At 47.5% G+C, this 144,179-nt stretch overlaps 1 long non-coding RNA gene across 1 annotated transcript; it reads left to right on the top strand.

Moving 5' to 3' along the window:
* Window positions 1-56,398: 56,398 nt before the first annotated feature.
* LOC138258732 (uncharacterized) lies at window positions 56,399-58,082 on the top strand. Its single transcript, XR_011198533.1, has 2 exons — window positions 56,399-56,660; window positions 57,390-58,082. It is a non-coding gene; the product is annotated as an uncharacterized lncRNA (long non-coding RNA).
* Window positions 58,083-144,179: the final 86,097 nt, after the last annotated feature.

Genomic DNA, 144,179 nt, shown 5'->3' on the forward strand with positions numbered 1-144,179 from the left:
CTCAACACCCAAGAGCAGCTCATCCAGACACAAGCACCACAGATCCCACAAACACTCACCCAAGCAACACACAGATGCAGACATTCCAGCAGTCACAACCACCTCTGTGTCCCCCTCCTCCTCGTCTCCCTCCTCCCTCCCTGTGACATCTACACTCACACCTGCATGCACCCCAACATCAGCCAGTGCTTCCATCACCACCTCACCCTCCAGTACAGTCCACACTCGTGCAGTCACCACCCCCACTGCCATTTACACGTCCCCTGTGTCCTCTCCCACTGTGTCTGTCACCCCCTCTTCCAAGACACACAAACGCAGGCAGACACCCACCCAACAGCCATCCACCTCACGTCAGCCTACAGCACCAGCACCTTCACCCAATGACAGCACACCTGACTCTCCTACAACCACATCCTCTTCCTCCACTCCCATCACCACTTCTCCTACCCTTTACCTTGGACCTAAAAAGCTTTTCCTGGCTAATCTTAACCTCTTTCCCTCCGATGAGCTCCCCCCTCCATCTGCAAAGAGTCCCAAGAGCACCGCAGCCACCACCAGCCCAGCTTCGAGTGTCACTGTTGTGCATGGGTTCTGGAGTCCACCCTTTGCCAGCAGTGACACATCGATCAGCAGCAAGGACACGTCCAGCCCCCCCCCCCCCGGCAAGAGGACCCGCAAAAACAAGGGCCGCCGTGCGAGGACTGACAGGGCTGCCCCCAAGGAGCAATGTGCGGCCACTTCACCAGCCACACCATCTAGGGGAGGCAAGGGCCCGAGAGCCCCATCAAAGGAGCGGAAGGGCAGCAGGAGCGTGGAGAAGGTGGACCCCACATGTCACATCCCAGCTGGGAAGGAGGACACTAAAGAGGCCAGGAGTCCGTCCCCGAAGGGTCCAGAAACGTCACGGTCCGAGGGCGACTGAGCAGGGAGTCCAGGCCAGGTCTGGCTCCCTTGACCTGCTGGATGAGCACCGCTGAACAGGGCCCGCGGTGCAGAAGAGCACCGCTGAACAGGGCCCGCGGTGCAGAAGAGCACCGCTGAACAGGGCCCGCGGTGCAGAAGAGCACCGCTGAACAGGGCCCCGCCGTGAAGATAGGCACCGCTGAACAGGGCCCGCCGTGCAGAAGAGCACCGCTGAACAGGGCCCGCCGTGCAGAAGAGCACCGCTGAACAGGGCCCCGCAGTGAAGATAGGCACCGCTGAAGAGGGCCCGCCGTGCAGAAGAGCACCGCTGAACAGGGCCCCGCCGTGAAGATAGGCACCGCTGAACAGGGCCCGCCGTGCAGAAGAGCACTGCTGAACAGGGCCTGCGGTGCAGAAGAGCACCGCTGAACAGGGCCCCGCCGTGAAGATAGGCACCGCTGAAGAGGGCCCACCGTGCAGAAGAGCACCGCTGAAGAGGGCCCCGCCGTGAAGATAGGCACCGCTGAAGAGGGCCCCGCCGTGAAGATAGGCACCGCTGAAGAGGGCCCCGCCGTGCAGAAGAGCACCGCTGAAGAGGGCCCCGCCGTGAAGATAGGCACCGCTGAAGAGGGCCCGCTGTGCAGAAGAGCACCGCTGAACAGGGCCCGCCGTGCAGAAGAGCACCGCTGAACAGGGCCCCGCCGTGAAGATAGGCACCGCTGAAGAGGGCCCGCCGTGCAGAAGAGCACCGCTGAAGAGGGCCCCGCCGTGAAGATAGGCACCGCTGAAGAGGGCCCCGCCGTGAAGATCGGCACCGCTGAAGAGGGCCCCGCCGTGCAGAAGAGCACCGCTGAAGAGGGCCCCACCGTGAAGATAGGCACCGCTGAAGAGGGCCCCGCCATCTCAAGGACCGCTCCGCTGGGCCCTTCTTCTCAAGCACCGCTCCGCTGGGCCCTTCATCTCAAGCACCGCTCCGCTGGGCCCTTCTTCTCAAGCACCGCTCCGCTGGGCCCTTCTTCTCAAGCACCGCTCCGCTGGGCACCGCCATCTCAAGCACCGCTCCGCTGGGCACCGCCGTCTCAAGCACCGCTCCGCTGGGCCCTTCATCTCAAGCACCGCTCCGCTGGGCACCGCCGTCTCAAGCACCGCTCCGCTGGGCCCTTCATCTCAAGCACCGCTCCGCTGGGCACCGCCGTCTCAAGCACCGCTCCGCTGGGCCCTTCATCTCAAGCACCGCTCCGCTGGGCACCGCCGTCTCAAGCACCGCTCCGCTGGGCACCGCCGTCTCAAGCACCGCTCCTCTGGGCCCTTCATCTCAAGCACCGCTCCGCTGGGCACCGCCATCTCAAGCACCGCTCCGCTGGGCCCTTCATCTCAAGCACCGCTCCGCTGGGCACCGCCGTCTCAAGCACCGCTCCGCTGGGCCCTTCCTGTCAAGCACCGCTCCGCTGGGCACCACCGTCTCAAGCACCGCTCCGCTGGGCACCGCCGTCTCAAGCACCGCTCCGCTGGGCCCTTCATCTCAAGAACCGCTCCGCTGGGCACCGCCGTCTCAAGCACCGCTCCGCTGGGCCCTTCATCTCAAGCACCGCTCCGCTGGGCACCGCCGTCTCAAGCACCGCTCCGCTGGGCCCTTCATCTCAAGCACCGCTCCGCTGGGCACCGCCGTCTCAAGCACCGCTCCGCTGGGCCCTTCCTATCAAGCACCGCTCCGCTGGGCACCGCCGTCTCAAGCACCGCTCCGCTGGGCACCGCCGTCTCAAGCACCGCTCCGCTGGGCCCTTCATCTCAAGCACCGCTCCGCTGGGCACCGCCGTCTCAAGCACCGCTCCGCTGGGCCCTTCATCTCAAGCACCGTTCCGCTGGGCACCGCCGTCTCAAGCACCGCTCTGCTGGGCCCTTCCTGTCAAGCACCGCTCCGCTGGGCACCGCCGTCTCAAGCACCGCTCCGCTGGGCCCTTCATCTCAAGCACCCCTCCGCTGGGCACTGCCGTCTCAAGCACCGCTCCGCTGGGCACCGCCGTCTCAAGCACCGCTCCGCTGGGCCCTTCTTCTCAAGCACCGCTCCGCTGGGCACCGCCGTCTCAAGCACTGTTTATGGTTCACTGTGCCCACCATGCCTCCTCCTTGACCAGTGGAGACTGTCATCCACCTGATGGACTGTGGCTTTGCACTCCCCAGGATGGTACAGTGGGCAGCCCACCCACTGTAGAGACATTGAGAGACTGTGGCTTTGCACTCCCCAGGATGGTACAGTGGGCAGCCCACCCACTGTAGAGACATTGAGAGACTGTGGCTTTGCACTCCCCAGGATGGTACAGTGGGCATGGTGGCTCCTCGTGGATCTGGCGTCGTGGACTCATGTGGCTGTGGTGCCCCCCCCCTTCCCTTCCCCCTGAGGTGCCTGTAGTTTTTACATCTGATGCCCCTGCAGTGTTCTCTCCAAAGGACTCAGGTCTCCTGTGTGGGCTTTGCCCTTGTTTCTCAAAACTTTGGCCCACGGACATGATGAATTCGTAGGATGTGCAGGACTTGTTACTTCAGTTATACACTGATGTGTATATCATTTTTTTTCTTGTAAATATCTTTCATGGTTGTACGATAATTTTCAGGAGCTTTTTGGTACATAAATATTTATTCCAAATTTGATTATGTCATAGCATTTTTCAGGGGTGTTTGGGTGGTGTCACTGTGACTTGTTGCTCTGCATTGGTGTGTACATAGTTGGGGAGGGGGGGTCGCATATGTGTGTGGCCGTAACCTTTCGTCCTCCCCCTTCCGTGTGTCGTAGGTGCAGTACTCACCGTTGTCGTCTGCGCCGGACTTCGTACTTGTGGTAGATGAGAAGGTAGACGAGAGCAGGTAGGATGTTTAATTCGGGTTCCATGCTGTCCTCCTTCCTCCTGGAGTGCGTAGTGGTGTGCGTTTTCCTGTTCGTATTCTGTTTCCGCAGTGTTTTTATCGGCGGTGCTCCCGCCCCGGAAAAGGTGGCGGATTGGTGAGTTGTGATAGTGTGGGCGGTACATTGTCTGCCGCCTGGCTGTTGGCGGTGACCGCCGCGCTGTTTGTTTGTCCCGCCGTGGCGGTCGGAGTGTTAAAGTGGCTGTCTGTGTTGGCGGTTCCCGCCAGGGTCAGAATTCCATTTTTTTGACCGCCAGCCTGTTGGCGGGTTGGCCGCCGCTTTAACACCGACCGCCAGGGTTAGAATCACCCCCTAAGTCTCCCACACCGTGGGCGATTCTGCCGCTCAAAATCCAGTAGTCTCATTAGAATAATGAGAGCCTGCGCGACATGGAGCCGCCAACGTTTGGTCAGGCTCTAATTTTTGGGTCCTCCGGAGTGTCTCTGTTACAATATATTTAATGACTCCTCAATACCGTATACGGAGACGTCCGTGGTACTGAGGATTTCCACCCCCAGCTACGTAGGCTAGCCTATCTGAATCTGGAGGTTGTTCAAGCTTGAACTTTAAAAGGGAAACCCTATTTGGTATGCCTTCTCTGAACTTACAGTTGGTCTATAATGGCGAATCCACAGCAGGTACAGATAGCAGTTAACATGAGACAACCTCTAACTACATATCTATTAGCAAACGGCTTAACGCCCCAGGGGGTCCAGTAACATTTGTGGTGGATGCCCATGCAGCTTATAGAACAGAACTTTTTCATTCTTGGGTCACGTTTCAAGGAGTTGATGGGAACACAAATACATTTCATCATTATACACTTGCAAATGCGCCTGGACAATACAGAGCATATCTTTTCAAGAACATAACAATTGGCTTGATGGCACCCTACCCCACACAATTTTACCAGTAAGGTTAGGTCATCTAAGTAATGATGGTCCTACATGGCCTTTATTGGCCATCTATACACCACATCCTGCAGTTGCAAATTTAGCGGTAGCTGAGGTTCGTCGCTTATACATAGAATTAACAGCGATATATAGACGATTGGTACAATTTGTATTATAAACATTAAATACAAACCCAGCACGTGCTGTTCCAGCGCATCCACATGCAGTAACACCAGGTATAAACCCTGTGACTGTACATTCGATCATGGGTAAAGTACCTGCCAAACGGGAGGAAACTCAGTTTTGATTAGCACAAAAAATTAATGCGCTGGAGGCAGTATTTCCCATACGGGACCTCAGGATAAACATAGAATATTAACGATTTGCTTGCCTTTTGAGATGGTCCCAACAGTGGATGACTGTAATACTTGGGGCACGGTATTTGCCGCGGTCTATACAAATGCGCACGGTACACAGACATGTGCCAATTTACCGGAGGTGTTGAAACAAATTCAAGATGAGTATGGGGCAGCCCTGGGCCCTGGATTTGGGGATGCAATTGATTGACAATTTTGCCACAGTTTCCTCAATCATTTTAAGTAACCTTAAAGGGGAAGCAGTCGCACTTGCAGTACTCATGCAGCTCCGTGGCGTTCCGCAACAGGATCAGGATTGCGAGCTGCCTAAAATATTCGCAGAGACTTATTCTACCATAGGTCGAGACAGTTTAGGGGCCAGACCATCTAAACCACAAGTTCAAGGCAAATCAACTGAAGATTTTCCCAAGCAGGCTCCTGAGGGTAATAAGAAACGCTGGGATAAAAAACAACAAACTCCTAAAAAGGAGAGGGGAGAATCTCCACGTCTGGAGACCTCACAGAACAGATATAGGGGGTCATTCTGACCCTGGCGGTCATTGACCGCCAGGGTCAACGACCGCGGGAGCACCGCCAACAGGCTGGCGGTGCTCCCAAGGGCATTCTGACCGCGGTGGTATGGCCGCGGTCAGAAACGGAAAACCGGCGGTCTCCCGCCGGTTTTCCGCTGCCCTGAGGAATCCTCCATGGCGGCGCAGCTTGCTGCGCCGCCATGGGGATTCCGACCCCCTCACCGCCATCCTGTTCCTGGCAGTTGTGACCGCCAGGAACAGGATGGCGGTGAGGGGTGTCGTGGGGCCCCTGGGGGCCCCTGCAGTGCCCATGCCAATGGCATGGGCACTGCAGGGGCCCCCGTAAGAGGGCCCCTAAAAGATTTTCAGTGTCTGCCATGCTACTGCACCCGTCGCACCCTTCCCACTCCGCTGACTCCATTCGGAGCCGGCTTCCTCGTGGGAAGGGGTTTCCCGCTGGGCTGGCGGGCGGCCTTCTGGCGGTCGCCCGCCAGCCCAGCGGGAAATACAGAATAACCGCGGCGGTCTTCTGACCGCGTAGCGGTATTCTGTTGGGGGAACTTTGGCGGGCGGCGGAGTTAGAATCACCCCCATAATCTCCAAAATAGAGATAATATAAAAACGCCTGATAGATATCAATATACTGATACACGCCAATCTCGTTCCTTTCAGAGCTTATCGGAAAAAGGAAATGAGAGAGGTGGGCGATCAGAGCCAAGGACAGAGTATGTGAAACCGAGACAGGAATCACAACGCTCTTCAGAGGTTTCTGTTAAAAAGGAAGAGAAACCTGCCCAACAAAAACCACAATTTAAAAAGAAAAAAGTGGCAGCAGTCACAGTTTGACATGCCACTCAGGAAGAGGGTCCCAATTGTTCCCAAGAATCCACTAGAGCATCTGGAGGTGAAAGCAATTGATGACTTTATTCAAGTAGAAACTGCGGACATGCGTGTCTCCATCCTGATAGGGTGTATAAAGTAACACTACAGTTAGAAGGAGACATTGAGCGCATAATAGACACAATCTTTTGGGATCGCGTAGTAAACATATATGATGTTTTGTTGGCCGAACAAGATTGGCCACCTGATTTTGTCCGTACCTGCCCATATGGGGAAGATGTGATTAAGCCTTCCTTCTCGCCCCTTGTTCCAGAGGAACTCACTGAATCATATGCCAATGATTGGGCTTTGGCACAGGCTCCTGCATTATACAGAAATCACGTAGGATGGGATAGAGAATCCCCCTACCATATAATTCCAATCAAAAATGAATCTCAACGGCAGTATCCAATAACACATGAAGCAAAAGCAACTGTGAGAGAAATACTCACACAATTAGAGTACCAGGGTGTAATTGAACCCTGAGTCTCCCCGATGAATAATCCATTATTCCCAGTAGCTAAACCAGACCATTCATATAGAATAGTCTTAGACTATAGACACTTAAACAGTCAGACACGCACTTATGCTATACAGAACTCACATAGCACCGCACTAATGAACAATATAGTGCGTGAAAAATACAAAACAACACTAGACATTTCCAATGTTTTTTTCTGCCAGAATATAGCGCCTGAGAGTAGAGACTTAACAAATTTCAGCGCACTAGGCTCCCAGAAAAAATTCTGTTGTTTTCCTCAGGGGTATAAGAACAGTCCAGGACTGTTCGCAGCTCATGTGACTGCAATTTTGCATGACATTGACCCTAAAGCATTATCCTATGTAAATGATATCTATCTTACGGATGATGAACTACTACAACATCTAAGACGGGTAGCCCGCATTGTGGTAGGATTTGCTGAATTTGGCTACAAATTCAATTTCAAAAAAACTAAAATTGCGTTCCTTAGCGTCCTGTTTTTGGGATATGAGCTATCAAGTGAAGGAAAGAGCCTAGCGCCACAATTCTGAGAAAAATGTGCACAGTTGCAACCACCAAATACGATAAAAAAACTCCAATCTCTATTGGGTTTCCTAAATTGTGGCAGAACTTACATTCCAGATTATGCTACACGCATAAAACCTTTATATGATCTGATATGTCCTGGTTTTTCAAGTAAATTGTGGACAATTGAACACACACACATTCTTCGAGATTTGCAAACAGACATGCTTGCAGCACAACACTTACATATGAGGGACAACAAAACACATTTGGTCATCAGAGTAATAGCTGGTGCCATCGGTTTCACCTATGTGACATTTAATGAAGGTGAGACAGTCACGATTGCATACAAATCACACTTATATTCAGCGGCAGAACAACGCTTTGCTCCTACTGAGAAAATTCTCACTGCTGTACAGATGGTGGTCATAAAAGAAAGACCTCTTGCCCAAGGAAAACGCATTATTGCCATTTCTCCGATCCCAGCCCTAGAGGCTGTTACAAAAGCCAGCGTTCCGAATGTAAAAGCATTACATTCACGTTGGATACAATGGGCTACGTCTTTGACAGCCACTGATATAGACTACATTTTCGACCCAAAATTACAAACTCAAGAATGTTTACAGTATGAAATAGAGTACCCAGTTCCAGCAAATACATTGCCTATTGAACAATATCAAATATCATAGAGTCATGTACACTGATGGCTCAGCACAACCCGCGATTGGCACAAAACACCAATATTCTGCTGCTTGCGCAGTCGTAAGTGGCTATATGGAGGGCGATACATTTTGACCTCTACATACGTTTACGCAAACCCTAGGGGATTGCACAGCACAGTTAGCAGAGCTAAAGGCTCTGCTGATGGCACTAAAACACACAGATCCTGCACAGCCTACGCTGATTGTTTGTGATTCATATTATTGTGTCCAGTCCTTTAATGTATACCTGTATTATTAGCGCCAGAATGGGTTCAGAGATTCCAAAGGCAACACCATCAAACACAGACTACTGTGGGGGAAAGTAGCAGATCTGAAAGAGATGCTACCAGATGTCCATGTTGTACATACACTTGGACACCAGCGCGTTGGGATACACGTTGCTGGAAATACATTGGCTGATGAAGCAGCAAAGTCAGCTGTGGCTGTGGCTGCTGTAGCTGCAGTGACTCGCTTGAGTTCAAAACCGGACGCAGACATATGGGCTGCCGTGACAGCTACGGCTGATGGTACGCCCTATTCTAAAGGATTTCCTAACAAGTATCACTACCGAATGGGAGGTACGCTGAACGCTGAGGTTAAGATACCAGGCGTAGGGGTACGAGACATTCCCAATAGAGATATCAGATCACAATTGATTAAAGCAGCGCATGAGGGGGTGGCATCTGCCCATGCTGGTATGGCGGCTACAATTTCGATCTTGCAGGCCCGTTATTGGTGGCCAGGTCTCTATAAAGAGACCAAGCAGTATCTCCTTTGTTGTGTCATCTGTCAACAAATTAAAGTTTCCACTGCAAAACGCCCGCCTCAGACACCCCTCCTGATTTCAAACAAACCATTACAATGTGTGTACTTGGACCACTGTGGTCCCCTAACACCGGACAGTGTTTACAAGTATATTTTAATCGCTGTTGATTCATGCTCCAGATGTTTATGGGTGTGGCCACAACGCTCAGCTGATGCTCGGACTGTTATTAAAGATTTGCGAGTCTTTATCTGTACATATGCGGTTGCGGCTTTCCATTCGGACGAGGGCCCTGCTTTCGCCTCAAGGGCATTCAAGGACACCATGGCTTCATTGGGGGTCCAACTCCAGTACTCGTCTCCATTTCATCCCGAGGGAAATAGTGTTGTGGAGCGATTAAACCATGATTTAAAGCAATCCTTAACAGTCAGAGTCTTAGGTACGGGTCGTAGTTGGCTTAACCACCTATATGGAGCCCAGAAAGCACTTAACAATCTGCCTAGAAGGTCCCTGGGGGGTCGTACTTCATATGAGTGCCTGTTTGGAACTCAAATGTATGTTCCGGATCTTGATGGTCCTGGCATGGAGGCAGCAGAAACACCTTTTGACATAAATGAACATGAACGTGCCACTGTCTTACAGGAATTACAACAGTTCTGTGATGATAATTCTTCCATCAGTGCTGCCTCCACAGGAATCAAGGATGTGCCTGTAAGATCTACCGGCTGGATTCCCAAAGTTGGGGACCTTGTACGTGAAAAAGTCGCTGTAAAAAAGGAATTTGGCCCTTCATATCGAGCACCAGTCCCAGTACTAGGGATACACGGTACCAGAACAGTTATTCTACCATGGTTGGCAGGTGCCAAAGAAAATCATTTTGTCTCCATCGACAATGTCAAATTACACCATGTGGCTGATCTTGCATGGCAGACGAAGAGGAACATCCAGTAGCTCCTGAATCCCTCTCACTACTGGCGAAGAAGTTCCTCTACAAGTCGTTTATACCAACACCGACACCTCTCCGAGCTTGGGGAGGGTGGAAGATGATCTAGCATTGGCTCCACTAACATCAAAAAATTTAGAAACGTTTGACCGAGTTGACTCAACTCCAACACAGCCGGATGGTGCAATTTACAGTGTGCCACCAAGGGAAACACCAACTTCACCACTGACCACGGCCCCACCATTTGCACGAACTGCTTCTGGATATTTTGCCGACTTCAATGACGACTTCTCAGACTCATTTGCCTCTTCAACACCTGACTTGTCAAGAGCATGTAAGCTAAAAAACGGGCTTAAAGAAACATATTTTGTTTTTCCGTGGAACTATATATGGCTCTCCTTGACTGTCCTAGCTTTCCTACTATAGATTGGTTTGGTCATTACTTTTTTCTTATTAATACATGGTTATTTTCTTCCTGAAAAATCAATAGTTGAATTGGTGGAGGAGGTCTTAAAACCACATTTTTCATCACAAAAGGTCCGAATAGACTTATCATTTGTGAACATTTCCGCAGTACCAATTCCTGATGGGATTGTTTGGGACAAAGTAATATTTGATATATATGGTCCCACAGAAGTAATTCAAATACCATATGTGTTCAAATTAGCAATGAATGATATTGTATTACCAGGCATTGTTTCTGATGATTGGGATGTGAAAACAGTTGATTCTATGATGACTGAATTGCAGTATTATACTGTCTTTGAAAACGAAGATGTTTATCAATCTAAAGAGAATTATGGGATATGTTTTGCTATAATTATTATGGGCACCATTTCATACACAGAGCGAGCAGCCCCAAAACTGTTTTTAACTATACACAATGGAAACATTGTCTGACTCCACCACAGGGGACACCTAGGCTTGAAAAAGTGTACAATAAAGAGGACCCAAACACTTCACTAAACAGATATAACAAAATAAATATGCTATTGTAATCAAATGGACAGTGCAGGTGTATTCTTCTGCTATTGTCTGTATTGAATCACAGAGCAGAAGCACGCTGGAGATCTCGTGCAGAAGAGATGGCCCGTGGAATGCAAAACATAAATGAAAATATTGGAGAGTCACTGTAAGCAAAGTCAGAGGGCAGCGCATAGGCTGACACAGTAGTGTGGCATCTAAGAGCAAATCTTGTCCCAATCCCAGACAACCAGTCCACATGAGTAGGCATCTTTTTTTTTAAACATGTTTATTGAGTTTCAGAAACATATACACAAGCAACAAGGAACAAAACATTGTATGCAGTCATACCCAGCCCCCACATCCCCCAGAGCCAACCCCCCAACCCAGACTGGTGATACGTAACTCCATGTTCTGTTGAATAGCAAAGTCTTGCACCAGAGCAGTTGGTCGAGGTGAGTCAGTTCCAAACATCCCAGACCCTGTCATCATGTTGCCACCACTGTATGCTACCCTCCTGAGGCCTGCCACAAGGTGCTGCTGCACCCCATCCCTATTCTCCCACAGACCAACCCCTGCACTTTTTCAAACTTCCTTGGGCAGCCTGATCTCGTACACTAGTTTCTTCCACACACAACAAACATCTCCCACTTCCCATCCTGCAATTGTGAGATCACCGCCCTCCCCCACCTCCACGCAATTTGCCTTTTCTCTAATAAAAACCTCAGGTTCCTCAATATCTTCTGATGGGAGGTAAAGTTGAAGGCTCCCCACACCCTCAAAATCAACTTAACCTGGCTCGCAATGGGCACCAATAGCTGTTTCCAGTCAAGTTTTCACCACCTCCTAAAATGTGCAGATCTTGGGGCATTCCCATAGTGTGTGCAGGAATGACCCAGACTGGCCACAGGCTCGCAGGTATGCATCATCTGCTAATCTGCTGATCCTATGCAAGAGTGCCCTAGAGTATTATATCCTGTGGAAAATTTTGAACTGAATCAAATGTAATCTCACCTGCATGGCCACCTTGTTTGGAAACTGTAGTGCCTCCCACCAATAGTCATCTTCCAGTTCCCCAACATCTTCTTCCCATTCTTCTCTTAAATGCGTTAACATCCCCAGTGTGTTATTAATGATCCACCTATATGTAAGGGAGATTGCTTTGACCATCACATGGCCACCCAAAAGTCGTGCACACTGTTTTGGTTGCCACCGGGGCACTCGGGCTAATCCTGCCACCATGAAGTACATGGAGATAGCCTTGTCACCTATGGCATCACAGTCATGTCGATAGGCTGGATCGGCCAATGTGGCATATGTCCACTCATTCACAATACTGACCTGAGCATCCGGCATGGCTATACCACCATCATAAGAGGACCGCTGAAGGGTGCAGAGTGCCACACGTGGTAGCCCATTCAACCACAGCAGGGTCCTCACACAACCATTAATTTTACAAAAGAACAACCCCGGCATCAGGTGGGGACTGTTCTGCAGGATGTACATAAGTCTGGGAAGCGGAATCATCTTGAAAAGCGCAGCTCTGCAGATCAGGGAAATCAGGAGAGTCCTCCAGTGGTCCCCATTGGGTCTATGAGGGATTTCTCCCAATTAATACCTGTAAGGAAATGCCTCCTTGGCATGGTTGCCCCCTAACTTTTTGCCTTTGCTGATGCTATGTTTACAATTGAAAGTGTGCTGAGGCCTGCTAACCAGGCCCCAGCACCAGTGTTCTTTCCCTAACCTGTACTTTTGTATCCACAATTGGCAGACCCTGGCATCCAGATAAGTCCCTTGTAACTGGTACTTCTAGTACCAAGGGCCCTGATGCCAAGGAAGGTCTCTAAGGGCTGCAGCATGTCTTATGCCACCCTGGAGACCTCTCACTCAGCACAGACACACTGCTTGCCAGCTTGTGTGTGCTAGTGAGAACAAAACGAGTAAGTCGACATGGCACTCCCCTCAGGGTGCCATGCCAGCCTCTCACTGCCTATGCAAGTATAGGTCAGTCACCCCTCTAGCAGGCCTTACAGCCCTAAGGCAGGGTGCACTATACCATAGGTGAGGGTACCAGTGCATGAGCATGGTACCCCTACAGTGTCTAAACAAAACCTTAGACATTGTAAGTGCAGGGTAGCCATAAGAGTATATGGTCTGGGAGTTTGTCAAACACGAACTCCACAGCACCATAATGGCTACACTGAAAACTGGGAAGTTTGGTATCAAACTTCTCAGCACAATAAATGCACACTGATGCCAGTGTACATTTTATTGCAAAATACACCCCAGAGGGCACCTTAGAGGTGCCCCCTGAAACTTAACCGACTGTCTGTGTAGGCTGACTAGTTCCAGCAGCCTGCCACACTAGAGACATGTTGCTGGCCCCATGGGGAGAGTGCCTTTGTCACTCTGAGGCCAGTAACAAAGCCTGCACTGGGTGGAGATGCTAACACCTCCCCCAGGCAGGAGCTGTAACACCTGGCGGTGAGCCTCAAAGGCTCACCCCTTTGTCACAGCACCGCAGGACACTCCAGCTAGTGGAGTTGCCCGCCCCCTCCGGCCCCGGCCCCCACTTTTGGCGGCAAGGCCGGAGAAAATAATGAGAATAACAAGGAGGAGTCACTGGCCAGTCAGGACAGCCCCTAAGGTGTCCTGAGCTGAGGTGACTCTAACTTTTAGAAATCCTCCATCTTGCAGATGGAGGATTCCCCCAATAGGGTTAGGATTGTGACCCCCTCCCCTTGGGAGGAGGCACAAAGAGGGTGTACCCACCCTCAGGGCTAGTAGCCATTGGCTACTAACCCCCCAGACCTAAACACGCCCTTAAATTTAGTATTTAAGGGCTACCCTGAACCCTAGAAAATCAGATTCCTGCAACAACAAGAAGAAGGACTGCCTAGCTGAAAACCCCTGCAGAGGAAGACCAGAAGACAACAACTGCCTTGGCTCCAGAAACTCACCGGCCTGTCTCCTGCCTTCCAAAGAACTCTGCTCCAGCGACGCCTTCCAAAGGGACCAGCGACCTCTGAATCCTCTGAGGACTGCCCTGCTTCGACGACGACAAGAAACTCCCGAGGACAGCGGACCTGCTCCAAAAAGACTGCAACTTTTTCCAAAGGAGCAGCTTTAAAGACCCCTGCAATCTCCCCGCAAGAAGCGTGAGACTTGCAACACTGCACCCGGCGACCCCGACTCGGCTGGTGGAGAACCAACACCTCAGGGAGGACCCCCGGACTACTCTACGACTGTGAGTACCAAAACCTGTCCCCCCTGAGCCCCCACAGCGCCGCCTGCAGAGGGAATCCCGAGGCTTCCCCTGACCGCGACTCTCTGAAACCTAAGTCCCGACGCCTGGAAAAGACCCTGCACCCGCAGCCCCCAGGACCTGAAGGACCGGACTTTCACTGCAGAAGTGACCCCCAGGAGTCCCTCTCCCTTGCCCAAGTGGAGGTTTCCCCGAGGAAGCCCCCCCTTGCCTGCCTGCAGCGCTGAAGAGATCCCTTGATCTCTCATTGACTTCCATTGCGAACCCGACGCTTGTTCTAACACTGCACCCGGCCGCCCCCGCGCCGCTGAGGGTGAAATTTCTGTGTGGGCTTGTGTCCCCCCCGGTGCCCTACAAAACCCCCCTGGTCTGCCCTCCGAAGACGCGGGTACTTACCTGCAAGCAGACCGGAACCGGGGCACCCCCTTCTCTCCATTGAAGCCTATGCGTTTTGGGCACCACTTTGAACTCTGCACCTGACCGGCCCTGAGCTGCTGGTGTGGTAACTTTGGGGTTGCTCTGAACCCCCAACGGTGGGCTACCTTGGACCAAGAACTGAACCCTGTAAGTGTCGTACTTACCTGGTAAAACTAACAAAAACTTACCTCCCCAGGAACTGTGAAAATTGCACTGTGTCCACTTTTTAAATAGCTATTTGTGAATAACTTGAAAAGTATACATGCAATTGAAATGATTCAAAGTTCCTAATGTACTTACCTGCAATACCTTTCAAACAAGATATTACATGTTAAATTTGAACCTGTGGTTCTTAAAATAAACTAAGAAAAGATATTTTTCTATAACAAAACCTATTGGCTGGATTTGTCTCTGAGTGTGTGTACCTCATTTATTGTCTATGTGTATGTACAACAAATGCTTAACACTACTCCTTGGATAAGCCTACTGCTCGACCACACTACCACAAAATAGAGCATTAGTATTATCTATTTTTACCACTATTTTACCTCTAAGGGGAACCCTTGGACTCTGTGCATGCTATTCCTTACTTTGAAATAGCACATACAGAGCCAACTTCCTACATAATACCCAATCCTGAATATCTCCCATAGATCGTACAGATCTCTTCCACCAGGGCCAGGGAAATCTCTGGCTCTGCCAAGTATATGAGGACGTTATTGGCATTTAGAGATATCCTCTTCTCCCACATGTCCCCCCACCACCAACCCCATATTTGTGCATCCACCCTGATCCATTCCACTAGCACCTCTATTGCTAGAGCAAACAACATAGGTGACAGGGGGCAGCCCTGTCTAGTTCCCCACCGTATAGGGAACTCCTGGAAGAAAATTTCATTCACTTTAACCCAGGACCTCAGAGTCCTCTATAGCAGAAAATTTGAGTCCAAAGTCCATTTTTGCTATAATTTTAACTAGTAGGGCCACTACACAAAGTCAAATGCTTTGTTCATGTTTAACAACACCACAGCCAGCAGGAGCTCCATTCCCGTGGCCTCTGCAATATTGTCATACAGGCGGTTGAGATTGAGTCTAGTCGATCTATGGGGCATAAAGCCATCCTGGTCCAGATGGACCAAGCCTAGGATCACTCCCCGCAGATGATTCACCAGCACTTTGGTGAGTAACTCAGCATCAGAATTAAGCAACAGTACTGGTCGGTACATGTCCTACTGATTCACTGGTTACCAGTCTTCAGAGTTAGTACTATAGTCACTAGATTGATATTGCGTGGGAGATAACCCCGTTAGTATACCTGTGGAGCGGTGGAGTCAACATACCCACTAATTTCTTTAAAAAGTCTGCCAGCAATGCGTCTGGGCCCGGAGATTTCCCAGACTACAGCTGGGTTAGTGCTTGCTGCACCGCCTCAAGAGTCAAATATCCTTCAAGTTCTAGTGACCTATGATGCCCCAACCTTCTACATGGGCAATACAGCACAAATCTGCACAAGTCTTCAACGAACAGCTCTGCCCGATTCCCATAGCAGTTCAGCAAGTAGGCCGTCATTGTGTCTACAATAATGTCAAAGCCCACTACTAAACCCCAATCAAGGCCCAAAATCTCTCTTTTGAGGTGCCCACCTTGGTCCCTCTTGCTGAGGCAAGCAAACATCTTACCCGCCTTGTCTCCTACTTCGCTTATGCTATGTAGTCTATTTTAACCACATCCGTTGCCAGGGAGCAGTACTCCTCCATATTCATAAGAAGACATGCCTACGTAGCTTCCAAGGGGCACTCTCTTCTTCCATGTTCAGCAGGTCCTTTTCCACTTCAGCGAAATGTTCCCCTACCCTACGCTTGTCTCCCACTTCTCCTGAAATAATCACTGCCCCCCACCACCCTGGATTGTGGCCTTGTATGCTTGCCACACAGTGTCTGCCTCGCTTACAGAATCTGTCGTAGTTGGACTCTTGTTCTAGGCAAGACTTCTGGTTTAAGGATGACAGTACTTATGTTTGTAGGTGACTATGCCAATCCTACAACAAATCGCAACTGTCGTCCCAACCCTCCCAGCTCACAAGCAGCACCTCACCAAAAACCCAAGAAGTAAAAGGTGATTTGTGGCAGCCTTTACGCATGGACTCAACAGTGTGACATCTCAGGGAGTGTCGTGGTTAAACGGAGATTACCCCTTTTTCACATAAACAACATGTCTCAATCAAACACAGGCAATGAAGAAGATGCAGTAAAGTTTCAATAGGTTTTGTTTAGCAAAACTGCATTCTGCAATAAGTTGCATGGGCTGCAATGATTAGGATAATGAACAGTGCAAGAAACAGAATGGTAAAGTCAAGAGTCATTAATACAAAGATCCCCACCATCTGAAGAGGGAAAGTACCTAAAGTGAACACCTATAGTTTGTTTATCTCTGTCGCGTGATATTGACGCCTTAGGGCAGTGACACTGTTAACACAAACTAAAACATGGGCCTAACTAAAAACAAGGCAGCCATCTTAAAAACTATAATTAAATAAATGCACTAAAACAGAGCAAGCTAAGTAGGGTAAAAGTCACTAGGTGACAAGGGATGAGTCTGCAAGCCAAAGGCTGAGCTAACTCCTGTAACCCATTAAAAGAAACTAGGATTCACTTCAACTCTGCATTTTCTATAAAATAGTGGGCTGTGGCCGTCTGCAGATGTGCCACCTATTTTTCATTAGAAAGTTTCCACATTGCCATTCTCCACTTACCATGACCCGACTATGAAGTGAGTCCAGCATTACGCTAAGTGGGGAGTGATCCAAAATCCCTCTCACCTTATACAATCTATGAAGTGTCATAACTGGGGCAAAGAAAAAAATCTATAAGGGAGTGGGTGTCGTGTGTACCCGAGTAGAAGGAAAGGTCCACCAGGGCCTATGGAGCATCCTCTAGACATCACCCATATCTACAGGTTGGATAAAATTATGAAGTTTCCCTGTCTACTTTGGGCATATTCAGGTATGCATCCAGCACCATATTAAAAGTTCCCCTCATTATAGTGTTGGCCTTCAGCAGCTCAGTGAGCGATCTGCCCAAATGAGTCAGTGTGTCCACCTGGAGCCCTGGGGGACACAGACGTTAGAAGGGCAAGCTGCTCTCCCTCCCAGTCACCCAACACTGCTGTACAACACTCCAAGTCATCCACCCAACTCTTGCATATGTGAAAGGCCTCCAAATTCTTAATTAAAACTGCCACCCCTATCGGTAGAGGAATAGCCTGCATGGCTAAGCACTGTGTACTCCCCCCAGACCAGACCAATACTGCCCTATTGGTTCCCTTAATATGTGTTTCCTGTTGTCAGAGTCACCAGATCCTCGGGGTCTGCGCATGTTCCCAACACGTCCACCACAAGACAGCTCCAATACTCTGATTAGAATGTCACAGAGTCTAAGAGAGTCCAAGTGGGGAAAAGGGGATTAGGTAGGGAACAGCTGGGAAGGAGACCTGTAGGAAGCAAAAAGGTTAAAACACACAATATCAAGATTATGTCACATTAATCATTACTAGACTATGGCGGTCATTCTGACCCTGGCGGTCAAAGACCGCCAGGGCGGAGGACCGCGGGAGCACCGCCGACAGGCCGGCGGTGCTCCAATGGGGATTCCGACTGCGACGGTAAAGCCGCGGTCGGACCGGCACCACTGGCGGGCTCCCGCCAGTGTACCGCCGCCCCATTGAATCCTCCAAGGCGGCGCAGCTTGCTGCGCCGCCGAGGGGATTCCGACCCCCCCTACCGCCATCCAGATCCCGGCGGTCCGACCGCCGGGATCCGGATGGCGGTAGGGGGGGGTCGCGGGGCCCCTGGGGGCCCCTGCAGTGCCCATGCCACTGGCATGGGCATTGCAGGGGCCCCCGTAAGAGGGCCCCTAAATGTATTTCACTGTCTGCTGTGCAGACAGTGAAATACGCGACGGGTGCAACTGCACCCGTCGCACAGCTTCCACTCCGCCGGCTCGATTCCGAGCCGGCTTCATCGTGGAAGCCTCTTTCCCGCTGGGCTGGCGGGCGGTCTGAAGGCGACCGCCCGCCAGCCCAGCGGGAAAGTCAGAATTACCGCCGCGGTCTTTCGACCGCGGAACGGTAACCTGACGGCGGGACTTTGGCGGGCGGCCTCCGCCGCCCGCCAAGGTCAGAATGAGGGCCTATGATTCTAAGCATTGTCATACTAGAAACATGGATAACTTAAGCATGGACTAAATAACTAGGCCTCAAGATGCCTGGTTACCTGTGAAGGAATCAAGAAGGATTAATACAACTGTTCAATGAACCTCTCAAATGAAATGTTACACATGGATCAGAAAACATCAGAACCTTCTAGAATTACGTTTTCAAATTCAAGCATAGTGTTTTGCATGAGGACAAGAAAATAATCTGAATGAATTCTATAACACCATAGGAAATGTACTTAAAGGACTTATTATGCAAACACAATATAACATCTAGAATTCTAGCACTTTAGTTTCTTAGAATGCAGGAAAATGAATTACGCACATTGCGGATTTCCACAAGAGTTTGTAAATGCCATGAAATGGTTGTGCACAATGAATAACATGAATTAAACACAAGAAATGAATCGCGCGTCTTGCCGATTCGAATGTCACCACGTAAATGCCAAGAAATGGTAACACACCATGAATATCATGAATTAGGCACAAGAAATGAATTGCGCGTCTTGCCGATTCGAAGGACACACTGTGAATGCTATGAAATGGTAGCGTACAATGAAGAACATAAATTCAGCACAAGAAATGAATCGCGCGTCTTGCCGATTCGACTGCCACCATATGGATACCATGAAATGGTAGCGTACAATGAATAACATGAATTACGCACAAGAAATGAATCGCACGTTTTGCCGATTCGAATGCCACCATGTGAATGTCATGAAATGGTAGCGCACAATGATTAACATGAATTAAGCACAAGAAATGAATCGCACGTCTTGCCGATTCGAAGGCCACCATGTGAATGCCATGAAATGGTAGCGCTCAATGAATAACATGAGTTGTACACGAGCAATGAATCGTGCGTCTTGCCGATTCGAGCGTTCAGCATGTAAATGCCATTAAAACACCAAGCGCACATTCACACGCACAAGAACCAAAATATTTAATCATGCAAATTAGGCCCAAGATCTTGAAAGCCTTCGAGAACGGGATCGGGGGCCCAGCCCGACCTCCGTCTTACCGCCCTGACCAAGAATCACCAACAAAGTGAAAGGGCAAGGCCTGGAATATCAAAGTAGGCCTCCGGAACAGGAGCTCAGGAAGTTGCAGCTGCTCTGCACCGGGACCTCTGAATAGTGAGCACGTGGAGCTGGGCTGGCTCCCTTATATACAGTCTTGGCCCAGCCCACAAACCACACCCAGGCATGCTGCAGGGAAAGCTTCTAGAAGGCCCTGGAAAGGGACCACACCCTGACACACTCTGAAAGCCTGCAGCAATACATTGCAAATGAATAGTATTTATGAGCACCTTGACAATAAGTCTTCAGGATTAAACTCTGCAATGCAAAAGGTTAGACAACAGCATATCAGCACAATGCATAAATTACGTTATCTTGAAAGTGCTGGGTTTTTGCATTCTGGTCGCCCGTAGAGCGTGCACTGCCCTGATGTTGACAGTACTCCTCTCTCCCAGATGCGCTCTAGGGCCTGGTTTGTCTGGATTGAGACGATGAAATTGCCTCACAAGTAATGGAGCATGAACATCAGATCCGGAAACCCATGAGTTACTCTCAGGGCCATAACCTTTCCATGAGATCAAGTACCATAGGTTACGCCCTTTCAGTTTGGAATCCAACACCTTTTTGACTTCGTATTCTAGTTCCCCCTGTACTAGAACTGGAGCTGGATGAGGGCGGACCGTCTGGACTGCCTTTTTTAAAAGGGAAGTGTGGAACACTGGATGAATCCGTAATGATCTTGGCAATTGCAGTTTATTGGTCACAGGATTGATTTGCCGAAGGACAGTGTAGGGGCCTATGAATTTGGGATTAAACATGTGCTTCTTATTGAAGTCTATGGGGGTCATTTTGACCTCGGCGGTCTTTTTCCAAGACCGCCGAGGGACCGCCGTGCGGAAGACCGCCAGTGGTGGCGGTTTGCCGCTCGGCCTATTATGACCGTTGGCAGCTCTCTGTCCTTTTATGGATGGAGAGCCACCAACAGCCATATTGGCGGGTGGTGGGGAAGTGGAGGTTGCTCCACCTCCACCGCCACGCCAACAGAACCCCGCCCAGCGAATCACGTCCTGTGATTCGGCGTGGCGGTGTTCTGTTGGCGGTGTGGTGTCGGCGGAGCAGCCCCCATGGCTCCCGTCCCCTCCCGGAGGATCATCGGACCAGGTAAGTCGATCGTCCGTGAGGGGAGGGGGGTGGAGGGGTGTTGTGTGTTGTGTGGGTGCATGGGGGTGTGCATGTGTGCATGTGTGCATGTAGGGGGGGTGTGTGAGTGCGTGTATGCTTGCGGGGGTGTTGTGTGTTTGGGAATGAGTGCGTGTATGTCTGTAGGTATGTCTGTATGGATGTGTGCATGTATGTTTGAATGTGGATGTGCGTGTCTGACTGTATGTGTGGATGTTTGCATGTATGTCGGTGTGTGTGCGTGTATGTGTGTTGGTGGTGCCTGCTTGCGTGTCGTGTGTGTATGAGTGATGTTATGTTGGGGGTCGGGGTGGGGAGGGTGGTCCTGCCACCTTTGGGGGGTGGCAGGGGTGGTGGGGGGTGTAGGGGAGGGAGTAAAGGTGGGGAGTGGGGGAGACCCCTATCAGTGCCAGGGAAGGGTTTCAAACCGCATGAAATCCATGGCGGTCAGCCGGGTCAAAATACCGCCGGCGGTATAGTGACGGCCGCCGGGCTGGAGACCTTGGTCTCCAGCCCGGCGGGCGGAACGGAGAACCGGCGGATGACCATGGCGGTACCGCCATGGTCATAATACAAAAAAAAAGACCGCCAGCCTATTGGCGGTCTTACCGCCGCTTCTCCGCCTTCCGCCATGGTCATAATGACCCCCTATATGTCTTGTAGAAAGCCACACTTTATCACCTGGTTGATACTGCGGTCCCTCACAATGTTTCTGGTCATAATGCTTTTTGTATTTTTGTTTGGCCTTTTCTAAATGTTGTTGTTCAATTTCTGGGTTTGATGAACATGTTGGATGGTTTCTGACACAGCTGGTGTAAGAGGACTTTCTTGAGGGATTGTGATGGGCAAGGTGTCAGGATGATAGCCAAACAAGCCACAAAAGGGTGTAACGCCAGTGGAAGTGTGGAATGAGTTATTGTAGGCTAACTCCGCTAACCAGAGCATTGATGTCCAAGAATGAAGTGCTTTTTCCGCGTAAGCACGCAGGTATTGCTTCAAAGTCTGATTTAGTCTCTCAGTTTGACCATCTGTTTGAGGATGATGGCTAGTAGATAGTGTGGATGTGGCCTGAAGTGTTTTGCACCATGTCTTCCAGAAATTGGAGGCAAATTGTGATCCTTGATCGGAAAGGATCATTTTAGGCAGCCCATGATAACGGACCACTCTATTCAGAAAAATAGTTGCCAGTTTACTGGAGGTGGGCAATTTCTTACAGGCAATGAAATGTCCATATTGCGTGAGACTATCTACTACCACAAGGATTACTGAATGTTGTTGAACCACTGGTAGTCCTGTAATAAAGTCTAAAGAAATGTGTTCCCAAGGATGACATGGAGTTGGGAGTGGATGCAACAACCCTTTCGGTTTTGAATGACTTGTTTTTATGCGAGCACAGACTTCACAGTTGTTTACCATTGCTTTTATGTCTTTTTCAAGATAGGCCACCAAATGTAGCGTTGGATTAATTCAAGAGTTTTAGAAGTACCTGGATGACCTGCCGTAGGTATAACATGCAACCAATGAAATACTATCTTGCGAAGTTTGGTAGTGGGCACGAACAAACGAGCGTCATGGAAAGGTAGTCCTTGCTTGATTGACCTTTTAGGATCTGCTTGGGCCCATGTCTGCCATTTCTCAGTGGTGAATGAATTACGGATGTCTTCAAATAAATCTTCAGTTTTTATGATGCATAGGACTTTGTCTGGAGCAATGATAGCTCTGGAGGTTTGAACTGCAGGCAACGTGGTAGACTCTTGGCGGGACAAGGCGTCAGCTTTGCGATTGTCTTTACCAGGACGGAAAGTTACCACAAAATCAAATTCAGCAAAAAACAGCAACCAGCGTAATTGCCAAGGAGTCAAAAGTCTGGCGGAACTCATGAACTGGAGATTGCGATGATCAGTATATACCGTGACAGTATATTTGGCACCCAACAAATGATGCCTCCATTCTTTAAAGGCGTCACAAATCGCCAGAAGCTCTTTTTCAGCAATGGCATAGTTTTGTTCGGCTTCGTTCAGTTTCCGAGACATGTAAGCTACAGGATGAAGTTGACCAGTGTCTTTACTTCGTTGTGACAAGACTGCACCTATTGCCACATCTGAAGCATCAGCTTCCACTATGAAGGTGTGGTCCGCATCAGGGTGAGTCAAGACTGGGGCTGTGGAAAAAGCTTCCTTCAAAGTTGAAAAGGCTTGATCAGCTTCTGGGGACCATACACATTTTTCTTTCTTTCTTAATAGTTTAGTTATTGGGGCCACTGTCTGGGAAAAATGATTTATGAACCTCTGGTAAAAATTTGCAAACCCCAGGAAACATTGTACATCACGAACAGTTTTTGGGGTGGGCCAATAAGATACGGCTTGTACTTTCTTCTCTGCCATCACCATACCGTGAGGGGTAAGGATAACCCCTAAAAACTCAACTGTGGTAACATGAAACTCACACTTGGTTAGTTTGCAATATAAATGGTGCTTGCGAAGGACTGCAAGAATTTTCTTGACATGTTGCACATGTTCATTTTCATTGTCAGAGTAGATCAAAATTTCATCGATGTATACTATGGCAAATATGTTGATGTACTCGCTAAGAACGTCATTCAAGAAAAATTGAAATACTGCTGGAGCATTACACAGACCAAAAGGCATGACGGTGTATTCAAAGAGGCCATATCTTGTCTTGAACGCTGTTTTCCATTCGTCACCCTCTCTCATTCTGACCAAATGATAAGCGCCTCGTAGATCGAGCTTCGTGTAGATTTTAGCTTTCTTTACTTGTTCCAGTAAGACCGGAATCAGGGGCACAGGATATTTATTCTTGATGGTGACCTTGTTCAAACCCCTATAGTCGATACAAGCTCGAACATCTCCATTCGCCTTCGGAACAAAAAACAAAGGAGAGGCTGCAGGAGACTTAAAAGGGCGGATGAAACCATTCTCCAAAAATTGATCTAGATACTTTCGTAAATGTTGATTTTCATGTTCTGACAGGGCGTATACACAACAGTTGGGGAGTATCACACCTGGGACTAGATCAATTTGACAGTCATAAGGTCTATGAGGAGGCAAGGTTGCTGCTTCTTTCTCATCAAAAACATCTTCATAGGATGAAGACTGTTTGGGCAATTTAACTTCTTTCTCCGGGCAGTGGCTATGTAGGAGTTGCAGACTTGAAACCTTTGGAGGCATTGTTCTTTACATAGTGCTGATGAGAACACGACCTTTCGTTCTGCCCAATTAATCTCAGGATTGTGATGAGTTAACCAGGGTAAGCCAAGGATAATTCCATACTGGGGAGTATGGATCACGTCAAGGACGAGTTTCTCTTCATGTTTATTTCTTTGGTTCTAACCCTCACAGATCACCGACAAGGGAATACTCTAAAGAGTTACCGGACCTCCAGTCAAGAGTTTTCCATCTACTGCCTGGATTATTTCTGGAGTCTTCTTTTCAATACATGGGATCCCCCATGCACAAACCAATTGGGCGTCAACAAAGTTCCCGGTAGACCCAGAATCTACTAGGGCCTTCTTGAAATAGGTATTTTTCTTTACTTGAACTTTTATGCCCAGCTTGAGATGTCTAGATTGTGAAGGGTCCACGGTAACACCCAAGAGCAACCCTTCTTTACATTGTGGGTGTTTTAGTTTTCCGACTCGACTTGAGCATTGGCTGTAATTTTCTGGACAGGACCTCGTTTGTTCTTTGGTTTGATTGGATATTCTTTGGCGAAATGACCCTTGCGCCCACAATAAAGACATTGTCCGTTCTTTCTACGTAGGCCCTTTTCGTCTTTGGTCAAAGGTCTCCTGATTGTTCCAATTTCCATAGGTTCTGGCGTTCTTTCTTTCTGAGTTCTTGATTCTCTATTTTTGTGAACACGCCAGGAATATTTTTCAGTCCTTTTGCGTGTTCCCTTTCATTCTGCTAAACGATGATCCAATCTCAACACAAGGTTTATCAGGTCTTGACAGTCTGTAGGCTGCGGGTCTATTTGAGCTAGAATATCTTTTAACTCCTCTCTGAGTCCCGTGTAGAACAAGGCCGCTTGCTTTTCTTCAGGCCAGGATGTCTCGGCTACCAGCCGATTAAAGTTGGCTAGATATGACACTAAGGGGGTCATTACAACCCTGGCGGACGGTGTTAAAGCGGCGGTAAGACCGCAAACAGGCCGGCGGAAAAAAAAAGGGAATTATGACCGTGGCGGAAACTGCCAACATAGACAGCCACTTTAACACTCCGACCGCCACGGCGGTACAGACAAAAAGCGCGGCGGTCACCGCCAACAGACAGGCGGAAGACAAAGTACCGCCCACAGTATTACAACAGGCCAATCCGCCACCTTTTCCGGGGCGGATTCACCGTGGATAAAAACACGGCGGAAACAGCCATTTCAATGGGAAAACGCTCACCTTAACACACTCCACGAGGAAGGAGGGCACCATGGAGCCAGAACTCCAAATACTCCCTGCGATAGTGTTCCTGCTCCTCTACGAACATCAGCAACGGCAGCGCTGAAGACAACGGTGAGTACTGCACCTACGACATAGGGGAGGGGGAGGCAAAAGTCAGGGACACACACACGCAACACCCCCACCACCACCCCGACCCTCGCACACTACAACACACACAACAATGCATTTCCAAACATCACAGTAACAACCCCCAACCCCCCGGAAGAATGCAAAGACAAAAGGAAATGAGTACAACCATTGTAATGTATCACAATACAGTAAGCTAATATATACAGAAATATATACAAATGCCAAAAATATACATCACGATCAGTAGTGCAGGTATGCACCATCCAATGTCCGTGGACCACCGGGCCCAAAATCCATGGGCGAGGCCCACACACGATACCTGTCGAGAAACGGAGAGAACACTGCAGGGGCATCAGATAGAAATACAACAGGCACCTCAGGGGGAAGGGAAGGGGGGCACCTCAGCCGGATGACAGCACCACACCAGATCCACGACGGGGCTCCATGCCCATTGATGTATCCTGGGGAGTGCAAAGCCACAGTCTCTCAAGTCTCTACAGTGGGTGGTCTGCCCACTGGACCATCCTGGGGAGTGCAAAGCCACAGTCTCTCAAGTCTCTACAGTGGGTGGTTTGCCCACTGGACCATCCTGGGGAGTGCAAAGCCACAGTCTCTCAAGTCTCTACAGTGGGTGGGTTGCCCACTGGACCATCCTGGGGAGTGCAAAGCCACAGTCTCTCAAGTCTTTTCAGTGGGTGGTTTGCCCACTGGACCATCCTGGGGAGTGCAAAGCCACAGTCTCTCAAGTCTCTACAGTGGGTGGGTTGCCCACTGGAACATCCTGGGGAATGCAAAGCCACAGTCTCTCAAGTCTCCCAAGTGGGTGGTTTGCCTACTGGACCATCCAGGGGAGTGCAAAGCCACAGTATCTCAAGTCTCTACAGTGGGTGGGTTGCCCACTGGACCATCCTGGGGAGTGCAAAGCCACAGTCTCTCAAGTCTCTACAGTGGGTGGTTTGCCCACTGGACCATCCTGGGGAGTGCAAAGCCGCAGACTCTCAAGTCGATAACAGTCTCCACCGGTTCTGGAGGGGGACTGGTGCCCAGAGTGCTTCATCCTGTTAAGGACTGAGGTAGTGGATGCTGTTCTCCACTGGTTCTGGAGGGGGACTGGTGCCCAGAGTGCTTCATCCTGTTAAGGATTGAGGTAGTGGATGCTGTTCTCCACTGGTTCTGGAGGGGGACTGGTGCCCAGAGTGCATCACTCTCCCCGTGACGGTCCCAGTTCCGTCACTGGCCCTGCCGCACATGGGCTAGCGATGCTTGAGTTGGCGGTGCTTGCCCTGTTCAGCGGTGCTTACCCTGTTCAGCGGTGCTGGCCATGGCGGTCTTTGCCCTGTTCAGCGGTGCTTGCCATGGCGGTCTTTGCCCTGTTCAGCGGTGCTTGCCCTGTTCCGCGGTGCTTGCCATGGGGGTTTCTGCCCTGTTCAGCGGTGCTTGCCATGGCGGTCTTTGTCCTGTTCAGCGGTGCCTGCCCTGTTCAGCGGGGCTGTGGCTGCCGGGGCCCTCCTGGGCACTGACTCTGGCGGTGGTCTCCTGACCAGTGACGATTGTGCTGCCCTCCTGGGCACTGACTCTGGCGGTGGTCTCCTGACCCGTGACGATTGTGCTGCCCTCCTGGGCACTGACTCTGGCGGTGGTCTCCTGACCAGTGTCGATCGGGCTGGCGGTGGCGTCCTGGGCAGCGGGGATGATGGCGGCCTTCTCCGCCGTGCTGCTCTTCCCAGACTTTGGCGCTTTCTTCTGCCCCTTCCCCAGCTTGGGAGGAGTCACAGCTGACTCGACACTCCCCCCGGGACCCTTGTGAGCGGCTTTGCCGGCAGGAGTCTTCACCCTCTCCCGTCGGGCACTGTCCAACTTCTGGTGCTTCACAGGGGGGGGGACTGGCTGTGTTTTGGCTCCGTGCCACACTGGCTGCCCTGGTGCCCGGTGCACTCCACATACCTCTAACAGGCACCACTGGTACCAGACTTTTTTGGGCTGAGGTGCTACTACGGGACCTATGAATTGGAGGTGGGGGGGTGGTGGGAAAGAGGTCAACGTTGCTCAGGAAAAGTTTCTGACGAACACTGGGACGGGTAGCTGGAGGGGGTCTGGGAGTGGAGGAAGAGGAGGTGGTTGTAGGAGGTGTAACTTTAGGTGATTTGGGTGCAGGTGCATGTTCTGGAGGCTGTCGTGAGGTGGATGGATGTTGGGTGTGTGTGTGCCCGCGTTTGTGTACTTTGGGAGGGGGCGTCACAGACACACTGGGAGAGGACACAGGGGATGTGTAAATGGTAGTGGGGGTGGTGAGTGCAGGTGAGCAGGGTGTGGTGCTTGGTGTTCTGGTGCGAGTCCTAGTGGCTGTAGTGGTAGTGCATGCAGGTGAGAGTGTAGACGACACTGGGAGGGAGGAGGGAGACGACGAGGAGGGGGACACAGTGGAGCCAGTGGATGTTGCTGTGTCTGTATGTGGGTGATGCTTGTGTGAATGCCTGTGGGATGTGTGGTGCCTATGTTTGCATGAGCTGCCCTTGTGTGTTGAGGTGTGTGCAGGCTGGTCTGATGGTGTGCTTGGGATAGGCTGAGGTACAGGGGATTGGGTCTGGGTGGAGGAAGTTGGAGGGGTGAGGCTAGACACAGGGACAATGGCTGCCATCAGTGCTGAGGCCAGAGATTGCAGGGTTCGATGATGGGCACCCTGACCAGAATGAATGCCCTCCAGGAATGCATTAGTGTGTTGCAACTCCCTTTCTACACCCTGGATGGCATTCACAATGGTAGACTGCCCAACAGTGAGTGACCTGAGGAGGTCAATGGCCTCCTCACTGAGGGCAGCAGAGGTGACAGGGACAGGGGCTGAGGTGCCTGGGGCGAAAGTGATGCCCACCCTCCTGGGTGAGCAGGCACGGGCGAAGGCTGAGGGGCTGCTGGGAGGGCGGTGCTGGTAGGGGGGGTGGCGGCTCTACCTGTTGAAGTGGGGGGCACAGATGGTGCCGCCACCACAAGGGAGCTCCCATCGGAAGACGAGTCTGTGTCGCTGTTTGCTGATCCGGTGACCGCCGTGAAGCTCCTCTCGCCCTCCGTCCCACTGGTGTACTCAGAGTCCGTGGTGTGGCCCTCCATGGCCATGTGGGATGCAGCCCCCTCATGCTCCGGTGCCACTGTACCTCCGTCTGATGATGCTGATGCACAAAAGAACAGGGAGAGCACAAAAAGGGGGGGGACGACAGAAGAAAGACAGGTTGAGTGCATGGCTTACCGCTACCGTTGGCGGACAATACAGACACAGCAGCCCCCTGCACTACGCCGCGCTCTTGGCCTCTACAGATGCAGTTCCTTGGGGTGGAGTGGCACATGGCCTGCATTACGGAGGGGCCTAGCCTACGGAACTCGCCCTGGCCTAGGCAAACTCACAGCCCTCCTCCCCCACCCAGACCCCTCCACTGCACGCAAAGTCAGCAGAATGAGAGTGTACTCACCCCCTTGTGTCTGCTGTGATGCCCTCATGCGCCCATCCAACTCAGGGTAGGCCACCGCCAGGATCCGGAACATCAGGGGGGTCATGGTGCGACGGGCACCCCTCCCACGTTGGGAGGCCATCCCCAGCTGAGCCTCAGCCGTCTTCTTGCTCCAGCGGCGAATGTCCTCCCATCTTTTCTGGCAGTGGGTGCTCCGTCTCTGGTGGACCCCCAGGGTCCGGACGTCCTTGGCGATGGCACGCCAAATATCCTTCTTCTGGTGGGCGCTGACCTACATTACATGTACAGGGGAAGAAGAGAAGTCATTAACAACTGCACCGTCAAAGTGAGTGGCCCACATCCCTGCCCTTGCCATGTGGCACATGCATTCACACTCATTCATGCTCGCTGAACTGTGCCCCCTTCCTTCTTATATCCAGCCCTCTCTACCCAGGCATAGCCCATACAACTTGCACCCTATGTACTCACCTGTTGGTCTGGAGGACCGTAGAGTAGCGTGTACTGGGGGAGGACCCCGTCCACAAGCTTCTCCAACTTCTGTGCAGTGAAGGCAGGGGCCCTTTCCCCAGACGCACGTGCCATTGTCTCTTCCAGACCGAGGTCACAGCAGCACTTGCAGTATAGGTCCTCTCCTGTCGAAGATCAGGTATCGAGTGATTGAACAGATAGAAAATGGCGGTCACGTCCGCGGCGTTGACGTCCGCCGGCGCACTTCGTCATTGGCTCCTGGGGCCCATAGGGTCCAATGTTAACCAATGCAGCATTGCGCCGCGGTCTACGACCGCCTACCGCGACGGTGTACAACGCCAGCGCAGTTAACTCACATCCCATTGTCCCACTTTAGAGGTCAGGCATCCGCCATTTCAGGGGCCCACATGGCTTCATTTTCAACTGCGTCACACATACCGAGGCCTGGACTCAACACACATACAGACAACTTTTTGGAATTTGTTTCGTGTTCTGTGTAGCTGTGGGTACATACCTCTGAATTGCTTGACTCTGTGGTTGCTGTTGTCCTTCCTAGGCACCGTCAGCTGGGACATGTGAGGAGATGGGGGAATCCTCCGGTGTACCGACCGCTGGTGGACCTGTTGACAAAGGAGGAGTGACATTTAATCATCACCTACAGGTTTGACCGTGCCACAATCCAGGAACTGTGTACCCACTTGGAGCCAGACCTTATGTCACCAATATGCCATCCCACAGGAATCCCCCCTCAAGTGCAGGTGCTATCAGTGCTCCATTTCCTAGCAAGTGGGTCATTTCAAACAACAGTGGCCATGGCATCAGGGATGTCCCAGCCTATGTTTTCCAACGTTTTGTCCAGAGTGTTGTCTGCCCTGCTGAAACACATGAGGAGCTACATCGTTTCCCCTCAGGTGGAGGATTTGGCTACAGTTAAAGGGGACTTCTATGCCCTGGGACATATCCCTAACATCATAGGTGCCATTGATGGGACCCATGTAGCTCTGGGGCCCCCCCACAGGAGTGAACAGGTGTACAGGAACCGGAAGAGTTATCATTCGATGAATGTACAGATGGTATGTTTGGCAGACCAGTACATCTCGCAGGTAAATGCTATGTTCCCTGGCTCTGTGCATGACGCCTACATCCTGCGGAATAGCAGCATCCCTTATGTGATGGGTCAACTCCAGAGGCACCGGGTGTGGCTATTAGGGGACTCTGGTTACCCCAACCTGTCATGGCTACTGACCCCAGTGAGGAATCCCAGGACCAGGGCAGAGGAACGCTACAATGAGGCCTATGGGCAGACTAGGAGGGTGATCGAACGCACCTTTGGCCTCCTGAAGGCCAGGTTCAGGTGCCTCCATATGACAGGTGGTTCCCTATTCTACTCACCAAGGAAGGTGTGCCAGATCATCATCGCCTGCTGTATGCTTCACAATCTTGCTTTGTGACGCCAGGTGCCTTTTCTGCAGGAGGATGGTCCAGATGACAGTGTTGTGGCAGCTGTGGAGCCTGTGGACAGTGATGAGGAGGAAGCAGAGGAAGAAGACATTGACAACAGGGACTCAGTCATACAGCAATATTTCCAGTGACACACAGGTGAGAACACTTTCTTTACTAATACTTTTACTTTCCCACTTCTACCTCTATCCTGTCTGTCAATTTCAAGCAGTATTTGGTAACTGAGTTGTACATTTCCATTACGGTTTCACAGGTGTGCTTACCAACGTGTGTCATCTGCTTGCATCCTTCATGGACTTGTGATGTGTGACATAGGTATGTTGACATTACTATTGAGAACGGATTTTGTCATTGTTATAGCTAATACACATTTTCAATATCACAGACTGACTCCAGATTGTTTTATGGTTCAAAGGTGTTTATTGAAGTGCTGATTATTGAAGGGGGTGGTAAAATGATGATGGCTGATGGTGGAGGAATGTCCATGGCAGAGTCCAGTCTATTAGTCTCACAGGTGCACTGCCCATATGGGCATAGGAAGTGGAGCTGGGCCAGTTCCAATATGGACAGGGTTACAAAGTGGGACAGTGGGATGACAATCAGGGTGGTCTCATTTCTTGGCGGGGGTCTTGGCATCGTGCTCTGTCCTGTTCCTGGATCTCAGGGACTGCTTGCAGGGTATTTGTCCGTCTGCAGGGGGTGGGGTGCTGGTGTGGTGGTCCTGTGGCGGGCGTCCTGTCCACTAGCGCCGGCGGAGGTGGTGGGCAGTTCATCGTCCAGGCTAGTGTCAGGGGCCCCTTGGAGTGCCACGGTGTCCCTCATGGTGTTCTGTATGTCCTTCAGCACCCCTACGATGGTGCCCAGGGCGGAGCTGATGGTTCTGAGTTCCTCCCTGAAGCCCAAATACTGTTCCTCCTGCAGGCGCTGGGTCTCCTGAAACTTGGCCAGGACTGTAGCCATCGTCTCCTGGAAGTTATGGTATGCTCCCATGATGGAGGAGAGGGCCTCGTGGAGAGTGGGTTCCCCTGGCCTGTCCGCCCCCTGTCACACAGCAGCCCTCCCAGTTCCCCTGTGTTCCTGTGCCTCTGTCCCCTGGACCGTGTGCCCACTAACACTGCCCCCAGGTCCCTGTTGTTTTTGGGGTGGTGGGTTATCCTGGGTTCCCTGTAGTGGTGGACACACAGCTGATTGACGTGTCCTGGGTACGGAGGCATGGGCCCGCTGGGTGGGTGCTGTACTGGTGTTTCCAGAGGGTGGAAGGTCAGTGTTGGGCTGTGCCTGTGCGAGGGGAACCGACTGTCCCGAGGCCCACGATGGTCTGGGCTGGTCATCTGGATCCTGTTGGACAGAGCTGCTGTCATCACTGTGGGCCTCTTCTGTGGGTGGGGTAGAGATGTCTGGACCCTCCTGTCTGGTGACGTTAGGTAGTGGTCCTGCAGGGGTATAAAAGCATGATTATTGCATGTGTGTGTGTCATGGTGTGCAATGGGTGGGGGAGCGTGTACCCCAGTGCTAGCATTCCTGTGTGGGGGCTTGTGTGATGATGGTTGAGGGGGGTGTTATGGGTATGTGCAGTGGGCATGCTTTAGTGATGGGTGTCCATGCTTTGTTGTGTCATGCAGGGCTTGGTGTTGGGATGTGTGGTTTGTGTTATTAGTAAATTAGTGAGGAGTTGGAGTGATAGGGGATGGGGCGAGGGTGGGGGTGTGTGATAGCATGCAGGTAGGGTGGCGGATATGATAGTTAAGATTTGACTTACCCATGTCCATTCCTCCACCGACTCCTCCGAGGCCCTCAGGATGAATAATGGTCAAGACCTGCTCCTCCCATGTTGTTAGTTGTGGGGGAGGAGGTGGGGGTCCGCCACCAGTCCGCTGAACCGCGATGTTGTGCCTAGAGACCACGGAACGCACCTTCCCCCGTAGGTCGTTCCACCTCTTCCTGATGTCCTCCCGATTTCTTGGGTGCTGTCCCACTGCGTTGACCCTGTCCACGATTCTTCGCCATAGCTCCATCTTCCTAGCTATAGAGGTGTGCTGCACCTGTGATCCAAATAGCTGTGGCTCTACCCGTACGATTTCCTCCACCATGACCCTGAGCTCCTCCTCCGAAAACCTGGGATGTCTTTGGCGTGCCATTGGGTGGTGTAGGTGATGTGTGGGGTGGTGTATGTGGTGATGAGTGTGGTGATGTGTAGTGGTGTGTGGTTTTTTGTGCGTGGATGTTGTGTGGGTGATGGTGTCATGTGCCTCTGTGTGGTGGGGTTGTCTATTGCTGTGATCTCTCTCTGGCCTTCGTCTCAAATGTTTGGTCGTAGGGGTTTGTGGGTGATGTGGGTGTGTGTTTTATATTGTGTTGGGTGTGTGGGAGTGGTGTTTGTATGTGTATCAGGTGTGTGTATTTCGAATAGTCCAATGTGGCGGTGTTTTGGAGATGTGTGTGTATTTTGAGCGCGGCGGTGTGTACCGCCAATGGAATACCGCGGTTGAAAGACCGCCGCGTGGATTCGTGGGTTGTAATAGCATGGGCGTGTTTCTGTTGGCATGACGGTGGAGGTTTTGTTTTCGCCAGTTTATCACTGACCTTTGGTATGGCGGACTTGTGTGGGTGTCTGAATTTCGGCGGTTTCCGAGATGTGGGTCACAATAGCTGTGGCGGAATTCCGCTGCGGTATGTTGGCGGTCTTCTGCACGGCGGTAAGCGGCTTTTACCGCCAATGTTGTAATGACCCCCTAAGTCTTGGTTACCTTGTCGTAAGTCTAATAATTCACGATCTGCCGACAATGTTACAGTTCTACGATCAAATACTCGTTCAAACTCACAAACAACATTTCTCCAGTTGTAAAGCAGGGGACTGTCTTTACGCACAAGAGGGATAGCCCAGGTAGCTGCATCCCCAGTCAGGTATGATAACAAGAAAGCCACTTTAGACTGGGCATCAGGGAAAGTATGTGGTCGGCAGGTGAAGTGTAATTCCACTTGAACCAGGAATGATTGCTCTTTCAAGGGATCGCCTGAGAAACGTTCTGGTGGAGCTAAAGGAATGGCTGAAGGAACATTGAGGGAAATGTTTGTTGGATTACCTCCAGAAGTCTGAGAAGAAGGACCTGGCCAAGACACACCTGTGGGATTTTGTTCCTTCTTCTCTACCTTACCCTGTAACTGACTCACTCTCTCAGCTAGGCTAGTTGCCAAATCTTTTGATGACACCACCTCTGCTTGGAGCTGCGTAATAGCCTTGACTAGCTAGTCCAATGTGGCCATGCTGAGAACATACGCAAACCAGGAGGATTATTAATTAGTGGGCTCACTATTCTGTCAGAGTCACCAGATCCTCGGGGTCTGCGCACGTTCCCAACACGTCTACCACAAGACAGCTCCAATACTCTGATTAGAATGTCACAGAGTCTAAAAGAGTCCAAGTGGGGAAAAGGGGATTAGGTAGGGAACAGCTGGGATGGAGACCTGTAGGAAGCAAAAAGGTTAAAACACACAATATGAAGATTATATCACATTAATCATTACTAGACTATGATTCTAAGCATTGTCATACTAGAAACATGGATAACTTGATAACTTAAGCATGGGCTAAATAGCTAGGCCTCAAGATGTCTGGTTACCTGTGAAGGAATCAAGAAGGATTAATACAACTGTTCAATGAACCTCTCAAATGAAATGTTACACTAGGATTAGAAAACATCAGAACCTTCTAGAATTACGTTTTCAAATTCAAGCATAGTGTTTTGCATGAGGACAAGAAAATAATCTGAATTAATTCTATAACACCATAGGAAATGTACTTTAGGGACTTATTATGCACACACAATATAACATCTAGAATTCTAGCACTTTAGTTTCTTAGAATGCAGGAACATGAATTACGCACATTGCAGATTTCCACAAGAGTCTGTAAATGCCATGAAATGGTTGCGCACAATGAATAACATGAATTAAACACAAGAAAAGAATCGTGGGTCTTGCTGATTCAAATGTCACCACGTAAATGCCAGGAAATGTAAACACACCATGAATATCATGAATTAAGCACAAGAAATGAATTGCGCGTCTTGCCGATTCGAAGGCCACCATGTGAATGCCATGAAATGGTAGCGTACAGTGAAGAACATGAATTCAGCACAAGAAATGAATTGCGCGTCTTGCCGATTCGACTGCCACCATATGGATACCATGAAATGGTAGCGTACAATGAATATCATGAATTAAGCACAAGAAATGAATTGCGCGTCTTGCCTATTCGAATGCCACCATGTGAATGTCATGAAATGGTAGCGCACAATGAATAACATGAATTAAGCACAAGAAATGAATCGCGCGTCTTGCCGATTCGAATGCTACCCTGTAAATGCGATAAAATGGTAGCGCACAATGAATATCAAGAGTTATACACGAGCAATGAATTGCGCATCTTGCCGATTCGACTGCCAACATATGGATACCATGAAATGGTAGCGTACAATGAATAACATGAATTATGCACAAGAAATGAATCGCGCGTTTTGCCGATTCGAATGCCACCATGTGAATGCCATGAAATGGTAGCGTACAATGAAGAACATGAATTCAGCACAAGAAATTAATCGCGCGTCTTGCCGATTCGAAGGCCACCATGTGAATGCCATGAAATGGTAGCGCTCAATGAATAACATGAATTAAGCACAAGAAATGAATCGCGCGTCTTGCCGATTCGAATGCTACCCTGTAAATGCGATAAAATGGTAGCGCACAATGAATATCAAGAGTTATACACGAGCAATGAATTGCGCATCTTGCCGATTCGACTGCCAACATATGGATACCATGAAATGGTAGCGTACAATGAATAACATGAATTACGCACAAGAAATGAATCGCGCGTTTTGCCGATTCGAATGCCACCATGTGAATGCCATGAAATGGTAGCGTACAATGAAGAACATGAATTCAGCACAAGAAATTAATCGCGCGTCTTGCCGATTCGAAGGCCACCATGTGAATGCCATGAAATGGTAGCGCTCAATGAATAACATGAATTAAGCACAAGTAATGAATCGCGCATCTTGCCGATTCGAATGTCACCATGTGAATGCCAGGAAATGGTAGCGCACAATGAATAACATGAATTAAGCACAAGAAATGAATTGCGCGTCTTGCCGATTCGAATGCTACCCTGTAAATGCCATAAAATGGTAGCGCACAATGAATATCAAGAGTTGTACACGAGCAATGAATCGCACGTCTTGCTGATTCGAGTGTTCAGCATGTAAATGCCATTAAACACCAAGCGCACATTCACACGCACAAGAACCAAAATATTTCATCATGCAAATTAGGCCCAAGAACTCGAAAGCTTTAGAGAACGGAATCAGGGGCCCAGCCCGACCTCCGTCTTACCGCCCTGACCAAGAATCACCAACAAAGTGAAAGGGCAAGGCCTGGAAGATCAAAGTAGGCCTCCGGAACAGGAGTTCAGGAATTTGCTGCTGCTCTGCACCAGGACCTCTGAATAGTGAGCACGTGGAGCTGGGCTGGCTCCCTTTTATAGAGTCTTGGCCCAGCCCACAAACCACACCCAGGCATGCTGCAGGGAAAGCTTCTAGAAGGCCCTGGAAAGGGACCACACCCTGACACACTTTGAAAGCCTGCAGCAATACATTGCAAATGAACAGTATTTATAAGCACCGTGAAAATAAATCTTCAGGATTAAACTCTGCAATGCAAAAGGTTAAACAACAGCATATCAGCAAAATGCATAAATTACGTTATCTTGAAAGTGCTGGGTTTTTGCATTCTAGTCACCTGTAGAGTGCCCACTGCCCTGATGTTGACACCTGTAAGAAAAAACATCTGTAGCATATCTAGTCAGGGCCTTAACCAATAACCCCCTTTTAATCTTGTTCCCCAGGCCATTCACGTTCCAGGTTAGCAACTAAGGGTGTGAGGTGCCATCCCGCTTGTAGCAGCACCCCATCCTGTTGTCTCTGCATCCCGCCATGGCCCAGAAGGCCTTGCTACAGTTCGGGCCTTCCTGCATCACTGCTAACCATTTAACTGTGTCCCAATTACCCGCACTCTACATTACCATGCTGCAGCTGTCGAATTGACCACCACCCCAATTCATGGTATGTCCGTCACCCTGATACATAAACAGTGTGTAACACAAACACAAGGAAACTGGTGTCACAGATTCCCTACTTTGGGCAGGGTGGAACCCTGTGTCATCACAGCATTCCCTCAGGCAGTCTTTTAGTTGGGGCCCACCAGTTCCCCAAATCACCCCAGCCACCGCCCAGCGCTTGTTTCTCAAACAATCTCGTCTACTGTCATAGGTGTGACCCGAGGTGGCAACCCATCCTTAGGGGCTTCCTCCTGAGACTCATCATTATCTGGGTTATCGTGCTCTAGTCCGACAGTGCCACCCATCCGGACTCGGACTCTGGCCAAGGGGCCCATTGCAAGCCCACTACCATCCTTGCCCTCTCAGACTCAGGGCCTGATTTAGGTCCTGGCAGACAGAAATAATCCATCACATACTTGACGGATATCCCATCCGTCATATTACATACCCATTATCTCCTATGGGGACTATAATACGGAGGACGGGATATCCATCACGTTTGTAACAGAGTATTCCCTCCGCCAAGACCTAAATCAGGCCCTTAGTCTGCACCCTTGTTTGCACAGCCTGCCGTGGAGCCCTCCGTCGTCAATGCCTCCTCTGCTCGTGCCAGTACTGGGTTTGATTACTGTCCCCCTTCTTGAGCAGCAACTGGTATCCCTGTTGCCCAGCCAGTGTCAGACTTCCTTTGCAGAAGTGTAAAAGCGATAGTGGTCCTTTTCAATGATCCGCAGTTTCACCAGGAACAAGGCATATCGAATTTACAATGTTCTAAAATCTTGCTTGACCAGTAGAAAGGTCTCCCTTTAAATTTGAACCCGCAAAGTATACCCAGGATAAATGATGACAAGTTACCCCCCACACTTCATAGGCCATGTTTGTGTGTCACCTGCAGATAGCATCTCTGTCTCGAAAACTAAGCAGTCGAGCCACAATCGTTCTTGGTAGGCCCCCAGGCTGCCATGGCTGACCTGGGACCCTATGGGTATGTTTCACACTAAACCATTTAGAGGTTTTACCAGCTAACACCACCAACGCCAATCAGTGTTCAAGGAAGAGGTCCATACTCGGACCCTCTGCCCGTTCTGGGACCCCAGCAATTCAGATATTGTTGTGATGTGAGCAGCCCTCGACATTCTCCATTGTGTCCTGCAGTCGAGGCACATCCTGCTCCATCTGCTGTAACCAAGTAGAGGGCTCAGCCACTGTCAGTCGAGTAAGAGCCAATGGAGATTCTGTCTCCGCCACATGAGCTACCAGTTTCCTATATTTAGATCAGAGGAAATTCACCTTCTGGGTCACTGTTTCGATTTTGAGTTACGGGGACGTCTTCATGTCTTTTGTGGCTGCCAGAATGATGGCCTTATGGGTCTCCAAGTCATGATCCAGTGAGCCTGCCATTGGAACCCATCCATACCCCACGTGGTGTGGAGGGTCCAGCTGGGGTGTGTTGATCACATTTGGCCATACCATGTTCTCCCCTTTGGATAGAGTTCTACTGCAGGGTCTGGGCCTCCCTGGCCTCCCCACACTGAGTCTCAACCCAGGGGCCGCCACTGGCAGGCTCTGCCTGACAAAAGGTCAGGGTAGTCGCTCAGTTCTGCACGTCACCCCCAGCTCAATAATCACAGGCAGATCCATGGGCATGAGCACCCCCAATCAGTTGTCCATACACCAGAGTCAATGCGCCACAGTATCAGTCAGCAACCAGGATGGGGGGCCGCCACTGACAGGCACCACAAAATCTGTGTAGGAGCGTGCATTAAGGGGGCAACACTCCGTAAGTTTCTCAGCGGTGGAGGAATGAAGGGAGAGAGTCCACTTGGTTTGGGCTCCCCCACCTTTTCTCCAGTCCCAGTGTGGTACCCGGGGCACGAGCACCCATCCACGTCCTCACCCCCCTTCACCACCTCACAGTCCTGGAGTGATATCTTGGCCATCTCCGCTGGTCAAACTTCCATGGACCTGCGTGGGTCAAGGGGAGGACATGCTCACACTTCTCCAGGACATACGCATGTCTTTTGTTTTGTATTTTGAGCAGGCTCCACCCACAGCAGAAAGCCTCCAGCAGCTGGGAGTATCCCCGGGGGCCCATGTGAGTTCCTCCAGTAAGCAATCACTAGCTGCACCCACCTGTACTGGGCAGTCTACGGAGGTCGCACAGTGTCAGCCAGTCCCCACCCCGTAACCATGTTTTGGTGCTGCCGTTGTGCATCTGTGGCTGCCCAGGGCCTCAGCCTCACTGCAGTCCTACGGGGGTCACCTCTTACAGCCCCACTGACGATGGGCCCCCTTGGTTCACCCTCTCCTGGGCGCCTGGCACAACCACCACCCAGTGGCAGGCACCACAGTCCCCCAAGCCCTGGCAACGCCAAACGTGGGTCCCTTCTGGCTCCCTGCGATGCAGCCTCCATTGGGTGTAGGCACCACCACTGTTCTAGACTGGGACTGGGACCTTGGGGGCTGGCCCTATTTCCTCACCACTGTCGTAGGATGTTTCACCACCTCACTCCCATTGTGAATGCGGTTGCTCTCTGCTGGCTCCTCTCTCAAACCCAAATTCACAGTAGTCCCGGGCCGCCTCTGCTCAGGTAGTCGTCTGGGCCCCCTTTACCAATGTTACTAGAAAATCACATTTAAAAGTGGAAAATAATGGAAAAAATTATTGATACACATACTGGCTGTGCAACATGATGGTCGCTCACCATGACCACATGGCCAACAAAGAAGGAATCATGGAAACCAACATCAAGTTAGCCACCAAACACTCACTGGCTCCAGAGAATAATGATCACTGTAAGGCCAGCAAAGAGGGAGGCATACAGAACTGAGAACATGGTGGCTCTATCCTGCCTCAATTGCTTTCACCACCCCCCCTCCCACCCCCCAAAAACAAATCATGTAGCACTGCAGGGAAAAATTCCATAATTATAAATACCCAAAATGTGTTTGGGCCCGCCATAGGGCTGCCTTGGGCCTTGCCCATCATTAGTAAATTAAGAAAGCCAGATAAGACAAGAAAATGAAATACAACTTAAAAATGCTCCCACCACACATAGCTCAAGGCAAGATCAATTACCCCTCCAAAATATTTTTAAAAGTGGCACAGCCTAAAAACAAACTCACTCATACACAACCTCAAACAAGATGGTGGGCAAACCGATAGAGAAGAAGATAGCTAAGAACAAAGGGAAATAAATGTCTGGATACATGGGCCTGGACTCCAGGAGCCACCTCGACCCTAGCCACCAACAGGCACATGTAGGTAAAATGTAACTTACATTTTGCATAAATACAAGGCCATCCACAAGCCCCTAAAGTTATTTTTTTTTTAAGTCTAGCACAGCAGCAGTGAGAATGTGAAAAATAAATACGCCCACTGGATGGCAGACCCAACCCCAAAGAGTAAAACAACAACATAGTAAAATGATTTACAAATCTGCACAAAATTCACAAACAACACATGGAAATGGAGAAAAAGTATTTTATAACCCCAAACCTTCACCATCAAAAAATATGCACATATTATCCATTAAAAACCGTAGGCCTACATGGTGCACTACTCCAGACTTCCTGCCATCCAACAATGAAAAGAAAAAAACAAAAAGGGACAACAATAGTGGTGCCTGCCCTCTGTCAAACAACTTTTTTTTAAATGTACTGCTATGGAGTTACTTTATTTTTGCCAAACGAATTACAAGGGTGTGGGTGCAGCAGAGATTGCAGACAAAAAGAGAGTGATGCTTCCACTTTAAAATCAAAATCCAAAATGACCAAGTGCTGAACAGAGCAGAGGGAGGAGCTTTCAGGACAGGAAGAGGAAGTTGCTACTGTTTGTACAGTGTAGCCTCCCAGTCTCCAAGGCACTTTTCGCCTTTTTAAAGAGAGGTGTTTTGTACTGTAAAGTTGCCTGACCAGTTTGCTTGTGTAAAAATTCAATTCGGAAATGCATAATCAAGTTGATTTTTGTGTGTCCGCATTGAAAGCTGCAGTTTCATGCTCAGATCATTACCTGAAATATCTGCTTGGGTAAAAAATCAACCTGAAATGCTTCTTGACTGCCCATGATAAAGAACTGCTCATTTTGTTTGGGAAATGTTGTCCCTGTTCATGCTGACGGTGTTGTATCTGTGTTTCTCCAGTTAGTATTTTTCCCTTGAACTGAATTCTCATTACAAGACATGGCATAATGATGTAATGCTGTTAATTACACATAAATATAGTTATGCAAAATTACCAAAATTACGCAAATAATGCTGTCATAATTAAAATTTCAGTCACGCCTATGGAAACCATTTTATCGCAAGCATTTTCTTAAAATACATGTCCTTTCTTCTCCATAAAGTTGCACTCATGTAAAAACTAAGCAACTTCTCTTTATGTTTAGCTCCTCAAACTATAGTCCCACTTGGCTCTCACTGGCATGCATTCCTTAAATAAACATACTGCCATTCCTTTCCCATTTTGATCAGTTTTACTCTGACTCACAAACAATCAAATACTATGCTTTGTCTCCCACACATCTTCCACATGCAAACCTGGTAATTTTTTCCCTCTTATCATCTCCGAAACATGAAACACCGAAAAACAAAATATGTTAAAGCACAAAAATACAAACCTCACAGTCTGAAATGCATACTGTTAGAAATGTGGCCTCCAGTTATCAGAGGTATGCACCTTGTCCAAATAGGGACCACAATCCTAGTCAGGGTAAGTCACAACACAATCCAAATTATCCTGTGCCCATGCTCTGGTAGCTTGGCACTGAGCAGCCACGCTTAACTTGGTAGGCAATGTGTAAAGTATTTGTGCAATAACTCATACAGTAACATCCTAAAACCTTTCTCTGATTTACTTGCAATAGTGCTGCTGGACTATTTTTCTATCAACTTATTGTGGCCTCTTACGTAACTGGAGTATCATCATTGTCCAGTAAGATCTTTTTCCATTATCACCAGCACTGCCCACCCCCCTAGTCTTCCTCTTGCCATCCCACAGCAGTGCACCATGGGATGTCTTCCACTGCAGTTTGAACATTCTTGCTTAAATTTATATTGTAGAGGAGTGAGTAATCCTTTATTAAAAGACCAAGAGGGCCTTTGCTTTGAAACCATGCATTGCCAAAATATACCACCCTTCCCTAACCGGAGCACCCTCCAAAGGATTTGAAGAGAGAAAATTGGCAGCAGCAAACCACTGGCAGTGTAGATGGCTGGGAAATGCTATGTCAGAGCCATTCACGCAACTACACGTTGTTGTCTAGTTCCACCGAAACCAGACACTGTTGCCACCGCAGGACTGAGAACCACAATACCTGCATGGTTCTGTAGTTCCCAGGTCTCAGGAAACATTGCATTCCAGCTCCAAAATGGCAATCACCTGCCTGAAGGTTTGCAGCTGCCTTTTAAAGCTGCTCTGCAGCTAGTCCAGTTCCTGTTCCTGTTTCTTTCTCTTTTCCATCATGACTGTTTCTTGCTTGATTGCATTCTGGTTTTCCCATTCCTTTGTGCTCCCTGTCATGTGATGTTTGATGTCATTGCCTTTTCCTGTTCTTTTATTATATAAAGGCTTCAGTCTTGTTGTAGTCTAAGTTGTAACAAAGTTGTGCTCCTTCGTTTGTTTCCTCGCTCCCTCCACTTGCTCATCCTGACTCTTCGCTCATGAAGAATTCCACTATTGGACTCCAGACTCCTGGTTTTCTTCACCCCTCTGCAGTCTTCATCCAGTAAGTACGTTTTTTAACCTTTGGCTTTTTCCTTCTGAGAAGGTGACAGCTTCCTGAGGGCACTTGCCTTCCACATTCTACAGTGTGTGGTAACATTGTGGCTTCGGGGAACAGTCACCTGTACATTGAACAGTGGAAGATCCCAATTGGATTACAGGAAAATGTCCAGTCCTGAACACACACTTACCATTCCTTTTTTCTGGCTCTAAAATCTTCATCTTATCTGAACCATGCCAACCCATCAAAACTCATACTTGCCTGTTGTTGGACATGACCCTTATTGCAGGGTCATCCCCACACATTTTGCCTCCTTCCTCCTATTTTTTCTGACCTGTTTCTGTTGGCTTTAGGACTCTGGGCACTTTACCACTGCTGACCAGTACTAAAGGGCAACTGCCCTCTGTTTAAATGATATTGGTGATTGTTTATCCATGATTGATTTACTAGTAAGTTCCTAGTAACGTGCACCAGAGGTGCCCAGGGCCTGTAAATCAAATGCTACTAGTGGGCCTGCAGCACGGCCTGTGCCACCAACAAGAGTAGCCCTGAAAACATGTTTCAGACCTACCACTGCAGTGTCTGTATGTACAGTTTTAAACTACCATGCCAACCTGGCAAGTGCACCCACTTGCCAGGCCCAAACCTTCCCTATTAGTACATGTAAGGCATCCCAAATGTAAGCCCCATGTAACCCCGGGGGCAGGGTGAAGTGTATTTAAAAGGTAGGACATGTACTGGCGTGAAATAGTTCTTAATAGTAAAATATTGGCAAATTTGTTTTTCACTATTGCATCACCTATCTCTCCCAAAGGTTAACATGGGGATTGCTTTGAAATACCCCATAAATGTAATTTCCCATTGGAGCAGCTAGTGATATGGAGTTTGGGGTCTCCTAACTCACAATTGAAAAATGCATCTTTTAGTGAAGGTGGTTTTTAAATTGCATGTTTGAAAATGCCACTTTCACAAAGGTGGGCATTTTCTTACTTAACCATTCTGTGCCTCTGCCTGGCTGTGGAATACACGTCTGGGTCAGTAGGACAGTTGGACTGGTTGTGAATTCACTCTAGACAGTCACTAAAAGGGAGCGGATGTGTGCCTGCATATCCTGATGGGTCCTCCTAGGCTAGAGTGGTGGGAGGAGCTGACACTTGCACCTGAATAGGGCTGTGCCTGTCCTTACACAATTCAGTCTCTGACCCCCAGGAGTGTGTTTGGGACCAGGTTAGGAAAGGCAAGGTATAGTGCACTACAAAGACTTTCCTTTGACGGTTGCCTGCTTCAAAGGCAGAAATGAGTATAAGTTCCAGAACACTTCTGGATCAAGAGGAGACACTGCCAAGGAGAATAGCTAAAGAGCTGTGAGGAGGACTACTGCCCCTTTGCTCTGTGTGCTTTGCTGGGTTGGCCTGCAGTTGCTGCTTCTGCTTTGGAGAGGCCAAAGACTGGACTTTGCGGTGTATCCTACTTGCGAAGTTTCTCCAAGGGCTTGGACTGAGCTTGCCTCCTGTTAAGAAGTCTCAGGGACATCAAAGACCTCACCTGCCAGCCCCTGGGTTCTCTTGCTGAGGACCCTGACTTGCCAAGAGGTGCCCACTCCAGTTCCTGGGCCCTTGGAAGTGAAGTCTGGCAGAAAAACAAGAAGAACCAGGTCTGCTGATTCCAGACGACTCCAGAACCAGTGCTGCTGCTCGACTCAGCGCTGCTGCCTGCACCCGAAGCCGTGGTCCCCTCTGAAGTGCGATGACTGTGACCGACACCGTAGGCCCACCGGAGTGCCTCTGAAGTCCTGCAACATTGTGTGTCCCGAGTAGTCTGCCACTGACGTCTGTGACACCCGACCCCGCTGTGGTGCCTGTGGCCCCTTGGTGTGACCGCGACACAGTGAAGTCGCCTCATCATGTCTTGACCCACTGGACTCAGCGACCCTGCTGGGTCGCAAGGAACTGAAGCCTTGCCGCCAACGCCGCCTCACCTCTGCTGTCTCCGTAAGGAACTGATGCCTCACCTCCCCTGTGTCGCAGCAAGGAACCGACACCTCACCTCCTTCGTAGTAGGACGGAACCAACGCCGCATCGGCTTCAGCAACACCTCAGCTCCCCGACTCCGTGTCACATCTTTCACTCTGCCTCATTTCTAAGGTACTGTACCTGGGGTCCGTGCAACTCCATGAACGGTGCCATACTCCCTTGCGAGTGGTGTCAGACTGTTGGGAATGACTCCTTCACAACGTCATGATAGCACCAGTTAAAGCTATTGCTATTTCTAAGTGCTTTTATTGGGATTTAATATTTTACAATTCAGATCCTTGCTTGTGTGTGTTGGATTTTTGTTCTTTTGGTCTTGTTTTACTTAGATAAATATTGGCTATTTTTCTAAACTGGTGTGGTGTCCATTTGTAGTGTTTTCACTGTGTTACTGTGTGTGAGTACAAATACTTAACACATTGCCTCTGAGATAGGCCTGACTGCTCGTGCCAAGCTACCAAGGAGGTGAACAGGGGTTATCTTAGGAGAGTGATTCCCTCACCTTGACTAGAGTGAGGGTCCCTACTTGAACAGGATGTAAACTAACTGACAACTAGATACCCCATTTCTAACACCTTTAGAAAGACTTTGATGCCCTGAAAAAAAACACTACTAATAGCTCTTTTTCACAAACTACACTGGTATGTACAGCAAGGACAGGTGTGCAATTGTGAATTGCAAATGTTAGTTTGAGCCTCTTTGCTATTTTTCTCTACTCTTCTTTGATGCTTCCTTTGCCTGTATTTCTTTGTGAAGTAATTCAAATAAATCCATATATTCCCCTCCTCAGATTCTTTCTTTTGAAGTAAGTAAATGACTGACTAAACACAATAAGGGAGATCGTAAACGTGTACACAAATGTTTTCTCTCCTTCCCCAGCCCCACAATATATGGGCATTGTTTTGTTGATGTAAGTAAATGACTACCTAATTGTTTTGTTATTCTCATATATGAACCTCAGCCTACAAAAGTTACATCTGTAAATTGAACTCCTTTCTCTTTCTCAAATACTTTTTCCACTCTTAACTGTCGCCTCATTCCTCTGTTATGTTTGTGTACCAATGCTTTCCACTCGTAGCAGCATAAAAATGGACAACTCTTTACCTGTTGTTATTATAGTCTATATTTCCCATGTTCCCTCCATGTGACACACCACATTTCCCCAAACCTAGACATGAGTTCTACATCTTGGGAGGGAAGTCCATCATCTTTCATACCTCTTATTTCCATATCATCAAATGCTTGAGAAAATTCATCCGAGACAGATCTCTTACCAACCACTGCAGAATGGTCTTTCCGTCTGGCCTTCCACTGTCAGAGTACCACCAACTCAAAGTCTCATCTTGTACTTTGGCTTTGGAAGCTCTTACTGGTGATGTCTGACTATTGATCATACACAAAGCCCACCATTTTTAAGTCTCCATAAATTTTACATTGCCTCCGGCTCCTATGTTTGAGAGAGCTGCACTCTATGTCACTAAAGTGGGCCACAACTTGGCTTGAACAACCAGATTCAATATCCATGTTAACTAGCATTCAGTAATGATCCACTCCATCTGCAGCCACCTTTTCTACCTACCCATCTTCTTCAGAATTTGATGTCACTCTTCTGACACTCCTCAGCACACATTAATCCATTTACCTCACTAAGATGGTCTTCTAGCAATCACAGAATTGCTATCATGTTCACTTTCTATTACTACATCCAGAGGCTCATTAAGCAACACATCTCTGCTCATATACCTATTGTCCCTGGATTTGTCAATCTGTGTCAGAGACTTTTGTGCCCTGTTCCTGCTTGTCTTTGGCGCACTATTATTATGAACATTAAGATTCTACTGACAAACCTGCATGTTTGTCCTCTTACCCCCTCATTTTCTGACAGAGGAATGGCATTTTAATAAAACCTCACTTTCTTTCCATTTCTTTAAAAAGACACTTGCTTTGTCTTTCCTGATATTAATATTTTGTTACATATTGATATTTTCACCTTTGGACCACAATTCACTAGTTACAACATTAGAACCAGCTGACGGAACACTTGGTGACCTTCCTGGCACTTCCTTTTGAAACTGAACAGGACAGAGTGCTATTCATTGTAGTAGATACTATTCTTTATTCTTTAAATTCACAGTCCTTTTATTTTCATTCACCTTTTTCACTTCCTGTAACCCTGGCACTTCTGCTGCTATACGTAACACCTCCTTACATGCAACAACAATTGCTGTAACTCCTGAAGCAGTAGCCCTGGGATGAGGCCTTCCTTTTTCTTCATCACTACATGGGATTGCTCTTTCCTGACCTCACATCTTATATTAATTATTACCCATGCTACTCATAGGACTTCTCCTGTAGCAGTCTTTTCCTCAACTGACAACCCATTATGCCCAGACGTGGGTCCTTTGCTTGCTGCACCACTGAATTCAAACTAGCCTGGTTGATGAGGCGAGATACCCTGAAACCATTCTCAGGATGCTTGTTTCCTGTCCAGGGAGGACCTGGCTTGGCCAGTTCGACTGGACTGCTTCCATAGGGAGCTGGGTCAAGACTGATTTGCATATTTCTGGGTGCAAAATGGGGTGACATGGTGAGCAAAATAACGATGGATTAAACCCAGATCTTTGACTGGGGATGAGTGTTTGAAAAGTTTCAACACTCCGTCCATCGTTTTATTTTGTGATGTTGCTATGTGTGCCATAAGTGGCTAGGGTATGCCCAGATTTGGGTCCCTTACTCGCTGTATCACTGGATAAAAGCTAGCCTGGCTGATGAGGGGTGATCCCCTGGAAGCAGTCCCAGGAAGCCCGTTTCTGTTTCCGGTCCAGGGAGGACATGGCTTGGCAGTTCGGGCTGGACTGTTCCCATTGGAAGCAAGGTCAAGACTGATTTGCATATGGCTGGGTTCAAACTGGGGTGATGTGGCGAGCAAAATAACGCTGGATTAAACCCAGGTCTGTGACTGGGGGGTGAGTTTTGAAAAGTTTCAACACTCCGTTCATCATTTTATTTTGTGATGTTGCTAACACATTATAGCGGTCATTCTGACCGCGGCGGGCGGCGGTCGCCGCCCGCCATGCGGTCACCGCCAAATGGCCGCTCCGCGGTCAGGAGACCGCGGATGCCATTCTGACTTTCCCGCTGGGCCGGCGGGCGACCGCCAAAAGGGCGCCCGCCGGCCCAGCGGGAAAGGCCCTGCAACGAGGAAGCCGGCTCCGAATGGAGCCGGCGGAGTTGCAGGGGTGCGACGGGTGCAGTTGCACCCGTCGCGATTTTCACTGTCTGCAAAGCAGACAGTGAAAATCTTCATGGGGCCCTGTTAGGGGGCCCCTGCACTGCCCATGCCAGTGGCATGGGCAGTGCAGGGGCCCCACGACACCCGTTCCCGCCATCCTGTTCCTGGCGGTAAGAACCGCCAGAAACAGGGTGGCGGGAAGGGGGTCGGAATCCCCATGGCGGCGCTGCAAGCAGCGCCGCCATGGAGGATTCCCTGGGCCAGGGGAAAACCGGCGGGAAACCGCTGGTTCCCCTTTTCTGACCGCGGCTTTACCGCCGCGGTCAGAATGGCCCTGGAAGCACCGCCAGCCTGTTGGCGGTGCTTCCGTGGTCCCCGGCCGTCGGAATGACCCCCTATGTCTGTCACAAACTGTCCTGGACTTGTGTTATAGTACACTGCAGGTGGGATGTCATCTCTTAACCACTAGCATGTTCTTGTTTTGTTTTCTTTCATAAAAATTTATTTTCTGATTGTTAAAAGTGGGATTTCTCTGATTTGGTACACCTTGCTAACATTTTTGTGATGTCATTTTCTATGAATCATATATACAACCTTATGATTTCTATTACTCTCATGTACTTCTTAAAAAATATTCTCCAATGACTGTTGTATTTTCCTCATGTATTTACCTTTTGTTTTCTTCCTAGGTTTCTCGCAGTATTACTTCAAAGTATGCACTATTATAATTACACTTGATGTAAAACCAGTAACTGAAGAAAGAAAAAAACATATTTTCATGATGGAATGCTATTTCCTAGTATTTTGTGGTATTATATTGTTTTCAAGACATTATTTTTGTTTATTATTGTATTAACTTGTCTCAGTCTACTTATAGTATATCATTGCGCAGAGTGAATGATGTCCTGGCACTGCAGGCCCGATTCACAAAGGCAACTTACATTTTTGAGTACGTTTATAAGTTTGAGTTAATCTACTTTCGAGTTAAATACATTTTTTATGTTTCCCTATACTTTACTAAATGAAGAATTAGTTACAATGGGCAGGTGACATTGTTTTATTGAGTGGAGTGCCAGCTATTGGATTATTTGCGTTTGGAGACATGTCTCTGGACTAATAGGCAAGAGACTAGAGCACACACAGAAACTGGACATACAAATTTGTAAGTAGAAGTGAGCGCCAGCGTATCTCTTGCCACTCCAAGTTGTGCTGATGTTGCTATTTTTGTCCATATGTTGCCCAGATTTTAATCCCCCTATGGAGCACTCAAACTCTGTGTGCCTGTATTTTGTCTGCAGAGATGGTAGCTGAGCCATTCCATTCATGCGAAGGCACCAGTCAACAAATGATTGTGTAATAGAATATGAATACACGTGATCATGCCCATGGCTATATATCACCTACATTACCCAGCAGCAACTGAAGTCAGATGACTTCCTCACCCTCTCCTTAAGGGTTGGTACCACTCTAGTTCAGTGGTTCCCAACCTTTTGACTTCTGTGGACCCCCATTTTATCAATACTGGAGCCCGGGGACCCCCACTGAATCATTATTGGAACACGGGGACCCCCGAGGAGTCATTACTGATAGGTGGGACCTAATATTATTAAATGTTTTAATCAGCCGGGACCCCCTGAGGAGGCTTCGCGGACCCCCAGGGGTCCCCGGCCCACAGGTTGGGAACCACTGCTCTAGTTCATTTGTGATCACTACCTGAGGGCATGATGATGGGAAAAGCGGTTACATTCCGAACAACGTTTTACGGCGAAAGTATCCCCTTTCATCCACTTCACTTATTATTGGGTATGGTGTGGTACCAGTGGGACTACATTCCAGTCTCATGTCTTACATTTCTAATTGGAAATTGTTCTTATTTATATCTATCCATGTCTGAGTGCCACACCCCTTTTCATCATTTAAATGTCAGCAGTTCTTTTATCGTAGGAGCAATTTGGTTTATTACCGTGATATTAGAGGTTTATTGGACATGGACAGTATTTTGGGGTTGTTAAAACTTTTAGCTGCTTTAAGTTCTTACTTTGTTGAATGCATATGTTGGCCATCGCACATTTTATTTCTTGTCCGCTTGTGTTTATGTGGTATTTGCTACTTGAAAACTAACAAGGTTAACTTTAAACAGTTAGGTGTCTCTTTCGTGGTGACTATTTAAAGCCTATATTTGAAATGAAGAAACATCAGCACATTCATTCATGCTATTGTACAGCATATTGTTATCGATGGTGAAAATGATTCAACTTCCCTATGTTATGCAATCAGTGTAATCTTATCATAAAATATGTACATTTTCCTGGTAAGGGGTCTGGGTACACACTGCAAGCACATATAATTTAAGTTCAAACTAATGGTTGTCATGTTTTTCACTGCAGCTCTCCACTGGTATAAGCTGCTCAATTGAATGAAAATGTGAGTAAAACCTAGAGCCTCTGCTAGAACTATTGAAATCATGACACTTGATTACTAGTGTGCAAATAAAATTAACTTTCATGAAAAACATTATTTTGTTTTTATTCTGCAAAACTATCTTGTGAGCAGGTGTAAGGAATCTAAATTCGAAATTACATGACAAAATTAGTAACAGGTCATACTTACGCTGCATTTCCTTAACTAAACAGAGAAATGGAGAGTGGACACTGTGCGGAACCATCCTACAGAATGATGTAGCATGCATTGTCAGGCAAAATACTCACCTATTCACAATAGCTTTCCCCTAGAAGTATCAGAACAAGAAAATGGGTTCATTGTATGTATATAGTGCCCAAAACCTTACAAACACACACCTTATTTAAATGTACTATATTAAGTATGTATTTTAGATAAAGCTCAGAACTATTTATAAAAGTTTACTTTCTTCACAGTAAAGAAAGCACAGTTCATGTTGGTGAACTGTGTTTGCATTACATCCTAAATATTTTTATGCTGAGTTTGGTTTGTATAGCATCTTCTGCTCACTAAAGATGCTTTAAGGTGCTTGAGCTCCACTGAAGGGAATGTGCGGTGGATGGAAAGGCAGAGGAGGAGAGAAAGAAAGGAGAAGTAATAAATCGAGGGACAATGTAAACTGCATTTAGATTCATTCAAACAAGTGCATATTAGAACTGTGTTTATTCTCTTTGAAAGCTACAGCAGAACAGACTGACTATATGCTACAGATGTGTTATCTTATCAAATTATATTCACAGATGTTTATAAATTATTTAAACTCTAAGAATCAAAGTCTTTCTATGAAAGGTTTGACTTTCTTAAAGAATAGCAAACTATTACATAATTTTGAAATGTTATTGTCAATGTCATTATTTTTAAGACACGCATGTTTAACTGGATTCAGTCTAGAAATGCTAAAATATGTAAAAGCTACAAAAAATACAGAAAAATAAAAACTGAATAGTCCCCAAAAACGTGTATATGTGTGCCAGCTCTTTATAGTTGATAAACAAAGGCTTACTCCCAGTTTTCAATTTTTATTGATTTTTGCAGATAAATACAGACAGAAAGCAATGTGTTTCCTTTATGTATTTTACTTTTGAAAGCAGAAAAATATAGAAAATTGGACTTCTTTTGAGCAACTTTACATGCTGTCATTCATGAATTCCAAGCCAACAGCAGAGCAGGTTGACAGCATGGGAATTAAAAACTGGTTGAGATTTCCTTAGATCAATGCATATATATTCATCTAGGTGTATTGTTTTATTTCATTTTGCTATTTAGTTTATTAAAATATGACAGGTATCAAAGTATGAATGCATTCTTATCAGTTAAATAAATGTGGGAATATCCAAATTCTAACTTAATTTATTCAGAAAACACAAAATAAATATGGATAAATACTAATAAGATGTCCAAAAAATAAACATGAATACAGATGGAAATGTTAAAAGAAAATACCAGAAAACTGGGAGCCCTATCAATAAAATAGAATTCAAATAGAGTGACTATGCACATTTTTGTCTGATTGCTAAGCAATCCATGCCTGCTTCCCATGGGAATTTCTATATTTTTGTGATAAGGCTGAAAATGTACGATGATGCCGGGTTGTTCGATGTGACTATGAACTTCTTTTATTGTTACACCCTATTGGCTTAACTATAGGTGCAAGTGACCAATATAGTTATTGGAGCAAATAGTGATTTATTGGTGTATGTTGTTGTCAATATAGTTTAACATATGATTTAATTAATATATTTCCTGGTTTGTTTTTTAGCGAAAAACCTAGAAATTAAGGGCCACAAGTACGAACATTTAGAATTGAGATTTCAATTCCAAATGCAAGAAACTCCATTGGGTTTCTTTTGCAATCCCCGGAGGGTCGCAAATAGACCTACCTCATTCACCAGTCACAAATCACAGGGATGGTGGCCTACTGGGGTCAGTAGATCCCCATGTCTGTTATTCCTTTTAAATAAAGCAATCTTTTTGCTTTTTAAACGCAACCTGTTTTCTTTAGAGGAAAACAGGATGCGTTTAAAAAGAAAAAATGAAACGCTTCAGTTTCATTTTGTAAGAGTAGACAGTGGTGCATGGGACCACTGCCTACTCATAAAAAACGTTTTTGCATGCACTCACAAAGGCGAAGTGGTCCCTTATGGACCCCTTCCCATTTGTGAATGGGTGAACAATAATTTTAAATTGGTGCTGATTGTTTTGCGACCGCATTCACTGTCACAAAACAATCATACATACCATTCAGATTCGGTATTAGAAGGGACGTCTTGAACATGCCCTTACTAATACTGAATAGCAAAACCCTATTTGTGATTCAGTAACAAGTTACTGAATCGCAACATTGGGATTTGTACATCCCAAAAAAGCATTTTTATAGTCGCAAACGAGCCGATTCTGCGATTGAGCCCATTTGCAACTAGAAAAATGCTTTGTACATGTGGCTCTAAGTGATGAAAAAAAATGCACGTACAGAAGTGCTCTTTTTGAAACATGAAAGTAAAACTGTGACATGTAGCAATCAATTTCCTCCACAGCCAGCATTTGTAATAGCCTATTGGGTCAATCTATAAAGAATAGCAGATTTGTTAACATATAGTTACTTTCCCCACTAAATGTGTAAATATGTTGGGGTAATAAGAGATTCTTAGAATTTTTATAAATGTGGTCATATTTTAATGACCCCCTAAGTGGGTGTGTAGGGATTTGGTAGTATGTTAAGTCATGGATGTGGTTTCACTTTGCTTTTTTTTTGTTCATACTAGCCACAGGTGCATGTGTGTGTTTTATTCTCTCCCAAATGTCCCCTTATTTATTTTCCAATAAATTGTGGTGTGTTTTAGAATAATTACTGAGGCCAGCCTTTTTTGTGGTGCAGTTTCTCCTGTGGAAAATGCAGATTTAGGGCCAGATTAGGAGTCTGGCGGACGGGAAGACACGCCACCAAACTCCTGATGCTGGCGACCTCCTGGCTGGCCCCATTAAGACTTTCCTGCTGGGATGACCGTCAGCCCAGTGGGGAAAGTGGTGGCAGCATTGTCGCTGGCTCGTAATAGAGTTGGCGGCATAGCTGCAGCCTGCAAGGGGCACCAACACCCTTGTAATGCAGACAGTGGACAGCAGAGGGTTCTGGCCAGGGGGACCCCTGCACTGTCCATGTTACGGGCATGGGCAGTGCAGAAGCCCCCTGCATCTGTTCTCCACCAGCACGGGCATGTATGAAAAGGCTGGTAGGGAACCAGGTTGTAATCAGCAGGGCAGTGCTGTCAGCCCGTTGGGATCTCCAATCCCAGCGGAGACGACAGTAGGTTGGTGGGGCTGCCTGCAAACCTCGTAATGTGTCAGTTGGACCGCCACAACCGCAGCGGTCTGAGGATCGCCACACTCATAATTAGGCCCTTACTTCTGGCAGATTTCTTACTGCCATGAGAACTGTGGACATTTTGCAAATTTTCTGTGTGTGTGTACATATATATATATATATATATATATATATATATATATATATATATATATATATCGAAATGTTGAAAGATACCTACAATTTTCTGTCTCTGCATGAATTTGCAAGCACAGTAAGTGTTTTAAAGCATCAGAGAAGAAAAACAAATGATTGGAACTGAGAAGTCAGAGCGGCAGCCACTGACAGACGAGCAATGCTGCAGGCACAGCTTGGCGTACTCCTTCATTCAGGTGGGTTGCGGATTAGGCTGAGCTGTGGGCACCTGCATAGTGTGTCTTTGCATGTAGGGTGCCGAGTGTGAAAGTGTGACTGCCTTATAGGAGTACACATATGCAAAGTGAGCCCTAACTGAAAATGTCTTTACATCAGATGCATCATGATATAGAAAGGTTGCTGAAAGTTGTTTACCAGGAGACGCAAGAGGGAACATAAAAGGTTACATCATGATTCAAAAATTGTGAGGTGTGCGAGAGAGGTATGAAGACTCGGATATTTCAATTAATTTGTAGTCTAAAAATCTAAGAATGTTTGAAAAGAAACTTAAGTGGAGTTTAATTGGCTTTTCTCATTCTTCTTGGCGTTGATGTCAGAAATACTAATATGGTACTCCACTGTTGGTCTGCAGAATTTGCTTCCTTTCCCCTCAGAGGTTTGAAAATATTTATGCAGATTTTCACATTTTTACCCTTATAGATTTTAGTGACCTCTGATTTTTACAATTAAACTAAAGTACACTGTCTGAGGGGCAGACTACATTTTTAAGCACAGAGAGTAGTTATTTATTTGTGAACAGTAAGATGTCAAACAGAAATCAACTCAATTGTATGTGACTTCGTACTGCTGTTCCTATGCTTAGCAATTTTACATTAGCTGGCTATTCCTTCTGTTACGTGTAAGGTGTTTTATTTCCTTTGTATCTGAGCTATTCGGGGACATCTGCGCAAACGGAAACAATACATGATACATACAGTCTAAAATACTGGTGAGCGGCGGAGGCTGTTTTGCCCAGCAAAACATTGGGCTGAAACTTCAAATAAACGTAGTCCGAAAAGTGTTTGAGAAGGAAGTGCTCACAAGTGTGATCTGATAGGTTCTTTGTTCAGATCTGGCAAGTACACGTGACCCTATTCAAACATTCCACTGTGAGGGCTCCAATCAAGGAGGTTGGGGGTCGAAGACTGCGTATACATTCATAAATGTACTGCTTTAAAGTTACAAAACAAAATACAATTTGTATAGAAATATGGGACAAAACATTACATTTTATGAGACTATCATAAAATTGCAGGATGAACTGCGTAGAAGTGCTGAGTAAATGAAACGAAGCCCCCACGTGGGCTGAGCGGTGAAGAATTGCCCCTTCCCGTTGCCGAGAAGAGAAACAAAACGCACGTGGAGCGCTCCCTTTGTGTGTTCGGTATAGTGTTTGTACTGTCAGATGTGAATCACTGCTGTAAAAAACATACTATACATCTTTGTAGTAAATTAGAGGTATATTTTCGATAACCCTGAACGCTGTTTCAAGTAACGCGCGAGCATATGATTATAATAAACGCTGGACGTGACACCAGGCTGCGGTGGCGCGCGAGGGGTGCAGTCCGGTCACAGAGCCGTGTGCGAGGATGTCCCACGCACCCTACTCTCCAGTTGCGTTGGCAGTAGGGTTATACGCGGAATCCACAACTTGGAATCTTGTAACCCACGAGAACTTGCAGCGAATGCTGGCCTCGTCACCTCAACAAGGTTCATCGAGTTTTATGTTTTTAAAAATTATATATATTACACAGATATCAGCCGCTCCGTGAACACAATTGACGGGGCTGAGCGGGGACATGCACTACGTATTTGAGTTGCAGGACAGGCGCCGACCCTTTTGGGCAGGGACGCCTTCACTGAGCACTCGCGCAGGGGGGAGGATGCTGGTTAACAGTTGTAAAGCGCCTCGCGGATTGCTGGAGATGGGGGAGGGGCGTGCTTGAGCTCGAAGAGGCGGGGGCAGTTGGGTGGTGACAAGCTGTTGGCTTTTAGCCTTAGCATGACCACATTTTTTTTCCGCAGGGGTCATCACGTGCCTTTCCTTTCTGCTGTTACTCACGCTGCACTTATCCCCGAGGGGAAACTCTTTGTTTCCGAGTCTCCCAAAAAATAAAACACACACGTGATACTTTGAACCCTTTCTTAATAGGCACCGCTCTATATTTTCATAGTTGTACAGCAATTGGGTGGTTGTTTTTGTTAAAGCATTTTCACTTTGATCACTACATATCGGTTCGGAAATCACTTGAAACACTCCAGCAAGATTTCAAGCTCGGGTCATTTTCCTTTGGTAGGCGGAAACGCAAAAAACATACCGGACAAAGTATTGTTTTGCTCAAGATCCCGCGTGCAGCCCTGAAATACATATTTCTTAAATGTTGTGAGTTAACACACCACATTGGGAAGAGAGCGCGTGGGCCTAAGCGCGCATAAAAGGCAGGGATAGAAAGCGCCGCACGGCACGCCGAGTGAGGCGCACGTTGCGCAGAATGCGTAGCCGGACTTGAGCGGCAGCGGTGACAGTGCGCACACGCGCAGCCCAGGGCAGTAGCGCTGCGTCCGGTGGGCGGCGCCGCCGCCGTGGGACACAATTAGTGATGGTAATACAGCGGATGTGCCCCCTCCCCAGGGCCTCCTCTGGTTGGTGAGGGGAGGGCGCCGCCCTGAGGTCGGGTCACATGATATTGTCTTCGCGCCACTTTCGTAAAGCTCCTTTGCAGCAGGTTGTGCGGCGGCTCGGGTACGTGTGGAGTGTTTTGTGCGCGGGGGGGCTTGGGGCGGCTCTGTCGGTAGCGGGAGGGAGGTGGTGCACGCGCTGGTGCTGCGGGGCTTTTTCTCCCCGGCTGGCGGCACGCGTCGTCCGCGGATGGCGGACTCGCCCTTGTCCGGAGCCGCGGCGCGCGTTCCCACCTCCCGGGGCGCATCGGGGACGGGCGCTGCGGGGTCAGCAGCGCAGCCCCCCGGTCGGGTGTTTGAAAAATGCGGAGAGCACATGGCGGCCGCCCGTGCAGGCCTTTGAACGCGCGCAGGCCCCAGTGCGCCTGCGCTCTGAGCGCGGAGTCCCGAAGGGTCAGGCCGTGGAGTCAAACGCGTAGGGGGAGGAACGGGCCAGAGACACATCTCGAGGCTCCGCGGGGTGGTCTGGAGGCTTCCAGTCGTGTGCGCAGCTGTTTATTGTTGTGATGGAAATTGTGTGCGTGGTGTGGGTAGCCGAGTAGGTTAAGGAAGTAGGGAAAGCGTGGTGCACTGGGCTGGTTCGCGTCGTACGAGCTTCCAGTGAAGCCCAATTAACTACATCCCGTCTTCCTCTTTCAAAGCAGATTCCCCTCCCCTATGGGCGGGCCCTAGCGCTGCAATCTACCACTGGCTCCAGCAGGGGGAGGGAGCTGTGGTTTGGCGCTTTTTTTGGAATTTGAATGGGTGGACTTCTTTTCCCATAATGCCATGTGCTCTTTCTCTTTAATCGCAGGAGCAGCACGAGGGCAATGGACGCGTGGTCCCCGGAGAACGAGTCCCCGGAGATAAGAACGGGCTTTCAGAGGCAGCACCGTAGGAATTTACAGTGTAGAGGGATTGAGTCCCGTGCCTGCAGTTGCCACCAGTCCCTTGGCGGGTGAAAGGGTAGAGTGCTCGCCAGTCGGCCTCGCGGGCCTTCAGTAGCTACAGGTCTCTCGACCGCGGATACTACAGCATTTTCCCCAAGCTTTGTGGAGGGAAAAGTACACGGCCTACCCCGTGACGGAGTTCCCGGCGGTGAACTTCTGGTGTTACGAGGACATTATAGACCTGCCCAGATTCTCCATGCAGCACCCGCCGTTGGCTTTGGGCCTATCCTCCAGAAATGTATTCTCGTTCATAATCGCGCTCGCTGTTGGATAGCGAGCTCTTACTAATCGTATATATGTTTTAATTGTACACGATTTCAGTTGTATCGATAGTAATTGATTTCTTGTACAGTTGTGATTTTTATTTTTTTATTTGTATTTCTCTTTATGATCTTTCAATGACAGTTTGTTGTAAGGACGTTTTTAGTTGTATCTTTTCAACACAATCTTTACAGTCGTCCCTCTAACCCCCATCCTGTGCGTAGAATGTACCTTCTCGGCTTGTAACCAGTGGTATTTGCAGGATTTAAGTGGGGTACGTAGTCAGGGTAGTGCAAAAGTGCTTACAGTGCAGGTAGCTTCTTGTACCTACTGCAATGGAAGCGCTTCTAGCATTACCACGGCAATACAATGGCCATGGCTCCACGGCGCTTCATTGTGTGCTTGCTCATTTTCCTTTTGTGTTAAGGTGCATCTAGTGCAGTTAGTGAAGTAGTTTAGAATCTACTGCCCTAAATGCTCCTTCTGGCACAAGATGGTTAAATATCCTCTGTACATTGGACCGTCTTAAGTTATATTTTAGTAGTTATCATGCATGTTCAGTTGTGAGATGGTGTTTTTTGTGTGCTGAGCTGAACAGAAGAGTAGAGGTACTTTTTCTGCTGTCTCAGCAGTGCCAAAGTGCTCATAGTGCAGGTAGTTTTGAATACGATCTACTGTAATATGAGCACTTACCGTACTGTTGGGTCAAATACACCTGTCTTCGCCTTGAGGATCACTTGCTGTTATGGTTAGTTTTGCAGGTTTGCATCCAGCCTGTTAATAGGTCGCTGTGCAAATCCATGCAAAATTGATTGTCTCAGTTAAAATCATCGCTGGAGGTTTGTTGTGCACGAGCAGTTCCAACAGGTAAGTTTTATGCTGACTTCTCCATGGGTGGGGATTTGTTGCATTACTTGTGGCTATGTTTAAAGTATTGCACTTGTCCCGGCCTGTGGAGGAAAGGTGGGCTTATCGCCAGGCTTCAATCAATCTGCCTCATGTATGTTTTGCTGTTGTCGGGTGGATCACGATGCAATTTTGCTTATTTAAGAAGGACGAAAATTGCACGGTATCCATCTGTAAACCGCATGACCATCACTGACATGTATTTGTCAGTAGCTGCAAACAGTGCAGGTTTAGTGATGATTTGCCTATAGTGTGTATTGCCAAGCTGCATTAAATACATTTAAATTTCTACGTTTGGAGTGGTTAAGTCTAGTATTGAACATGCATTAAAGCTGCTGCACAAAGGCTCAACACATCTGTGGTTTTATATTTTTTCTAGCAGTGTAAATTTAGGGCTGCCCTGTGAGATAGGCATTGTGCAAATACATGTCGTTGTTTTGTCTCAGGTTTAAGGCGGCGAGACTTGTGAACAGTTAAGATTTCCTCTACTACTTGTGTAGCACACGAGCAGGCTGCATTTTTTGTTGCAAAATACATTTTCCCCCCTCAACATAAAGCTGAGAGAAATTGTTTGATAGGCAGTGGCAGTCGCGTAACATTGCTGAGCCCATAATCCCGAAAGGAAGTTGGTTGGGAAACATATATGGTAGCCAATGCATAATCTTAAACCGAATTGCACCCGCGCCCCATACAATGGTTTTTACTCGGTGTTAGTTTTATAAACAGCTGGCGGTATTTATCCAATTTAGCGGTATCTCGTTTGGAAACGCGTTACCCGGAACGAACCATTGTGCTGTGCACTTAACTCTTACCAATTGTTGACAGTGAGTGAATAATCTACAAACACCTTGCCCAACATTAGTTTGAGGTTGGCAGGCTGGTAAAAGGCTCTCTTGCTTTTGAAAGATCCCGCCAAACATCCAGGAATTCCCAGATACAAAACCTTTTCACGTGTCCCCCTTTTATTTTGCCCTCTACGCCTTTCTAGCGTCATGGCACGCAGTTTAAGTTAGGGAAACTCCTTGCTTACAAATGAACCTCACTGGTTCGCCTATTTTCTGTATCGTTTTTTGTTAATTTTAACCCCCCGTAATCCAATTTTAGGAGTATGGAGTTCATTTTGTGCTCCGAATAGGAGTTATGCTCATTCATGGTAGTAGGTGATGTTTGCAGAGCTTCAAGCCTCGCGGAGAATGGGACTTTCTTGTCTCGTGAAATCTTAGGGGAATGTTATAATGCTCCTTGATTACAATGCTGGCAGGATCCAATCAACCTGTATAGCTATCCATGTAGTCTATGTAGCTGCGCTGGCGTTGTGCAACGTAAAGCTGAACTTCAACAATAGAATTCAAATGGACCGTTTTTTTAGTTGTAAGTTACTGAAATGGAGTACGATTTACGCCGCACTTGACACCTGTTGTTGTTAATTTTTTTTCCACTACTCTGACTTAAGTTGGATGATCTTAGACTTTTGGGGGGTGGGGGTGTTCAGTCTGTCCCTGCTAAAATCTGCGAGTCTTCTGTTGGCTAGAGTGGTACAATACAATCCTGTTACTTGAAGGTGTGAGCAGTAAGTACTGCTACTGTAGGTTGTTTGCCCCCCGCCCCCGAGCATACAGGGAAGCTAGATTTGATGTACCTCAGTGGGTAAGTCCCGTTAAAATATTCCTCCATGTCTCCCGCCCGCGATTTATGTATGACTGCTGGTTTCACTTTGAACTTCTTATTGTACTTTGGGTGCAACTTGCCAAGTTATTTCCATTGCAGTCCGGAGTATGATTTGGTTGAGTATTTTCCCATATTAGTGGATCGGTCAACTCCTGAGTTGTTGAATGTTGTGTTTGGAGGAATGGGGAGTTTGTTGAATTTCTTGCATATCATCTAATTTCGTGTGCATAGTAATTGCTCAGCAGAAATGAGCGCAATAATTGATTGGTGGTTGCTGTAATAGTCATTGCATAGCTTCCTTAGGTTGTGCCAGTGTTTGAAGTCTTCTCGTAATGTATATTTTTGTATGGTAGCTCTTCATATGTCCTTCTGTTGGGAGCGTGTGGATGCCTAGCCATGGCATTTATGGTGTGTAGTGTTTTATGTGCAGAATAAAAGCTGGAGAATTACTATGAAAAAGGCTTAAAACCATACGTGGGGGTGTTGTGGCACATGAATACAATGTAGTTTTGAGGAGTGACCAAAGAGTAAGGTGCGGATGCAATGGGCTTCTGGCGAGTGGGTGGCAAAAGAAGCTGGGAACTACTGGTAAGGGAGGTGATCAGAACCTATTGGAAGAGGTGATTACACTCCTTGAGGGGAGCGGAACCTGTGTGAGCGATGTGAGGGGAAAGCCTGTTGGGGATGAGAGGTTGTAGCAGCCACCAGCGCCTTGGGACCCTCAAGGGTGAGTAGTGCGCTCTACACATTCCTTGATTGATTGGTAGGTTCTCTTTCCCTATGCAAGTCTGATGCGGGCACATCCCAGGTAACTTAAAGAGCTTTGTGATATGTCGATTGTTAACATGCAGTCACTTAAGAGCTCTATCCTGCCAGGCTGACCCTGAGCTCGGTTGGACTACCCGTGTTCTCTTGATTTAGTGGGGTTGGACTTACCAACAGAGGGAGATGGATCCCGAGCTGGCCTTCTTGGGACTGAACTATTGGTCCTAATTACAACTATGATTTCAGTTGTGAACAAGTTTACAACCATTCACAAAGAGATTTACGACATTCATTTGAGTGCATTTCTGCGCCGTGACTCCCACTTACTACGGGAAACGCGTATTCTAAAGTGTGATTTTCCTTGGAAGCGTACTTACAAAACGTGTGGGCATACCCACGCCCCTTTCCATCAGGGAAACAGTAGGGTGTTTTCTGAAGCACTTGCTGGAGTAATTCTACTCCCAGTGTGGAAAGGGTATCCTATGGCTGTGGGTGAATTCTCCAGGGGAAACCTTTCCCTTGTAGCGAAGAGAAAGTGTGTTTAGTTACATGTATTATATTTATTTTAAAATAGTTTTTTTTTTCCATCCATTGGTGTCATTTCACTCTTTTCTTCCCTACTTTAAAGAAAGGGTTCAGCCCCCTTTCAGCTATTTCCTAACCGCACTGACAGCCTTCTGCCCTTAAATAAAGAAAGGTTTGCTCATTCTTCAAGAGAGCAGGTCCAAGGGATACAGATGGTTCTTGTCCGCTTGTTATACTGTTAGTATTTGTGTTCCTTAAAAAAAAAATATATATATATATATATTTATTTCCCGTTTGAGCTTGTGAGTCAGACCTGCTGGTGTACGACTTTTGGCTCCAGGTAGTGAGGTCATTTTTGAGTTGTGACTGAGTTTGGGATGTCTCTTTTTACAGTTGTGTGTTTAGTGGTGTACTTTAAGCCAGGGGTCAAGCACGGACTCCAGGGTGAGTTGGGCATATAAGCTTAATAGAAAATGTTAACAAGAAAGAGGCACTCTTACGTTTAATGCAGTTTTTCCCCGTTATTAATATGAACTAATCGGGGACATGCTATTGTCCAATTGGGAGTTGAGGTAAACTCTCCTAAAGTAATCCCTAGACTAAGCCCCCTTCAATCTTGCAATAACCTAAAGCAGTTGTGAAGGACTATTTACTGTGTACCTGCACAGATCATGCCAAATGTGCAGGCACACAGGACCGAGCACACTGTTGCATCTTCTGCTCCGGAGAAAGAAAAAAACGTCTGTTAACTCATTTACACATCTAGGCTCCTCATCGGTCGACGTTATAAACTGGAGGTCTTGAATTACAAATGATTTCACATGTTCCCCTTCAACAAAGAGGGTGCGTTCGCATACGATCGACTGTCTTTTCATTTTATACCGCAATAAGTATACTTAGCAGCATTTGATTGGGTTGAACTGCGTGTCATTGTACTTTATTCAAAATAATCGTCACAGAATAAATTTGCCCCTTCTGTGTTACTTACAAAAACCATTGCACTGAAAAACGCAGCGTCGGTTACACATAGAAGCCAACATATAGACTTTATTTCCACAAAGGCTACTTGGAATAAATAATGCATTGGGTGGCTATTAACGTCACTGTCTCCGTTTGTCTTTGGCACAAGTAGCAATTCCTACAATAATATTCTCTACTCATCCCAATATCTTGCCTTTATATGTGTTTCCATGTTGAGAACCTCATGTCAGCTTTTGAGGAGTTCAATTAATTTAGCATTCATAAAGCGCCACACTCACCCATAAGTTTCTCAATGCGCTGTATCTTTAATAAGGGGCGCAGTGTGGTTGTGTCCTGTGCTTATTTTAACTTCATCGACGTGTTATTCCAAACCCTAACATGCTCCCGCGTTCATTGTCTTAGTGGTTCTATTTAAATTGGCGACATGTGCAGGAACCTATCTGCGTAGACCACAGAACAACATTAGTTGTGTCCAGTAAGTGTGGTATTATCGTCTCTAACGTCTATTTTGGCGTGCTTCTATCTGGTTGAGTACAGCTTTAAAAACATCTGAATACGTATGCACCGCTTCCAGTTTTCTTTGCACTGTTAGTCGCCATACTTGTTCACATGCTGTTAATCGCCACAAGCTGTTGTCCGGTTCTTCCTACCTGCTACAGATGAACTGCTTGTTTGCTACATGCATCGTCCCATTGACTGCACTGCTATTGAATTTAGGTGTATTCTTCACCTCAGTGCCACCCATTCTAACGTGGTGAATTTTATTGCTCCAACCCAGTGCTCTGACGCGCTCATGCCCTTATTTATTTATAAGGACCGTGGATCAATCTGCTATGTACTCCTAATCCATTGTCTGTACCGCCACCCTTTTACAGTTTGCTGTTGATCACTGCTGGTAGGGATTACACCTTATGGCGTCTCTTCACCCACCACTAATACTCGCCATCACGTTCCACGGTCCCTGATTCCACTACCGCGATCATGCTTTTTTTATTTTTTATTAGTATTTTCTGTCTTAGCTGTGCTCTCTTGCTTCTAAGTTCTGGCTGTATATTCCCCAATGCAAGACTGGACTTGATTAAAGCTATATTCAAACTACTCCCACCTCTGCGACGCTTCTTTTCTGCCTGCCTCCCTTGACCTCTCCCCAGATTGTGCTGAAACGCAGCATTTATCAATGACTTCTTTGTTTTTGATACAATCTTTAAGTTAGCATTTGTAATCATGCCTTCCAATAAAGGGCTATGTTACCTTTGCCCTTTCTTGGATGCAGTGAACTATTATCTTATCTCTTAGTAATTCTCGAGTCCCTAAAATTGCATGTTGACATCTAGGCTCCCAATTTTTGTTTTACAAATCCGGGCCTACCCTGTCCCTGCTACTGCCTGGTCTTTGGTATCAAACCTCCTCTGCGCCATAGCTAGGCTTATTTTGATTCAAAGAGCATGTCATACTACATTGTTCAGTGCCACTGTGTTTTTTTTTTTCTTGCAGTCAACTTAACCTTGGCTAATTTTTCCTGGAAAAATCGGTTGCTTGTTTGCCCCGGTTATTAAACTCCTGGATTTTCTGAACACTTTTTTGTAGAGCAGGAATTACAAATCGTTTTGTAAGTGGTCTGTAACTGTTTTAGTGATTTAAAGTGTTACTCAAAAAATTATCTGAACTTCAAATGACAGGTATGGACTTGTGTTCTGTGCACCATAGGAGACTAAATCAAGAATGGTCTGCGCTTTTATACATATAAGCACATAAGTACGGTTTCTCAATAGTAGTTTACTGTAAGTTTTCATAAATGACGACTGCAGATGTTTGTCATTATCTTCAAATCTGGGTAACACAGGCAGGGTCAACAACTCCAGCCAACTGACTTCTTCCAGGGCACAAATGGTGATTTCGCTAATTGGCTGCCCAAAACAATAAGCAACCTACTTGAGAAGTGGAAACTCCCAAAATCTGATTAGCTTGAACTAACAGTGGAATAGACAAAAATCAGATATGTTCGGATATAATCAATTAAGCAATGGAGAGAGAGAAGGTGTTGGAACAAAGACTTGGACCTCCATTGAAGCTCTGTTAAAAGAACACATCACCAAAAAGGGGCTACATAGTCTGCCATGTTTAATACTGCGTGTGTGCTGTAGATTCGAGGGGAGCAGTGGCACAGGTTGGGAGAGCCAGACCTACCGGAAAGATAATTTCCAAATAAAACCCCTAACAGGTATGGCTTTACAGTTGAGTCCACTAACTGGTTCTTAGAGAGGAGGTTACTCGTTCAGTGGCTACTGGCAAACGTATTACTAATCTATTGGAGGGCCACATTGAATGTATTACTATGGAAAGCCCCTTCTCTCTCCCTATTAACATGTGGTTTAAGTTTGGCCTATCTATGCCATGGAGTAACTCCTAGAAGGTGTGAAAGCGGATAAAAAGGCTTGAACAGTAATAAACTAAGATTCTTATTTTGTTAGTTACAAAGTGAATGTTAGCCACTGACCCCAAATATTAGTGACACTCCTTAAATCTCCTTTAACTTTATCGAAATTATAATAAACATTTCACCTTTTATAGGTGTTTCCGACTATACTGCTGCAAGAGGGCACAGCTCTTGGCACAGAACTAGGAATACTGTTGCAAGACAGAAGCTTTCAGTGGGTTTATAGCATGCCGTTTGCTTACCATTGGTTGGCTTCATTGTCATTCATTTTATTGCTGCTTATTCTCTAGATTCTAGTGCCTGTCAAAGTTACCTAATGTAGCACTATCTTCACAGTTAAGACTTTGCCGTCATGCGTGTTCAGATTGTATGCTGCTTCAAAAGGCACCCTGTATATTTAAAAATATATATATCTCGCATGAAAAACTGTTCTTGGCTTATAACATCTGATTGTTGAATCTTCTTTTTACCTCACTTCTCGTGCCCTGTTGGAACACAGTCTACACTGTTACAGCAGCTTCTCTTTATCTCAATGTTTCTGAAATTTGCGCACCACTCATTTCAGAGATCTTCCTCCTTTGAAAGTTAGGCTTGCGGCATCACAAAGCCTAATTTCCTCTAACCAGTCTATTAACCCCACCACTATCTTTATGACTTCATACACCCACCCCACCCCCCAAAATTAACGTTCATATCTGTTTTATTCATTTAATCCACTGCAAAACATGGTGTGAATGCAGGACTAGCTTGCTAGGGAGCGCACAATTCATCCCAACATCAAACAACTATTAGATTAACATTTAAGAATGTGTTTTGCAGTAGTGTGCTGCTTGGTGTAAGCCTCTTTAACGCCTCATCAGTGGAAGTAAGTGCTATATATATCACACACACACACACGCACACACACACCATAGTACACTGACAGACTCCAGAATTATAAACTGGTATGTAGCGATTGGCAAGCAAAATGACAAGATCAATAAAATCCATACTCTAAATGGTATGGTTAAAAACATTGAAATAATATGCAAACTGTGCCTTGAATAAATATGGATGGTGGGTAGGGAAAGTATTTCTGATTGATATAAGTAAATGCAAATTTTTTCGACTTTAAGGTGTAATGGTAGTGATTAATAATACACTGCCTGCTGTTAAAATTATAAATACAAAATTGATAAAACCACAAGGAAATTCGTTAGCATAAAACATGCCTCGAGTATAAAAACAGTCATCCCAAGATCAACCCACTAGCTGAGGAACGTGTGGTCCCTCTTCAGTAATATCCTCTGAACTGCAGGTGGTGGACCTTGAATGTGCGTGGGGAAATGTGATGGAATCCGGGCAGTTCGCATGCACTAGATGTTGGGAACTGCACTTGGCAAATGTTATGGGACCTCAGAAAAATGAAGAAAACTCCTTTTGGAACATGGTGGTGTGGTAAAGTTAGTACACAGTATAACACTTGATATACGAAACAGCGTAGAAAGAAGGAATCCTTTATACTAATGTAGTATTCTGTTTATTAGTGCAGTGTTTACAGATACACTTATGAGAAGTTGGGCCAACTATGCAGCTGTTCGGCGATGCGACTGCCCCAATACCGCTTGTTTTAATAGACCGTGTCCTGCTTTCTTCACATGCCGTGACAAATGCCTTGCAAACCTAACATCTTTTTTATGCAGCAGTGTTCACCTGACTCCGCTACTCTTAAATTCTTCTCATCCCAAATGCCCTCGTTACATCTAACAACTCTATCCAATAGACCTGCCTACGTCCTAACTTCCTAGAGTCTCACCAAACAAACCTCCCCCTCGCCCCCCCCATATTATGTGACCCTGTTTAATACTCCGTTCCACAAGGCAAGGTCACGTCTAACTAGCGACCCCTCTTCCCTCAGCTGGAATTTTTTGAACCACGAAGCCCCAGTCTTATGGTCTGTCCACTCAGGCAGCTGTTGCCTCTCATACCAACCAGACAAAAATTTGGAACAGAAGTCTCATCTCCACCCCTTTCCATAACTGCAAGCTGTAAGACTTTAGTACGGAAAATCGAAGATAAGCCCACAGGACTTCCCTAAAAGCAATTCATATCCCTCAGTTCTGACAGTTTCCTTAAAAGACGGGTGAACTTTATGGTTTGAACAAAGTACAATATTTTCGTGCATAACCATGGCAACATCCTGTGCTCAACAAAAATATTTTGTATCCCTATTCAGTTTTTTTCCTAGCTTTCTTGTTGGCTCTGTGCTTCATAGCTCCTCCAAACTGCTCTCCCCATAAAATGTAGCAATACAGCTGAAAAATTGGCTACTGGTCGATAAGCACCACCATGAACCTGTGTCAAGACAGACAAAGAACAAGCATCACGTTCATGACAAAACAATGTGAATGGCTTTGTGTAATCGGGCATTCCCAACTCTGGAGCTCTGCACAAACTCTCTCAACTCAATAAATGCTTTCATCTGCTCCTGATCTAGTTTAATGGGATCTGTAACCTCCTTATGTGTCAGCTGCTGCAATGGTTTGGCAATCTCAGCAAAATTTGGAATCCACTGAAGACAATAACCTACCACTCCCAGAAACATCCTGACATCTCTCTGAGAAGTCGGTGGACTTCTCTGCAGTATCATTGTAATCCTTTCTCTGGAAATTCTCCTGGGCCCTTTCTCAATTTGGTCTCCCAGGTATTTCACTGACTTCTAACAATACTGCAATTTCAAAGGTGATACTTTATATCCAAATTTCCCCAAATGATTCAAAAGGGCAATCGACTCGTACTTACACTCGTCCCTTGTCTTGGGCACGATCATCAAATCATCAGTGTACTGCTCTAGAGTCGAATGGTACAGTAGTTCCAATGACTCCAAATTCTTTTTCAGAATCTGATTGAACAGAGACGGTGACTCCGTGTACCCTTTAGGAAGTCTGCACCAGCTGTAGACTCTATCTAGGAATTTGAAACTAAAAAGAAACTGAGTATCCTCATGGAGAGGCACAGAAAAGAAAGCTTGTGACAAATTGGCCACTCATGAAATCTGAAACAATATTACTGCTGGGTTCGGCACTACAGGACAACACTTGACCACCATATCATTCACTTTTTGCAAATCCTGCACAATGCGCACTTTCCCACATGGCTTCTTTAGGCCCATTATCATTGAATTACATGGACTGCTTAACACTTCTTTAAAAAACCCTTGTTTCTGAAAATCTCCAATTATTTGTGTCACTTTCATCAGAACATCCTGTACCAGGTTATACTGTGGAAGCTACGGAAACACTACATTTGGCTTCAAAGTAATCTTAATCGGTTCCACTTCCTTGATTAAACCCACTTCTTTACCTGTCAGGTCCCACACATTTTCCTGTACTGTTCCTTGCAAATCTGCATGCAACTCTTCCACAGTAAGCATCGGGAAAAACTCAATCATTAGGTACTCTTCATTACTATTTTCAGTCTCAGTTTCAGGAGTTTGTTCTTCATCATCACTATTCGTCTGAACCTCTATTCCATTAGTTGAACAACTAATTGAACATCTGGTTTTGCACAAGTCCCTTCCCAGTAGAGACACTGGACTTGAGTCACAGACTACAAACTTATATAGTCCCTGGAAGTTTCCAATCTCAACCTGTACTGGATCTGTGATCGGATTTATCGGCTGTCTGCTACTCCCCACAACCTGAACTGTCCTGCCTGAAAGAGGTAAGTTCAGAACTTCTGCACTTCTCACTGTAGAGCGCGTAGCTCCTGTGTCTACTAGAAATGGGACTCTGTGACCCATCACCTTTCCTTTTACAAAGGGTCCTCTCTGACCAACCTCTAGGGATGCTGCAAGCATACATGGCTCCTCGTCCAAACTCTCAAACATCCATTCGTCGTTTATTCCACTGCACTTGATTCAGAAAATTCGGATTAAGTCCTCTCATTCTAGGGACTTTCACAGTTTGAAATGTATTGACATCCCCACTTTGCTGAACAACACCATCCCCGGACACTCCCGCTTCCAGTGCCCCATGTTTCCGCACAGATGACACAGTAACATCTTTTTAATCCCTTGCACATCATTCTGAACCACCACAGTACTCAAATCCGGTCCACGATTCATATTGGCTCCTCGACCCCTACCTCTCACTTGAGATTGGAACATGACAGTTCCCTGCTGTCGTGGCATCTGTTGCACTAAAGCTCCTTGCACTCCACATTTTGAGCTGCTTTAATTTGAATCACCTTTGCTTTCTCTTTCAACTTTTTCTGCTTTAACTCAATCTCATCACTACAGTGTTTAGCATACTGCAATACGTCATCAATCTGCTGCGCTTGCCAATAGATCAAATTACTTTTAATCATCTCACCTATTTCAGGTCTCAGTCCTTCCACGAACCTGAACACAAAGTGCAACATGTCTTTCGGCTCAATCGCCTCCTTACCACTGTACTCCTTGAATGCTTTCGGCAATCTCTCGTAATAGGTATGTAATGACTCCTTTACATCCTGCACTGTCATGTCAGCTCTCTGCCAATCAATATTTTTTGGGCGAAATTCTCGTCTTCAGGAACCCAGTCATCTTATAATAATGTTTCATTACTTCAGGTGATGGTGCACCTGTAACTATCTCTTTCTGGTTCACTTGTCCGAAAATCTACTGCTCTCTTGCACTCAACCCACAAATCAGCTTGGATCACTATCTCCAATAGAGTATTCAGGTCTTCCCACAGATATTTCAAAAGCTTCACAAATCTATCTGTCTGCTGGTACCACTCAACCGGTTTCTCCCTCAATTGTGGATTATCATTTGTGAATGACAAAATATCACTCCTGTGCCAGGGTACATGAACAAATTGCCCTCCAGAAATTTCCCTCATTGGTTGCATTTTTACTGGATCCTTTTCTTTCTGAGCACTCTCAGACTCTTCTTGTGAATCTCATTTCTGTTTATCCTTCTTTGCCCATCTGCCTTCCCACTTCTCTAGTGCTCCCAAAATCTGAGCACTCTGCAATAATTCTCTAAGGTGCGCTTACATTCCTGCTGACCTCATGTGTTCAAAATCTTTCGCTTCAAAATCTAACCTGTAGCTCCTTTTCAAATGCTTAGTTTTCTCAATTTCTATGTATTGTTTATCTGCCGGATCTGCCAATTTCTGATGTATCTTACCCACTTCTTTCGTAATTCTCAGACACAAGTATCTCAGCTCTTCTTCTGTATAGGACTCAAACCTATTCACTCCCATTGATCCCTCAACTAGTTCAGTTATCTCTGTAGCCAATCTTACACAATTAATCTGCTCTTCACCCTTGGATGTGTTTTCGAGGAGTATTCCAACTATCTAACCACTCATTCAATTGCCGTACTGTCAATCCCTGTAACGAGATGTTACTTACATTTGGCAATGGCACCTGTTGTACCACTGCACCTGGAATTTGCGGTGTCCAAAACTTCAAGCTCTGACTTGTAATCTGGCCATTTTCCGCATCTGGAAGCACAACAAGTGTACTAAGATCCATTAATGGTCTAGATCCATCAAAGGTCTGATCCATAGAAGATATTACCTGCACATGATCTCTCACTCCCCTCCTCACGAGGCTTTGTGACATTTCATCCTGTACTCCTGCAATCGGCTTGTCCTGCGCAAACAATGGTACCACTGGACCAACAGTAATTGGCAACGATATTGCATCTGGTGCCGCTCTGACACCTGCATTTTGTGGAAGGGCTACTCCCATGCTCTGATTCATCACCGGTGTCATGTCTGACTGTGTCCCTGTCATTGGTGTGAACTTCGGCAAACCTTGTGGCTAAAGCCAGAGGCAACAACATTGGAGTTGGAGTCTGAACTAGCATTGGCCTCAGAACCACTTGCTCCGTCTGCACCACTAAGTTCGAAGTTGTCTCAAGAATTGGTATTGCTGGATAAATTCTCTGTATCGGTGGTGGGTGCGTCTGCGTTTAAACCACTAAAGTAGTCACTGCATTAGGAGTACTCTGCACTACCCCTGGTACCTGTCCATTTTCTACCTCTACCTGTACTGGTCCTGCTGTCCTGACACTTGGGCTGGGGCAGTTGGAGCAGAACTAGTACTTGGACCTCACCTGCACCACATATGTTGGAGGTCGGTCTCAACACCTGCGTAATAAGGTCCTCAATATCTGAATCTTATTCCACATAAGTCTTTTTCTTCTTCTTACCCCCTGATGGACTCTTTCCACCCTTGCTATTATCCTCTTTCTCTTCTGACTCTTCTTCTGTGATAGCAGGAAACAACTTTACACCTTGCATTGTCTCAGTTCTCCACTTCCTCAGTTCCCAATCACATCTTGCCTCTGCTAGAGACTTCTCTACCTTCCTTATTCTCCTCAGGAATTTCATTTCTTGCTGTTGTCTTGCTATGAGCTCCCAAACTGCGAAAGCTTCAAACTGCTGGTCTCGGAAGTGGCTTTGTCTCATATAATGTAATTCGCAACTGATCCAAAATTCTCAAATTAAACGTTCCATGCACTGGAAATGCCAAAGCTCCCTGTTTCTCTGTCAATATGCATCACTATAACCAAAGGCATGGTGCGACACCACGCTCCGCCATCACAATAAATGCCAGCGAATTTTCCGGGTGGGTCGGCCCCCCCACTGTCGCCGTAATGTAACTATGGCCCTTCATTTCACTCCTAAACGCTTTGAAAAACTTCATCTTCTCTTTTGTATTTATTCAATTCAATAAGGAAATTACTTTTACTCCCAAGATTACCTTCACCCGCTTTCTCAACCAATTGCCTCTAATGGACGGCTGCCAATCGGCTCGTAACTCTTCTAACTAACCAACCTATCCCAGTGCGGCTCACTCTGACGTCACACTCGCACACTGCGGCTGACAAAGTCTTGCGGCTTGTCCTCCTGATCATCGACTTACACGAAACTAATGCAAAGTATTGCGAGCACTAACTAATAACCAAAACAAATCGGCTTCAGAGACCTTACGGATTTTCACTGATGGCACTTTTGCTCATGCAGCTATTCCTCTTTCTCAGCCTCCCACATTCGCAAGCAAAATTCGACCTGCGAATTTCACTCTCAACTGATCAATGGGTCTGTCCTGGTAATCAAGTGTCTCCTACACTTGTCAATGTATTCCGGAGTTTTAGACCACACAGGGTCTGTACATTACCAACAACCACGTGGACAATTTGTGAGCACCAAACGCCACACACATATGAAGTTCGATGACTTCCCTACTCTCATACTGCAGAGTATGCACACCTACTATACCTCAACTGGAGTACGCAGATTCCCTACTTCCCTCACATATACACAATTCACCTGCGATTTGCATAAGCCTCTGCAAGCGCAGCGTACTACTTTCATACCATCACTAAAACGCCGAGAACATACCCAACTTTACTAACAGGATCCAGGATCTGGGAAAGTAATTTCTGGGCTTAAGGGGACATCATCTTGGCTACAATTGCCATTACAGAAAACAAAAATTCAAACCTCATAAAAATGAATAACTAACCCTAATTTAACCTACCACCATAACTATCAATCGCCACATAACTAATTCTCCAAGGAAACAAACCATCAAGCTGTTACCAAAAACTGCTAGTGCGCCTGGTCCTTAGTAAGCAAACTTACAAGGGGACGCGTATAGGCCGATGAACCTTTTGGATCGCATGGAGTATCCTAGCTATGTAGTAATCGATGAACATCAATTATCATGTAATCAATCAATAACCACTAAGAGAATCATTAAGCATGAGACAATTATCAACATTTCATGAATAACCACAACTCAATTATATGTTTTATCAATTTTATTTCCCTGTTCGTTACAACACTAAGTCATCAGGTTAGATCAAACTTTATTCAATCAGTTTAGAATTAGCTCATTAGTGACCACCAAACACATAATCTAATTAGAATTTAAGAAAACATACTCTAATGCCTCAGCATAAGCTAACAAAGATGAATATATTGGCATTAATAGCAGAGTTCAGCAATCAGTTTGTCAATCATATGTCACTGTCAGCGTCACCTAAATATACCTTACCTAACCCAAATTAGCATTAGCATGTGGGTCTTCATGCGAAAACAATTTAGAACACTAATTTAAAAAACATCTAGCCAAAAGAAAAACTTATTCAAACAGCTCAGTTGGTATCTAGAAAGAAAGGCACAAAGTTAACAGTCACATTGTCATAGCTACTTATCCACAGAATGGATCAGCAACAAAGTCAGTCTTCGTCTTCAGGTCATCAATCGATCAGCAACACATCAGCCTCTCAAGAGCATGAGCTCAATGACATAATCTCGAATCACGTCTTCTAGCATCAGCATTTCACCCCTCACATCTTTCATCTCATCTTTCATCTGAAGTTTTAGCCCCCTGTCATGACTTTTTATTAAGGTTTTCCAGTCCATCCCCCTAATTCCTAATTGGCCAGTCAATCACCAGTTATTACCATAACCAATAACTTTAATTTTACAAATCAATGAATTCTAATATGACGCCGTTCTCAGTTCGTTGATTGGTTCACTGTACGATGTCCTTATCGTCCGGCTCATCAGGTATCCAAAATGTTGCATCTTCTTCTCCAGGCGGTGTTTCTATTGTTCAAGTCCTGGGAAAGTACATTGAGTCTGTTACACCAAAATTGTTACATACTCTAGTCCCTCATCTCCTGTTCGTCAGTACATTGCAGAAAATTCGAGCTAAGCAGATTTTATTAACATATGCAGTTCACGGACAGTTCAACGCACCAGCTTCTCTGTAGTGCGCTAGTAATTTCAGCTTCTGCATGAGGCCTGGCAACTAGCTCCCAACTTCGACTAAGCTAACTCTACAATATATTGACAACCATAGGTTATACATCTTAATATGACGTACTATTACAATATATTTACTCTTTCCAATATTTCACGCATTTTTAATCATTTTAGTACAAGTTCGTATAAACTGGCTGTCACTCTCTGTGGGCACATTTTCAAACATGCACATTAATTTCTCTATGATTAATTTTCTTGTTAATCAAAACACATAAACATTCATTAATAATTTCTAATGAGCATATCTGCTTCAACACAGCCATATTCATTGCAATTGCAACAGAGCTCTTCATTTCAACAGAACTCCAGAGATTTGAACCAGGGATTTTGTCCCTCCAAATGCAAAACAAATATACCAGGGACACACATCTCAGCTGCTGTAAGTTGATCACACTTCTTTTAAGCAGCCTGACTTCAAGTACCCTGTACCCCCAATACTTGCACACAAAACCTCGACCTTTTGACCTCAGTTGCTGCATCTACTAAAAAGGAAAGTATCCCAAACTCTTCTTGCAGAGCCTTATGTAAAATGCGCACAACTTCATATGCTGGCAAAAACTATAGTTCTCACGTTGAAACATTTTACAAGTCATGGACACATAAACCTCATGCCCTTACTAAATAAAATAAATATTTGATAGATACCCGCAATATAACTTTTTTTTCTCCTTCCCAACCAATATATTTTAGATTGCCTAAGACAGATTCTCACATGTTCGGCCCCATTAGCATGTTTTCTCTCAGTATACTCCTTACATCCCTACTTAACAACTCAAAAATATGAGGCGGCTACAGCATGCAAACCTTCATCAAACATTTTTTGAAAAATCAAAACATCTCTCGCTAATGAATTAAAATATCATGTAACATCTCCCCGGAGCCCTCTAGCCCCCCTCTTTTACCCATCGCTCGAAAATCGGGCATCCTCGCCACCGATGACCGCTCGTAACCGTATATATTTATTTCTCATTACATTACAGCCCCGAAGAAGCCCCTTTGTTGGGCAAAACGCGTTGGCTATTCATCTTGAGTGTCATCTAAGTTGTTTATGGAATTGTAACAACATATGGTTATTTTATGTTATTTCTCCTGGCTTCAACTTTTTCATCCACGGAATGGTGTGGAATCAACACCTTGGACTGGTTATGAAACATTAAAAATAAGGACTGTTCATTTGCACTACTGGAACTCTGGACTTTGGTCTCTTCCTTATATTATTGATTTATTTGCCCTTTTCGCGGTGCACCGCCTATTTGAGTAATATTTATCTAACTCAAACAAGACCAAAACGCCAAAAATCCAACGTACACAAGTTAAAATATGAATTTTCAAAAAATAAGTCTTACTTCATAGAAAATGAATGGAAACGTTGATTTTACACAAAGAACCTGGTTTGCATAAAAAATAAAGCCGCACAGTCGAGCATGTGTTGGAAAAGTCAGCGATGCAATGCTCCCTTACTCGCTAGTGAGGCTGTGCATGGTTTCTTCTCTGGTCGGCGATGCGTCTTTTTTCTCCCCCACAAGAGAACGATGCATTGATTTCCGGACGGGGGTACCTCAGGTCCACACAGATTCACAGTGACTTTGATGCCCAGCGATGATGAGTAAGAAATCTGGTCACACAGTGTTGGAAAACCATGATGCGTGGGGTTTGCGTCGTTATCAGCATCTGCAAGGGGGTGTTGCTTTGGTTCTCGAGCCGCAATTTGTTGATCTCCCAGCCGCAATGCAGGTGGAACATCGATTTTAGCTGCAAAGCGTTTGGCGTTTCGTTTTAAAGCCGCTTTAAATGTGGCGTGTCGACGTTTTCCCTGTGTGATGTTCTGTGCGTGGATTTCAGTCGTTCTGACAAATTCACCTGTCAAGGACCCATGGACTCGATAGGGCACCACTTGGCAGGGCACTAGTCTCAGCAGAGAGTCCAGGTGCAGGCAGAGGAAGTCTTTGATAGCCCTGAGATTTCAAAACAGGAGGCAAGCTCAATCCAAGCCCTTGGAGATTCTTCACAAGCAGGAATATAGTACAAAGTCCATTCTTTGTCCTCTTTCAGGCAGAAGCAGCAATTGCAGTTCAATCCAGCAAAGCACAGTCACAGGCAAAGGGGCAGTACTCTTCCTCCAGCTCTTCAGCTTTTCTCCTTGGCAGAGGTTCCTCTTCATTCCAGAAGTAATCGAAAAATCTGGGGTTTTGGGTCCACTACTTATACCCCATTCTGCCTTTGAAGTTGCCCAACTTCAAAGAAAATTCTCTGTTGTTTACAGGATCCTGCCTTGCCCAGGCCTGGCTCCAGATGTACACCAGGGGGTCGGAGACTGCGTTGTGTGAGGGCAGGCTCAGCCCATTCAGGTGTAAGTGACCACTCCTCCCTCCACTCAAGCCCAGATGGCCCATCAGGATATGCAGGCTGCACCCCAACTCCATTTGTGTCACTGTCTAGTGGAGATTCAAAAATAGCCCAACTGTCAGTCTGACCCAGACATGGAATACACAAGCAGGCATAGTCACAGAATGGTTTAGGGAAGAAAATGCCTACTTTATAAAAGTGGCATTTTTAAACTAACAATCTAAAAACCACCTTCACTAAAAGATGTATTTTTAAATTGTGAGTTCAGAGACCCCAAACTCCATATTTCCATCTGCTCTCAAAGGGAAATTGCACTTTAAGGATATTTAAAAGCAGCCCCCATGTTAACCTACGAGAGAGATGGGCCTTGCAACAGTGAAAAACGAATTTGACAGTATTTCACTGTTAGGACATGAAAAACACATCAGTACATGTCCCACCTTTAACATACACTGCACCCTGCCCATGGGGCTACCTAGGGCTTACCTTAGCGGGTGCCTTACATGTATAAAAAGGGTAGGTTTGTGCTTGGCAAGTGGGTACACTTGCCAGGTCGAATTGGCAGGTTAAAACTGCAAAACAGGTCTGAGCATGTTTACAGCGCTACTCGTGTGGGTGGCATAATCAGTGCTGCAGGCCCACTAGTAGCATTTGATTTACAGGCCCTGGGCACCTCTGGTGCCCTTTACTAGGGACTTACTAGTAAATCAAATATGCCAATCATTGATAAACCAATTACTAATACAATTTACACAAAGAGCATATGCACTTTAGCAGCGGTAAAGTGCCCAGAGTCTTAAAGCCAACACAAACTGGCCAGAAAAAATAGGAGGAAGAAGGCACAAAGTTTGGGGTTGATCCTGCAAAAAGAGCCAGTCCAACTCCAACAAAACTGCAATTTTAAATTTCCATAAACCTATTTTGTAACCTACATTGGCATGTAACCATTCCATCTACATGACTATTAATCTAGATGAATCGCAGGGTAGTATTACTTCCTGGTGGAGTTCAGTTAACACGTTTTTCATATCCCACTTAGGTAGTTTGGCAGAACTATCTTTGATTCACTGACACCTGACATAGCTGTTTATCTACCTCATCAACTCTTCATTCTCCTCCTCCTATTCCTTCTCCTCACTGACAGGCCAAGGAAGTGGCTGTACATGCTTGTGCCCTTTCTCACTTTGCTGGCTGTTGTTACTCCCCTGAGAAGGTCAGTAAGACGAGGGTGGGTGTGCAGCGGGGAAGGTGGGGAGAGAAGCATCTTGAGGTTTTACAGACCCTCTGGCTGGCGACCAAGTGGATTTAATTGAGATAGGTGAGTATTATGTGGGAGGGATGCTTGAGCGATATTAACAGTGGCATCGCTAGTGCCATAAGTAGTACAAATAAGACCGAATTATGAGTGGCTCGCCAAATTCCAACCTGTGCGTGAACCTCTTTTTACCTAAGGGACAAAATTACGAGTTTAATGCATCCAATAATTATCAAAGGCTTTAAATGATGCCTCATTTGTTACATTTCGGCAGTTTTTTTTTTTTAGATTACAGGGATCTAATTTAAAGTAATTTGCCTTTGTTTGATTGCTGCTATTGTGGGAGTTATAGTGGCACTGATGCAGCTAACCATTGGAACTCCATGGCAATCGCCATTAGCACGATCTTCTGTCATACCTTGTTCTGAACTGGATTGAAGGGCTTTGCTAAACCTAAGTGTCCCCTGTCTTTTTGGCTTCTGACCACCTCTTTTGATCCTGTGCTGAATTTAGTTTTTGCTGGCTTTTAGAATTCTGGGCACTTTGCTACTGCTGAACAGTGCTTAAGTGCAAGTGCCCTCTATCTACATTGTATGGGTGATTGGTTTCTCTATAATTGGCTTATTTGATTTACTAATAACTCCCTGGTAAAGTGCACCAGAGGTGCCCAGGGCCTGTAGATTAAATGCCACTAGTGGGCCTGCAGCACTGATTGTGCCACCCACCTGAGTAGCCCTGTAAACATGATTCAGACGTGCCACTGCAGCGTCTGTGTGGGCAGTTTTAACTGTCAGTCCGATCTGACAAGTGCACCCACTTGCCATGCCCAAATCTTCCCTTTTTACTACATAAAAGTCACCCCTTAAGATAGGCCCAAGGCAGCCCTATAGACAGGGTGCGGTGTATTTAAAAGGTAGGCTACGCCTATCTCTCCCATAGGTTAATCTGGGGAGTGCCTTGAAATATCTTTCAAGTGTAACTTCCCAACTGAATAGGGCTGTGCCTGTCCTTACACAAATCAGTCTCCAACCCCTTGGAGTGTCTGGGGCCATGGTAGAAAAGGCAGGGTCTTGTGCACTACAAAGACTTTCTTTTGAAGTTTGCCTACTTCAAAGGCACAATTGAGTATAAGTAATAGGCCTCTGAGACTACAACTTCAGAACACTTCTGGACTGAGGACATGCTGCCTGCAAGAAGAGCTAGATGCCCTGGGAGGGACTGCCACTCTGCCTGTTGCTTTGGGGTGCTGGCCTGCAGCTTGCTGCTTCTGTCCTGGGAGTGAAAGAACTGGACTCTGCTTTCGACATCCTGCTTTCCAAGGTTCTCCAAGGGCTTGAACTGAGCTTGCCTCTTGTTAGAAGTCTCAGGGATATCTGCCAGCACCTGAGCTCTCTTTCTGAGAGTCCTGACTCGCTAAATGGTGCCAAATCCAGACCCTAGGATGTTAGGCGTGAGTTCTATTGTAACCCAGAGGACACTAAGTGCATCGACTCCAGAGAGACTTCGGAAATGGCGCCACTGTCTGACTCCAGGCCATTGCCTGCACCAGGAGCTGTGGTCCCTGCTGAGTTCAATGACCGTGAACGATGCAGCAAGCCCGACATCGCTGCAGTGCCTCGGAAGTCCCACCACAGCGTGAGTCCTGAGTGCCGTGTCTCTGACATCCATGAAAACAGACTCACACTCCGACTCCTCCGCAGCACCTGTGGCTCTGTGGTGTGATCGTGACAATGCCTCTCCTCCCCGACTCTGTGCAGTGTCTTTTTTTCATAACTTACCAAAGGTACTGTACCTGGGGTCCATGCGACTTCGTTGCCGGCCTGCACTCCATTGCAAGTAGTTTGCGGACTGTTGGGAACGACTCCGTCAACCACGTCGTGATAGCCCCAGTTGGAGCTATTGTGCTTCTAAGCGCTTTTATTGAGATTTAACATTTAAAAATTTGTATCTTGGCATGTGTATGTTGGATGTTTGTCATTTTGGACTTGTTTTATTTAGATAAATATTGGATATTTTTCTAAACTGGTGTAGAGTATTTTTGTAGTGTTTTCACTGTGTTACTGAGTGTGAGTACAAATACTTAACACATTGCCTCTGAGATAAGCCTGACTCCTCATGCCAAGCTACCAAAGGGGGTGAGCAGGAGTTATCTTAGGTGTGTGACTCCCTTACCCTGACTTGAGGGAGGGTCCTTTCTTGGAGAGAGTGCTAACAGATAGTATTTGTGATCTGTTTTGGTGTAAACATTTGATTCACTGAGATATCTTTAAACAGTATTTTATCTCCATGTCCATTGATTATTCGAATTTTTTTGCAACCTATTGTCTATAAATAACTAAACTTAAACTACATTCTTACACAGTCATCTTAAGGTGCTGGTGAGACTTAGAGCAGATTTGTTGCGCTAACGTAAAGAATTGCAACATCTAAACCCTCAGTGGTAACTTGTTTCTCCCCTCAGTTAAGCGGGTCTTAACCACCAGTTCCCACTGTCACTGCTCTTCCACTTAATTTCAGACTGCCAAATCATTGACTGTTGATGGAGTCTACAGAAAAGTACACTGGACCAAGCACTTATGCCTAATAATGGAACCAGATCATGTTCTCATTATTGGGCATAAGGGTTTCGGTCAACTGACAATCACTGTGTGCAGACGCAATAGGAAGTCACGCTGCCTGAATGTACCTTGATTGGGTCGGAACCCATCATTTCACCTAAAGCTGAGATTGAAAAGCCAACTATAGAAGCATAACGACTTGATACACCCTAGCATGTGAAGAATGTACACAGATGGGAAGTGTTGTACCAGACGGTATGTCTATGTCCCGAGAACACCCACTAAACTTGGGGATAGGTCATAACCTCAAAACTGTAATAGGGATTTGTCCAATGGACTTTAGAATACATACCGAACAGTGGATCTGCATAAAGTTTGTGGCATTGTTGCATATATGTATAATTTTTAGTATTTCACATCACTGCATCTATTAGCGCTGCACCAACTGCACCACTAAAAAATGTATGTGATATGTAACACATGTCTGGAGAATAAATATATAAAGTCATTTTTGATGTTGAGAGTTTCTTTTATGAAAACATCATGGTGGTATGTGAAAACAGATCCACAGAACCATTGTATTGTTTCGATGATGAAGTGTACATCACAAGGATTGTTGAGGACAATCGACCCATCCATGACAGCAATGTAGTAATCTCAGTAACTTTAATATTTGATAAATGAGGCACTGGAGCGGAGGCAGATTTGACAGCATTTCATACTTCCTCTGGGCAAAGAATGGGGCCCAGTCAAAGTCCATTTGCATGGGACTGATTATTTGGCCTTGTTAGCTGGTTTCTCCTGTTACTGATCCATACACTTCCTTATCTGCTGATTATGACCAAAATGACGTCTTATGGGGAAACTTACACATTCCAAGGGTGCTGGACAACCCCCCTCTGTGCTACGAGATAGTACTCAGCTTCTTTAAGGGCGCCAAATGCTATCTCGTAGCACTGTTCCCCCTGGTCTGACTGGCGGAAATGCTGTATTTCAAGGTTTCCGCCAGTCAGCCAGGTCAAACCGACGGAGATCTTGTAATAGTTGAAGGGGGGAATGAGAGGGGTGCCACCACCATGGTGGGGGCGTCCTCCCAACAAGTTTGAGGTCCCATGTTGGGACCGCCAAACTCCTAATCGGCCCCTATGTGTAATTCATGAAATTATGATTTAACACATAATAGTGTAGTACACTCCAATCCACCCCACTTCAATATGTCCCACTACAATCAACCCCACTTTACCTCATGCAAATCCACCCCACTACAATCCAAACCACTCACCCCAATACAGTCCAACCCACCCCACTACAATCCTCCAAACCCACTCCAATCCAATTCGCCTCACTCTAATCCAAAACAGTTTGCACCACTCCAAAACAATCTGCCCCACTCCAATTCAAAACAATCCACCCAACTCCAATCCAAAACAATATACCCCACTCAAATCCAGAACAGTATGCCCACTCCCATCTTCACCACTCCAATACAAAATAATCTTCCCTACTCCAGTCTGCCCTACTGCAACCCAAAACATTTTGCCCAGCTCCAATCTAAAACAGTCTGCCCCACTCCAGTTCACCTCACTACAATCTGCCCCACTCCACTCCAAAACAATCTGCCCCACACCAATCTGTCCCACACCAATCCTCCCCACTCCAGTCCGAAACAATATAACCCACTCCAATCCAATACACCCTACCCCATCACAATTAACACCACTGCCATTCAATCCACCCCACACCAACCCAATTCACCCCACTCCAATCCACTTGAATACAATCTGCCCCACCCCAATCCAGAACATTCTGCCTTACTACAGTCTGCCCACTCCAATCCAAAGCAATCTGTTCCACATCAATCTGCCCAACTCCTTTATGCCCCATTCCAATCTAAAACAATCTGCCCCACTCCAATCTAAAACAATGTGCTCCACTCCAGTCCAAAACAACCTGCCACACACCAATCCATTTCAAACTGCTCCACGTTAATTCAAAACAATCTGCCCATTCAAACTTGCACCACTCCACCCTGTCCCATTCCAATCTAATACAGCCCACTCCAGTCTAAAACAATCTGCCCCCCTCCAGTCCACCTTGCCTCACCCTAATCCATCCAATTTAAACTAAATTCACCCCACTATAATCCAGTTAATTCTACCCCACTCCAAATACATCACCCCAATCCAATCCACCACACTCCAGTCCCATCCACCCCACTCTATTCCAATCCATCCCACTCCAGTCCACCCCACTCCAGTCCAATCTATTCCACTCCATTTTAATCCACCCCATTCCAGTCCATCCCACCCTACTAAAGCCCATCCCACCCCACTAGTGTGCACCCCAATCGAACCCACTCCAATCCAACCCACCCCACTCCAGGCCAGTCCATCCAACCTTTCTCCAGACTAGTCAATGCAAGCCACACACACCACCCCAGTGCACCCCACTCCGATATAATCCACATCAATACTCCCCACTCCAAACCACCTTAATCTACCCCACTTCAGACCAGTTCACCCCTCTTCAATCAATCCACCCCACACAAATCCAGGTCACCCCACTACAACCCAATCCACTTCAGTCCATTCCACACCATTGCACTCCAGTCCAATCCACCCCACTCCAGCCCATACCACCTCATTAAAGTCAATCACACCCCACTACAGTCCACCCCCAATCCAACCAACCCACCCCAATCAGTCCATCTCATGCCACTCCAATCAAACCACCTTATTCCAGTCCACCTCACTTCAATCCAATCCACCCACACTGCCCCAGTCCACCCACACTAATGCCATCCACATTAATATACCCCACTCCAAACCACCTTAATCTACTCGACTTCAGTCCAGTCCACCCCTCTTTTATCAATCCACCCCACACAAATCCAATCCACCCCAATCCAGTCCAGTGCACCCTACTCCAGTCTGATCTATCCCACTGCAGTCCAATCAACCCCACTTCAATGCATCTCACCCCGATCCAACCCACTGCAATCAACCCACCCTACTTCATATTCAGCCCACCTTACTCCAAACCAATCCACCTCACTCCAATCCACCCACACCACCCCAGTCCATCCCACTCCAATACAGTCCAAATTAATCCACCCTACTCAGTCCAATCCACCCCACTCCAAACCACCTTAATCTACCCTACTTCAGTCCAGTCCTCCCCACACAAATCCAATCCAATTCAGTCAAACCCACTCCATTCCAGTCTACCCCATTCCAGTCCAGTCCACCACAATCCACTCCAATCCATCCCACTCCAATCTACCCCAACCCGATCCACCCTACCCAATTCAATCCACCCCAATCCAATCCACACCACCCTTATCCACCAGCCCAATCAGATACACCCAAATCTGACCACCCCACTCCACCCTACTCCAGCCCACTCCACCTCACCCCAATCCCACAACAATCCAATCCACCTCACCTCAGTGCAATCCAATGGAGTCCAATCTAACCCACCCCAATCCAGTCCACCCCTTCACCCACTCCATTTCAATCCAATCCATCCGAGTCCAATTCACCCCACTCACTACAGTTTACCCACTCCACTCCAATTCACTCTACCGTAATCTAGCTCACCCCATCCCAGTTCAGTCCACTGCACTCCAGTCCAGCCAGCCTACCCCATTCCAGTCCACCCTACTCCAATCTACCTCAATCCAATCCACCCACTCCAGTTTAGTCCACCCCAGTCCAATTCTTCCATCTCACCGCACTCCAATCCACCCTACCTCAGTGCAATCCACCCCACTCCAATCCACCCCAATGCAATTCAACACACCCCACCCCACCCGATCCCATTTTAATCCACCCCACTCAATCCAATCTGTTCCAATCCATCCCCACTCCATTCCAATCTGCCACACTCACTCCAATCCACCACACACTACTCCAATCCATCCCCTCTATCCCAACCTAATTCACCCCACTCCAATCCATCCAGCCCACTCCACTCCAATCCATCCAGCACACCCCACTGCAATCCACCCCACCGCATTCCAATCCACTCACTCCAATGCACTGCAATCCATCCACCCCTCTCCAGTCCTGTCCAAGAGGTGTAGTACACAAGGACACCATAAACCATAGCCAGGACAAGCAGAGATTCGTGCACTACAATGTAATGGTAGCAGTCACCGGAATGTTCAGTAATTGGGGGTTCAATATCAAGATATTCCAAAAAGGTTGCCATATTTATTTGGTCCATGAAGATGATGTTCGTAACAATGCATAGACTTCGCTGATGATATTACAGTAGGACATATATTGGAGCCATGCTGCTTGATTGGGGAGAGGCCTGCTGCTCCAATGAAGGGAAATCTGACATTTAGCTAGTAACACAAGTGTAGTAAAGCATCTCATATTCAATGGCAAGGGTTTAACATAACCGAGTCGTGCTAGAAGTTAGTCAGGGGTGTCCTTTCATTTGCATCAAGTCGTCATGGATAGTATTTTAGAATGCACGGATCGAGGTGCAGGTCCAGGACAGGTGAGCAAAGTGGCATGTTCAATGGAGCATTTAGCACAGCAGTGCGGCCGGGTGGGATCTAATTTGGCCTGGCATGTGGTGTTGTGTAAGCGAGGTGTAACTATTTGTAGTGTAAGAGTTTATGACGGTGGTTGTTTGAGATAAATGTAGTTTGTGCACAACAATAATACCATACTTTGTCAGTGATCAGATGTTTTAAGTCAGGTTCCTATATGACCCTCAATTTTTCCACCAGTGAGTTTTAGCTGTAGGGAGGTACAATACAGCTGGGAGATTAAATGAGCATTATCTAGGGCAGTAATGATCAGTGAGAGAGGGAGGAGCTCTCTTGGGGCCAGAGGTATAAAAATTCTTGCGATCGCAAACGGCCCAGCGGGTTGCTTGCGATCGCAAAAATGAGTTTTGGTATGTAACATTTCCAATTTGCGATTTGGTAACTTGTTACCGAATCGCAAATTGGATTTGCAACTACATAATGATTCGATATTAGGAAGGGGCGTGTCAAGGGCGTCCCTTCCTAATACCAAATCACAAAGGTATGGATGGTTGTTTTGTGATTGTGAACGCGGTCGCAAAACAATCGCAGTTACCACCTACTTCAAGTAGGTGGTAACCCATTCGCAAAGGGGAAGGGGTCCAAAGGGACCCCTTCCCCTTTGTGAATGCATGCAAAAAGTTTTTTAAGAGCAGGTAGTGGTCCCATGGACCACTGCCTACTCTTAAAAAAAGAAAAGAAAACTTTACATTTTCATTTTTGAACGCATCCCGTTTTCCTTCAAGGAAAACGGGCTGCATTAAAAAAAAAAAAAAGATTGCTTTATTGAAAAGCAATCACAGACATGGTGGTCTGCTGAGCCCAGCAGGCCACCATCCCTGTGATTGTAGCTATTCGCAATGTCTCGCAAATTGAGACCAACCTCTTGAATATTAATGAGGTGGGTCCGTTTGCGAGCCCTTGCAAATCGTTATATGAAACTCCTGGAGTTTCATAAATTCCAATAGCGATTACTTAATTGCGATTCACAAACAATCACAATTTGGTAAACGCTATTGGAATTAATGATACATCTGGCCCTTAGTTTGATACTCACAGAGCATATGACTCTATCTTGAAGTTCACATAACGGAGTAATGTCCTAGGTGAATACTAGTAATGCACAAGGAAAATTCAAAATAATCAGTAATTTATTTGTATGAAAATGTTAACATCAGTTTTTTAGGGGTATGTACACCTACAGCAGGCACCAAAGCAGGTATCACACAAACAGGTAAACGAACAAGGTTTTGACATCAAGAATTACATATAATCAAAGGGTCACAGTAATAACATCTACCACAAACCATCCATACCACTACATAATCTATGCACAGCATTCTAATCCAGAAAACATTCACGCTGCACAATTTAAAGTTTCTTACCTACCTTGAAGAATTTTGTTGATTCACGTGTGACCCTCCCAGCTACACCAAGAAGATGGAGAAAAGGGACAAAAAAAAAGAATCTGAAAATGGTGACCAAAGGTGGGAGCTTCCAGAGGATGCACGACAACGTCACAGGAGACACCAAATGGAGGTACCGTGGATGCCCTTCAATATACAAAAAACAAGAAAGAAAAGAAGGACTGCAAAATAGTAGAGAATTCAAGATCCAACCACTAGATGGCGAAATAATGCACCGCAGGTGAAACCAGAAGGTTTTTCAAACTACTAAACTACACCTACAGGTAAGAAATGTACTTTCCCTGGTCATTTCTAGTCAAAAACTGCATGTTTCTATTATGTACAATCAAGCATTTTTCTCATTAATATTAATGAGGTAGGTCGATTTGCGAGCCCTTGCAAATCACAGTATGAAACTCCTGGAGTTTCATACATTCCAGTAGCGATTACTTTATTGCGATTCGCTAAAAATCACAATTAAATAATCGCTATTGTGATAAATTATACATCTGGCCCCGGGTTCTTCAGGTTATGTTGGTAAGACTGTTAATAATGTGCTGTGTAAACGGTGTATGATAAATCTGGCCATGTGTGATACATCGTGTCCCTCCAGTAATGTGGCAGCAGATTTCAAAGTGGCATCACTTAAGAGAGCCCCAAAAGTATGTAGTTAGGAAACGTTGGGTCAGCCGTTCCTGGGTGAGTGGAAGCCATGGATTTGCTACCAGAGGAATGTGCGGAAAGTAGGGAAGCATGCCCTAGATAACAGAGCAGCTTAGTCCAAGCCCAGCATGTAGTGGGAAGTATTTGGATTTTGGTTGGGTTTCTGGGGAATCCCTGAGTCAGTAATGCAGAGAGGGAAAAGGGAAGGGCCTGTCTATGCTCGGTTTTGAGGTATTGAAGTGATACCAAAAATAGAGGAAATAGACCTGGGCCACCAAATAGTAAAGATGTAGCTCAGGCACTGAGAAACCGCCATGTTCATAGGGCAGTATCAATGTGTCTCAGCGTATACGTGCGCGGCATCCAGCTCATATGAGCTTAGTGAACAAACTGCGTATGGTATCAAAAAAGCTATTATATAAGGCAATAGGAATGTTTAGGAACAAATATAAAAAACATGGGAGAACAACCATGTTGATAATAGCTATTCGTCCAGCCACTGAGAGTGGAAGTTTAATCCATCAGTCTATCTGTGATGTGAGTTTATCAATCGCTGGGCCATAATTCAGTTGGACCACTTCAGTGCTCTCCCTGTGGAGGTAAATGGCCAGATATTTGGGTGGGTCTGTCTATCAGTGTAGAGGGTATTCTAAGGGACAAGGGATAGTTGCCTCTGTCAAGGGAAAAAGCTCAGACTTGTTCTAATTTATGGACAGTCTGGGGAAGGTGCCAAAACGGAACACCTCTCTTATCAATGGAGAAAGATTAACAGCAGTGTCACAGACGAATAATAGAATATCATCAGCATAAAGGGAAGCTAGTAATGGCCCACAATGGAATCCTAGGCCACAATCCAAATGGCGTTCTTGGAAATAGCGCACTAGAGGATCCATAGCAATGATGAATAGAAGGGGAAGAGAGAGGGCAGCCATGGCGAGTGCCCCCGTGTTAAATAAAAGGGCTCTGATAGTGTGCTGTTTATATGAAGGCTGGCAGTGGGAATGATTTACAGCAATGTGATCAAGTCTGTGAATACTTTAGTGTTGGAAATGGCCCTTCTGCAGGGTTATCCCCAGACTTTTTGCCTTCCTCCTTCTCTTTTTCTGACCTAATTTTTGCTAGTTTTTGGACTCTGCGCACTTTACCACTGCTAACCAGTGCTAAAGTGCATATACTCTCTCCCTTTAAACATGGTAACATTGGATCATACCCAATTGGACTATTTAATTTACCTATAAGTCCCTAGTAATGTGTACTGTATGTGCCTAGGACCTGTAGATTAAATGCTACTAGTGGGCCTGCAGCACTGGTTGTACCACCCACTTAACTAGCCCCTTAACCTTGTCTCAGGCCTGCCATTGCAAGGCCTGTGTGTGCAGTTTCACTGCCACTTTGACTTGGCATTTAAAAGTACTTGCCAAGCCTAAAACTCCCCTTTTTCTACATATAAGTCACCCCTAATGTGGGCCCTAGGTAACCCCTAGAGCAGGGTGCTGTGTGAGTAAAAGGCAGGACATGTACCTGTGTAGTTTATATGTCCTGGTAGTGTAAAACACCTAAATTCGTTTTTACACTACTATGAGGCCTGCTCCCTTCATAGGCTAACATTGGGGCTGCCCTCATACATTGTTGAAGTGGGAGCTGCTGATCTGAAAGGAGCAGGAAGGTCATATTTAGTATGGACAGAATGATAATACAAAATCCTGCTGACTGGTGAAGTCGGATTTAATATTACTATTCTAGAAATGCCACTTTTAGAAAGTGAGCATTTCTTTGCACTTAAATCTTTCTGTGCCTTACAGTCCACGTCTGGCTAGGTTTAGTTGACAGCTCCTTGTGCATTCACTCAGACACACCCCAAACACAGGGTACTCAGCCTCACTTGCATACATCTGCATTTTGAATGGGTCTTCCCAGGCTGGGAGGGTGGAGGGCCTGCTCTCACACAAAGGACTGCCACACCCCCTACTGGGACCCTGGCAGACATGATTGAACTGAAAGGGGACCTGGTGCACTTCTAAGCAGCTCTTCGAAGTCTCCCCCACTTCAAAGGCACATTTGGGTATAAAACAGGGCCTATGCCCTACCACCTCAGGCACTTGCTGGAGAAGAAACCTGAACCAGAACCTGCATCCTGCCAAGAAGAACTGCCTGGCTGCCTAAAGGACTCACCTGACTGCTTTCTACAAAGGACTGCTGCCTTGCTGTTGCCCTGCTGCCTTGCTGAACTCTTGCCTTGCTGCTGAAGTGCTCTCCAAGGGGCTTGGATAGAGCTTGCCTCCTGTTCCCTGAAGTCTCAGGACAAAAAAGACTTCTCTTTTTCATTTGGACGCCTTGTGCGCCGAAAAATTTGACGCACAGCTTGCTCTGCAGTGAAAAATTCACCACACGCCGATCTGGAAAGACGCCGCTCGACGCGACGCCTGCGGTGCGACCGGAACTTCAACGCACGGCCTCGCCTGGACAACGCCGCCCGACTTCAGAAAGGAACTCGACGTGACACCTGCCGCGAGGGAGAAGATTCCACGCACAGCCCACCGGAACGACGAGCAGCCGGAAAACAAAGCCTAGGATTTCACGCACAGACCCCGGGACATCTGGAAATCCCGCGAACCACAGAAGGAGATTGTCCGCGGGCCAGAAAACGACGCACGACGTCCCCGCATGAAAAATAACTACGCAAGTCTGTGTGTGAAGGGGCGAAACCGACGCACACACCATTTTTCCACGTATCTCCTCCTCTGCGGCCCTTTGCGGAGATTTTCCACTTTAAACCAGGTACTTTGTGCTTGAAAGAAACTTTGTTTGCTTTTTAAAGACTTAAGACACTTTGGGGGTCATTCTAACCCTGGCGGTAAAAACCGCCAGGGCGAATGACCGCGGTAGCACCGCCAACAGGCTGGCGGTGCACCGCTGGGCATTCTGACTGCGGCGGTTCAGCCGCGGCCAGAGACGGAAAGTCGGCGGTGTACCGCCGACTTTCCACTGCCCGTGAGAATCCTCCATGGTCTGACACCCCCTACCGCCATCCTGTTCCTGGTGGTTCTCCTGCCGGGAACAGGATGGCGGTAGGGGGTGCCGCGGGGCCCCCGTAAGAGGGCCCCTGCAGTGCCCATGCCAATGGCATGGGCACTGCAGGGGCCCCCGTAAGAGGGCCCCAAAAGGAATTTCAGTGTCTGCCTAGCAGACACTGAAATTCGCGACGGGTGCAACTGCACCCGTCGCACCTTCCCACTCCGCCGGCTCAATTCTGAGCCGGCGTCCTCGTGGGAAGGGTGTTTCCCGCTGGGCTGGCGGGCGGACTTTCGGCGGTCGCCCGCCAGCCCAGTGGGAAACCCAGAATGACCGCCGCGGTCTTTTGACCGCGGTACGGTCTTCTGGCGGTTCCCGCTTGGCGGGCGGCAGAATCACCCCCTTTATATCACTTTTCAGTGATATCTCTACAATTTCATATTGCATCTTTATTCGTTTTGACCTGCAAACATCCAGATAAATATTATATATTTTTCTAAACACTGTGTGGTGTATTTTTGTGGTGATATATTGTGTTATTGTATGATTTATTGCACAAATACTTTACACATTACCTTCTAAGTTAAGCTTGACTGCTCGTGCCAAGCTACCAGAGGGTGGGCACAGGATAATTTGGATTGTGTGGGACTTACCCTGACTAGAGTGAGGGCTCTTGCTTGGACAGAGGGTAACCTGACTGCCAACCAAAAACCCAATTTCTAAGATTTAGGAATTCCCAGTTATATTATGGTGGCGTGTAGGAAGGATCATTCAAGAGAGTCCAATGCCTTTTCGGCATCTAAGAGTGACACTACCGCCTGGAGGTCTGTGGATATTTGGTTGATGACTGCGCTTGTGGGGACTTACGATCTGTATGGAGCGGACCTGGCTATCAAGGTCTTTAAGTTGTGTTTCAATCTTAGTGAGGTCAAACCTGATGCTGCGAAGTACCCTCGAGTGTTTGACTATACATATTCCCCTCATGTAAGCCTTAAAGACTTCCCATAGTGTTGAATGTCGCTGAACAGATCCAGCATTCAAAGCAAAATACTCAACTATGGCGTTTTGGAGGGCATAGCGAAATACCTCATCATAGAGAGCAATTACTGGGAAACCCCAGGTCCGTCCTGGTGGGCGGGTTGGAGCAGGGGACATATTGTTTAGCTACTACGGGGGGTGTTCAGATAAGGTTTGGGATGGGGGAGAGATGTCAGTGAGCCACTGAGTACAGATGCGGAGAAATACCAGTGGTCTATATGGGTACAGACTTTGTGTGGTGCTGAATAAAAGAAAGTCTGTGGGTGTCAGGCGCACCACACATTGGAGAGATGGAAAAAGTGTAGGGAGCTGGCTCTATATAGACTATACCAAAATGAGGTATAGTGTGCATAGAGTCCAGTGGATCCCAAGAGGCTTTACAGAGGTTAAATTAGATAAAACTATTGCGCTCTTGTGGTCAAGCTGTTAGGCTTGTCAGAGGCTAGTGCTAAGCATTTGTTGTACACACAGTTAAGTAATGAGGCACACACTCAATGACTAACTCCAGGCCAATGTTTTATGTATCAAAAAAATATACTTTGTTACTTTATTTCTAGAACCAAAATGATTTTTGTTGCAGGTAAGTAAAGTTTCAAGAATGTATCACTTTCAAATATCGAATGCACTTTGTTTAAAATTTACAGATAAAGCAGTTATGGGTAAGTAATACTCATCAGTTTCAAAAGTGGACACTACAGTTTCTCATTGAAAGCAAGGCAGTCCTAGGGGAGGAAAAGTAACAATTTTCAGGTAAGTACTCAACTTACGATCCCAGTCTTCAGGGGTTAGGGTGTCCACAGGGTAAAGTTTAGGAAGACACCGAGGGTGCACCACCAGCAGCATGGGGCCAGCCGGGTGCAGAGATCAAAGTTGGTGTCGGGCCCCCAATGGAATCCCATGGAGACTGGGGGCACTTAGAAAGAAACAGCTTGCAGGTAAGTAATCACAACTTCAGGGCACAGACTTGGGGGTTTCAATCAACACCGGAGAGGTGGGGGCCGGGGGCAGAGGTTAGCACCAGACACATACCCTCAGCGGCACAGGGGCAGCCGGGTGCAGGGTAGAAACACAGCGTTGGGCACCTAATGATTTTCAATGAGGGAATCCCAGGGGTCACAAAGATGCTGCAGGCGTTATCAAGGGAATTGACTGAAGAAAAGCAACTGCTGGACAGGTAAGTATAGAGCCCACTGGATGTTGCTGGACCACTGGGTGTGTTCCCCAAGGCCAGGGGGCTATGGGTGCAGCAGTACCTTTAGGCGTTGGGAAATCTTCACCAGAGCCGGTCACTGTCAGGGGGGTCCTCTGGATTTAGGCTGCAGGCGTCATTGTGCTGCTCTGGAAGGGTCAACCCAGGGTGGACTTAATGTCAGAATTACCTGGGGACCTTCTCTGGACCAGTGTGTCACCTGGGCACGGGCTGTGAGCGTCAGGTGTAGAGTGGGTAGGACTTGCGGATCTGATCTGGGTCACTGGTCCTGCAGGACGAATCGTCTTCTTGTAGCAGGAGTCTTGAAGCTGCCGGCAGGCTGGTAGGTCTGCGGCCAAGTCAGTTGTCATCTGGAGTCTTCTCTAATGGTGCTGCTCTTCAGTCCTTCTTCTTGTTAGATCGCCAGGAATCTGAAGACCAAGACTTAGCTGTGCCCCTAATTACTGGATTTAGGAGCATTACAGAGTTCAGAGGGCAGTGGCCAATGGCTTTTGTTCCTGAGGGTGGCTACACCCTTCCTGTGCCCACTCTCTTTGGGAAGGGGGCACATACCTAACCCTTTTGGCTAATGTCCTCCAAAGCAAAATGGAGGATTATGCCAGGAGGTGTTCACCTAGGCTCTGGGCGCCCTAGGGGTGGCCCCAGCTGGGGTGGGCACTCCTCCTGGTGTTTACTAATTTTCCCACCAAACCTGCTGCCAAAAGTGGGGCCTAGCCCGGTGGGCAGGTACCTCCAATAGCTGGAGTGCGCTTGGGCAGTGTACCATAAGGCAGGAGCCTCTGACGCTCACCACCAAGTGTTGTAGTTCCTGCAGGGGGAAGTGTGAAGCACCTCCATACAGAGTAGACGTTTTCCCCGACCCCAGAGAGCACAGAGGCTCTGACTCCATGGCGTCAGAATCTTGTCTGTTTGTGGCAGAGTGGCATAGACCGGTCAGCCTTACACTAGAGGGTTGGGTGAAATACAGGGGACATCTCTAAGATGCCCTCTGTATTTGTTTTAAAAAAACAACACTGGCATCAGTGCACGTTTATTGAGCTGAGTAGTTTAATACCAAACTTCCCTGTTTCAGTGAAGCAATCATGGAGCTTGGGAGTTCATAATTACAAAGTCCCAGCCCATGTACTCAATATGGCACACTGCAGTTACAATGTCTAAGAATGGACGTAGACACTGTAGGGGCCTATTACTCCTGCAGCTTTGCCCTCACTTGTGGTATAGTGCACCCTGCCTTAGGGCTGTAAGGCCTGCTAGAGGGGTGACTTACCTATGCCACATGCAGTTGTTTGTGAGCATGGCACCCTGAGATGGATGCCTTGTTGACTTTACCTTTTCATCCCCACCAGCACACACAAGCTGCAATGGCAGTGTTCATGTGTTTGGTGAGGTGTCCCTTAGGGTGGCCCTCGGTACCACTGGCACCTTTTACAAGGGACTTAGCTGTGTGCCAGGATTGTGCCAATTGTGGAAGCAATGGTACAGTTTATAGAAATAACACTGACGCTGGGGTTTGGTTAGCAGGATCCCAGCACACACAATCAAGTTAGCATCAGATATCAGACAAAAAGTGTGTGGGGGTTATCATGCTAAAACTGGAACTTTCCTACAAAAAGGTCAGGAGATCTGTGAGTGTTAGTAATGATAGTAGCCCAGTGACTCCAGCGGAGCCGGTAGAATCCAGATTAGGGTTGCAGGTGATATTAAAATCCCTGACAAGGAGAATATGCTCCACGTCAACACAGTCTAAGAGAGTATGGAGGTTGGAAAAGAATTCTGGGGAGTCAGTGTTGGGGGTGTAGATATTGGCGAGTAGTACCATAGTACCTGCCAGATCGCCATGTACCAGTAAGTACCTTTCCTCAGAATCAATGGTACGACATAAGAAGGGAATACTCTTTTGAAGTGATATGCACACCCTAGGTGCGTATGAACTATAACATTATAACATGCAAAGTAGCAGTTGAGGCCCCACTGTGTGACGTAAGAGTGTTCAGTACGGGGTGATAAATGAGTCTCCTGGAGAAACACCAGCTTTAGCCCATGCTTTTTGAGGTAGGATAGAACCTGCTTTTCTTTCCTAGGGTTTTTAAGGGCCATAATGTTCCATGTCGCACATGTTAGCACACTAGCATGAGCATTATTGTTGTGTGGCGTCGTGGTGAAAGTAATCTAAGTGTAGTGGATAGATAAGTTTAACTGCCTGAAAAGTCATTGCTAAATGAATGACAGCTTCTGAGATTGTACAAAACCTTTCAACCCCCCACCCACACCAGTACATTTAAGAGCTGGTGAATCCCAAACAACAATTCAAAAACCAAACAAGCAAACATGTTGGTGTACACCTCAGGGTGCAGCATCACTCAAAGGGGGGGGAGGTGCCCAATCACTAAGCAGTGATGCAGAAGCGTAAATGTTTGCAGACGTATTTAGTGAGATAGATCCCAATAATCATGTGGAATCATTTTGTTATCAAAGCCTCATAAGAGGTCAGGTGCCAGGCTCAGCCTCGAACAGGGTCAAACCACAGAGTGGAAGGTTAAGGTGAGTGCAGATGCTGCAAAGCCGGTAGTGTAGAGGGAGCAGAACTAGAAGACACCCAGCTGCATGGGGACGACGCTCCCAGCTAATTTTGCTTGCAGAAGAGCGCAGCCTCTGCGGGATTGGTGAAAATATGGCGTAGTGGAGGCCACATTTCTGAAGTATTGTCTTAACCTCTGCATATCTGTGTGAAGTCCAGAATAATGGAGAGAGTCAAGTCGTGGTACTGTAGAGGTCTCTTCTTATGGGCAATTTGCAATACAGCATCCTGATCCCAGTTATTAAGTAATCTGACAATTATGGGCCCTGTGTGGCCCCCCGGATGGGGCGTTGACTTGGCACCTTGTGTGCACTCTACCACAAAGGTGCCAGTGAAGGATTTCCTGCCAAACAAGTCAACCAATAGCTGTTCTACATAGCTGTCCATGCGAATGTTGTTGCGTCACGAATGCACCTTCAAATCCTCATTTTTCGTGGCTACTGTTTTTAAGATGCGTTCCACTCTTTCCAAGCGCTTTTGGATGTTGGCTTGACGATTCTCTACCTAGGACATTCGGCGTTCCACCCCATCTAGTCCGGTCATGCGTCAATTTGTTTTGTCATGCAAGCGAGCCTCATGGTAAGGGAGTCAAAGCACGAATCTGGCCTGAAATCCCATCTAAGCTCAGCCATGTTTGCAGCTGTGCCATCGTGGGAAGGAGAGGTGGTATCGCCAAACCTGAGGTCCTCTTGACCAGGCCCCTCGATGTTGCTTTGCCTGGGGGTTTTGCTGATCTCAAATGATAGCTGTTTCTATATTTGGTCACTGCAGCCCAAGATAGCCCCGATTTAGGTCGGTAGTAGGGGGGAGCAGCAGCAGGTGGCCTGGAGGGTGTGGGTGGCAGCAAGCAAGGCAGATATGCCCACAATTGATACTTGTATTAGGTCACAGGAGTAAGCACCTGCACCTTTAGAGCAGTATGTGTTGAAGCTATAAGGGGCTCAGGCACTGCTGAAATCTATGTGCAGTCAGGCCTTGTGAAGAGGTTATGCAAATATAAGGTAATGTATTTAAGGTGCTTTGTTCAAATTAGTATCTTTTCCGGAAAGTAAAGAGCACTCATTGGAAAATAAGTTGAAGTTGTTTATTAAGTCACCAACAAGGACCCCTGACCGCAGCCTCCATCAACTGTCCCAGTCTCCTCCTCATGGAATCCCCCTTCAGGCCACATTCTATCGCTTGTCAGGAGCAGTACAATGATAAGACAAATACAAAGACTAGATTGTCATTTGATATATCACAAGATCTAACACATCCCCCTTCCTAAACATTAAAACAAACTAAACCATAACAACGGAAAAAAACATTTAAACAAAAAGATAACTTCAATACTTAAAAAAAAAAAAAGCATGTACAGGACCATATAATGCATGGTAATGATGCTCGTCCTAACCAATCAATGAAGCATACTAAGTACGCTCATAATCACTAAGGCCCTCATTACGACCCTGGTGGTCGGTGATAAAGTGGCAGTAATACTGCCAACAGGCCGGCGGTAACTACAGGCAAATTATGACCATGGTGGAAAGATCTCCGAAAGACTGCCAATGTACCACATCGACCGTCAGGGCAGAAACAACAGGCACCACGGCGGTAGCCGCCTACAGCCAGGCGAAAGTCAAATTTACACCCACCATATTATGACTACACAATCCGCCACCTTTTCCGGGGTGGTACCAACAACATCAAAAGCCTGGCAGAAACACTGCTCAGAAGTGAAAGGACTCACCATTGGAGGTAAAGGGAAGAACCACACCGCCACGGAACCTGAACTGCAAGTATTCCTGATGATATTCTACGTTCTGCTCCACCACGAACACCAACACCGGTGAAGACGACGACGGTGAGTACAGCCGCCTAGCACACAAGGGAGGGGGAGGAAAACGAGAGTGACACACACACGCACCATACACCCCCCACACACACACACGATAAACACAACCAGCTGCACAAGAAAACAAGTACACCCCCCTAAATTGGCTGAATAATGCAAGGACAACAGGAATGTACCAAAGTGATTGTAATAAGATTAACACAGTAGAAATAATAATTTAGCAAATGCTACAGATATTTACAAATGTAGAGAAAAAGAGACACTGCCCAGTCCTCAGTTCGCTTGGGCCATATGGCCACAGGGCAAAGTCCAAGGCCCCATTTGTCACCTGCATCAATACGGAGAGAACACTGCAGGGTCATCAATTGGCAAATAGGCAGGCACCTCGGGGAGGGGGGCACCTCAGCTGGAAGCGGAAACAACACCACTGGTTCTGGAGGTGGAAACATGCCCTGTGCTTGGTCCTGGGGAGTGATAGGCCACAGTCTCTCGATTGGGTGTCTTCCCCACTGATTCTGGAGGGGGCAACATGTCCTGTGCTTGGTCCTGGGGAGTGATAGGCCAGAGTCCCTCAAGTGGGTGTCTTCCCCACTGGTTATGGAGGGGATAGGCCGCACAGCAGCCCATGGAGGCTGGATAACATTGCGCCCGCCGGCGGTGACGGCTGCACTGTGGTGGTGCTGGTGGTGGGAGGCTCCTGCACAGCCCCTGCACCTTCAAATGGCTGCACTGTGGTGGTGCTGGTGATGGGAGGCTCCCGCACAGCCCCTGCACCCTGCGATGGCTGCACGCTGGTGGTGGCGGGAGGCTCCTGCACAGGCCCTGCAACCTCGGGTGGCTGCACAACCATGGTTGGTGGTGGGGGCTCTGTGACAGCTGCTGTTGCAAGCTCCTTGCCCTTCTTGCCTGCTGGTGCAGGCTCCTTCCCCTTTTGGGTGGCCGGTGCAGGTTCCTTGCCCTTCTTGCCTGCTGGTGGAGGCTCCTTCCACTTTCAGGTGGCAGGTGCAGGCTCTTTCCCCTTTTGGCTGGCTGGTGCAGGTTCCTTCCCCTTCAGTATATGTGGCCTGGAATCCTTTACAAAACGAGTAGGTGGGGATGGAACTGGGCCCGTGGACTGTGTGGCTGAGGTGCTTGGCTGGGTTCGTGATACCTTGACCATATGTGCAGAACGGGGGGTGGGCAGGGAAGAGGCCAGTGGTGGAAAAGAAAAGCTTTTTAGGGACATTGGGGCAGAAAGAGGGAGAAGTAATGGGAGTGGAGGATGAGGGAGTGGTTGTTGGAGGTGTCTGTCTGCTGGATTTGGGTACAGGTGCACGGGCTGTATGTTGTTGTGAGGTGGATGGCTGTTGGGTGTCTGAGTGCTTGCATTTGTGTACTTTAGGAGGTGGGGACAGACACAGTGGGAGAGGACATAGGGGGATGTATGCATGGCTGTTGTGGGAGGTGTCTGCCAGTGAGGTGGGTGTTCTACTTGGTGTTGTGATGATACAGTTAGTGGATGATAATGTAGTGCATCCAGATATGAGTGTGGATGTAACTGGGTGGGAGGTAGAGGAGGAGGAAGAGGGGGAGACAGTGGAAATAGTAGATGTTGTTGAGTCTGCAACTGGATGGGGTTTGTGGAATGAAGTGTGGTGCTTGTGTTTGCCTGTGACACTCTTGAGTGTTGTCTTGTGTACATGCTCATCTGTATGTGTGCTTGGATAGGTTGGGGTTGAGGGGAATAGGACTGGGTAGTGGAAGTTGGAGGGGGGATGGTAGAAACAGGTACAATGGCTGCCAACAGAGAGGAGGCCAGAGCCTTTATCGATCTCTGTAGGGCCACCAATCCAGTGTGAAGGCCCTCCAGGAATGCATTAGATTGTTGCATCTGGGCTGCCAGCCCCTGGATGGCATTCACAATGGTTGTTTGCCCTACTTCAGAAGTGGATCTCAGGAGGTCAATAGCCTCCTCGCCCAGGGCAGCAGGGCTCACTGGGGCAGGGCCTGAGGTGCCTGGGGTGAAGAAGATGTCCACCCTCCTGGGGGAGCGGGCACAGGCAACTCGCTGAGGAGCTGCTGGGAGGGTGGTGCTGTTACTGGGGTGGCAGCTGTAGCTGGGGTGGTCACAGAAGTGTCCGCCACCACCAGGGAGCTTCCATCGGAGGAGGTATCTGAGTCTGAATTGTCCCCTCCAGTCTCCGCCGTGGTGCTCCCATCGCCCTCCATCCCACTGGTGCCTTCAGCGTTGGTGGATTCTTCCTCCTGGGTCCTGTGGGATGCAGCTCTCTCCGTCGCCGGTGCCTCTGCTCCTCCGCCAGATGATGCTACTGCACATAGGGACAGGATGACAAAACAAGAAAGGGGGAGAGAGAGACAAAGGATACACTGGGTCAATGGCTGCACCAACACCACCATTGGCTTACACAGCACCCTCACTCACAGGGAACAGGCCTACCTATTATGCATTACACCACCACTGATATTGCTAGCCGCAAAGGCATGAGGAGGGGCATACACCGCCAACTGCAGCACACCTCTGAGACCCACGCAGCCCTGACCAGCAGTGGATGCTTACAAGCTAGGTAGGCAGGATTATCCCTTCTCAACCCTAGCCACCAGAGGACCTACGCTGATATGTCAGGCCTGGCCTAGTGGCACCCACTAACACACATCCACCACTGGGATACTACCCCACCACCTGTAAGTTGTAATGATGTCCAATGTACTCCCCCCTTGTGGCTGCTGTGATGCCCTCAAATGCCCTTCCAGCTCTGGATAGGCCACCACCAGTATGCGGGCCATCTGGGAGGTCAGGGTCCAACGGGCACCCCTTCCTCGTTGGAAGGCTATCCCCAGCTGGGACTCCGCCGTCTTCCGTGCTCAATGTCTCAGGTCCTCCCACCGTTTCCGACAGTGGGTGCTCCGCCTGCCATAGATCCCCAGGGTCCGCACGTCCTCGGCGACGGCACGCCATATACCCTTCTTTTGATGGCCGCTGACCTGCAGAGGCAATAAACACAGGAAAACACCAACAGTCCAGCCAGTTACACATATGGCCCACCATACCCTTTTCCATCACCATTGGCACACACATAGCCCAGCACACAACATGTACATCACAAAGAGGTCATCCACCCCCCCCTTAAATGAGACCTTCACACACACAACTCCATGCATTCATGCCACATGCATCGTGCCCACACTGTACTCACCTGTTGGTCTGGAGGCCCATACAGCAGGCCATACTGGGGTAGGACCCCATCCACCAGTCTCTCCAACTACTCCGAAGTGAAGGCTGGGGCCCTTTCCCCGGTCACACGGGCCATGGTAGGTTCCAGACACAGGTCACAGCAGCACATACAGTGTCGGTCCTCTCCTATGACTGTCAGGCAGTAAGTGAGGTATCAGATAGAAAATGGCAATCACGTCCGCAGCGGTGCATACCGTCACCACCGGCGTAGATCACCATTGGCCACTGTAACCCGTAGGGCACAATATTAACCAATGAGGAGTTGCATGGTGGTTCCCGATCACCTCCTACCACGGCACACAATGTGAGAAGAATTACCTCACTTCCACCTGTCCCTCCACACAGGACAGGCGGACGCCATTTCATGGGGGGTGGGGCAGCCCAATGGAATCATGCTGCGTCACAGGAGAAATAGGCACATACTGGACAAATCACAATGCCATTTCATGTTTACAGAATGCAAACTACTGTTGTGGCTCCAATGTTCAGTTTGTGACACCTTCCTCACTCTTGGGTCCCTTACATACGTACCAATGCGGATGAATAGGAAATGGAGACATACCGCAGTGTACAGACCCCTGGTGGACTTGGCTACACTGGAGGACAGGCACATTATCCTCACCAATAGACTTGACAGGGTCACAATCACAGAGCTGTGTGCCTTTCCTGATATTTGCTATCCGTCATCCGACTCGGATCCCCCCTCTTTTGCAAGTGCTACCAGTGCTCCATTTCCTGGCAACTGGTTCATTCCAAATGACAGTGGGCTTGGCAGCAGGAATGTCACAGCCAATGTTCTCAAATGTGCTGACAAGAGTGTTGTCTGCCCTGATAAAGCACATGTGCAGCTACATTGTTTTCCCCAAGTTGAGGATTTGGCCACAGTGAAGGCCGAGTTTTATGCAACTGGACATATCCCCAACATAGTTGGGACGATTGATGGTACACATATTGCATTTGTTCCCCCCCAGCAGAATGAACAGATGTTCAGGAATCGTAAGAGTTTCCACTCCATGAATGAATGCTTGGCGGACCAGTACATCTTCCACGTCAATGCTAAGTATTCTGGTTTCGGTGCATGATGCCTTTGTCTTGAGAAATAGCAGCATCCCAAATTTGATGGCCCAATTACAGAGGCACAGGGTGTGGCGAATAGGTGAGCCCTGGTTCCCACCCAGTATATGTTGGTGTATGGGTATGGTGTGGGCCATATAGGATAGTCTGTGGCTAAATGTTGTCCCTCAATATTTGCAGGTGACCCTGGTTACCCAAACCCATCATGGCTGCTGACCCCTGTGAGAAATGCCAGGACAAGGGCAGAAGAACGTTATAATGAGGCACATGGCCGAACCAGAAGGATCATTGAGTGAACCTTTGGCCTCCTGAAGGCCAGGTTCTAGCGCCTCCATCTAGCAGGTGGATTCCTGTGCTACTCACCCAAGAAGGTCTGCCAGATAGTAGTGGCATGCTGCACAACCTGGTCCTCAGACGCCATGTCCCCTTTCTGCAGGAGGAGGAGACTGGAGATGCCCCTCTGGCAGCAGTAGACCCTGTAGACAGTGAGGATGAGGAGGCAGAGGATGAGGATGAGGACAACAGAACATCTGTGACAGTGTAACTTTACATTTCAATGGCTGGTTGTAATCTCTGTGGCAATGGCATGCTGATATTTCCCACTTCTATGCCCACTTACTGTTCCCTCTGGCAATTAATTTTGCAGATGTTGGTGATTTGACAAATACTCCCGGTGTGATCACTACAGGCAGCTACATGTCATTAATCTATGCTCATTCTATGTACAGTTCATTTGCAATGTTTGTACCTTTAAAAAACATACATGTTTGATATACTTGACATACTCCAAATTGATTTCTTTCAAAGGGTGTTTATTGAAGCGCTACCATATAGGGCGAAAGTGCAATGGGATGGGGTGATGATAGAAGATGGTCCAGGGTATTGTTCCAGTCTGTTTGTAGCACAGGTGCATTGTCCAAGGGGACATAAGAGGGGAGCAATGGCAGTTAAAGGTGGACAGGGTGACTGAGTGGGACACAAGGGGGACAATCAGGAGAGTCTCATTTCCTGGTGGGGGTCTTGGCATGTGTCTCTGGCTTCTGTCTGGATCACAGGGAACATTTGTGGGGTGGTTCACCTTCTGCACAGGGAGGGGTGCTGGTGGCCTGTGAGTTCTGTGGCGGGGCTTCCTGGCCACTAGCGGCAGCAGAAGTGGTAGGTTGTTCAGATGTCTGGCTAGTGTCAGGTTGCCACTGGTGTGAGACTGCCTCCCTCATAATGTTGGCCATGTCTGCCAGCACCCCTGCTATGGAGATCAGGGTGTTGATCATGGCCTGCAAGTCCTCCATGATCCCCTGGTACTGTCCCTCCTGCAGCCACATGTTTTCCTGCACCTTGTCCAGGATCTGGCCCATTGTGTCCTGGGAATGTTGGTAGGCTCCCAGGATCTCGGAGAGTGCCTCTGGAAAGTTGGTCTCCTGGGCCTGTCCTCCCCCTGGCATACAGCACTCCTCCCAGTTTCCCTGTTGGCCTGTGCCTCTGTCCCGTGAACTGTGTGCCCACTACCACTGACTCCCGGTCCCTGATTGTCTTGTGTACGAGGTGTGGCCTGGGGTCTGTGTAGAGGTGGACACACTGCTGATTGACGTGTCCTGGGGACAGAGGTGTGGGTACGCTGGGTGGGTGCTGTGGTGTTGTTTCCTGATGGGGAGGCTCTGTGGTGGTCTGTGACTGGGCTTGGGTAACCGGCTGTCCAGTGGTCCCTGATGGGCCAGGTAGATCGTCCAGATCCTTAAGACCAGAGTTACTGTCATCACTGTGGGCCTCTTCTGTTGGGGGACTGGATAGTGCTGGCACCTCCTCTCCAGTGACATTGGCGGGGGTACGTGTCAGGATGTAAATGATGTGTTATGGTTAATGTGTATGACATATTGTACATCCTTGACTTCCCTTCTATGGTTGGATTTGCCCTGCCATCTTTCACTTGTGTATGTTACTGTATGGTGGGATTGTTAGTTCTCTATGCTGTGCATGCTTTAGTGATGAGTGCCCAAGCAGGGCTGTGAGGGGTGTCCATGCATTGGTACAGCATGCAGGGCTTGGCATTGTGATTAGTGAGATGTGATGGTGGAGTGTGTGGGATATAGTGGAATGATGGGAGTGAGGGTGAGGGTATATGATGGAATGCAGGTAGGGGGGGTGATAATAGTCGAGAGTTGACTTACCAGAGTCCAGTCCTCCTCCGACTACGTCCAGGCCCTCAGGATGCAGTATAGCCAAGACTTGCTCCTCCTATTCTGTGAGGTGGGGGTCCACCGCAATTCCTCTGGACAGCAAGCTGGTGTCTTGCTGCTATTGAACGTACCTTCCCCCGTAGGTCGTTCCACCTCTTCCTGATGTCATCCCTAGTTCTGTGGTGCTGTCCCAAAGCGTTAACCCTATCCATGATTCTCCGCCATAGCTCCATCTTCTTTGCTAATTATATCTGCTGCACCTGTGCTCCAAATGGCCGTGGCTCTACCCTTACAATTTCCTCCACCATGACCCTTAGTGCCTCCTCTGTGAAATGGGGGTGTCTTTGTGGTGCCATGGGTGTTATCTGAGGTGTGTTGGTGAGGGTGTGTTGGGTAATGTGTTGGGGTGTGTGATGTGGAGTGCGTGAGTGGTGTATAGGTTTGAGTAGTGTGTGTATGTAGTTGGCTCAGTGGTCTTGGTGTCTCTCTGGTGGCAATGATTTGTATTCGTAAAAGGGTTGTGGGTAATGTGGGTGTGTGTTTTATAGTGGTGTGGGTGTATGGTGTGTGTGGGTGTCAGGTGTGTGTTGTTTGAATTGTCCAATGTGGTGGTGTTTTGACTGTGGGTGTCCATTGTGAGCGCAGCGGTATGTACCGCCAATGGTATACCGCCATTGAATGTCCACTGTGGTGATTCGTGGGTCATAATGTGATGGGCGTTGTTCTGTTGGCGTAACGGTGTGGGTTTTTATACTGCCAGTTTATCACTGACCTTTGGTGTGGAGGATATGTATGTTTGGCTGAATTCTTTTGGATTGGTGTGTGTGTGTGTGTCATAATATGGTGAACAGATATCCGCCACCGCGGTGGTAAGTTGGCACCCATCAGCGTAGCGGTAAGCGGGATTTACCGCTAATGTCATAATGAGGGCCTAAATCTCTTTGGCTTTATCTTAACACAATTAGATGTGGACGGAAGTCCATTTTTTATATTTGTTGTTATTTATAGATGTGTTTTACATACCTACTCCATCCGTGATCAAGGCTACGGCTGAAACGCATTGGAGGGGAGTCTTTTCTCCACAATAAAAATTTGCTTATACTGACAGCAACTTGGAGGTGTCCTGGCCCTCCTTGTAATAAAGAGGAAATTTGGAGATATATGTATGGGAGTTCGGGGGCCCCGCTGGAATTTGGATATATATATATATATATATATATATATATATATATATATATATATATATATATATATATATATATATATATATATGTATATATATATATATTTATATTTATATATTTATATACTGCACACAAAAACAGAGTATGGAGGCTGTAACTAGGCGGTATGGGTTCCGGTAACCCTATCCATCTATCTATTTTCAGTGACCTCGGTTGCAGTTTTTTTGTTCCAAACAATTGTCTCATTTCAATCTCGCTGCACAAAGTAACCTTCCTCATATTCCACCACTTTCGATCTGACAATCTCACCACGTTTCCTTTGGCTTGGAGCACCTCTTTAGGATCTGACCATTTGGAAAATCCCTTTTTAAACATACCCCCTGCACGTACTCGGACATACATTCCCTTTTCACACCTTCTCCCTTTTAGCAACTTTTCATTATGTCTTTGCACTTCCTGGTCTTGGTACTTCCTAACCTTTTCTTTTATTGTTTTTTCCTTCAAACCCTGTCGACGCGTCCTTTCCATCCAAGCAGGCACCACCACTGTGCATGGCACTCTACCTTTCATCAACTTGAAAGGGGTTTCCCCAGTTACAGAATGTGGTGTAATTCTGTAATCCCATAGCATATCCTTCAATTGTTTTTTCCAACACAGGTTTGCAGACATAGATAGTTGTATACACTCTCCCAACACCCTGTTGAAACGCTCCACCAAACCATTCCCCCTGGGATGATAGACAGGTGTCTTGTGATGCTTAATACCCCACTTGCTAAGAAATGCCTCAAATTCCTCAGAAACAAATTGAGGACCGTTGTCAGACAGAATAATGCCTGGACATCCTTCCCTTCTAAAATCCTCCTCACAAAATTTAATCACGTTGGATGACTACATTTCTCATGAACGCCACTTCCGGCCACTTAGAATTGTAATCCATCAAAACTATTGCAAACCTGTCATTAGTACCTAAACACTCAAAATGACCAAAAATGTCTATGGCTACTGTCTCCCATGCTTGATCAGGAAATGGAATGAAATTCAAAGGTGTGTCCTGTGATGTGTGAGACTTGTCACTACACGCACATGGAATCCAGTTCCTGACAAAACGTTTAATCTGTATATCCATGCCTGGCCACCAAAAATCAAAACTGAGCTTTTCACTTCATGGCTGACATTCCTCCATGCCCTACATGTAGTAACTCCATTAGCCTATGACGTAAACCTTTGGGTACCGCTAACCTTTCACACCTCCTCACAATACCATCGGAGATAGACCATTCATTCCACACATTTTTTAAAACACACAAATCTTCTGACATCTTCCAACCCTGCTTAGATTACAACGTCCTTGTAAGCAAACTCAATTCGGTATTGTGTGATACGCCCTGTTTCCATTCCTCCTCACTGACAGCACCATCACTCATTTCAGCTATTTCTGCCACCATCTATTACTCGTCCTCAGGATACTCTTTCCCAACCAGTGGTAGCCACGACAAACAGTCAGCGTTCACATTCTTTGTCCCTGGCATGTACTTTATAGGAAACACAAACTCTTGAAGTCCATATATATGCACTTAGCTATGCATGGAGTAGGTCTGCTAGCTCCCCCTCGTAGAAAACAAATCAACTAAAGGCTTGTGATCTGTGTGCAATTCAAATTCCATACCCCACACAAATGTTCTAAAGCGTTGTATACCCCACCAACAAGCCAATGCTTCCTTTTCCATGATAGAGTATGTGCTTTCAGCACCTTTGAGTGTACGAAAGGCAAATGCCACTGCTCTTTCCCGACCATCACACTTCTGCATTAACACTGGTCCTAGACCGTAATTGTTGGCATCTGTTATGATCATTGTTTTATCAGCAGGATCAAAAGGTTTTAACACTACTGCTTGATAGAAATGGGGTCTTTGGTTGGCAGTCAGGTTTCCCCCTGTCCAAGCAAGGACCCTCACTCTGGTCAGGGTAAGTCACACACAATCCAAACTATCCTGTGCCCACCCTCTGGTAGCTTGGTACTGAGCATTCAGGCTTAATTTAGAAGGCAATGTGTAAAGTATTTGTGCAATAAATCATGCAATAACACAGTATAGCACCACAAAAGTACACCACAGTATTTAGAAAAATTTATAATATTTATCTGATAAGATGCAGGTCAAAATGATTAAAATGCATTAAGTATATGTTGCGATATCACTGTAAAAGTGATATAAAGTGTCTTAAGTCTTTTAAAAGTAATCAAAGTCTCTTTCAAGCACAAAGTACCTGGTTGGTGTGCAAAATCTCCGCAAAGAACCACAGAGGAGGAGATGTGTGGAAACAAAGGGGTGTGCGTCAATTTCTCGGGCTGCACATGGCAATGCATCATTTAGTTTTCATGCAGGGATGGCTGTGTCGATTTCCAGCGCTCTGTTGTGGATCCTCTTTGGGTTGCGGGGTTTTCGGGCGCCCCAGGGACGATGCGTGGATTTCCTATGCTGGCAGGACGAAGTTACAGAAGCTGCGTCGATTCGGTGGGCATTGAGTCAAATTTTCTACCACACGACAGGCGCTGTGTCGATTCCTCTCTGGCAGTCTGGCTGCGTCGTTCCGGCTTGGCTGTGCGTTGATCCGGTGGGCAGTGCGTTTAATTCCCAGTCACTACGCTGGCGCTGTGTTGATCTTCTCGATGCGAAGTCGGGCTGCGTCATTCCAGTTTGGGGTGCAGTGAAATTTTCACTGCAGTGCAGGCTGTGCGTCATTTCTGGCAGGGTGTGCGTCAAATTTCGCCACACAAGGAGTTCTTCTTGTAGAGATGAAGTCTTTTTAGTCCTGAGAGTTCAGGGAACAGGAGGCAAGCTCTATCCAAGCCCTTGGAGAGCACTTCTTCACCTCAGCCAGAGAGCAGCAAGGCAGCAGGGCAACAGCAAGGCAGCAGTCCTTCACAGAAAGCAGACAGGTGAGTCCTTTGGGCAGCCAGGCAGTTCTTCTTGGCAGGATGCAGGTTTTGGTTCAAGTTTCTTCTCCAGGAAGTGTCTGAGTAAGTAGGGGCAGAGGCCCTGTTTAATACCCAAATGTGCCTTTGAAGTGGGGGAGACTTCAAAGAGTGGCTTGGAAGTGCACAAGGTCCCCTTTCAGTTAAATCCTGTCTGCCAGGGTCCCAGTAGGGGGTGTGAAAGTCCTTTGTTTGAGAGCAGGCCCTCCACCCTCCCAGCCCAGGAAGACCCATTCAAAATGCAGATGTATGCAAGTGAGGCTGAGTATCCTATGTTTGGGGTTTGTCTGAGTGAATGCACAAGGGAGCTGTCAACTAAACCCAGCCAGATGTGCATTGTAAGCCACAGAAAGTTTTAAGTGCAGAGAAATGCTCACTTTCTAAAAGTGGCATTTCTAAAATAGTGACATTAAATCCAACTTCACCAGTCAGGAGGATTTTGTATTCCGATTCTGGCCATACTAAATATGACCTTCCTACTCCTTTTAGATCAGCAGCTACCACTCACACAAAGAATGAGGGCAGCCCCAATGTTAGCCTATGAAGGGAGCAGGCCTCACAGCAGTGTATAAACGAATGTAGGAGTTTTACACTACCAGAACATGTAAACTACATAGGTACATGTCCTGCCTTTTGCCTACACAGCAGCCTGCCCCAGGGGTTACCCAGGGCACACCTTAGGGGTGTCCTATGTGTAGAAAAAGGGGATTTTTAGGCTTGGCAAGTACTTTTAAAGGGCACGTCAAACTGGCAGTGAAACTGCACACACAGGCCTTGCAATGGGAGGCCTGAGACAAGGTTAAGGGGCTACTTAAGTGGGTGGCACAACCAGTGCTGCAGGCCCACCAGTAGCATTTAATCTACAGGCCCTGCGCACATATAGTGCAATCTACTAGGGACTTATAAGTAAAGTAAATAGTCCAGTTGGGTATTATCCAATGTTACAATGTTTAAAGGGAGAGAGCATATGCACTTTAGCACTGGTTAGCAGTGGTAAAGTGTGCAGAGTCTTAAAACCAGCAAAAACAGTATCTAAAAAGTGGAGGGAGGCAGGCAAAGTGCGCAGAGTCTTGAAACCAGCAAAACCTGTATCTAAAAAGTGGAGGGAGGCAGGCAAAAAGTTAGGGGTGACCACCCTAAGACTGTCAGGTCTAACACCGCTTTTACAATAGAGCGCTTAATATCCTGTGTCCAATTAAATATCATTCCTTTTTTCATGTGTTTTTTCATGGACCCTTTCAGAAAAATGATCCACAAACTTCGAATAATATTCCGCAAGCCCCAAAAAAGAACACAGTTGTTCTATATCTTGAGGAACAGGTGCTTTTTCAATAGCTTCCACCAAATTGCACTTGGGTTTAATTCCTTTACTTGTCAGTGTGTGTCCTAAGTATTCAACCTCTTTCACCCCAAACTTGCATTTATCTAAACCATTTATCTAAACCAATAGTAAGACCAGCATGTTCTAATCATTTAAAAACCGTCGATAGCACTACATCATGCAGTTTTTCATTTTCTTCCCAGACTAATATGCCGTCTTGGAAAACAAGCACATTCGTCATGCCCTGCAATATTCTCTACGTGACCCTTTGGAAAACTGCCGAAGCTGAAGCTAACCCAAAAGGCATGCAAATAAATCTATAAGCCCCTTCTGGAGTTACAAAAGATGTGACATGCCTGGAGTCCAGATGCAGCTGTATTTGATGATAAGCATTTGATAAATCTAACGTAGTGAAACATCCAACATTTTTCACGGACATCAATATTTCACTAATGCAAGGAAGAGGATGCCGGTCAACCCATATGCACTCATTAAGATCACGCAAGTCCACACACATGCAAATCTTGCCATTGGTTTTCCTCGCTATATCTATAGGGCTCAGCCACTCGGAGGCTTCAATAGGCTCAATCACACCAGCATCACATAAACACTTCAACTCCTCCTTCAATTTTTCTCGCAATGCTAATGGAACATTCTGTACTTTATGTACCTTTGGGATCACACCCTTTTTTAAAACAATTTTGTGTTCAAATTCCTTTAAGCAACCAAACTTTGAGCAAACAAATTTGGAAATAAAGAAGAATTTACTTTTCTTGTCGAGCTCTGTTAGCAACACCTGGTCAGGATGATTGGGGTTCAGTATCATTCCTAATGCTTGTTGCTCCCTCCAACCCAGCAAGGTTCTCTCTTTTTCGACCATATACATTTTACCCTTTGCTTTCCTTCCCAAAAATTCTAAATCTGCTTTGAAATATCCCTTTTTAGGCAATTTAGTCCCACAATACCCTTCAGGCTCAACATCAGTAAGACACAACTCATACTACCTATGCTCTCCCAAATGGACCCATCCACCAATGTAAAAGGCGAACATGAATCTGTCTATGCTTGAACTTCTTTGTCATTCATTTTCACAGTACATTTTGGAGGATTATATGGTTCACCAGTTAGATTTACCTTGCATTGTGATCCTACACCACATACTACCATGACTTTGATTTCATTATCATTATCCGTAACCATCCGATGTTCAATTTGAGTATTACCTTTGTTTACCAGGTTTAATCCCTTTTTCACATACATACTTGTACCCATCTTCCACATTCTGGCAAAGTGTCCCATCTTCTTTCACTTAAAACACTTTACATTGCCAGCAGGGCAATTACTTGCTTCTGCAGTGTGTCTTGCACTTCCTCACCTATAACATGTCTTTTTCCTATCTCCATCCTGTGATCTCATCAAGCCATTTCCCAACTCTATGTTACTACTAGTGTGTACAGGTTTCTTTACCACATTCACAGCTGCACTTTCACTTTGCTCTATTTTTGTGCTTGAGTGAATTGCTGCTCAATTCTTTCACATATCAGGAAGTGTCTTCCATACGTCTGGCTATTTCTATGTTTTTTTCTAAAGTGGGATCCTTCAAATCTAATAATTTCTCTTGAATTTTAACATATTGGTTCTATTAATTAATTGATCCCTTATTATTTCATCATGTATATGTTTAAACTTACATGAAATGGACAATCTTCTCAGCACTGCAACATACTGCTCAATAGTTTCACCCTGCAATTGAGCTCCGAAAAAAATGTATGTCTTTCTACCACTACACTTATTTGTTTTCCAAAATTTTCTTCCAAAGCTTTTAATGCATCTGCTTACTCATCCTCCTCTATCCCATCTGCGTCTGAGCTTGCATTTTCATCTCTATACTCGTTAACATTTATAGGTAACGTTCTCAAAACTCTTTTTTCTTCCACACCCAGACAATGCTTCAAAATGGCCAATTTCCTTTTTGCAACAAACGTGTCCCCTTCTATGGCCTTTAAATACGCTCCAAACATGTCCTTCCAATCTTACCATTCTATACGTCGGAATCCTGGTTCTTGCAAAAACATTGGTGGTGCAGATATAGACTGTCCTGCCATGTTTGCACCAATATATTTTTATGTCTACACCAACTAAACATGCATGGGTGTGTAAACATTTTTTGCTAAATAATGTATTGCAATTATAAGTAAATATACAAGGCTAATTCCTACTATTAATCAGATTAATACAAAACAAATATGTGTGGTGAGTTTGAAATTTATCCACCAGGTGGAGCTGTTGTTCGATTATTATCCAAGAATTTCACCCGTATCCAAAACCAAATGGAACACTTCCTTGTTTTTCCTCAATTGGAAACAGATATAGTTTTAGACTTTGACCGTGACTTCCTTTGTCATGATGTCATGACGTGTGGATGCTTCGCCTCACAGAGGGATCATAAAACGTTTTATTTACGATGCTTCCAGTACAAGAGCGACTCATTGTGCCTCCGAGTGTCAGCTTCCACAAAACTAGAACCGTAAGATCAATGTTAATGTAACTGTGCTAAAAATAGAAATGCCTTCAGTCACAGAATGTTCACAGCGCTTCCAAGGTCTGTCACACGCTTATAGTTTCAATCACGCGCACGAACCTCTCCAACTGCTTTTCTGTTCTGCATCATGTGCTCACAGCGCGAGCTCCCTCCGAAGTACGGACTGTTTAATAGCCATAAACTAGGTTGTTAGAAGCAGGACAAGTAATGACAAGGTGAACATCAGGTGTTTTATTTGGTCTTCACTCGCTGCTTCCACCTTTCACATCGTCCCGTCAGCAGTCCCCACAATAATGTTCTAAAGCAGCCTTCCTCGGCTCCAGGGCCATTCTATTTCCTTGTGTAATAGGGGGTAGGAAGGGCTGTACCATTACTGCACTTCTAATTATACAAACAAAAGGTTTCACATAACATAACTTAAACAATAACGCTAGTTATAACACATCCCCAACCTACAAAATATTGAACTATATATAGTGAAGCATATATTACATTACAGTACATCAACAATTAGCAGTGACTTGGGAAGATAACGCATTCATAGTAAAGTCAATTGTAACCCCTATGGCAAGTCAAAAATCACTCTATTTCATGACATAGGTGGTCATTCCAACCTTGGAGGTAGAAGCCGCTTACCGCTGTCAGAAGACCGCCAACATACCGCCGCGGCCGCGGTAAACCACCACGGTCATTCTGACCCACAACAGGCAAACCGCCAAAATACAGACATCCACAAAAGTCCGCAACACCAAAGGGCAGCGAGAAACTGGCGAAGACCAAACCTACACCGTCACGCCAACAGAAATACGCCCACACTATCACGACACACGAATCCACGCGGCGGTCTTTCAACCGCGGTATACCATTGGCGGTACACACCGGCGCGCTCAAAATACACACACACTTACAAAACACAGCCACATTGGACAATTACAAATACACACACCTGATACACATACACACACCACTCCCACACACCCAACACAATATAAAACACACACCCACATCACCCACATCACCCACATCACCCACATCACCCACAAACCCCCACTCCTACAGAATCGGGACCACGCACTGAGAAAAAGAGAACTGAGCACCCAGACGCGCATTTTACTTTCACCCAGCAATATTTCCACGCACTTCACACAACACACCAATACACATCACCACACAATCCACCCCACACATCACCCACACCACCCCATGGCACCACAAAGACACCCCAGGTTCTCGGAGGATGAACTCAGGGTCATGGTGGAGGAAATTGTATGGGTAGAGCCACAGCTCTTCGGGACACAGGTGCAGCACACCACCATTGCCAGGAAGATGGAGCTATGGAGCAGAATAGTCGATAGGGTCAACACTGTGGGACAGCACCCAAGAAATAGGGACGACATCAGGAAGCGGTGGAACGACCTACGGGGGAAGGTGCGTTCAATGGTATCCAGGCACAACATCGCGGTGCAGCGGACTGCAGCACACCTCCACCTCCTCCCCCAGAATTTACAACATGGGAGGATCAGGTCTTGGCAATCCTGCATCCTGAGGGCCTCGCAGGAGTATCTGGAGGAATGGACTCTGGTAAGTCTCATCTTCACTACTTCATCCTCCCCACCCCACCAGCATGCCAACTCATACCCCCACCCTCACCCTCACCCCCATCACATCCTGCTCCTTGCAAATGTCTCCCCGTCACAGTGCACCCATCCCAACCCCAAGCCCTGCATGCGACCACAAAGCATGGACACCCATCAACAAAGCATGCCCACTGCACATACCCATCCCCCCTCAAACCACCGTCACAAAAGCCCCCACACGGGAATGCCAGCACTGGGGTACACGGGCACCCAGCCATTACACGCTATGGCACACACAAATGCAATAACCATACTTTTATACCCCTGCAGGACCCGAACGCCACGTCACCACGCAGGAGGGTCCACAAATGTCCACTCCACCCCCAGAAGAGGCCCACAGTGAGGACAGCAGCTCTGACGACCTGGATCTAGATGACCAGCCCGGCCCATCGGGGACCTCTGGACAGTCGGTTCCCCTCAGACAGCCACAGCCCATAGCAGACCTTCCCCCCTCTGGGAACACCAGCACAGCACCCACCCAGTGGGCCCATCCCTCTGTCCCCAGGACACGTCAATCAGCGGTGTGTCCACCACTACAGGGCACCCAGGTTAACGCACCACCCCAACAACAACAGGGACCTGGGGGCAGTGGTAGTGGGCACACGGTCCAAGGGACAGAGGCCCAGGGAAACAGGGGAACTGGGAGGGCTGCTGTGCGACAGGGAGGGGACAGGCCCAGGGAACCCACTCTCCACGAGGCCCTCTCCTCCATCATGGGAGCCTACCACCACTCCCAGGAGACGATGGCGACGGTCCTGGCCAGGTTTCAGGAGATCCAGCTTCTGCAGGAGGAACAGTATTTGGGGTTCAGGGAGGAACTACGAAACATCAGTTCCGCCCTGGCCACCATTGTAGGGGCTCTGAATCAGGTAGTCACCACATTGCGGAACACTGTGGCACCACAAAGGGCCCCTGACACTAGCATGGACCAAGAACTGCCTACCACCTCTGCCGGCGCTCGTGGACAGGAGGCCCCGCCACAGGACCAACAGGCCACCAGCACCCCACCCCCTGCAGAAGGAGAACCACCCCGCAAGCGGGCCCTGAGATCCAGGAAGAAGACAGAGTAAGATGCCAAGACCCCCGCCAGGAAAGGATACCTACCTGATTGTCATCCCACTGTCCCACATTGACACCCTGTCCATCCTTATACTGCCCATGCTCCACTTTCCACAGGCATTTGGACAATGTACCTGTGATACTAATAGTCTGGACTCTGCCATGGACAATCCTCCACCATCACCCCTCACCGATTTGCAATCACCCACCAATATAGAGCACTGAAATAAACACAGTTATTGCACAAAAGAATCAGGAGTCTGGCTGTGAGTTTGTACAAATGTATTAGACATTACCGTGCCAAAAATGCATATTTACATTGTGATGCCAACATACCACTGTCACACAGCTGTAGCCCATGGGGAAACAAAGCAGATGTCACGCAGTGGGGCCCACATCTCTGAAATTGGAAGGGAAAGTCACAACTCAGTTACCATACACTGGTGGAAAAGGTCAAACAGGAGAGAGGTAGTAGGGGTTAAGTATATGTAATATGCCGGGTTGGAATCTTACCTGTGTGTCATTGAAAATACTGCTGTATTACTGCGTTCCTGTTGTCTATGTTGTCCTCTTCGGCTTCCTCGTCTTCACTCTCCACAGGCTCCACAGCTGCTACAACACCACCATCTGGACCATCCTCCTGCAGAAAAGGCACCTGGCGTCGCAAAGCCAGGTTGTGAAGCATACAGCAGGCCACGATGATCTGGCACACCTTCTTTGGTGAGTACAATAGGGATCCACCTGTCATATGGAGGCACCTGAACCTGGCCTTCAGGAGGCCGAAGGTCCGCTCGATCACCCTCCTAGTCCTCCCATGGGCCTCATTGTACCTTTCCTCTGCCCTTGTCCTGGGAGTCCTCACTGGGGTCAGTAGCCATGACAGGTTGGGGTAACCCGAGTCACCAATTAGCCACACACGTTGCCTCTGGAGTTGACCCATCACGTAAGGGATGCTGCTATTCCGCATGATGTACGCGTCATGCACTGAGCCAGGGAACTTAGCATTAACATGGGAGATGTACTGGTCTGCCAAACACACCATCTGCACATTCATTGAATGATAACTCTTCCTGTTTCTGTACACTTGTTCACTCCTGCTGGGGGGTACTAAAGCCACATGGGTCCCATCAATGGCACCTATGATGTTGGGGATATGTCCAATGGCATAGAAATCACCCTTCACTGTAGGCAAATCCCCCACCTCAGGGAAAACGATGTAGCTCCGCATGTTTTTCAGCAGGGCAGACAACACTCTGGACAACACCTTGGAAAACATAGGCTGGGACATCCCTGATGATATGGCCACTGTTGTTTGAAATGACCCACTTGCAAAGAAATGGAGTACTGACAACACCTGCACTAGAGGGGGGATCCCTGTGGATTGGCGGATTGGTGACATCTGGTCTGGCTCCAGCTGGGCACACAGTTCATGAATAGTGGCTCGGTCAAGCCTGTATGTCAGTATGACATGTCTTTCCTCCATTGTCGACTGGTCTACCAGCGGTCCGTACACAGGAAGATTCCTCCATCTCCTTGCATGTCCCAGCGGACAACAGCGAGCACAGAGTCAATCAACCCACAGGTACGTAACCACAGCTTGCACAAAACACGATTCCCAATGCATTGAATGGCTTGTATGAGTGTTGATGCAAGGCCTAGGTATGTGTGACGCAGTAAAAAGTAAGCCATGTGGGCCCTTGAAATGGCGGCTGCCTGACCTGTGAAGTGCGACAATGGGATGTGAGGTAAATGCGCTGGCGTGGCACACCGTGGCGGTAGGCGGTCAAAGACCGCGGCGCTAAGCAGCATTGGTTAACATTGAACCCTATGGGTCTCAGGAGCCAATGACAATGTGCGCCGGCGGTCGTGGTACGGGGGGCCACTCACATTGAGGGTGCAGAAGGTGATGACTCTTTTTCTCCCCCTGTACATTTCACATAGGTCAGCGCCCACCAGAAGATTGATATTTGGCGTGCCATCGCCAATGACGTCCGGACCCTGGGGGTCCACCACAGACTGGGCACCCACTGCCGGAAGAGATGGGAGGACATCCGACGCTGGAGCAGGAAGACGGCGGAGTCTCAGCTGGGGATGGCCTCCCAACGTGGGAGGGGTGCCAGTCGGACTTTGACCCCCCTGATGTTCCGGATCCTGGCGGTGGCCTACCCCGATTTGGATGGGCGCGTGAGGACATCACAGCAGACACAAGGGGGTGAGTACACTCTTATTCTGGTGACTTTGCGTGCAGTGGAGGTGTCTGGGTGGGGGAGGAGGGCTGTGGGTCTCCCTAGGCCAGGGCGAGTTCTGTAGGCTAGGCCCCTCCGTAAGGCATGGCCCTGTGCCACCGCCCCCCCACCTCTGTAGGGTGCCAAGTACAGCTATTCATGGCCCTGTTTCATATATGTGTGCAGATGTCGTCCATAGGCTTGTAGGCCATGTCCCACGGATTGAGTAGTGGACCCCAAGTGCGCGGCGTAGTGCAGGGGGCTTCTGTGTCTGTCCTATCCGCCAACGGTGTCGCCAATGCATGCAACTCAACATGTCTTTATTTTCTCCCCCTCCCCTTTTTTGTTTTTCCTGTTCATGTGTGCATTAGCATCATCAGGCGGAGGAGAAGTGGCATCGGAGCACGAGGGAGCTGCACCCCACATGGCCATGGAGGGCCATGCAACGGATTCCGATTTCACCAGTGGGACGGAGGGCGAGGGGAGCTCCACAGCGGGGACTCGGGCAGACATAAGTGACACGGACTCGTCCTCTGAAGGGAGCTCCCTTGTGGTGGCGGCAAAATCTGTGCCCCCGCAACAACAGGTACAGCCGCCACCCAGCGCACCAGCACCGCCCTCCCAGCAGCCCCTCAGCGTTTGCCCCGTGCCCGCTCACCCAGGAAGGTGGGCATCTCCTTCGCCCCAGGCACCTCAGGCCCTGCCCCAGTGACCCCTGCTGCCCTCAGTGAGGAGATCATTGACCTCCTGAGGACGCTCACTGTTGGGCAGTCTACCATATTGAATGCCATCCAGGGTGTCGAAAGAGAGGTGCACCAGAGTAATACATACCTGGAGGGCATTCATTCTGGTCAGGCTGCCCATCAGCGATCGTTCAACACTCTGGCCTCAGCACTGATGGCAGCCATTGCCCCTGTCTATAGCTTCCCCCCTCCAACTTCCTCCACCCAGACCCTATCACCTGTACCTCTGCCTATCCCAGACACACCATCAGACCAGCCTGCACACACCTCAACACCCAAGGGAAGATCAGCCAGACATAAGCACCACACATCACACAGGCATTCACCCAAGCAACATCCACATACAGACATACCAACACCCACTGCCTCCACTGTGTCCCCCTCCTCCTCGTCTCCCTCCTCCCTCCCTGTCACGTCTCCACTCACACCTGCATGCACTACATCTTCAGCCACTACGTCCATCACCAGCACACACACCAGCACCCCCGCACACGTGCAGTCACCACCCCCACTGCCATTTACACGTCCCCTGTGTCCTCTCCCAGTGTGTCTGTTACCCCCTCTTCCAAGATACACAAACGCAGGCAGCCACCCACCCAACAGCCATCCACCTCACGACAGCCTCCAGCCCAAGCACCTGCACCCAAAGACACCAGACTTCAAACTCCTACAACCACATCCTCTTCCTCCACTCCCATACCCACTACACCTACCCCTCCCATTGCTCCTAAAAAGCTTTTCCTGTCCAAACTTAACCTCTTTCCACCAACTCCCCCACCCCGTCCATGTCATAGGACTCCAGTCAGCACCTCAGCCACCACAAAACCGGGCCCTGTCATGACAGTCTGCCATGGACTATGGAGTCCCCCACCCTCCAGGGCAGCCAGTTCAGTACGGAGCCAAGGCACGGGCAGCCCACCCCCGGAGAAACAATCAAAGATAGGCAGTGGCCGGCGCGAGAGGGTGAAGACACCAGGCACAAAAACCCCTACCATGGCTCCGGCAGGAGGTGTGGAGACAGCTGTCACACCGCCCAAGGTGGGGAAGGGCCACAGGCGATCAGGGAAGGCTGGGAAGGGCAGCACGCCCGACAAGACCGCCATCAGCCCAGCTGGCCAGGAGGGCCCCGCCAGCCCCATCCCAGGTGGGCAGGAGGCCACCAACATGCCCGGCACTGCAGCCCAGGAGGGCCCAGCCAGCCACAGGACAGATGGGCTTGAAGGCACCGCCAGCCACAGGACAGGTGGCAAATGAGCTCCACGCCATGGGCAGATCCGCTGAACTGGGCCCCTCATGTCAAGAACCGCAGAACTGGGCCCTTCATCGCAAGCACCGCTGAACTAGGCCCTTCTTCTCAAGCACCGCTGAACTGGGCCCTTCATCTCAAGCACCGCTGAACTGGGCACCGCCGTCTCAAGCACCGCTGAACTGGGCACCGCCGTCTCAAGCACCGCTGAACTGGGCCCTTCATCGCAAGCACCGCTGAACTGGGCCCTTCTTCTCAAGCACCGCTGAAATGGGCCCTTCATCTCAAGCACCGCTGAACTGGGCACCGCCGTCTCAAGCACCGCTGAACTGGGCCTTTCTTCTCAATCACCGCTGAACTGGGCCCTTCATCTCAAGCACCGCTGAACTGGGCACCGCTGTCTCAAGCACCACTGAACTGGGCCCTTCATTGCAAGCACTGCTGAACTGGGCCCTTCTTCTCAAGCACCGCTGAACTGGGCCCTTCTTCTCAAGCACCGCTGAACTGGGCACCGCCGTCTCAAGCACAGCTGAACTGGGCACTGCCGTCTCAAGCACCGCTGAACTGGGCCCTTCATCGCAAGCACCGCTGAACTGGGCCCTTCATCGCAAGCACCGCTGAACTGGGCCCTTCTTCTCAAGCACCGCTGAACTGGGCCCTTCATCTCAAGCACCGCTGAACTGGGCACTTCATCTCAAGCACCGCTGAACTGGGCACCGCCGTCTCAAGCACCTCTGAACTGGGCACTGCCGTCTCAAGCACCGCTGAACTGGGCACCGCCGTCTCAAGCACTGCTGAACTGGGCACTTCTTCTCAAGCACCGCTGAACTGGGCCCTTCATCGCAAGCACCGCTGAACTGGGCACCGCCGTCTCAAGCACCGCTGAACTGGGCACTTCATCTCAAGCACCGCTGAACCATGAGCCCCAGGGGCTGGCCCGCATCTTAGTCGGGCAGGGCTGCACGAAGCAGTCTGGGCACCAGGCCCCACCCAGAACCAGTGGAGACTGTTATCCACTTGTGAGACTGTGGCTTTGCACTCGCCAGGATTGAACAGTGGGCAACCCACCCACTTGTGAAACTTGAGAGACTGTGGCTTTGCACTCGCCAGGATATAACAGTGGGCAACCCACCCACTATAGAGACTTGAGAGACTGTGGCTTTGCACTCCCCAGGATTGCACAGTGGGCAACCCACCCACTGTCCGGACTTCAGAGACTGTGGCTTTGCACTCCCCAGGATTGAACAGTGGCCATGGAGGCCCCTCGTGGATCTGGCGTCGTGGACTCATCTGGCTGAGGTGCCCCCCCTTCCCTTCCCCCTGAGGTGCCTGTAGTTTTGCTATCTGATGCCCCTGCAGTGTTCTCTCCATTGGAGTCAGGTATCTTGTGTGGGCTTTGCCCATGTGATTTGGGCCCAGTGGTCCACGGACAATACATGCTACAATGCTCGGACTTGTACATTTATGTATATAACAGTTTTTGATGTAGAATTATATTTTTAAGCCAGTAATACAATATATTCCTATGTTTAGAATCATTTCATTTTGTGTTTGCATTCTTCCGGGGGGTTTGGGGGGTGTCACTCTGATGTGTTGATACGCATTGATGTGTGTGTTGTAGTGGGTGAGGGTGGGTGTGTCGCGTATGTGTGTACCCGTAATATTTTCTCCACCCCCCTCCCCTGTGTCGTAGGTGGAGTACTCACCGTTGTCTTCTGCGCCAGCGTTCGTGCTCCTGGTAGAGGAGTAGGAACACAATCGCTGGGAGTATGTGGAGTTCGGGTTCCATGCTGTCCTTATTCCTCGTGGGCTGTATGGAGGTGAGCGTTTTCCCTTCGAAATGTCTGTTTCTGCCGTGTTTTTATCGGTGGGGCTACTGCCCCGGAAAAGGTGGCGGATTGGTAGGTTGTGATACAGTGGGCGGTACATTGTCTCCCGCCTGTCTGTTGGCGGTGACCGCCGCGCTGTTTGTTTGTGCCGCCGTGGCGGGCGGTGTGGTAATGTGGCGGTCTCTGTTGGCGGTTTCCGCCAGGGTCGGAATTCCATTTTTTTTCCCGCCAGCCTGTTTGCGGTTTGGCCGCTGGTTTAACACCGACCGCCAGGGTTGGAATGACCCCCATAGTCTTTGTGCCAAATGGGAAGCCTACAACTTCTTCCTTCCCAGCACCTGATGTTGGAAGATGATGAGGTGCCATTACTTGTGTTGTTCCCTGTGGGTTACTGTTTTACCAATCTGTCCATGCTCCACATTTGACCATTGTCCATTATGAGTACATTGTGTTTTACTTTTGCAATGTGCATAGGGTCATAAAACTTGGAGACATCTTTACTCCTTCTAAACGGTTTCTTAACGTAGACCCAGTCTCTTGTTTCCCATTTTTGCTGTTTGGTTCCATGTGTGCAGTTATAATATTCCTTATATTTGTTCTGGTGTCAAATGATTTTTTCCTTTCTTTCTTCTGCGTTGTACACCACCTCAGTTCCCCCTCCTAATCAACCAAGAAAATATTTGGTGCAAGGTTTCCTTCCTTTGAGTGCTGCAAATGGGGAGATCCCTGTAATTTGGTTCGGGTGGTGGGGTACGCCCAGAGCATGTCTTGAATTGCTTTCTCCACTTGAATATGATTTGGGCAAGCTAATTGAATACAGTCTTTTATAATTCTATTAACTCTTTCCACCATGCCATTGGCTCTAGGGCAGTATAATGCCGTTCTTATATGTCTGATTCCTAGTTGTGTTAAAAATTCTGTCATTGCAAGGGAAGTGAATTGTACCCCATTGTCCGTCTCAATAGTAGCAGGTACGCCTTCCATCCTAAAGATGTCTATTAAAAATGTTATGAAGGAGTCTGTGTTAATCTGATTTATCATCCTTGCAAACACCCAATGTGATTGGTAATCGGCCAATACGAATGTGAATTTCTTTGCTAGACCTTTATTGTTGATTCCGCCAATTATGTCGAGAGCTATCATCTCCCAAGGTTTGTCCGGACCAGAAACCGGAGATATAGGAGTCTTACGAATTGTTTTAGATTTATCACTGTTGGCACAAATAGTACAGTTCTTTACTTTAGATTCAATGGCGGCGTCAATTCCAGGGAACCAGTAATGTTGCCTGTTAGAAATGGGGTTTTTGGTTGGCAGTCAGGTTACCCTCTGTCCAAGCAAGAACCCTCACTCTAGTCAGGGTAAGTCACACACAATCCAAAATTATCCTGTGCCCACCCTCTGGTAGCTTGGCACGAGCAGTCAGGCTTAACTTAGAAGGCAATGTGTAAAGCATTTGTGCAATAAATCATACAATACCATAATATAGCACCACACAAATACACCACATAGTGTTTAGAAAAATATATAATATTTATCAGGATAATTGTAGGTCAAAACGATCAAAGATGCCATATGAATTTGTAAAGGTATCACTAAAAAGTGAAATAAAGTGTCTTAAGTCTTTAAAAAGCAAACAAAGTCTCTTTCAAGCACAAAGTACCTGGTTTGGAGTGGAAAATCTCCGCAAAGGGCCGCAGAAGAAGCGATACGTGGAAAAATGGTGTGTGCGTCGATTTCTCCTCTGCACACATGGACTTGCGTCGTTATTTTTCACGCGGGGAAGTCGTGCGTCATTTTCCGGCGCACGGACAGTCTCTTTCTGTGGGTTGCGGGATTACCAGATGTCCCGGGATCTGTGCGTGGATTCTCCTGCTTGTTTTCCGGCTGCGCGTCGTTCCGCGGGGCTGTGCGTCGAAGTTTCGCTCTCACGGCAGGCGTCGCGTCGATTTCCCCTCTGGAAGTCGGGCGGCGTTGTCCTTGCGAGGCCGTGCGTTGAAGTTCCGGTCGTCCCGAAGGCGTCGCGTCAATCAGCATCGGTGTGCAGTGTTTTTCTCGCCGCGGAGCAAGCTGTGCGTCGAAATTTTCGGTGCACGAAGAGTACAAATGAAAAAGAGAAGTCTTTTTGGTCCTGAGACTTCAGGGAACAGGAGGCAATCTCTATCCAAGCCCTTGGAGAGCACTTTTACAGCCAGACAAGAGTTCAGCAAGGCAGCAGTCCTTTGTAGAAAGCAGTCAGGTGAGTCCTTTAGGCAGCCAGGCAGTTCTTCTTGGCAGGATGCAGGTTCTGGTTCAGGTTTTTTCTCCAGCAAGTGTCTGATGAGGTAGGGCAGGGGCCCTGTTTTATACTAAATTGTGCCTTTGAAGTGGGGGTGACTTCAAAGAGTGGCTAAGAAATGCACCAGGTCCCCTTTCAGTTCAATCCTGTCTGCCAGGGTCCCAGTAGGGGGTGTGGCAGTCCTTTGTGTGAGGACAGGCCCTCCACCCTCCCAGCCCAGGAAGACCCATTCAAAATGCAGATTTATGCAAGTGAGGCTGAGTACCCTGTGTTTGGGGTGTGTCTGAGTGAATGCACAAGGAGCTGTCAACTAAACCTAGCCAGACGTGGATTGAAAGGCACAGAAAGATTTAAGTGCAAAGAAATGCTCACTTGCTAAAAGTGGCATTTCTAGAATAGTAATATTAAATCTGACTTCACCAGTCAGCAGGATTTTGTATTACCATTCTGGCCATACTAAATATGACCTTCCTGCTCCTTTCAGATCAGCAGCTGCCACTTCAACAATGTATGAGGGCAGCCCCAATGTTAGCCTATGATGGGAGCAGGCCTCACAGTAGTGTAAAAACGAATTTAGGAGTTTTACACTACCAGGGCATATAACTACACAGGTACATGTCCTGCCTTTTACCCACACAGCACCCGGCTCTAGGGGTTACCTAGGGCACACATTAGGGGTGACGTATGTAGAAAAAGGGGAGTTCTAGGCTTGGCAAGTACTTTTAAATGCCAAGTCGAAGTGGCAGTGAAACTGCACACACAGGCCTTGCAATGGCAGGCCTGAGACAAGGTTAAGGGGCTACTGAAGTGGGTGGCACAACCAGTGCTGCAGGCCCACTAGTAGCATTTAATCTACAGGCCCTAGGCACATATAGTGCACTCTACTAGGGACTTATAAGTAAATTAAATAGCCAATCATGGATAAACCAATCAATAGTACCATTTACACAGATAGCATATGCACTTTAGCACTGGTTAGCAGTAGTAAAGTGCCCAGAGGTCAAAAGCCAACAACAACTGGTCAGAAAAAATAGGAGGAAGGAGGCAAAAAGTTTGGGGATGACCCTGTCAAAAAGCCAGGTCCAACACTCCCTCAGTCGAGCCTCAGTGCGGCTTCTGCCTAAATGACCCTCATGTACCAGGAGTTTTTCTTTCAATACATCTGGGGGGACTATTTTGTCATTTGTCATAATCAAGTTGTTATTCATGTTCAGTTCCTGAGGTACATCCCAATATTGTTTGATATCCTCCTTTAAGTTCTTGTTATTTTTAGGCCATCCTTGCAGAATGTAGTTTTTTAGGCGTTGTAACACCTCATCCTCAGCGGTGCAATCTTCCCATTCTTCGTTATTAATGGCTGATGAATTAATTTCTAAAATAGGATATTCAAATGTTTCATATTCTTCTTCTTTGTTCAGTGGGACTCTTGAAAGGAAGTCTGCAGCCGTGTTGAGATTTCTTGGGACGTATTCTATTTTGAAGCAAAAAACCTCCAATCCTAACACCCATCTGGCTATGCATGGAGTACTGTTGGCAGCTCCTTTGTTTGTAAATATGTATGTCAGGGGTTTGTGATCAGTACAGATTTTGAATTGCAGCCCCCACAAAAAGAATTTAAAATGTTTGCCTCCCCCAGAAACATGGCAAGGCTTCCTTCTCTACTACTGAGTAGTTCATTTCAGATTTGCTGAGAGATCGTGAGGCGAACACAGTGATTCTTTCCTTGCCATTAATCATTTGGGAGAGGGTAGCCCCCAGACCTTTGTTGCTGGCATCCGTAGTCAGTAAGGTTCTCCTGTTGGGGTCGAAGCTGCACAGATACGGAGCTGTAGGGATAGCATCCTTCAACTTTATAAAGGATTCTTGATGCTCATCCAGCCATCTGTATCGAGTATAATTTTTCAACAATTCCTGTAAATTAGCTATTATGCTAGCAAAGTTCCTGACACACTTTGCAATATATCCTGCCCAGCTTAACAAGGATTTGAGTTCCTCTTTAGTTTCTGAGGCACGGGCTTCCTTTATTGCTTCTAGTAAGCATATTTTGGGTTTAAAATCTTCCTTGGATATGGTAAGACCCAAATAGACCACTGCGCTGACTCAGATTCTGCATTTGTCCTTCCGTAAAGTGAGCCCCGCTCCTTTAAGCTTGTTGAGGACATTGCATAGTATTTTATTGTGTTCTTCCATTGTGGAGCCATAAATTAGGACATCATCTTGGACACACAAAGTTTTGGGTATCCCCTTCAGAATCTGCTGCATTCTTTTTTGGAATACTGCGGCCGCAGGTGCCAGACCGAACGGCATTCTGCTGAACATGAAAGTGCCAGTTGGTCTGGTGAACGCAGCAAAAAATGATGGATTTAGGCCCAGATCTCTGTACTGGGGGTGAATGTTTGACAGTGTTCAGCATTCCGTCCATCACTTGTTCTTTTTGCAATTGTCGCCCTAAGTGGGAAGGGTATGCCCAGACGTGGGTCCCATGCTTCCCATGCCACTGGATTCAAGCTAGCCTGGCTGATGAGGGGTGAAACCCCCAAAACCAGTCCTAGGATGCTTGTTTCCAGTCCAGGGAAGACCTGGCCTGGCAGTTCGGGCTGGACTGTTCCCATGGGGAACAGGGTCAGGACTGATTTGCATATGGCTGGGTCCAAACTGGAATGGCATGGGCAGCAACAAAATGATGGATTTAGGCCCAGATCTCTGTACTGGGGGTGAATGTTTGACATTGTTCAGCATTCCGTCCATCACTTGTTCTTTTTGCATTTGTCGCCCTAAGTGGGAAGGGTATGCCCAGACGTGGGTCCCGTGCTTCCCATGCTGCTGGATTCAAGCTAGCCTGGCTGATGAGGGGTGAAGCCCCGAAACCGGTCCCAGGATGCTTGTTTCCAGTCCAGGGAAGACCTGGTCTGGCAGTTCGGGCTGGACTGTTCCCATGGAGAACAGGGTCAAGACTGATTTGCATATGGCTGGGTCCAAACTGGAATGGCATGGGCAGCAAAAAAATGATGGATTTAGGCCCAGATCTCTGTACTGGGGGTGAATGTTTGACATTGTTCAGCATTCCGTCCATCACTTGTTCTTTTTTGCATTTGTTCTTTTTTGCATTTGTTCTTTTTTGCATTTGTCGCTCTATGTGGGAAGGGTATGCCCAGACGTGGGTCCCGTGCTTCCCATGCCACTGGATTCAAGCTAGCTTGGCTGATGAGGGGTGAAACCCCGAAACCGGTCCCAGGATGCTTGTTTCCAGTCCAGGGAAGACCTGGCCTGGCAGTTCGGGCTGGACTGTTCCCATGGGGAACAGGGTCAAAACTGATTTGCATATGGCTGGGTCCAAACTGGAATGGCATGGGCAGCAAAAAAATAATGGATTTAGGCCCAGATCTCTGTACTGGGGGTGAATGTTTGACATTGTTCAGCATTCCGTCCATCACTGGTTCTTTTTGCATTTGTTGCCCTAAGTGGGAAGGGTACGCCCAGACGTGGGTCTCGTGCTTCCCATGCCACTGGATTCAAGCTAGCCTGGCTGATGAGGGGTGAAACCCCGAAACCGGTCCCAGGATACTTGTTTCCAGTCCAGGGAAGACCTGGCTTGGCAGTTCGGGCTGGAGTGTTCCCCTGGGGAACAGAGTCAAGACTGATTTGCATATGGCTGGGTCCAAACTGGAATGGCATGGGCAGCAAAAAAATAAAGGATTTAGGCCCAGATCTCTGTACTGAGGGTGAATGTTTGACATTGTTCAGCATTCCGTCCATCACTTGTTCTTTTTGCATTTGTCTCCTAAGTGGGAAGGGTACGCCCAGACATGGGTCCCGTGCTTCCCATGCCACTGGATTCAAGCAAGCCTGGCTGATGAGGAGTGAAACCCCAAAACCGGTCCCAGGATGCTTGTTTCCAGTCCAGGGAAGACCTGGCCTGGCAGTTCTGGCTGGACTGTTCCCATGGGGAACAGGGTCAAGACTGATTTGCATATGGCTGGGTCCAAACTGGAATGGCATGGGCAGAAAAAAATTGATGGATTTAGGCCCAGATATCTGTACTGGGGGTGAATGTTTGACATTGTTCAGCATTCCATCCATCACTTGTTCTTTTTGCATTTGTCGCACTAAGTGGGAAGGGTATGCCCAGACGTGGGTCCTGTGCTTCCCATGCCACTGGATTCAAGCTAGCCTGGCTGATGAGGGGTGAAACCCCGAAACTGGTCCCAGGATGCTTGTTTCCAGTCCAGGGAAGACCTGGCCTGGCAGTTCTGGCTGGACTGTTCCCATGGGGAACAGGGTCAAAACTGATTTGCATATGGCTGGGTCCAAACTGAAATGGCATGGGCAGCTAAAAAATGATGGATTTAGGCCCAGATCTCTGTACTGGGGGTGAATGTTTGACATTGTTCAGCATTCCGTCCATCACACTCCGGGTGTAATTCTACTTGGTGATGTGCCATTGATAAGTCAAGAACGGAAAAACATGTGGATTCGCCCATAGTACTTAGTATTTCATGGATGCAAGGCAGTGGATGTCTCTCAATACAAATATTGTCGTTTAGGTCACATAGATCAACACATAATCTGATGCCTTCACCATTAGCTTTCCTGGCTAATACAATTGAGGCTACCCATTCTGAACAGTCTATGGGTTGTATGACTACTAAATCTTTTAGCCAGGTTAGCTCCTTTTCTAATGGGCCCCACATTAAGTGTGGTATAGGTCTTGTCTTATGTACAACGGGTTTGTAGTTTGTTTTCAACTTAATCTTGTGTTGGTACTGTTTTAGGAGTCCTCATTTTTTCTGAAAATACTACAGGAAATTAATTGCATATATGTTCACTTGTTGTGGATTGATCCACTAGTAGTATTTGTTCCAGGTTATTGGGATCTAACTTTATTCCTAATTCTTTCTGATGTTGCCAACCAAGGAGATTCAAGTCTTCTTGTACTATATACACTTTGCCAACCGTGGATTGATCTTTGAAAGTGATGCACGTATGAATCATGCCTTTCAGGGGAATCGGGTCTTTAGTGTATCCACTTGGTGAAATATCTGGGGATTCAACCTCAGGATCGTTGTTATTGGTTATCAACTTGAAGTCGGAATTGTGAATGGTGAATAAGAGTCCGAACATTCTCACAGGTTTGCCATTTAAACTAATGTCACACACTGGATACCTTATTTGGTTGATTGTGCTGTCTTCCCCTATTTGTAAAATTATTTTCTTTATACTTTGGGAATCTTCATCTCTCATACTATCTCCTTGGCTCCTGAGTTATTTGATAAGTTTCTGCATACTCTGGCAAAATGACCTTTCTTATTGTACTTCCTGCATATGGCACCCTTGGCTTGGCAATTAATATAGTTGGCCAAATGGCTACTTCTACCACATCGATAACACTTAGCTTTATTCTGCATTGAATCGTTTTTTTGATGACGTTCCTTATTTGAATCATTTTTTAGCTGAATCTTACATATATTGCTCTCCAGATCCTCTTCTGATATTTTGGAAACCTGTTCACTTGCTGTAGTGACTTTATTTTCTTTCAAACACATTGCTGTATGTTCTATAGATTTGGCAATTTCCACAGCCTCCTGTAAGTGTGGTTGTTTTTGCAGTAACTTCTCTTGGATTTTTACGTTGTTTGTACATCTAACTAGTTGGTCCCTTATTAATGAAATCAGTGAGATTTCCAAAATCACAGAACTTCTTAAGCCTTGCACACGGCTGAAGAATTTGTGACGTTCCAGAACAATGTTGATTTTTCTCATCATATTGATTTTGAAGTTTGAATAAAGTGATTTTGTACTCAACTATGTTATTGTCCATTATTTCCGGTTCAGGAATCATTTCAACATTTTTCCCAGGTTGTGCAATAAAATATGCTGTTTTCTTACTGGGCTACATTTTTCACCTCCTGTAGCCATAAGGTAGGATTCAAAGACTTGTACCCGTTCATCCCATGGTTCGTTGGGTTCCCCTAATCAATTTAAGAATGGTGGAGGTTGTAGCATATTGGCAGCTACCATGGTAGTAAGAAAATCTTAAGAATTGCTGTAGATAATTAGAATGTACATGCTATAGTCAGTAATACATATATTTCCTTACAATTGTACAAACTTAAACACCTGGTCTGTTGGTTGAGAATTAGGACTGCTTCAAGTAAATTACGTAAAACATAGGATGAACTTCTTGAGATGTGAAATTGACAAAATGATAATGCTGTATGTTGAAGACCAATATACATACTTCGCCAATTCACACATATATATTCAAACACTGTATATGTTTGGCATAAAGTAATGGCAATAGCTTTAAAATTGCTTGGTATTCTCAATACAGCCAGAAGATGGGACTATAGAATTAGAAATCTTTGTAATGCATGCTACTCTTACTACGATTAAAAGTTCTTTATGTGACCATTACACAAACATTTACTTTCTGAAATTAATTTGCTAACACTTTAATACAGTCCCATATGTTAAATAGCTGAAGAATACCTCACAATTAAACAATGCTGGACATTTATGCTGTAATGAGTTCAGGCGAGGAGCAGATTGTTAAAGTATAAATACCACAGTAGGCGTGCCACCGGCAATCCACCATGACACACATAGATTAATTCCTCAAATGTGAAGTAAACATGGTGTGCGTGTCACCGAGGACGTGTGAATAATTGCTGGCTGGGGAACGGTGAGTGCGACGCTTAATAGGCGTTAAAACTTCTTAATCGAAGGTGTTTGAAGAAGCGGAGCACGCCTCATGGGACATGCTCGAGGCTTAACCCTTAAGTGCCTGAAAGAGAAAGACTTCAACACCAGCCTGATGCTTCCGGGATTAGGGGCCTTGTTATGCACCCCCAGGAGAAGAAAACTTGAACAGGGCAAAAACAACACTGCCACAGTACCTTGTTGCGACTGGCAAAGCACGGAAAGTTATCTCCCTCAGAGAATCCCTCAGAGAATACCATGAGGGATGATGGCAATCCCAAGACTGGAAGCGAAGGCACACAGAAGGGGTGAAGACCACGCTGCCCCTTTACGCAGACAACTCGTCGCCAAATAATGTTAGAAGCAGGACAAGGAAAGACGAGGTGAACATCAGGTGTTTTATTTGGTCTCCACTCGCTGCTTCCACCTTCCACTACGTCCCGTCAGCAGTCCCCACACCAACGTTCTCAAGCAGCCTTCCTCGTCTCCAGGGCCATTCCATTTCCTCATGTAAGAGGGGGTAGGAATGGCTGTACCATTAATGCACTTCTAATTATACAAACAAAAGGTTTCACAGAACATAACCTAAACAGTAATGCTAATTATAACACAGGTTATAATATGTTTTTGCTGGAAATCGCAGCAGTCATGCAGGGCAACAACAATCACTTTCCTTTGTAAATTACAGTTTTACCTAAATCTGCTGTAACACATTTCAAACTTCCACAAAACTCAGAATGTGTGAACAAACACTGCATGGTTCGTCTCCAACTTGACCATTCGAAAGCTGGGTTCAATTAGTCAGTAGCCCAATCTTCTTTTTTTTGGTGAAATACTTGCTGCAAATGTTGTGAGCACACTGCTCACTTCACCAATGTCTTCAGAAACAAGTCAGGGGTTCAATATCCTCATACGGGTTTCGCCAGTTCCAACCATAGGGTGCTTAAGTTCTGTATCACATCCTTTGTCGCCAGTTTTCCAGAAAGTAATGAGCACTCCTTGGAATTAAGTTGAAGCTGTTTATTAAGTCACCAACAAGGACCCCTGACCGCAGCCTCCATCAACTGTCCAAGTCTCCTCATCATGGCATCCCCCTTCAGGCCACATTCTACATTCGATAGCTTGTCAGGAGCAGTACAATGATAATACAAGTCCATAGACTAGATTGTCATTTGACATGTGTTAGACCTGACAGCCTTACGGTGGTCACCCCTAACGTTTTGCCTGCCTCCCTCCACTTTTTGGACACTGTTTTTGCTGGTTTTAGGACTCTGCGCACTTTACCACTGCTAACTAGTGTTAAAGTGCACATGCTCTCTCCCTTAAACATGATGACATTGGATCATAGCCCACTGGTTTATTTAATTTACTTATAAGTCCCTAGTAAAGTGCACTATGGGTGCCTAGGGCCTGTAGATTAAATGCTACTAGTGGGCCTGCAGCACTGCTTGTGCCACCCACTTAAGTAGCCCCTCAACCATGTCTCAGGCCTGCAATTGCAAGGCCTGTGTGTGCAGTGTCACTGCCAATATGACTTGGCATTTAAAAGTACTTGCCAAGCCTCCCCTTTTTCGACATATAGGTCACCCCTAAGATAGGCCCTAAGTTATCCATAGGGTAGGGTGCTGTGTAGACAAAAGGCAGGACATGTACCTGTGTAGTTTCATTGTCCTGGTAGTGTAAAACTCCTAAATTCATTTTGCGCTGCTGAGGCCTGCTCTTTGCAAAGGCTAACATTAGGGCTACCCTCATATACTGTTTGAGTGGTAGCTGCTGATCTAAAAGGAGTAGGAAGGTCATATTTAGTATGGCCAGAATGGTAATACAAAATCCTGCTGACTGGTGAACTTGGATTTAATATTACTATTTTAGAAATGCCATTTTTAGGAAAGTGAGCATTTCTCTGCACTTAAATCCTTCTGTGCCTTACAAATCCACGTCTGGCTACGTTGAGTTGACAGCTCCCTTGTACATTCACCCAGACACACCCCAAACACAGGATGCTCAGCCACACTTGCATACATCTGCATATTGAATGGGTCTTTTGGGCTGCGAGGGTGGAGGGCCTGCCACTTACATGTCAAAGGACAGTAGCCTGCCCTCACACAAAGGACTGCCACGCCCCCTACTGGGACCCTGGTAGACCGGATTGAACTGAAAGGGGACTTTGTGCACTTCTAAGCCACTCTTTGAAGTCTCCCCTACTTCAAAGGCACATTTGGGTATTTAAACAGGGCTTCTGCCCCTACCAACTCAGACACTTCCTGGAGAAGAGAACCTGAACCAGAACCTGAAACCTGCCAAGAAGAACTGCCTGGCTGCCCAAAGGACTCACCTGACTGCTTTCTGAGAAGGGCTGCTGCCTTGCTGTTGCCCTGCTGCCTTGCTGCTCTCTGGCTGTGCTCAGAAGTGCTCTCCAAGGCCTTGGATAGAGCTTGCCTCCTGTTCCCTGAAGTCTCAGGACCAAAAAGACTTCATTCCTGCAAAAAGAACTCCAGGTGCGGCAGAAATCAACGCACAGCCTGCAGAAAATGACGCACAGCCTGCATTGCAGTGAAAAATTCACCGCACTCGAACCGGAATGACATAGCCTGACTTCGCAAGGAGAAGATCGACGCAGCGCCAGCATAGCAACTGGAAATTTGACGCAGAGCCCACTGGATTGACGCAAAGCCGAGCCGGAACCATGCAGCCCGACTTCCTGAGAGGAATCAACGTAGCGCCTGCCATGCAGTAGAAATTTCCATGCAATGCCCACCGGATTTCAAAGCATCGTCCCCGGGCCGCCCAAAAAACCCGCAACCCGAAGAGGATCCAAGACGGAGCACCGTAAATTGACACAAAGCCTTCTGTGTGTGAAAAATAAAGGACGCATCGCCCTGTTTTCCACGCATATCCTCCTCTGCAGTTCCTGGCAGAGATTTTAAATGCAAACCAGGTACTTTGTGCTTGCAACAGACATTTGTTCCTTTTAAGAGACTAACAACACTTTATATCATTTTTACAGTGATATTTCAACATACATTTATTGCATCTTAATCGTTTTGACCTGCATTTTACCAGATAAATATTATATATTTTTCTAAACACTGTGTGGTGTATTTTTGTGGTGCTCTACTGTTATTGCATGATTTATTCCATAAATACTTTACACATTGCCTTCTAAGTTAAGCCTGACTGTTTAGTGCCAAGCTACCAGAGGGTGGGCACAGGATAATTTGGATTGTGTGTGACTTACCCTGACTACAGTGAGGGTCCTTGCTTGGACAGGGGGTAACCTGTCTGCCAACCAGAGACCCCATTTCTAACACACCACAAGATCTAACAGTATCCTGTAGTAATCTGCCTGATAATATATCAGCCGGCAGCACAAGAATTTGTGTTAAGAAGTGGGGTGGTAGTTTGGAGAAAGGTGAGGGCAGCGACCAGAGTATTCACCAGAGCAATCAGAGAGCCAAAATTGTCAGAGGTGTTGTTCAATCCCTGGGTGCAGCAAGTGTTGGAGGCGTGAGGGCTTAGGGAACCCATCCCGCAGCACAACAAGTGGGCCAGGTGGAGTGCAGGAGCGCACAGAGGTCAGGCGGACATTGAGTCATGAGCAGGGGCCCGGAGGTAAGGCCCCTCAGTCCGTGCGTTGCCCAGGCCCTGCCTAGGCGGCAGCTACAGTTGTAGGAGAGATTGCCTGGTCTGAAGGCCCAAGCACACACAGGACAGGCAGCAGCCCTCTGAGGAGTCCCCAGGAGCAGGGAGCAGAGCGGCGCAGGGCAGCATGCGCTCCTTGGGCAGGGTACGGGAGCACCACCCCAGAATCCAACCTGCAGTGCGGCCCCCCCCGGCCAGTCATCACCTCAGGCCGAGCTCGCTGCAGCCCTGCCCTCAGGCTCACCCGCGGCCCCTGTTCCCACCGGGCCTCCAAGGGTCGCGTCAGGCCGTGGCATCCGGCATTATGCTTCACAGCGAGCCTGAGTCCCTCACCCGTGCAAGTCGGGCATTGCAGGTCAGAGGCACGTGCAGGACATTGTAGCAGGGTGATCAAGAGGCTTTGAGGCCAAATGATGTCTTCACGACCGAGCGTCCATCTTGGGCGGCATTCAGGCCACGCCCCTTGAAGGCTCCATTTAAACATATGTTGATGTGGCTTGTTGTTAAAGGAGTTGATTAAGGAGGAGCCTGTGGTTGTCCCTTTGGAGCAGAAGACCCTGTTATCGAGCATAATTGCTAATCCCATACATCCCTTATTTATTCACTGAAGTAAAGGCACCTTAGATTGGCAAGTGTGTGCCAGAGAAAGAAGAAAGCCAAGGCATGTAACAAAGACGGGCCTACAGATATAAAGTTGGATGAAAGTATCCGGAGTCGCGGTATCCATGACGCAACAGGTGCTGATCAATGAGTGGCAAACTTGACTTTGCGGATTCTCAACCTCTGGTTTATATGTTTTTACCCTGGTATTGTTGCAAGTGCTCTGTGGATACAGAAGAAAAACTGGAACATGCACATCCAGACCTGGCACTGTAAAATCTTTCCTGGGATATCTTCCACTTTGATTTTGTTGATGTGTTTCCAATTGCCGCTTTCTCTCATCCCCCAAATAAGTTTTGTATATTTAACATGGCGTTCCTTGTATACATTTGGTCAATTGGTCCAATGTGAATTGTGCAAGTATTATGTGTATGATTGTAATTCATTTCTATAAGTAAGTCCTTTGAACCAGTGCCAGCTGATGTCCATACAATGCGAGAATCCCATCGCTCATTAACCTAAGGGTTGCTTCAGACTGTCAAAATAGCAAAATTGATTCGAAAAAGCTAGTACCAACGAGGTTGGGGGTTAAAAGGCTGATCAATTGGTCCAAGTAAGGTAAGGACGGGGGCTGTGCACTACAACCGGTAGAGAACTCTATGACTTGTTTACCTGCAATTTTACAAGGCCCCAGTGGCCACCTTTTTTCTCTTAATGGCAAAATATTTAACATTCCATCTAAGGTACCATTAACCCAGAGCCTGTTGTCAGGTCCCAAGGGCCTGAATAAACGCTCGACACACCGTGACTGGTAACACGTCTGTCTTTATTACAATCCGCTCCTTCACTGCCTTCGCGCCCTTTTTCCTCCTCCCTCGTCACCTCCCCTTTCTCCGTCGCCGCCCAGTCCATCTTGTCTTTATCAGAGGGGTGATAACCTCTCACCCCTCTCAGGCTCCTCTAGTGGTGTGGTCCTGTGTTGGTGACGACACCACATCCCTCCCCAACAGGGGAAAGGAAAATCTAAACTGAACATTTAACTTATATGGTAACATGTTTACTTCGCCAGAGTGGCTGTCCTAGTGGGACTGTTCTCGGCCCTCAGGGTAGGGGCCCTTGGAGTTGTTCAATCATCGGCATAGTTCTCGTATCGTCGGGACGGGCCTGGATTGTGTCTCAACATGTATCTTCCGGTCTTGGACCGATCCGACACCTGATTCCGCTCTGGTCTCTCTTTGGATGCTGTTCCGCCGGTGGGTTGGCTTTGTCTTTGCTCTGTTGTTGGATGGGTTATACTGCGTTCCGAAGTGTCTCCTGTTCCTCCGCTTGCGGACTCCGGGCTGTCAGTGTCTGTATTCAGGTCTGTCCATTCTTCGCCGCTATCTCCGGCTCTTTCGTCAGTTGTTACTTGGGGTATGTGTTTGAACAGTGCTGCATTTCGTGTTATTGTCTCTGGTCCTCGTTGGGCTGTTATCATGGTGCCTTTCTTTGCTGTCACTGTCCAAGGTTGTGCTTCAAACGGGCGGAACTTCCCTCCTGGGTGGCGGTCTTTTACTAAAACGGTGTCCCCGATTTGTATGGTCGTTTCGCGAGCTCTCCGTCTCTTGGATGCTTGTACGTTGGTGCTGGTTCTCCTTTCTTCTGACTTGTTCGGTGCTGGTGACCTCACTGCCCATGATGGGTGGTGTGGGATGGCATCGGACACCGTTCTCCCAAAACAGAGCTGGCTGGGGGTGGCTCCTGTGGTGGCATGCAGTGTGACTCTGTATTCCCTTAAGAAAGAGTATATTGCTCTTTCCAGGTTCTCACCCTCTGCCACTGCTATGCAAATGACTTTGTTAAGTGTCTTTACAAATCTCTCCACCTCCCCATTTGCTTGTGGCCATCGCGGTGTGATCCGCCGATGTCTGGTGTTCGTTGACGCTAAGAAGTCTGCCCATTCGTGGCCATTGAAAGGGGGCCCGTTGTCGGTGCGCACTTCTCCGAAGAGTCCGTGGGTGGCCATCATTTTTTCAAATTTTGGAATGACTGTGTGGGCGGATGTGGAGTGTACGATTTCGACCTCTGGGTAGCACGAGTAGTCGTCTATCACTACGACCATATATGAGCCGTCAGGAAGGCTCCCGAAATCTGCACTCACTCGTTGCCACGGCGCTGTCGGCCCTTTCTCGGTGATGATCGGTGTTGGGGGGTCTGGGCTGCCGCTGGCTTGACATACTAGGCATCTTTTGACTGTGTCTTCCACTAGCTTGTCTAGGCCGGGGAACCAAACTTTGGGGGTGATTCTAAGTCTGGCGGGCGGCGGAGGCCGCCCGCCAGACTTCCCCCCTCCAGAATACCGCACCGTGGTCGGAAGACCGCTGCGGCTATTCTGTGTTTTACACTGGGCTGGCGGGCGACCGCCAAAAGGCCGCCCGCCAGCCCAGTGTAAAACTACCTTCCCACGAGGACGCCGGCTCAGAATTGAGCCGGCGGAGTGGGAAGGTGCGACAGGTGCAGTTGCACCCGTCGCGAATTTCAGTGTCTGCAAAGCAGACACTGAAATTCTTTTTGGGGCCCTCTTACGGGGGCCCCGCGACACCCCATACCGCCATCCTGTTCCTGGCGGGAGAACCGCCAGGAACAGGATGCCGGTATGGGGTGTCAGAATCCTCCATGGCGGCGCAGCTTGCTGCGCCGCCATGGAGGATTCATTTGGGCAGCGGAAAACCGGCGGGAGAACGCCGGTTTTCCACTTCTGACCGCGGCCGAACCGCCGCGGTCAGAACGCCCAGCGGGGCACCGCCAGCCTGTTGGCGGTGCCCCCGTCATTTTAGCCCTGGCGGTCTTGGACCGCCAGGGTTAGAATTACCCCCTTTGTCTCTGATGCGGGCTTTTGACTTTACCATGCCTTGGTGCGCCCCGTGGGTTAGGGATACTGTTCTGGTTGTCAGACTCAATGGGATGACCAGACGGAGGCCTCTCAAGAGGCAGCCATCTTCACTCACGGAGAGTTCTTGCCTTATATTGAATAGCGCATGTAGTCAGTCTTGGGCTTCTTGTGTCCTGAAGGCGTCGGGGCGTTGTAGGGCTCGCCAGTCTCCTGTTCTGGTAGCTGTTATGGCTAGCTGCAGGCATTCATCTTGGGCAGTTGCTTCAACCCCTTCACTGAGTGGTATGGGTAGAGGCCTTGCGTGCTCTACTACCATCCTGACGTACTCCTCTGTTTCCTGTGCTTCTTCCACCTCTTGTGGTGTGGCTGTGCGGGCGTGTCGGGAGAGGAAGTCTGCCGGATTCCTTGTGCCCGGTTGGTACTCCAGTGTGAAATCATATTCTTGGAGTTGCAGGATCCATATTTCTATCCTCGGTGGTGGTTTTGAGGATGAACCTTTGAATAGTGGTAGTAGGGGTTTGTGATCTGTCACGACTGAGAACGGTTTCCCGTACAGGTAGAGATGGTAGTGACGGCACCCCCAGTGAATGGCGATGGCTTCCCGTTCGATTTGCAAGTATCGCTGTTCCGTTGGTGTAAGTGTGCGGCTGGCGAACGCGATGGGTGCCCACTCTCCGCAATCCTGTTTCTGCGCCAACACTGCTCCTAGCCCTGTAGGGCTGGCATCGACAACTAGCTGTGACTGACGTTGCGGGTCGAAGAATGCCAGTGTGGTTTCTGCTGACAGCGCTCTCTTCGTGGCTTGGAACGCATGTTCTTGTTCTTCACCCCATTGCCATTGTCGGTTTGCTTGCGTGAGCTGCCGCAGAGGTCCCGTGATGTCTGCCAGGTTCTGCATGAAACAACTGCAGTATGTGACCATGCCTAGGAAACTTCTTACCCCTGAGACTGATGTGGGAGCCGGTGCTTCTTGGATGTCCTTGACTTTCAGGGGGTCTGGTCCGACGTTTTTGGAGAACCGGTATCCAAAGAAGCAGATTTCTTGTTTTAGTAATTCGCACTTGTCTTTGTGCAGTGTCAACCCTCTGCTTTGTAGTCTGGCAAACACTGCTCGCAACCTCTTCAGATGTGTTTCCACGGTGGGTGCATGGACTAAAATGTCGTCACTCACGTTAAGAACTCCTGGGAGTCCTTGCAGGACTTCTTTGATGACATGCTGGAACACTTCAGCTGCACTGGAGATGCCGAAGTTTAGTCTTTTGTATTTCCAGAGACCATTGTGGGTGGAGAAGGTGGTGATGGGTCGGGATTCTGGGTGCAGCATAATTTGATGGTATCCAGACCGAAGGTCCATTTTGGAGAACCAGTACGACCCTGACAGTTCGCTGAGGATGTCGTCTATTGTCGGGGTTAGGTGCCGCTCTCTCTTGATTGCTAGGTTTGGTACTCGCATGTCGACACAAATTCTGACTGCTTCCGGTTGCTTGGGTTTCCGGGCGACTACGATGGGGGAGACCCACGGTGTTGGGCCCGACACTTTTTCTATGACTCCTGCTTGCTCTAGGAGACGTAGTTCTTGTTCCACTTTGGGGCGTAGGTGGAACGCTATTCGACGGTGTCTGAGTGCTGTGGGGGCTACCGATTTGTCGACGTGGAGGCGTAGTGGCGGTCCTTTGAGGCATCCGATACCTTCAAATAGAGTTTTGAAGTCTTGCATTAGGACTTGTAGTGTGTTCACATGGATTGTGAAAGCAAAATGTACAAGGTTGAGGTCTTGGGCCGTGCAGCAGCCGAGTAGGAAGCCTGTTCCGTCTTTAGAGACATATACTCTGGTGGCCATTTCTGTGTTGTCGTGGGTAATGTCAGTTGTAAAGACCCCTGCTATGTCCAACGGTCGGCTATTTCCAAATGCAAACACTTGTATGTGTGTGGGCCGTAGTGCTGGTCGTGGTTGTGACAGGTTGTTGTACACGTCCATGGCCATTAGGTTGATGGATGTGCCTGTGCCCATCAATGCTTGTGTTGGGGAACCTTGGACTATGACAGTGCATGTGGGTAATCGTTGGCTTCCCACCGCGTGAATTACGTGGATTGTGTGTTGATCGTTGTCCATGTCGCTGTCTGAGTCTTGATCTAGTGGTGCTTCCACCATTTTGACGGTTTTCTTTGTGGGGTTATTTGTTTGCTTCGGTGTTGATTTGCAGACTTTGGCAAAATGATTGAGCTTCCTGCATGCACTGCACATCTTTCCCCAGGCTGGGCAGGTGGTCGGGTGTGGTGCTGGGCCGCCGCACCACTTGCATGGTTTGCCCCACAGTCTCCCTTTATATGGTTCTCTTTTCTGCCGTGGTGTGTTTGTTTTTACTGCGTTGGCTACCTCTGTTTTTGTCAGGTTTGTAGACGTTTGTTCCATGTGAGCTGCTCTGGCTCGCGCTAACTCCTGTGATCGGCCCAGTGTGAGGATGTCCTTCATTGGCATGTTGGGTTGTTGGAGAATGCGTTCTCTGAGTTTTGATGATGAGCACCCTTGTATGAACTGTGCACGGATTTCGTCCTCTTCATCGGGCAGCGTGCAGGTGCTGGCGAGTTCTTTTAGCCTTGTGTAGAAGACGTCGACGGACTCGTCAGTGGTTTGGCGTGCTTGGCGTAGTAGGAACCTCTCGTAGTCTGAGTTGGCATATGGCTCAAAGTGGGCTGTGATTGCTCTTTTTAGTGTCTCATACGTGCGTGGTTGTACCTCTGTGACCGATTTGAAATTTCTGTGGATGTCTGCTCCACCGATGTGGAGGAGGAGGGGTCTGCGCCGTTCAGCTTTGATGTCTAAGGCTTCAAAATACGTTTCCAGCCTTTCTACCCAGACTTTCCACTTTGCTGCCTGGGTGTGTGGCGCGCCTGTGACGGCGAAAGGTTCTATCGGCGGTACACCAGCCATCGTGGTCTGTGTTCCCTCGGGTGGTGCAGCAAGGAGATGAGGATTATTGCAGGGGGGGGGCCTGTTTGTGCGCTATTTGTTGTGTGTGCTGTAGTGTCTTTGTTGTTGTTTTTTTTTTCTTTTTCTTTGAGGGGTAAGTATACCTTTGTTTACTTGTATCTTTCTGAGGGCTCCTGCCCCCTTTTCTCCCTTTTTTTTTTTCACTTCCTTATTTTCCCTCTAGTATTGTTTATATTTGCTTTCTCTTTTTTTTTTTTGTAGCTCCGGGAGGGGCGGGGCACTTCCTTTCTTGGTGGGCTTGCGCTGGATTAGGCTGTGCTCGGATGCCTCTGTCTGCGGTGGTGCCTCGGCTGGCCGTTATTTATTTATATGCCAATGTGGGTTTTGCTTGTTTCCGGGAGCGCATGGATGCGCCTCCCGGCTTGACTGTTTCCGCCCTCGCGCAGTGCGTGGCGATGCACCCCCAGCGCACTCGCGTAGGGAAACACGCGATCCCTCCGGTCGGGAGGAGCAAGCAGACGGGGATCTGCTCGCTGCAGTGCGCGGCTGGCTGCAGCTTGCGGTGAGTGCAGGTCGCCTGAGGAGCGCGTGTTTCGTCGGGGCAGAGGCAGGTCGGTACCTGGTAGTGGTCGCTCGCTGACCACGTCGTGTCGAGGTGCTTGTGGGCTGGGTCGCGATATCGTATGGATGGTCGGAAGCCGTCAGGGCGTGCTGGTGCTCCGACGCTTCTCTGCTCTGGGCTGGGCAGTTTGATCTGGTGTCTCCGTGGGTGGTGACACTACCATAGGTGGTAGGCCCACCTCGTCGCCAATTGTCAGGTCCCAAGGGCCTGAATAAACGCTCGACACACTGTGACGGGTAACACGTCTGTCTTTATTACAATCCGCTCCTTCACTGCCTTCACGCCCTTTTTCCTCCTCCCTCGTCACCTCCCCTTTCTCCGTCGCCGCCCAGTCCATCTTGTCTTTATCAGAGGGGTGATAACCTCTCACCCCTCCAGGCTCCTCTATTGGTGTGGTCCTGTGTTGGTGACGACACCACACCTGTCACTGGTTATACCCGCAGTGTGGGCAGGAGAGAGAAAGTATATCTATAAGGTCACGGCATATAATTAGTTAAACTAGCTCGGGGATGTCTTTGAAAATTGAGGATACTGAGTGGCGAGTCTTTCTTTATTAAACCGAGCAGGTCCTGCTGTTTCTAGAAATGTGGCCCATCTCTGATGGTTATATGTATGGGTTTGTATCACATTTTGTAGCAGCAACTGAATCTAAATGTGGTCTCCCAGTGGGTATACTACTTGTCTGGATCTTACAAAACTAGATGCCACTATTCAGCAACATGTCGTTGAATATCCTGTATGCTAGGGTAACTAAGGTGATTAACAGAGGAAGAAGGAGGTCCTCGGGGTATTGAATGTTTACATAACTGAGTGATAAATCGAGGGAATTGTCCGTTTTAGAAGCCCTTGAGGTGTTGTCAGGTATATTAAATTTAGTAGTGATGATCTCGCTTGACATCTTATATGAGGATGTTGCCATACTAATCCACCTGTTACTTGAGCAAGGAAGCAATGCTGTAGAACAAAACTTTGCTTGGGGCATTCTGGGAAACGTGTCTCATTGTTGTTGCTCACCTGTGATTTACATTTTCCAAATGGTCTCGCCCCCTCTTATAACCCAGCTAGAAAAACCTTTAAAGTCAAGAAAAAGGGTAAGTCTTATTGACTGTATCTTGATTAACGCTGAAGTCTATTTATCTGGCTTGGAAATGAGGCGGGCTTTACAGTAGGAAGGTGATCATGACTCTTCAATTTCTTTAATTCTCCTTGATTATCAAAATTGTTTCATGCAAAGGAGCTATATACATAATGAACTGGAAAAAATATTTTTAACTGATGGAGGCAATGAAGGAAGGGTAATACTGTTTAATGAGCAAATGAGTGAGAAGAGCTCTTTTTATTTGACAAAGTCCACACATCCCAAGGGGCAATATGAGTGATTGATGATGATTTTTAGATAAGTGAATATGAGCTATCTCAAGCTCTAGGAGAACTAGCTGTGTTGATGGGGAGGAGGTGCTAGTTAAATGTAGAAAAATAACACTAAGGGCCTCATTACGAACACGGCGGGAATTCCCGCCGTGTTCGGGCTGGCGGTCTTTCCATTGATCGTCAGCCTCCTGGGAAACCCGCCGGCCGTAAAATGAACTCCCCGGCAGGCGGAGAACACGGCTGCAACATTGAGGGCGGCTCCATGAGGAGCCGCCGCCAATGTTGTTGTGCGGCGGGTGTAGCAGCAAAGTGCATGGGCAGTGCAGGGGCCCCCAGGGGTGCCCCGGGGCATCCCCTCTGCCAGCCTTTTCCTGGCAGGATATCCCACCAGGAAAAGGCTGGCGGCATTGGAAACATTATCCGCAGGGTAGCGCAGCTACCCTGGTGGATGGTGTTTCCTCCCGCTGCCAGGCTGCCTAGCAGCGGGAGCATGGCGGTGGGTGACGGCTGCCGCTGGTGGCCGTCAACTTCTTCATTATGTGGTGGTTCGGCCCGCCATGCCGGCTGGCGGCTTTAGCCACCACTGCCGGCATGGCGGGCCGAACCGCCAAGTTCGAAATGAGGGCCTAAATCTTTAGCTAATAAAATACAATGGGCATAGGAAGGACTATAGGATGGCTTGAAAGAACGTGTCTGAGAGAAAGTTCAAGACGTTCTGAGAGCTTGTATCTTGGGGAGGCTGGGGACATGTAAATTGCTCTGAGCTATTTATAGGGGTAAGTGACTAGATAAAACACTTGAACAGTTCTACTAAGTTAGTTGTCTTAGAATTAGAACTAGCTATTTTACATCAAAACTTTATCAACCCTGAAACTATCCTTTCTGATATCCATGCAGGACTTAGGAAGAGTATTGGAACGGCTAACCAGGTCATAAGGCTACACCTGATTTGTGCAAAATATGCCTGTTTTAGAGGAGTTCTACTATATAAGACAGTTATAGATTTAAAAGGGGCCTTCATTATGGTTTAATAGCAATCGACAGAGGTTTGCACTAAATATCCAGTAGCTACACAAATCACTGCTGTTGCCTTGCAAGGACTTCATACTAAACGAACTGCCAGAGTATGGTATGGCCAACACAGTGAGTGCACACAGGTTTTCCCAATTCTATCAGCGGTACGGTCTCGCTCTCTTATGTTTTAGTAAGTTTGTGAAAGGTGTTGCCGAATACTTATACAGTTGACCATGAATGCTTCCAAAACTATGTTTTGATTATGAAGCCAGCAGTTTACCTTAAGAGATCATTTTCCATCAATGGTCATATATTAGAATGTGTGAGTAACTTCAGTTTGCTTTGATATAAAACTGATGTGAAACGAGCATATATTTAAGACCATTTATGTATTGAGACAACCCCTGCAGCAGTATTGAGATGCAAATAAAGAGATGACAGCTAGCCATTAACTACGATATTACATGTTTTTAAAATGTAGGCAATGATGGAAACTTCTATGGTGTCGAACTGTAGGGTGTATAGATTTTATGGTAGTAGAGAAAACTGAAAATAGTTTCTTAAGATCACTTTTATGACTCAAGCCTGGTACTACTTTTTGTACCCTTGCGCTTTGGCCTTGTTTTATTATTTCCACGTCTCCTCGGGCAGGCATTTATTTTAAAGCTATGTCTGAGATGACATCAATTGAGGGAGCAACTGAAAATCATGACTGTCTCATATTAAGACCAGTTTTATAGAACTAGGACTTGAACAGCTATGGGATAATTCAATAATTATGAATGCACATATGATTGGGATGATCAAGGAGAAATTTTGGCATGCTAAACATATAACAACCCTCAAGACATTAAGACCCTCATTATGAGTTTAGCGGTCATGAGACCACCAAACTCTTGGTGGCGGTCTAACCGCCATGGACCCGGCGGTAAAGACAGCCGCATTACGAGTTGTGAGGTGTGGCCGAAGCCAAACTGCCACAACACCGCCTGTCCTGCCGGTCTGGTCGGACCGCCACAGCTGGCGGTGAGCTCCTCCGGGCCAGGGGCAGGCCTAAGGCCATCAGCCGTATTAGGAGGCAGTGAACTGCTGGGCTTTTCACGGCGGTCGCCCTGCCACGAAAACCCTGGTGGTAACGTACCTATTGCTGGCACATGCACCCCCACACATGCTGGCACCTCCCCACCCGTCCACACACTTGCAAACACCCCCCCACCCAACCACACATATCCATACAAACACCACCACCTGCTCTCACACTGACATACACACACCGCCACTCGCACTCACACATACGCATACACCCAGACACCCCCTTTCACACACATACATGCACTCAGACAGATACCCCCACCCCTCTTCATACACAGGCACTCGCACCCCAACACCCCCCTCCCCTCCGCTTCCATTCGGACAACACACCCTCAATGCACACACACACATACACTCACTCACATCCATACTGCTACACATACACGTACACACCACACACATGCACACAAACCCCCTCACTCCCCCCGCCCTTTTGGACGGTCCAACTACCGGTCTCGGTGGGGTGGTCATCCGGGCGGGGACGGGTCTCGGCATTTTCCACCATCAGCACTACACCGCCATTCAGGAAACCTCCACGCCGTATTACAAATCGTAATATGGCTGGTAGAGTCCTGTTGGCAAGGAGGTGCTGGTGGTGGAAACACCTCTTTTCTGCAGTCAACCGATGGTGTCAGATTTCCACCCGTAAACAGGCAGATATCCAACTTGACTCTAAATATGGCAGTCTTGGGACCGCCAACACCAGCAGTCTTCTGGCACCTGCGGCTTTGACGGTCTTGTGAAGAGACTGCCAAAGTCATAATGAGGGCCTAAGTATGGCTTCTTAACGAATAGATACATTACTTGTAAGGAAAAAGTTAGCTTTGAATATTATTTAGAGGTTATCTAGCAAGACATCTGAGTAACTTGAACATCACATTTTGACACATTACCAACGCAAGAGCAGGTGTCCAAGTGGAACATAAAGGAGTCTTGCAGAGGCCTCTGTGACTAATTTTAGGATCTGGGAGACTATTTTACATTTTATGCATTTTGACACCAAGATATGCACGAGCCTTGTGCTACAGGACTCATCAGACATCGATCTATTACACAGTGTTTGGTCTGACTGGATAACAGCTGGAGTTAAACAAAGCTATAGTGATTGTAAAAAATCTTATTGTAGTGTTACAATACATGTACATTTTGTTTACATTGCTTTAGAAGGTATAATTGGTATGACATGTTTATTTTGTTCCCGACAAAATTGAAATCGTTTTTAAATATTGTGCATAGTGGTTTTAGTGTTCAATGTTTACATATGCAACACAATGCATCTTATATTTGTGTGCACATTGAGATACCTGGTGTAACTGGTCTGATAATACAGATACCACTGGTTTAACACGTTGGAGGTTGCATTTTGAATGCTACTTTGCCTTTGGAATTGGTTATGCACTGTGTAGCAATAGTACTATGAATATGGTACATATTGTTATGGCTTTTAGATGACTATGCTAAAGAAACTAAGCTCGTCAGAGCCCCTCCTTTGAAAAT

The sequence above is a fragment of the Pleurodeles waltl genome, chromosome 2_1 (genome assembly GCF_031143425.1).
Source record: "Pleurodeles waltl isolate 20211129_DDA chromosome 2_1, aPleWal1.hap1.20221129, whole genome shotgun sequence".
Taxonomy (NCBI): domain Eukaryota; kingdom Metazoa; phylum Chordata; class Amphibia; order Caudata; family Salamandridae; genus Pleurodeles; species Pleurodeles waltl.